At 39.9% G+C, this 105,576-nt stretch overlaps 2 protein-coding genes and 1 long non-coding RNA gene across 35 annotated transcripts; 1 reads left to right on the plus strand and 2 right to left on the minus strand.

Moving 5' to 3' along the window:
* Positions 1–18,154: 18,154 nt before the first annotated feature.
* Positions 18,155–64,200, minus strand: akap7 (A-kinase anchoring protein 7). 4 transcript variants are annotated; one of them, XM_005449658.4, is made up of 11 exons: positions 63,584–64,199; positions 63,253–63,511; positions 62,406–62,561; positions 61,897–62,051; positions 61,357–61,493; positions 59,161–59,321; positions 55,901–56,013; positions 55,445–55,491; positions 54,850–54,950; positions 26,981–27,016; positions 18,155–20,957 (listed from the first exon to the last, which is right to left on the minus strand). In XM_005449658.4, the coding sequence occupies exons 1-11, from the start codon at positions 63,761–63,763 to the stop codon at positions 20,737–20,739; spliced, it is 1,566 nt and encodes a 521-aa protein (XP_005449715.1). In that variant the 5' UTR covers positions 63,764–64,199; the 3' UTR covers positions 18,155–20,736. The 4 variants fall into 4 exon arrangements, with proteins under 4 accessions (XP_005449715.1, XP_005449714.1, XP_005449716.1 ...); XM_005449657.4 differs by having other exon boundaries at positions 61,897–62,075; XM_005449659.4 differs by lacking the exon at positions 26,981–27,016 and having other exon boundaries at positions 61,897–62,075.
* Positions 64,201–64,852: 652 nt separating this feature from the next.
* Positions 64,853–98,312, minus strand: LOC102078051 (serine-rich adhesin for platelets). Of its 30 annotated transcripts, none has more exons than XM_019345997.2 (25): positions 98,013–98,205; positions 97,826–97,894; positions 96,167–96,288; positions 96,017–96,077; positions 95,694–95,840; positions 94,130–94,198; positions 93,701–93,822; positions 93,524–93,584; positions 93,227–93,379; positions 92,471–92,527; positions 92,284–92,358; positions 90,574–90,630; positions 90,387–90,461; positions 87,833–87,889; positions 87,646–87,720; positions 85,937–85,993; positions 85,750–85,824; positions 83,301–83,354; positions 83,114–83,188; positions 81,405–81,461; positions 81,218–81,292; positions 67,619–67,675; positions 67,438–67,506; positions 66,004–66,213; positions 64,853–65,765 (listed from the first exon to the last, which is right to left on the minus strand). In XM_019345997.2, the coding sequence occupies exons 2-25, from the start codon at positions 97,884–97,886 to the stop codon at positions 65,446–65,448; spliced, it is 2,241 nt and encodes a 746-aa protein (XP_019201542.1). In that variant the 5' UTR covers positions 97,887–97,894; positions 98,013–98,205; the 3' UTR covers positions 64,853–65,445. The 30 variants fall into 30 exon arrangements, with proteins under 30 accessions (XP_019201542.1, XP_025754684.1, XP_025754694.1 ...); XM_025898895.1 differs by lacking the exons at positions 64,853–65,765; positions 66,004–66,213; positions 67,438–67,506; positions 67,619–67,675 and adding exons at positions 75,728–77,840; positions 78,115–78,306; positions 78,862–78,936; positions 81,015–81,071 and having other exon boundaries at positions 98,013–98,171; XM_025898899.1 differs by lacking the exon at positions 90,387–90,461 and having other exon boundaries at positions 98,013–98,222.
* On the plus strand, positions 96,314–96,968 carry LOC102077977 (uncharacterized). Its single transcript, XR_265894.4, has 2 exons — positions 96,314–96,580; positions 96,663–96,968. It is a non-coding gene; the product is annotated as an uncharacterized LOC102077977 (long non-coding RNA).
* Positions 98,313–105,576: the final 7,264 nt, after the last annotated feature.

The raw sequence follows: 105,576 nt of genomic DNA on the forward strand, positions 1-105,576 counted from the left end.
TAAACAGGTATCCATTAAGTTTGGTAGAAAGTCGCAAACTGAGCCAGTAACACTTAGTATTCTGGCAGAGAGCTGGATCTGGGAATTTTGCCATTTGACAGTTGGCAGTAAAGCTAATGGTTAGACATAGATTTCATTCCAAATCCTCGGGGTATATTGTTGGGTCAGTAAATCAAATTATAATTAAATTGGTCCCTTTGGATGTTGGGCAGTGGCGAGGGTAACTACATAGTTTTACCAACTATTTTTACTTCCCACTGGAGAAGCTGAACTACAGCGAAGCTGATCAATGGAAACATGTAGTTTAGGTTCCTAAAGCTGCTTAGAGGAAGTAGATAAACATTAGTTTACATTATTTATTCAAAATATCACAGAAAACTACCAACAAATTATATTTCCTTTTATGTCATATTGTAGTTTTAGTATTTGTTTATGTAAATCATCATGGAAATGTTGCAAAATGGAGTCTCTTATGTCAGTGTTCATCCCTGATTATTATCCCAAATTTGCTGTTATATGGCATGTGGACAAACTGTAAACATCTTTCCCCTCAAGAACAAATGCAATATACTAAAATAAAAAGTCACACTGGTGCTTTAAAGTGTAACGTATTACAAAAGCACCTTAAAGGAGTGTTTTACTGCACTTGTGTGTTGAAAATCATAATGCTCTTTGACCCACAATCTGGAAGGATGTTAATCGTGGTCATAAGCAGCAAAAAAGCACACTTGGACCAAATGCAGTTCCTCAAATGACCACTTGAGGTTGGCTTCAAAACAACCCAACAAATGACTTACGGACTGTCTGCAAGGCTTCACGTTAGTTATGTGTTGTTTGCGAACGAGCCGACTCTAGAAGCTGATTCTTTGTAGTGAACAAGAAGAGACGAATCTTCAGACGGTCCTGCTCAGCTGGCAGAGGCGGGACTTTATTTTGATGGTCGCCCCACGCAGCCAATCACATGCAAAGACAGACAAGGATCATACAATTGTATGAAAGAAGGAAGGGGAGAGACACTCTGAAAACAGCGAGTATAGTGCACAGGCAAAGGTGCACAACAACAGAGCGATTGTGACCCTGCAAAGATGTCTAAGAACCACTCACCTGTCCATGCTGCTTGGGGAAAGCTGGCCCTCTCTTCTCCAGCTGCCACTCACCCTGGAAAAGTGTCTTGTTTTGAGTACTTCTGCTGTAGCATCCACTGTCTTGCCAAAAACTGCAGATATACCAACTTAAACTATAATGACCTCACTTATCAACAGATAAGTGTTGATGACGAGCTGGGTAGAATGGCAGCCAGTGCCTTTTTCCATTGTGGAGGACAATAGGGTTCAAACTATCCTCCAGGCTTTAAACTCCATGTAAGTTCTCCACAGTGGTGGTAAATGTTTATGAAAACACTGATTTAAAAGTTGCTTATCAACATACAAACCATTAGGCTACAACAGAAGGCCTAAAACTGAAGAGCCATTTGGGCTGGCTCTTTGAAAAGAACCAGACCTCTCATCACTACAGCCACTAAATCAAGTCATTGAACTGGATTTCTCGACTGTGTTTATGCCGTTGGTGCCTTTTGGAGCATTTTAATGCAGCTCTTTAATAATCACTATGGCAGTACAAATAAACAAGCAGCTCATCCAAGAAGTGTAGTGTTGTTTTTGTATGTAACTTAGCGCTAATTAGCAGGTTTCCAGAGACGTGGGAAGAGCCGAACAGGTCTGCACAGCTGAGAAAAATCATACCAAAATGAGCATAATATTTGAACAGCACAACATTAATTAAACCTCTGCTCATGAAGTACACACACAGGTGAGCAAATTCATTATGAAACCATAAATGAGAAATATGTCAGTTTTGCTACAAAGAGATCCCTTTACACACAACTCCCAAGGATATGCATTAAGCCTCACATTTTAATATGTTCATGCATAATATGTTCATTCATGCAGCCTGCACGGCAGCTGGAGTCAAATTTATTTCTGCAGCAATCATATTAATGTAAAACTGCTCCTTAATGCTAAACTCCTTGAAGCCAGCTCATGATAAGTCAGAGCTTTACCTTCATCTGGATGTACGATCCAAATCCAAATGCATCTTCAAACTCGGAGTCTTAGGAGATACATTTCCTCATCAGGGGCACTGATGTTCCAAGTGTTAAAAGTATCTGGTAATATACTGATCAGGAAGAGGTGTGTGAGTGCCCTTTGTGTCAGGGTGAACACGCTGACGCTAGCTGGAGAATGATCACTCGCATGAGGCCAGTGATGCTGGTAAACACAGGCGGAACTGCAAGAGTTTTTCAGCCTCTGTGAACCCAAGCCCTTATTTTAGGATGGAGCTGATCATCCTCTCATCACTTTTGTGTGAAATATGTATAGATTTTAAATGATCAGCATCTGTTACATCACATTAGCCCCCACCATGAAATCCTTGACCTTGCTGTCACTGTAAAAGGGGTATTTATAGTCAGCACACACACCAAAGATGAACACTGGTGTAAAGTTGCACTTTAACCTTGAACGCCATCAATCATAAAGATGTTGTCAGCAGGTAGGAGCCAGTAACTGCACAAAGGTCAGTCTGGCCCGTTTTCTCTCACACTTTGCTGATTCACTTCCTCACCAGTGCTTACCTTAGAAAGTCTTGACACAGGCTGCAGTCTCACCCTGAGCCCTTCGTGCTCACGTTGAAGGCTGTCCTTTTGCCCGCACGTGGAGTATTTGAATCCTGATAAAAACCCCAGTGTTTACACAGATCGATAATCAATCACTCCTGATTATCCACTCTCAATCACATTACATTGTCACTAGGTCAGCTGTAACTAAATTACATGAAGATTATGCAAGCTCTTTGTTAATTACATTAGAGACTTGAGCATCTCTTGTGATTTCCACTGTGGTGACAGCGCAAAGTCTTATTCATCCTCCTTGTGGCTTTAGAGAAGAATGTCTTTGTGTTGAGCAACACTGATTTGGCTTTTGGAGACATGCGGCTTGATGTCATTGTTCCTCTTTATGAAAGTTTCGTGTATACCAGGTCAGCCGTGACCTAATCACATCACCATTGGTGCCATGCACTCCGGGTGTTTAATCCCATTCTCCTTTCCGTATGTATGAGTCATCCCGTGCTGTCCCTATAAGGCCCTCGCTGAGATGTAGGTCAGCGTATGTGCTGCTGGGCCCGTGGCTTACCCATTAAACTCTGGCCCTAAACACAATGTGGCAACACACAGGCCTGTAGATGTACTTGGGGGGGGGAGGGGGTTGATATCACAGTGTAGTCAAGTAAAGCTGTCATTACATATGTGTCTCAGCTCTTGTAGTGTTACGTGGGAAGCCAAGGTTTAAATATAGCATGGCAGCATATAACGCCTATGAGCTGGGCCAGTCTACAGCTTTATGTGTCATCCTGTATCGATTCTGGAACCACGTATTACCTCGGTTTGATTCCTTTAACCGTTCCTGAATCTTCTCATGCTAGAAGTTTATTGTTATTGTTATTAATAAGTAAAATGACATGAAAATCAAAATAAGGACTCGGATTTGTCACCTATATCTCATCATTGGGTGAATTATGATGGAATCAGCATGCCAAAATAAAATAATGAACATAGTAAGAGAGTGTATATAATGCTGGATGTAGCCACCATCACATCACCCATTGGTTAGAGACTTCATGTGTTAGGGATGTAACGTACACTCACGGCCTGGTCTGACACAACGCTTACCTCAAAAACATCTTTAATTTCTAAATGTTCCTTTTAAACTGGATCAGAACAGCTTTTAGTCTACCATTTCTCAATTATGGTTAGTTACTGTTTCACCTGGCCTTCACTGTTAAATTACCATTAAAACACTTTATCATCTACTTTTAGCTACTCCTCCATTTAACACCAGTTATCTATTAATTTCACCCATTTCTCCACTGTGTTTAACAAACCTTTTTGCACTCTTAGCTAATAATTCAACCACGTGTTTATCAAAATTTACAAACACTTTATTTCTAATTTTATTTTGGCATTTTTTTTTATTTATTTATGAAATAAATTCTTTATTTCTTAGTGCTAGCTATGCTTTAGCTAGCTATTTTGACATTTATGAATGTGGTTTTATCATTTATTCTTTCCATTTCTACAGTTCATCCATTTCTTTCAGGGAAATGTGAACCACAACATTCTGATTATTAAGTTAATCTTTCCTCGCATGTGAAATTGTGAATACCACTGGAGATACTTACATACCACTGTCTGAGAGTCACTGGTCTAGGTGAACACCAAAATTTGCTGCCTACATTATTGTTCTGTATCTTTTTAAATATAATTCAATTTCAGTTCATTAACTGTTTATTTATATAGTGCAAAATCACAAAAACAGTTGCCTGTATTAGAGAGAAACCCCAACAATCAAACAAATCCTATGAGGGCCATGCAAACTTAACTCTTCAGTCTTATCAAAATAGAAGAGAAAGTCATGGATTTCCTAAAATGTTTATTCATAAAACATACACAACACAGCCTGTCGGCTATAAAATGCTAATGCTACCTAGTCATATGCAAAGTGTTAAGGCCAAAGTGTGACCCCGACCAGCTGCTGGGACACAAACTTCAGTACAAGAGCAGCAAAGGTCACAAACTAACCAGCTGCTATTACCAGTTTTAATTCACTTAATTAAATGCACAATGCATTTAATAATTAAATACATTTATATAAATATGTAACTGTACATGTAATTAATTTCAAGTTGAATTTCTGTTATTACTGCAGCCCACCTGCAATACCTTTGCCCATACTTTGGGAATCAGTTTGACTAAGTTGACTAAAAAGTTTTTACCGCTGAAAGTTGCTCCACACACTTCACAAAGTGTCTTATTGTTCCTGACACAAATTGCAAAATGTGTCCATACTTCTCCCAAACGTTGATATATTTGTCACATTTATAATGAGCATGGGAGCTAGTTTCGTCATGTAAGAAGTTCACCCTTCCTTTTTAGCGCCATCATTTGCTAAAAAGTTTCAGTTATTGTTTCTCATTGAACTACTTGGTTTGACTCATAACTAAAGAGTTATGAAAGATTTCCCTGTACAAAGAAGTTTCATCACAGTCTTGTTTTTTGATCCCTGCCCTTCAGTCAGAAACATGAAAACACAAGCGTCCGCGCGGCCTTGTATGGTCAACGCTCAAGTCTTTGCGTTCAATTACTCTTTAATGGGAAGCTCTGAGCTAAACACACACGCGCGCAGACACAAACGCAGAGCACTCCAGTCGCTCATGTACAGTTGCCATGGTAACCGGAAGTATCTGGGGAAGCGAGTATGCTCGCGCTTACTTGCCTCTCTGACCTGAACTGCGCACATGAGTGGGTGATGATCTCTTAACCCAATCGCCGTGAATCTCCTCTGAAAATTGTATTTTTCTGACAAGGAGCAAAGAGATCGGGGAGAGGAGGAGACGGGAGCCGAGGGGTGAGAACAGAGAGGAGTGGTAGACTGACAGAAGCAGCAGTGAAAGGTGTTGATTGTTGTTTCTTGGCACAATGTCAGAAATCACACCTGTTACACCAGAAGGACTCAGATCGGAGTAGAAATCAATGTGCTGTTTATCTTAAAATGAAAAAGAAAAGTGTGTGGTTAGAGTACCCACAGTACGGAGAGTAATGATGCCAGAGAGGAAGCAATTATTCCTGACCGCACAGTAATTAGGATTATCGTGGAGGACAATGACAGATGGACTAGGAGAATGAGAGCAGCATCCGGTTCAAATGAAAAATCCGTTATCGTTGAACTGCTCGCAAAACACGTCATTTTTTGGGCGGGCGATTATGAAAATAGGCGTGGAGCCTCAGTTTCGACTTTAGCGAGATAACTTTATAATTGCAGGGCTGTATTACTCACCGTAAATTAGGGGTCATTAATTTTTGTTTGCCTTTAAAAAAAAACCCTCACCTGTTCGATTTTATTGGTCTTGAACAGATAAACAATGAATATAGAAAAAGCAGAGACATAAACCTTCCCAGCTATATGCAAGCTGAAACTGTGCTCGGCTGATTGCTGATTGCCACTAGTGTGTCACCAGATAATTAGAGGTACTGTTTTCCAACATTTCCACAGGCACAGACGGCCCCTGAAAAAAAAAAACACTGCCCTTTTAACTGTTATAAATCTGAGGAATGAATATTGAAGACCAGATAATCACTAACATTGTTAAGGCTTATTTTTATACTGGACTGACGCAATGACCGGTGCCTTAATCATCACACTTCACATTTCTGGGCACTCACTGCTGAGCAGAAAAAGAAAGCGTATTTCAAATGCTAAATGCTTAGTGGGGGCTCACTTTGAAAAAAAAAGTACCAGTGACGAATTTCGGTGACTGTAAACCATTTAAATTCACTTTGATGGAGTCCCACTTGCTCAGCAGCATGTGTATTTGCGGAGGACACCAGATGGTAATCGGTGTAAGCGTAAAGCGAGTGGACAGTATTCTCATCTTCATCATTCCTGATTAAAGAAACAGACAAACACTTTCATTCTCCTCAGTTTTCTACTGTTGCTAGGTGAAAGCTTCCCAAGGACAAACTGAACATTTTGGACAATAGGAAGCAGCAACATTGTGCTGAAGAAATGGTGATAATTGGAAAGACTGAATCACTGGAAAATTAGTATTAAAATGCACCGTGGTGTGCCATTTTACTGGATAGAGAAGGGGACCCTTATGATATTAGGCTAATGCAAAGACCGAAGTTTGAATGGGCCCTGAAGGTATTAACTGCATGCCTTACCTCTGTGGTGTTTCTCCCAGCTTTCCTGTCTTCTCTTCTCACTGCACTCTCACAATAAAGGCTAACACACATTTGAGAAGTGTGGCCCTTTTGTCCACATTTGTCCTCATTAAAAAAATAAAAAAAACCTTTTAAAGGCCTTTTGAGGGTTATGGCCAAGTGACAGCCTTTGAGCTAACATGGACCTGCACTTCCTCAGATGTCCACTTGAGGCACAATCCAAAAGCAAGTTAGCACCTTCACACTCTCATGCTAAAATGCTGAACTTTACAGTGAACAGAAAACAGTCACAGTCTCTGTTCTTACTTGTCTTTGAGCTGAAGATGTTTTTAACTGGATTGTTTACATTTTTAGGGCTTAAATTTAGTGGAGTGATTTCCTTGACTAACATTTTAGCCAGTACAAGCAGCTGTAGCCATTAGCAGTCTATTAGGCTTTACCTCCTCTTATTTGAGGATGGGGTTTTTTTTTTACTTACTTTTTTTTTTTTTTACTTTTTACTTTTATGGTATTTCTGGAGCACTTTTAATGTCATTATCTGATGTAAAAATCAATTGTTATTAGTGCTGTCAGCGTTAATCTCAGTAAAATGACGTTAATGCCATAACTGCATTAACGTTGCAAATCTCCAGTAGTGATTTAAAGCGAATCTCCCTGTGCGTGGGGCTGCATGGCACCAATGCGTCAGCGCGGTTAGCTCGTCAACGCGTTAGCGCCATGCAGCCCCACGCACAGGGCGATCTGCATTAACTTGCTAATGGAGATTTGCCGCGTCAATGCGGTTATGGCGTTAACGTCATTTTAACGAGATTCAGCTGATTGGATTATTTGTGTGTTTGGGCACATTTGTCTGTCTTGATCTCATCTGAGTTTATAAAAGCTGCTTTTGTAAGTCAGCGACTTTTGAGGGAGAGCAGAGAAAGGAAAGATTAATATTTCTGCTCTAATCTGTCATGCCTGCATGAAATAAACCGAATTAAACTCAAAACATAATCAAAAACCACGAGTTATATCACATATATTGCTTTGTCTCGTAAGCTCTGCTGCTGATTCTCACATCGCCTCACGCCAGGTCACTCACAGTCATGCCTGGTCAGTCACAAACAAGCACACAGTGTTCACAAATTAATTTTCTGGTGACATTTCTCTGTGGTGTAAATTAGAGTCGTTATTAGCGCAGAGTCAAAACAATCTTTACTTGAGGCCAGAGGGACATAAACAAGGCTGCCAGATACTCTATGTGAAAGTGAACCGTTAATAAATCCTCTGCTTTCTGTCACCTTCCTCTTTCTAATCACCTCACACAAAGCTGCAATGACCAAATGCACACACACGCACACAATTTTTAACTCTGTAAGGTCCAAATGAGACAATACAATACTGCTGGCTTCACTGGCTGCAGGAACTTTTCCACTGGATTCATACAACATGATCTGTTTCACAACATTTTCTTGTGTTTTATTTTTAGAGGCCAGGACTTTCATAGTTGTCATCACCTATACATTTTTTTCAAAACCTCATACAAGTGTCAGACCATGCCATCAGATGTTTACTCAATGGCAGCAAAAATTTATGAACGTCTATAAAACTTACTTACATACTTTGTAGACACACACCAACGTAATCAAATTTATTATTTTATTTTTGTGGATTATATCTGATTCAATGAGGAGTCTGTGTGTTTAGCTTCAACAAACTGCTGCCTTAAAATAAAAAATCAAGTAAATTAAATTAAGTACAAATTTTTATCGTTGACTTTTAGTGTGTTCCTATGGCAGATTTAATTACCCAGACTCTAACAGATATCTTTATGGGAACTTTATTTTGATTAATTTATTTAGAAAAGACTATAACTGATAGAATTTCCCCAAACGTGCACTTCCAAAAAGGCCAGGCTGAATCAGTGACTGATTAATTATTTGTCCTAGATCTCTTTTTGCTCTGTGCTCTCTATGTCTGCCCTCACCCCACCACAGATTAGTGAAAGATGGTTACCCTTCCCTAAGCCTAGTTTCTTCCTGTTAAAACACAGTTCTTTCTTGCCACTGTCATTAAATGTTTAATCACAGGGGATCATCTAATTGTTGGAACTTTCTCAATATTATTGTAGTCTTTACTTTACATTGAAACGTATGTTGTTGTGAATTGATGCTGTATATAAATAAAATTTAATTTAATTTAATTTAATTTAATTTAATTTAATTTAATTTAATTTAATTTAATTTAACTGAGTGTCCCTGACATAACCAGAAATGTCAAACGTATGCTTACAGTACGCTATATGAGATTACAAAAGAGTAAATACTGGGCTTAATTTCATCAGAGAGACAGAATCATTTCAGTAGATGCGCATAGATAAAATCTGTCTGTAATATTAATATAAATAACTGACTGGCCATATATGTAACGGCTTTAAGGTGTCCTGTGCATATAATCAGAAACCAATTAAAATCACAGATGTTTTTAAAATTAATCCACAGAAAGCAAATAACCATCACTGGCATGTCTTGGTACACATAAAATGCAATTGTCTGAAGTGGCTCTTACCACCTTTAACATCTTTTAAAAAATGATTCTCAGGCTAATTAAAAATCCCACAGCCATTTTGACCCTGTCAGTATGCACAGTCCTTTTTCTATTAACCGCTAAATTCATATGACAGGCCTCAAAAAGCCTTTTCCCTGCTGCTGTATGAAAAAATTCAGTTCATTAAAATGAATGTTGTTTGTTCACTCTGACCCAGCGGTGTGCTTTTTTATCCTTGTGTGTCTATGCATGATGTACTGCAGATAGCCATCATGTGTTTGTGTTGATTCACTCCATCTGTGGTGAATGATGAGCCCATCGCCCGGATGCTTTGATGAAAAAAAGAAAAGGAAAAAGAAAAACATCGCACCAGCTGTGACTGTGTCATCGCTAAACCTGAGTGAAACCTGGTCAGGGAGAAACAGAGGAAATGACACGATTATCTGAGAAGATGACCTCAGGATTTAAGGTTTACACGCACCCATGTGATGAGTTATAGTCACATCTCTGCTGTGACGGGAAAACCAGAAAGTAAAAATCAAACAGAGCTGAGAACACAGATATGAAATATGGCTACATATGAAAAACATGACTGAAGGTGAGTCACAACTGAGCTGAATATAAAAACCATCGCAGAGGATAACGGGTGAATTACTGTTTGTTTTGTTGCTAAAATTTAAAGCCCGACTGCAATCCGGGAAACGTGTTTGCATTTGACCCACCTGACAGCAGGTGTTCATCACGACAAATTAGCAGAAAATGGCTTTTGAGGCAATGTAGAAAGAGTTTTTACAGTTTGACAAGCACAGTCCGTTGTTTCCAAAGCTGTGCAGCATGTAGGTTGACAGAGTAGTTAATCACAGCTGCCAGTTGTGGGTGAACAGTTTCACAGTGTTACAAATACATGTTTCACAATGTTGTAGTATCACAATAATGCTGTACTATTGCAAAATGAGAACTAAAAAAATCAGCCTTTTAGTTTACATTATGAAAATGTAATATAACACAACTATCTGCAGAATGAATGATGCATAACCTGAGCTGTCCTAACACACACGAGTTTAACATTTACACATTTAGACAGCTTACTTTGAATATAAGGAAACAACGCTGTTGTAAATCAAAGAAACATGCTGGAACAGCTCGTCAGATTAGCTGTTTTACTTAGTCGAAGTAGGCGGGTGTGTTTGCTGAAATTGGGGTTCAGCATGTTAGCGCGGGGACAGTCTGCAGACGGCATGTCTACCTGCAGAGAGCATCTGTGGTTGATGGAGGCAATGTACAATGGTTCTTCACAAAAGGGTAAAGTTATACAATTTATTTTTATAATATAATGACGCTGAACTGTGGGCGGTGGGGCTCCCTGTGAACTTTTGCTTAAGGCCTCGACAGACTCTAGAACCATGAGTATTTCTGCTTACCATTGGCCACTTCTAGCTTAGCTTCTAGCATTGCCCAACATTGCTTATGTACTTTAGGAAATTCTATATATAGACAGAGAAAATGGGCTACAGAATCAAAAGAAGGTAAAATCTTTTTCAGTTTACTTATATTTATATTTTTAATGAATATTTACTACTCATATATAGAGTGACGGGCTATTTCTAAAACCACTTATTACCCACAATATAATGAATTTGCATTTTGTTGCTTTGTAGCGATACATTTTATCTTTCAGTCTAGTTCAGTATATGCAGCCACAATCATGTGGAAGACTGCTGGTTTGATAGTTGTCAATCAACACCCTCCAGATGGAGAGTAAGCCACAGAGAAACGTTACTTAAAAGGCTGGCTGTTCACAGAGAGCTGCATCGAAGCAGATCGATGGAAAGTTGGCTGGAAGAAAAAAGTGTGGTATGAAAAGATGCAAATACAACAGGAATGACCAAAACCTTGAGAGGATTGACAAGAAAAGTAAATTCAAGAACTTTGAAAGCTTCACCACGAGTAGTTTCCGGGGGCTACACCTGTCACATTCCTGTCACACATAATGTCGAACCACTCCTGAACCACAGACAGTGTCAGAGGTGTCTTACCTGAGCTAAGGAGAAAGAGAACCAAGCTGTTGCTTAGTGGTTCAAAGTCCTCTTTTCAGATCAAAGTATATCTTGTATTTCATTTGAAAATCCTGGAGTCTGGAGGAATCCACGGTGTTTATCCAGTGTAAAGTTTCTGCAGTCTGTGATGATTTGGGGCGGCATGTTTTATTAAGTCCAAAGTCAACGCATCCGTCTACCAGGAGATTTTAGAGCGTTTCATGCTTCCATCTGCTGAAAAGCTTTATAGAGATTCTGACTTCCTTTACCAGGAGGGCAGTGCCAAAATTACTACCAAATGATTTGTTGACCATGTTATTACTGTGCTAGCCACCTCATATGACCTGAATCCCACAGAGAATCTACGGAGTATTGTTACAAGAAGGAAAATGCAGCCAAGCTGAAGGCTATCACAGAAATTCTGGCTTCAATAACACCTCAGCAGGGCCACGAGCTGATTGCCTCCACGCCACACTGTACTGAAGCAGTAATTCGTTCAAAAGGACCACCAACAATGTGTTGAATATATAACTAAACATGTTTTTCAGATGTTTCTGTATTTTGAACTTATTTTTGATTGCTTTTAGGTTTGAAATATTTCATTTATGTGCAATCAATTCAGACTTGTTTACCCTTTTAATTTAAATTATTTAAAAAAGATGTTTTCCTCCCCATATTCTAATTGTCTGACAACGACTTAAAGTGCCCCATAATGGCTCATAGAAAATAATGATCATCACTACCAAAGCATTTTATAATTTCATGCATTGTGTTGAAGATTAAATAGCAGATCAATTAAATAGCAAAAGAAAGAGAGTAGCACAGGATACCATGAGGTATTTATATTTATTAATTTAAGAAAATGGGTTTCTTCTAATATATCTTTAACAAAAATGCATGCCAGTATTTCTTTAGCCAAAGCTGATCCTTCACACTTAGTGTCTAACTGCTGGAGGGTTTGGTAAGTACATAAATCCAGAACTTCCACCATCCCTCAGGCTCTAATCGTTGTATTACAGACATATCTTTACCTAAGGAGTTAGAGTTACTTAAGAAATGTGCTGCTGTTCGAAGACAGGCCTGCAATTTGTACTTGTCCTGGTGTGTGACAGTTACAGAGTGTCACTGTCCCTAACAAATCCTGTGGATCCATATGTGGGTAAGTGCAGGAGGCTTAGCTTGTTCATATTCCAGTCATGTTTGTGTCACCTTGCAGCTGAGGCTCTTCACCACAAATAATTGCTCTCTGTTCCTCATCCTCCTCCCTCTGCACCTCATTTTCTTAAAATTAATACTGTGATAATTGCCCGCTTTCCACCCACAGCCTCAGTGACACAGCTTTTTATGTTCAGATTTTATCATTGTTATTACAGTATTTCACAGAGTGTGTATATCTGGCACTTCCAGACTGTTCATTGAAGTAGGAAGTGAAGGGAGAATTAAACAGGATCCACAAGATGATGATGGAAAGATGGCTTGAAAGTGCACATGCACTTTGTTTTAAAAACACACAGTCTGAATGTGTTCAGGAAGGCAGATGGTGCCATGACCCGAGACTGAAATAGAAAGGAAAAAAAAAGAAGGATATTTTGTCTTTCAGAGCAAAAGCAGAGAACAACCCTGTGGGCTTCAGAGAGTGTGCACACAACATGTATGCACAACACAGAAACAGCACATTACAGTTAATGGACACTGGCCACATTTCTTTTATTGAATTATTTTTTAAAAAGCTCAAAATAATAACATTTATAGGTCAGGACTGTGAACCCCAACCAAACCCGATCTGAAAATGGCTTAATTATCAAAGTGTCCAAAAAAAAAAACCCTCCCAAAAATCTAAATGCTGGACTGCTGCACTTCCCAGAGTGCTCACAGCACAACCCTATTAGACCACATCTGCCTGGTGAAAGCCACAAATATTTCAAACTCTGCATCTCAAGTTTGTGACTCATACTTTCTCATAAGTCTCATGCCAAAGCTGCGATTTGTAATTCATGGCACTCCCTCAGACGCCAGAGAAAAGCTCAGTAATCCTCAATGAACAGTAAAGTGATCTTTATGTTGAAGTCTGCAGAAGATTTGATAAAATGATAGATCTACCTTAGACTTGTTTTAATTTAATCCAATTCCAGTTCTATTCTATCCAATTTTATTTATATAGCGCCAAACAATAACAGCAGTCACCTCAAGGTGATACAGTAATACAGAGAAAACCTAAACAATCAGACAACTGCCTTTGAAGAAGCATTTGGCAACAGCAGGAAGGAAAAACTCCCTTTTAACAGGAAGAAACCAGAACTAGGCTCAGGGAGGGGTAGATATCTGCCATGGCCTGTTGGGGGTGATGAGAGAAAGAAAGGATAAAAACAAACTGTAGAAGAGATATTAATAAGAGCTAATGATTAAATGCATGGATGTGTAAAAACACATAGTGAATGAAAAAAGATGAGTGAAGAAGAAACACTCTGTGCATCATCCGGTTGTTAAGTCTGACCACATTAGCTGTTGCTGGGTCCAAACGCCGCTTCAGGTCCCAATGTCAAACGAACAGTGCGGCATCACTGAGAGTTAAAAACTGTCTAAATTCTTTCATCTGCAATAAAATGATCAGTGTGAAGGCTCTACCAGGTGTAACAATTAAGTTTAACATACAGGCATCCATGAAAACAGAATTTATGAAGTTAAACGGAGGTTTGTAGTGAGTTAGCTCGCTAGTTTCCATCTAAAGATGAGATACCATGTTCTGATTGAGGGATTCCTGAAAAATTAAAACGTACAGCTCTGCTATCACTTCTGATATAAATGAAGACAGAAAACTAAACAGCAGTGATGTTTGTAGGGTTACTGAAGTTGGGCTAACTGGTATATAATGATGTGCTACGTGGTGGCTAGCTACACAGCTATGGTTAGTATAATATAAACACATTAGCACAGTGAAGCTGGAGGATGAACGCTAGCTTTTTTCCACTCAATAAAAGTTAGCAATCGCGTGGCAAGATGCTGTTAATGGACCAAACTGAGATAATCCATCCACAATACGAGGTTAGTCATTAATATACTGCTGCATGGGCTGGGTTGTAGTTACATCGTAAGGTTTTTAAAAAACTGAGCTTTAAAACATGCTGCTGACGACGTGTGATAATACAAACTGAGCGAGATCGACAGCGATCACGTACTTTTTTGGGGGGCTTGTTCAGATTAATGCAAGATACAAAGCATTAAAACATCTTAAAAACATAACTGCCTTAATAAACGCAGAGTAGTTTGGACCCAGAAGCAGGGTTCATACGTCATCACTCAACAACTGGATTGGAAGCCCCCGGCAGCTTAGGCCTATTGCAGCATAACTAAGGGAGGATTGAGGGTCACATGATCCAGACCTAACTATTTGCTTTATTAAAAAGGAAAGTTTTAAATTCTATTTACACTTCTATTTACACTGAGAAAAGATGGAACAACTGCATGCTGGAGCTCACATTGTGCAGAAAGCCAGAAGAAACTCTTGCTATCCTCTTCAAGGTTAAATGGACTGAAGGAACAACCCAGGTGGTCACAGGGTTCATGAATATGCAGGAGCAAGTTCTATGAATGATTTCTGTTTGTGATGAGCCACAGCAGGTACGAAGCCCTACTTCTAACACTTTGCATTAGATGCTATCATTGACCTTGTGATGAGCTGACATTTTGCAGCAGTGAAGTCACACTATGAAACGTTAGCACTGACAACCCAGAAAGTCAGGAAGAGTAGTGCCCTTTACTCTCCTATTTGATGGGACTGCAGCAGAACAAGCTTTCACATTTACCCCGATGTGAAACTCTGAGAGGGCCTTAAATGGGTGACAGCCGAAGACAGGATTTCAAGAGTGTAACTTTAAGATTGCTACACTGATTATTTCAGTCACACTGGATGGTGATAGAAACATGCCCTCCATCCACCCTCAGCCTCACAGTCACACTTGGCTTTGTGAGTGCTGGTGAATCACACCGAATGTGCTGCCATCACTGTACTATATCGCATACAGGTCGGCCGATGACTGAATCATGGAATCGGTTGTGCTGCATTACTCTGTGTGATTCAGCAAATTCGCACATTATGAGGGAAGCTGTGAAGTAAAAGAGCTCAGAGGGTTTCTGCTGATAACACCCTGGTGACCCCGTTTTACAGAGCTCTTACGGACATTTTCCATTTATTTAAAGATGATGTAAAAAAGAAAAAGAAAAAAGGAAAGTTCAGAAAAAAAGACTTTAACAGTATGTACTTTACTTATTTGTATGTGCTGGTTGCCTGCCCTCCTACAGATGGAGGGTCATAAATGTAAACAAGCAATAAGGTTATTATAATTTCATTATGAATGTTATTTTGATTCAGTGCTGGGACAGAGCCTTGAATCATTTCCAAGTCACGTATTGACCGTTGTTTTGTTTCTAGATGGCTCCAAAACTCAGTGTCCGGCTATCTACCTCCTGCTGGTCTGTAAGCAATTAAGCAATTATGTACAAAGAGCACACACAACCACATCCATACGGTTCATTGCCTCACCTTTTAAACTACATGAGGGGTTTCTTTGGCTTTGCCTTCCCATGAAGCTGGAGAAAAGAAATACAGTTGTCAAATCCTTCATGTCTAATACAGTACTGTGCAAAGGTCTTGAGCCATCTCTCATTTCTTTATATTTTGTTTCCAAGGAGCCTGAGTTTCTTGTAAGTTTTAAAGTGATCTTGAGCATTAGTTCTTCAGGCTTTAAGGTCTTTCAAAGTCTTTCTTTGGAAATTTTCTGCTTTTTCACTCATTTTGGTGATTCCCAAAGAGCTTTTAGCTGAAAACTGGCATATCTCGGCATGGTGTGCAGGTTGTCTCTAAAAAATTTGAGGAAAGTGGCAGTCCTAAAAAACATCATCAACAAAAACTACAAGTAGTTTTCTTAAGAAATAGGAAGACTCTGATGTGAGGACTTGAGAGATTGCATGAATCAGGTGAGTCAAGATTAAGAACGATTGGGATGTGGCTATTTCCGAGTGACAGGTGGGTTTCTTGTTAAACAGTTGGTAGCCAAAGAATTTGATCTTGTTAATTTATAAACCAATGGGCACCATTAGACTGGCAAGATTTATTCTTTTTCGTTAAAATATAACTGGAGAGAGAAATCAGCCTTGTACAGAAATCTAGTTCATTCAAACCTCTGGGCAGGATCAAGTAGAACAGACTCATGTTTGAAAGCCACCAAAGTCACTCTAAAAAAGTGTCAAGGTGTAAGTTGACACCTAACAGATGAGAAAATAACAGGGGGCAACTTAAAAACAACTTGTCACTAAAATAACAGTAAAATATGTACTTCAGGTCACTGTTAGAACATCAGTTTGAAGATTCTCAATACTTTGCTGTTGTTTCTAAACAAATACCAGTTGAATTTACCTGTTTGAGTTGATGTGATGTACATGTTTTTTTTTTCATTTTAAGCTTGAATAAGGATGTTCGAAGTGCTGTGACTACAATAATCAACTATAAGTGAAAGATTTGTAGCCTATAAGCCTATTTTACGTGGGACGCCGAGGCCTCTCTGCCATTAAATGAAAGACCTCAGTTACCATTAGTGAATGCATAGTAATACAATGAAGGGAGTTGGTGTAGAGATTCATGCCCACATTGTCCCAGTGCTTCATGTACATCAGCTTTGAGGCGGTTATATTTGTAAACAGAGCCTTTTCTCTCTATTTCAATCCTTCCTCGGTTTCAGCCGAAGCAAAATAAAAATCGTGTGTGGGTGTGCTTGGGGTGTGAAGGGCCTGTGAATGGTAAATGCATAATGGTAAATGTTATTTTCAAAAGATGAGATGTGCACAATTTAGCAGTGATGCTTGGAAAGCTGATAAAAATAGAAACGTTGCTTTAAAAGGATTTTACATTCTTAAGAATCCTGATTCAAATGTTTTGCTTAATGCTGACTGGTTGCTTTTTGGATAATGGATTTTGGTTTTGCAAGAGCAAATTGTGGTGATTGAACATACAAAATTTTTGCTCCAAAATGTTTCTGGGAAAACGTGTCACTTGGGAAACTTTAGGGTTTACATTAATGTTACTTAGGCAAGCAGGGTGTTGGTCCAGCCTCTAAACTCCTCAGATCAAAATCCCAGTGACCGTCAGTGGGATGCACTGGAACTCAGCAACCTACAGTTGCCCAAACCCAAAGTTTCAATTGCAAATGCACTGGTGGCCTGGATGGAGGCAACCTGTCTCCAAATAATCACAGACTGCCTCTGGCTGACTGCAATCACTCTCAGACAGATTAGCAACATGCTGCAATCAATCCGAGTAAGCGTGGGTCAGTGAGTGCAACGCATCCGCATCTCCACTCAGCTGCTTTGCAACTGGTTGCCAAGCGCCTATGTCATTTAGCAGTTAAGTGACCATACTGCAGAAAATAAATCACAATTTGTGGAGGAATTTCTACTTCAGATCCATGAAGTTCAGGCTGAACTCTGAATGCAAATAGTTAATTTGGGAAGTTTTGTTTAAATTTTGTTTGTAGATGGCAACAATTTGCCTAAAGTTTGCACTAAAGTTGCTTTGAAGATGGCAACTGAGTGGTTCCAGACCCATCCTTTGACTCATCTTCAAAGTCAACAAGACTTCAAAGACTGCAGTAATTTTGAACTCTAGCATATACAATTGTATCGCAGCAAAACAGTCCCTTTAAAATGCTCGCCACTGTTAAAATAACTTTCTTACTGTAATCTTAATGTAGTAAAACACACACACACACACACACACACACGTGCACCCAGACTGAAATAAGGAGACAGGGATAAGAGGATATTAGTTCTGAATCTCATATCCTGTTTTATTGTTCAAATATGGCAGAACAAGATATACAACACAGTACAAACAACACACCCACTCAGTCGGACATACACGTGGAAACATGGAAAGGCAAACAGAGAAGACATATTTATACGCTTGCTCACACACACACGCACGCGCACGCACACACACACGCAGGTCTGAGTTTCCATGATTGATACAGACAAGAATTTCTCAGGGGAACCGCTGATCAAACGTCCCACAGGCAAACACATCCACGCTTTCACAGACACATGAACAGGCCAACAGGACAACTTGTGTATTAAAGGGGATTTTAAGGAGATTAAGGACCCGGTGACAACAAAAAAAAGCGAAAAGAAAATGTTCAAAGTCCACCTTAAGACAGCTACCTCCCCCCTCCCCCTCCTCTTCCTCCCATCAGTCTGTGTTATTGACGTTTCAGTGAGCCCACAGTGACGGGCCTTAAGTAGGCTCCACAGAGATGAGAGTGCATTTTCCAGCTCACACCTGTTCTCACCGCAGGGAAATTAAACCTCAAACAACTGAAAATCAAAGTCACTTGCTTTTTTCTTACAACGGAAATAACACATTTTCTGTCTTATGGTGGACTTTAATTTTTTTTTTTCTTTAAATTTAACTCAAGAATCCAACCCTTTAGCCTCAGGCTGATGTTTAAGAGCCTTTGGGAAATCCCCGAACCTACCCCACACGCGGGGTAAAAAACATCCTTCAGGAAAACGAGAATCACACGAGTTTGTTTTAGTGACTGAAGGCCACTTTGATCTGAACAGTATAAACCTGTTCTGTAAAATCTGAAACCAGTTTTTAAAAACATAAATTACAAAAATCTTGTGCTTTGTACACCTTCGAAATACAAACTAAAATCCAGCGTCTTCATTTTTTTTGTTTTTACATTAAATCGTGTAAATCAGCTGTAACACAAAGCAGCTAAACAGATAAAATAATCACTGTTCTAGCTGTTTCCTGCAGTAATATCTAATTTAACACTGGTGCGTACGTATTTCTGAATAACAGTGGATGGATTTCATGAGCACAACGCTATAAGGGCCTATGTCATCAAGCTTACATAAAAAAAAGAAAAGATGGAAGACAGCGAAATTAGGAGCTGTGGGGTTCTCAGCTGTGAGGAGCTATTGTGTGACTCTCAATCACTGCTTGCCTTTAACAGCTCTTCCATGTACAGTACTACAGAATCAGATGCTTCTCAGCATCAGCATACTGATACACCCCAAAACAAAAACACTGAGCCTCAAACAAACGGACTCCAGCCTGTTTCACAGACTTAATAATTGACCAACGTGTGGTGTGCTGCTCTTTAAAAATGCATTTCACAGAGAATCAAACAAAAAAAAGAAAAATCACACTGATGTATTAGAGGAAGGTGAGTTCTGAAATAAATACTTGAGTCTAACAGTAATAACAGCTTGTCAAGGATTTAATCATGAAGGTTTTGGCATTAATGGAGATACGTTCTTGGCAACTCATAGTGTAATGTTACGCTGGAGCACACTATTTTATTTTGTAGCATCCCCAATCCACCAAAGTTAGTGTTTCTATTTATTTTTAGTGGTTGATTTATAGGATTTTGCTCAAAAGCATCACTTAAGTTTCCAAAGTGAATCTGTGTCAACTCCATGATTGTCTCGGTGCTGCCTCGGTAGTACACACTCTGGTAATGCAACTGTAATATATGACACTTAAAGCAAAGCTGTGGGGTGGGGGCAGGTTATGTCAGTTTCTGTACCAGACGTGAAGAAGATAAAATAAAATGCTAGAAATTTAAATAAGATCTATTTAAGTGGACTGCCAAATGCAACAGAAGCTTGCACAGATTCAAGTCCAGCATACTGACGCGTGTCTCACACTTAAGTTTGAAGAATCCAGCCAGTCACACGGCTTCTTCAGCCACAAAGATGAACAAATGATTTTCTGTCTATGAAGGCAGAAGACGTTTAAAGGATGGTGAAAGACTCTTCACCTGAAACCATTTCAGCAAAAGGCTTTTTCTTTTCATTATCAGAGGGAAATAAAGGACATTTCAAGTTCATTTTAAAAGGTAAACTATACACAAAACTTAATTTTTCTTATTCTAAAAGGGCAGTTTTGCAGTGATGGGTCACAGTGAAGCCTTAAATACGGATGAGTGTCTCTACAGGAGTGCTTCACATGTGTGTTCTGGGTTTGACGTGCAAACGCGTACCCCTCCCCCGCAGATCAGTGCAGAAGGAGGGGCGAAACTCTCGCTGTTAGATGTAGGACAGCAGAGTTGGTGCGGTAAGTTAACAGGCTAAACAGGCTGGCCTGTTAGGACGGTCACCTGGCGTTAATTTCAAGCTACATTATCTATTTAACTAGCACTGTGTCGAGCTAGGTCAGGTGGGCGGGTGGCTAGCGTGGCTGGCTAGCTGGGTTAGCTGGTCAGCAAAGCGGGCTGACTGGTTGGCTGGTTCAAGCTTTGTGCCCAGGTCTTACTGACTCTTCTCATGTCTAGCCAAGCCTGGCTGATGGTGTCCAGAATGCTGGTTTTTCAGTCTCTGCGCCTCGGTCGGGTGAGGTCACTTCCTGTTCACTGTGATGGAGTTGGCTGTAGTGTTCGTCTTTGTAGCAGTTTCATCTGTATTTCCAGGGGGCTTCACTGCGGCAGCATTAGGACCGCCCCCATTCTGAAGTGTTTCCTGTTTGTACTGTTGCAAGGCGCGGTTGACGGCGTCCTCGACCAGTCGCTTGCTGACCCTCAGCAGCTCCGCCTCGTCTGGCTCAGACCGGCGACGCCCACCTGGGTAGCAACAGCACAAGTATATGAGCACGTCATGTCCATTATCACTCACAATTATAACAGAGAGTTGAAAAAAAGTAATAAATCAACTTTGCCAATAAAAGAGTTCGTCAGCAAGACGGAAACAAAAACAAAGAAAATCACATAATTAATCAAAATCAACAAATCTTAGAAGATCAGTGGAATTGTGCCAAAGGAGGAAGCCATCCAGCCCTGGGCCAGATTCAGATAACTTTTGTAAAAAAAGTTATCTGAATCTAAAATTGTAAAAAAAAGGGTACTGGACATAGCAAAAGACTTTCTATTTCTTTAGGCATCATCACATCAAAAGTTCCCTTTACCAACAAGAACCTCTTTCTTTGTCATTATAAGTTTTAATATACCTTTAATGTAAATTGATTATCTTGACCCTGAAACTATACTTTAGGAAACATAACATTTTACATAAATACTGCCTCAAGGTCGAGAGTCTGGCCAGTAACGACCCCTCCTTCCCTTAGTTAGCTCCAGTTGCTAGGCAAAGTGTGTACCACTTGCAGTTGCCGAGTTGCTGCTGGAGTTGCAGCACCAAAAACCTTCTTGTGATTGCTTGGGTCATCAGTAGATTGCAACAGTTGTAGGCAGCATGGGGGCGCTAGTGAGTAAAATTTGCTTCTTACCATTGGAACCAATATGTTTCAACACGTTGACTTTAAGTTGAAAGTCAAACGTTGCCACGTTTCTGGCTTGCATATCAATTTTGCAAGTTTGACTACTGCTGAGTGAGTTATTGGTGAGTATTTTCAGACAAGCTGGCATCTGCCATACGATCTGTGATGCAGCACTAGGTGCAGCACACTCTTTGCTACCAATTACACCTGGCAACTGCAAGCAACCTCCAGCAACCACTTGCCAACTGGTTGCGGAACACGTACGTTTCCCTTGCAACTGGATGTTGCCAGAGGGTCAATGACTGATCTGTAAGCCTGCGTGACTGAGGTCTAAATTTGTTTTAGCCCATATTATGCGTAGTTTTAAAATGTAATAAAGGCATTGACTCTGCCAATGACTCTAAACCCGATTTATACCACCATCGCCAACTGTCAGAATACAAATGCCCCCTAGTGCCTGTAAAAGGGCATGTTAGAGCAACATCAGTACTTAACATAAAAATTCAAACCCATCATCAAACTGCTGATTGTTCTCTGTGTTTGTGGCTCCAGCTGAGCTTCCACTTCACCATATGTGTCAGGAATTAGTCCGTTTTTCAGCTATAGTGACATTTAACTCGACGGTAAATTTGATTGCAGCACTAAGCTGCTTCCTGTGGTGTCTGAGTGCCTTTCTGATGAAAGCACGGCCCGTTTCATTCTTTTTCTAATATGCTCAAAATGAAAACAGAAAATAACCATTAATCTGACAATAATTAATTGTGTGCATTCTCCACTCATCACAGACTGAACACGGTGACAACAGATTGATGTCCCAATAGGAAAGAAGTGATCGTTGCAGAGATGATAGTGACAGAAGATGTAAACAGCTGATATTAATTTCCTTTTTGGTTTGAACACCAAAGGAAATCATTTAAGTTTAGTTCAGCTACAGACAAAATGGCAGACAGGAGACGGCGACGCCAGTCAGAAGAATCGCCGAGATGGTCAGTCAGTCAATAATTCATGTAGAAAGAGAGCAAAGCAGGCAGGCAGGCTGTAGGATGGACAGGCAGGAGCAAGCCATTCAGAAAGAGAGTAATAGAAAAATCACCCAGCCATCCAGTCTGTCTGACGCAGGCAAACTCACACAGACACGTATGCACAAACACTATATAACCGCATTAGCTTTTGATTAATAAGGCCAAGCATAAGATTCGCACACTAACCCTCTTTACCACAGAATCCCACTGGGCCCATAGGTTTGTTTCATTTGAAATCAGCGTTGTGCTCCATTATTCATTATACAGCGGGACAGAGCATACAGCAGGAGACGACGATGATAATGTTGCTGAGGTCAGAACCAGCTGAGAGTATGATGCGTAATTTATTGTCATCTGTTGTTTTCATCCAACAGAGGTGTCTCAAACCGGCTATGTGTCACATTCTGTTCTTATGTTTTTTTTCCCATTTGTTTTGTTGTTTTTAAATATTAACCTACAAGATGGTGAAATTAAATTAAAGCAAGTTCTGATGCTGTGTTAATTGTTCAGTCATCTGCTGTTAGACTGTTACATAAGTGACAATCCACACACACAATGAGTCATTTTATATGAAAATCCTTCTGTGCAGACTACTAAATTAGCATACCCATGAATAATAAATACAACAAGGTGCCACCGACCTTGCTGTGCCCTCTGTTAATATGCAAATATCAGTGAAGTGCATCTGCTGACCTCTGTGCAGAATATAATACAGTGGCGTCAGTCACCAAAGACTGACTGTGAGCTGAAATCTATTATCCAGACCACTGGAATAAGTCAATGTCGCGAGTATATCACCTCCGCCACGGTCTGATGACACGAGCGCTGTGCGACTGTGGATTTATGCTGTTTATGCCAAGCGTCCAGCCTGCTAACAGCACGCCAAACAGAAACCAGGAGTCGTCAGAACAAGCCAGCAGTCGCTTCTCACTCATCCATTTAACTTCCCCTTGTGCTCAAATCAGCTTTGCTATCTATTGTTTTTGAACATGTTCTGTTTTAGCAACTTGAGGTTTATCGAGTTGTGATTTCAACAAAACGCTGCTGCTGCTGCTGTTGTACTGAGATGTTATTTGATTACCTGCCTGCTTGTCTCTTTGAGTGAGTCATACCTCTGATTGATGTTTGTTTTTCTATCTACCCCTTAGTTTTAGTGACTGAATTCACTGAATATGCCTTTCTCAGTAAAACTGCAGGCACATTTCTAAGTAGTGCAGAGTGGCGCTCCTGGCACTAATGATCGCAATCATTTAAATCATGTGACGGTCACCCTGTTTAGTCTTTGCTCCACTCTTAGAACTCCCTCACAGTCAGCGCCACAAACCGTCCGCTCATTACTGATGACCGGTTTCTGATTCATGAGATAAACAGCAACTGGACCAATACTTATTTATTTATTTTTTAAGCAGGCAGCATATTCTGCACTTTACTTAGGCAACCTCCTAGTGGGCGACAGTCTGAAGTAAAACAAACATTAAGATGTTTGCAGTCATGTCTTCCTCTCTGCTGTCAGAAACCGTTTAGTCAACATTTAAAATGTAGTAAAACGGCAGTAAATGTAGTTAAATTAAAACTGTGCCTAACAACAGTAAAGCTGTAATTTGGTCAAACTAATCTTTGCTTTCTTTATTTAATTAAACTGTTCAACAGCACCCTAAGGCTATGTGAGGTCTCCTGTTTTTGGTCACATTCTTTTCAGCCAGGTTGCAACACCCTGTTCATCTGTAGACTACTTCTGTTTTCTTACCCTTCCCAATTCAAGTGCATAATCTTAGCTATAGTAGTTATTACAGGACAAACAAAAGTTTGAGTCAGCCAAGAGAGACCAAAAACATTAGGTGTAGATTGTACTCCATATCAGACACAGACGGCATGTTTCTACTACTGTTTGGACCCGATCTGTCTCTCAGTTTTTTCCCCATCTGTGCAAGACTGTCAGTCCACTGTTAACCTCAGCTGTCAATGCCGGGTGACGTCTACCTTTATTTACTCTGGAGGAGGCTGTAAACCTTTGTGAAAGCAGTCCAGTACGGGTGAGTGAGTCAGAGAAGCTTACTTCACATTGATGGCAGCCAGGCTGAGGAGAATTGTTGAGGGTATGCTGAACTGTTGAGAGTAAGCACAGCAGTTCTTGTTGCTCTTAGCTGTTGTTAACATCTGTTAGCTGCTGTTTGTCAGCATTAATTAAACTTTCTTTGATATGGCCTAACACATTACTGGACTCTGAGGCAGCTGATTGATTACATTCTCACATTGTATGAGAGGGTATTCAAAGTGTTTATCACACACTTGAGCCTAACATTAGCCACATACATAATGTTCTCCTCCACCTTTGGAGTACTACATATTTGACTGGTCTCTAGCCACATGTGTAAAACACCAATAGTTGGAAGGGAGATGTTCTTCCCAGACACTGTATTCAAATATGGTGGATGGTTTGTTGGAAGATGCACACTTAGACCAAGTATAACATGCAACCCATCATTGAGGAGTGTACTTTTAAAAAGTGCTTCTTCAACATTCTTTTGAAAAATTATATTTTTTGCTTTGAGAGAAACTGACTTGCTGGGAAAAATGAGGAGCTTTAGAAAGCACATTGCTTTCGAACAACTTTAAATTGTCCGACCCCAATCGAGGCTGCTGGGTGAAACTTAGTAATGATTAAAATTCATAAAGGTTCCATATAGTGCTGGCTCCAAATTAACAGTAAAAGAAGTCGCTGGCGTGGCTGGATTTTTTTTTTAAACATTCAACAAAGACATTTATGATAAACTCTGCAGCAGTTCACATATAAAAGCTGAAAACTGTACGTTAATTGTGTTTTGTTATTGATGTTTTGTTAAATTTTATGTTGGATATTTGAGGGTTTGTATAAGAATGCATTAGAGCTGGCATATTTCAGTATGTTTGGTCTAATCATCATTTTAGATGATTAGATGCCCTATGCTCCACCAGGAGTCTACAGGAAAATTGATTGATTGAATCATCATTTTATGAATTCAGAAACAGCCCAGTCAGTGACGGTTACAGCCAGAACAAACTGGGTGAAACCTAGCCTCTCATCAAAACAGAAGAATCATATCACGGTGGGAACTGTGTAATTTACTGCACAGGACAACACAACTACAAGAGATATTCCTCAACAGGGAAGGTTCTATATGGAGCATATTTGCCTTAATTAATTGAGGCCAATATGGCTTGGGCCTCAGTCCCGCTGGCCTAGCAACAAGTCTGCGCAACCTCCAGTAGCTATGGGTATTCCCTGACTATTTGGCAAGTGGTTGCTGTAGGTTGCTGACAGTCGCACTGAAACCTCCTTGTGACTGTGTTGGTCAACAGCAGATCAATAAGGTGCAACTTTTACTCCGTGAAGTCTCCAATTACCCTTTGTGTTGCACTTTTTCCAAGTTTTATTACTACTTAGCAAGTAATCAGCGAGTGTTTAGAGACAAGTCGGCGTCTTCCATGGAAACTACAGGCAACTGTAGCAATCTTCAAGGAGGTTTTGTTTTGGAGGAGAACAGTATAACTCTTTGCGACCAAGCAATTGCCAGCAACATCCGGCACTGCCAACTAATAATTTTTCCCATTCATAACTGGTGGTTATCAGCTGGTTGCCGAATAATCTCTAGGTCTACACCACTGGGATTAGGCAGGTTTTCATTCATTGGCTGGTTCTACAGTTGGATTGCAGTTTGTACACATGCTGAACCCATTACATGGCCATTAGTTTTCTAAAGGTCTCAACCCAATTTAAGTAATTTATTTGGATATAGATTTCACATAAATCACATGAAGGAGGAATGTCTGTAATCAAATATGTGTAAGTAAAGTAAGAAAAGTAAACCTAAAATGTAAACAAGGATTATGATTTAGAGTGCAGGATGAATAATTTTACTCAAATGAGGGGGATGCATCTGAAACAAATACATAAAACCCAGCAGCACGATTAATGGACAGCCTACTTAATCACTTCCTGCCCAGATGCTCTAAATAGGACAGAGGCTGCTTCTGCTTCCACCATTTACGCTAACTTAATAAAGAGGAATGAGATTGTAGGTGATTGGATTACAACAATATTAGTAAAAATACTGAGAATGATCAGAGACACGATTTGGATACAAAAAAGCAACAAGACGGTATCATCTTTTGTAATCAATAAATTGGAGATTATTCCGAGGCTGGAAGTAATCACACCATTAATCAGCCTGAATTTGATTGTTGTGAAGGAATACGGGAAATGATGGCTTTAGGATAATTGCAGTTGTAGCTTGTAATCAGATGCAGATCACATTTTGAATGAACCCTCCCAACTCTGATTGTACACATATGACGGGGGGAGGACACGTACTTGAGCGTTTAGCACGGACTGGAGCCTGAACCAAATCTGCAACACAAGCACAAACATCAAATATTAAGTAAGCACAAACAAACAAAGCAGACATATTCTGGCGTCTCAGGGATTGCGCACACTCTCCAAACAGCACCGTTATAAGAGCCTCTTTGTGTGTTACCACGAGGGAGATACTTTCAGTGCTAGACAGCAGTGATTTTAAACATTAGGTTTGGACCCCGGGGCTACATGAAGCCTAAAAAGGATGCAGAAATACTGTGAAGGCAAAACTGTTAACCAAAGCCACTGAGTCATACTACCAAAATACTGCATTAGGTTGGACAGAAGGATGGAGAAGGAAAGCAGGGCACAATACCGTGGGCAAGTTTTCTTCTTGTAAAAGTGGCTTTTAAAAGAAATCTGTTGCATACCAGAAGCTTTTATTTTGAGGCTGCACTTCAGAAAATAAAACACTGGACAAGATACGATGACATAAGAGAGGACTAAAATCCTGACTTTGCGCTTCTTGAGTTCCTTCCGTTGCAACGAATACCCAGAAAATATCGCTTTCGATGCCAACCTTACGTAAGGCGGTTTCGTCTCGCTTGTCAAAGGTCTCTTCTGTGTCTGTATCTGTTAATGTGACTGCGCGTTTCTATCTGCCTATTCAATCTTGACCTGTCGAAGTGTCGGCCTTTATGATGGCAGTAAAGCCATCCTCTGTACCTGTTTCTCACCCACACACACTAGCAGAGAAACAGATAAGCTTTTCAAACTGCGGATAAACTGACTCCACAGCAACGAGGCTGACAGACACATGAATCTCACTCGCTCAACTTATCTCTGTCTCTCTCTCCCCCTCACACACACACACACACACACACTCAGTGTTCCCACAATTTCTCAAAGCACCAGCCCTCCTCGTATCCTCTCCTCTCGCTGCCACTCTGTTTTTACCTTCTCTAACCTCGCTCTCTCTTTATTCAAACATTTGTTCCTCTTGCTCTCCCTCTCTTTACCTTTTTTTTGCTGGCTATGTTGTCATGGTGACAGTGATGAGAACCAGACAGACACTTTTAACAGTAAAAGGAGGTTGTACCAACTTTCCATCTGTTTTTGTTGTCAAGTTTAACTCTCTATAGCCTCTAAATATCATCTTCTCCCAAACCAGTTCGTCTTTTCTTCCTCAGCTTCTTTGCCTCTTTCTTACGTTCCACTTCCTCACTGTTTGGCCTTTTTCAGGTCTCTAAAACAGGTTTTTTGGTCTTAGACTGAAAGAAAAAAAGTAGAGAAAAAAAGTTGCAAGCGCTCTGCACTGAGGTCTCATCATCAAGGAGTGACCCTAACCCTTATCATACGCTAATGTAATTTTTGTTCTCGTTTCTAAAACAAACGGGGAGAGGTTCGTTGGTTTTCTACTTCGATCCAGGCTAAAGTATCTGAACTATCATGACTAATACATCTTTTAGTGTAACTTTATTGACTTGACTTGATTTTATCCACATCCAAACTAGAATTATTATTACATTACAACCTTGCAGTTGTGTCCCTCCCGTAATCCGTCAAGGTGTAGTGAAGACTTTAAAACTAATTTTATTAGTACCGTAATTCAGTTTCTTATCCTTCCCTGAGTCACTGAATAATGGTCCAAACAAGGGGTTTTGCAAATCCTTTTGATATTACAGTAAAGCTGACCTTTGATCTTTTACAGCCGCAATCTTATCAGTTCATGCTTGGCTTTAGCAGATAGATAGAGATTCCTTTCAGGAATTACTGTGATGACATATTCACAAGAACGGGCTTGGCACCGTCACCATTGACAAACAAAATCTAAGACGTTTATTGCTAAGTTTATTGTTATATCTGTTGCCGAGTCCATGTGAAAAGTTGTGTAAAATGTAATTAGTTCCCTCAGTGTGTTTAGGACATGTGACGAGGTACATAAAGACATATGAAATCACTATTCTGCTACTGCTGCTGCTGGTTCAGATGCACAGGAACTCAACCAAATGCTTTCTTGCCTTATTTTTGTTTTTTAGAATATGCATTCAATCAACAGCAACAGAAATTGTCTTATTAAATAAAACACAATTCTAATCTTAACATGTGGAGTGGTTTTCAATAACTCAAAGAGGTTTTCTATTAAGTGTTCTAAATGGAAAGCTCAGTCTGCCACAGTCACAGCATGTCAGTGTACTGATGTTAACATATGGTTGAAAGCATCAGAGCTGCTGGGTGTTCTTGATATGTTCTCCTTTAACTTTGTTCCGCTCTGACGTGCTTCTGCTGTCTCGGTCTCTAATATCTTCCAGGTCTCATAGTTGCTCTGAGAAGCAAAGGTTGAAAGGTTCTTGGTGTGCAGATGCTATGTTTAGGATTTTGACCGTACACTGTCAGCTTTGAGTCTGTACAACGTCAAGTGACAGTGTGTGTCTGCTCGAAGTCACCACTCCACTGTAATATATGTTGCCCTTTGAAGGGACCGTTAAACACCATTACTGCAAATTCTCTTACACAACCTCCCCTACTTATTCATCTTGGTTTTAACAGCCTCTTCTTCAAGAGAACCATTTGCAGGATTCTGTTGAAATCTGGCCAATTTCACTTGAAAATATCACCTCTTGGATGGATGGATATTTTACTGAGCCCAAACCGGAAATTTAACGTACCAAATATCGGCAGCTACTGATGATGTAAAACCGTGCACAGGAACTAGCTGTAGTATCAAAAATGACCCTTAATAATCGCATTAAATTGGATCTAATTTACTGGATTGTGTTTGCTAACTATCTAAAAATCTGCTGTCATAAATAAACTCTTTTTACTTTGAATGAGCTGATTATTTTTGAAAGCTCTCGCAGGGGTTTGAGCAGAACATCAATGCAGCATATCTGCAGAAGGAGGATGAAAGGAATGGGTAAATAAAAAGGAGGAGAGGAGTGTGTTCGGGCCCTAGAGGAAGGCTTGCTGTATCATGAGTGCGTGCTTTGACCTCAGGATCCACAAACAACTGGGAAAACAGGAGAATTTCATAGTAGTCTAATAATGTAGGAGAGACTAAACGTAAAAGCTTCTTCTTCAGTACATGACTTTAGGAAGCAGAGGGTAACAATATCTGTGCAATAGGATGGAGCTTGAAATGAGAAAAAGCAGGGGGGAAAAAACCGAACTCGGTGCATGTGAGGCCAAAGACCGAGAGAGAAAGCTGAGGTTGAAAAGAAGAAAAAGAAGAGGCCGGCGGGGGTTTTGTAGGCTGTGGAGGGGTGGGTTGGGGTACAGAGCGCTGACAGTGTGCAGAGAAATATACCAGAAAGTTTTCCATACTTGATTCTGACTGCAGCAGAGTGCAGCACATTTATGCCTGATTCTCAGCAGCCCATATCCTGGTATAAAATTTATGAGGATGAGCTGTCCATGGACCGTTTATTATTAAGCACCAGGTTAGATTATTAGCCTCTCAAAAAGCAAACAAATGCACTCCCTAAATGCATGCTGCAAAACAAACAGGACGCAGTATTAATCCGCCTGATTAAATACTTGCTTATCTGCATTAATTCAGATCAATAAACCCGTCAGAAATGGCTTTGAAAAGAAATTTCAAAGTTTTATCACCGAGGAAAATTCTGCAGCTCTGACGTGGCCTAATTTTCCACAACTTTGTGAATCTTGCAACAGAAGAAACTAATTACTTTTCTGACCATCTCTTCGCCATGCCAGAGCAATGGGATACAGCAGGGTGTTGGTGCCCAGATGTGTGCAACTCAACCAGCGCAGTGAAGACAATTTTGATGGCTCAAATAAAATGAGGATGACGAAGAAGACACAAGGAGGGACCCACTAATCTGCTTTCATATCATTCTAAATACAAAATAATGAGAAAAAAAAACAATGGTGATACATAAAGTGTGATCAGAATTTTTTTTTTGTCAATTTCAAGTTTCTCTCAATAGACTTGAAAAGAGGGAAGCTTCCTGACTGCTCAGCAAACTGAGCTAATGAACTAAAAATGGACACGGATGGTAGCGAGCCAAAGCCATGCTGACTGCACAATTACACACGGAAGCAAAGTGGTGCAGACTCATAGATGGCACCAATAATCACCAATAATAACAACAGATTTAGTAAAGTGGGGTAGCATTACTCTGTGGCACTATAACTGAAAATATTTCAACAACTTACGCTGTAGTTCCAATTTTTTTAGGCAGCAATGGTTCCAACCATTATCCTAGTTTTTATAGAAAGATGACTATCACAAGCTCAGTGAGAGGAAATCAGTTAAATGAACATGATGCAGGAAGAAAGGCTGATTAATATGGGTGAGCTGTGAAAGTTCGACTGAATAAGTAAATGTAAATACTGCAGCGACAAAACCAAAGTGTCCATCTTCTACTCGTGTTGAGCCATTTTATCTGGTCCAAAAATATAAACCCGACTGATGAGCTGCAAGAAATGTCAGCAGATCCGGTGAGTAATGATATCTAGCCCCAAAGACCAGCGCTGCCTTCATTAAGCCATGTGACCGACAATGAATAAAGATAACAGTTTCAGCGTTGCTTTCATTAACTTAAGAAAAAAAAAAGTGGCACATGATCTTTTAAGATTCGGCCTGTGGGTTTGACACTGGAAGCAGACATTAAAGCTGCGGAGCCGGGCATGTGCGGCGTCTGTGAACTCAGTTTGACTGTACATCAAACAGCCCGGTCTTTTAGTGTGAACGGAAAACAAGCATGAAAAAAAAAAATCCCACTGCAATTTGATTGAAATGTTTTGGTCTTTTACTCTGGTGTGACAGAACAACACATCATAGTCTGTTTGCTCGTTTCCACTCCTCACCAGTAAGCAGTGATAGTGAACTGGTTTATTTTCGTTACTTACACATAGAAATGTATCTAATTTGGCTTTATTGTGTGCTGGAGATCTTTAAAACGGCTGGAGACAGTCTGGTCTGGTTCTAAAACAAATCGAGCTTAAACAGAGTCTGCACAAACACAGACGCTGGCAGCAATCCTGTCACAATCAAGCAGTGATGGGGAAAAGGCACTGAAGAAGTGAACATCACGTATTGATTGCACCTTAAAAAAAGCAGACAGTGGGCTGTCTTCATGTAACAAAAACTTAGTCCCCAGGCCCCCCAGGCCATGCTTTGGGCCATGTGTGCTGTAATTTAAACCCAGCTGTGACTCACTCCTTAGTATCAGGACATGAGGAAAAAGCAGACAGCACTCAGAAATGGCCTTTTCTGCTCAGTGACCAAGCTTACTTGGCTGTCAGGTCCACTCTTATAAAAACACACTTACAGGTCATGAAAGAATGGGAATACTTCAGTGTTAGCAATACAACTGCAAGAGAAAGGTTTTTGAGTGCTTTGGCATTAGCAGAACTTCTGATCTGATTACTAATCCAATGTGGTTTGATCAAAGACAAACATAAAACATCTTCAATTTAGGAGAGGAAATTTTAAATGTGTTTTATAAATAAAAGCACACAAAGTCTAGTTAATCACAAAGACTGACTTTCTTTAGACCATGCAAATCTTTGTTGTTCACAGGACCTTAGATTAATGAATAAATGACCAATAAAACCAAATCAAGACTGTTGCTGATCTCCTTTAGAGTGGACATGTAATGACGAAAAGTTAGAAACAAAACAAAATAAAACCCCCAAACCCATGGGTAACGCCAAAACACGTGCACAGATCAACAAATTCCTAAAGTCGTGTTCATGTGTCTATCATAAGGAAAACACTGAATGGTGTTAGAGGAAGGTTGGTTCCCAAAAACCAAATCTGCAGCATATTTTAAGTTTGTGAAAGATGATTTCAGTGCTCCACAACACTCTTGGAGTAGTGTTTTATGTGGACACACGAGACAAAAGTCGAACATCTGTGGTTGAAGACAGACGTCAAAGCAGACCAACACAAACATCCTATCCCAACTGTGAGGCATGGTGGAAGGAGCATGGTGATTTTGGGCTGCTTTGAAAGGTGACTGTTGCTCCTAAAGGAGATGTTACTAAATTCAAGAGTTTCCCTACTTTTTCATTTACCGAGTGTGTCTGATCAATTACAGCTGTCTGTATGTAGTTAATTCAGTCAGATTGTTTTCGTCTATAAACACCTGAGCCCATCAGAAGGGTAATCAATTCAGAAATCCTTTCATTTCCTGATGTTTCCATACAACAAGGATGAGTGAAACCAGAGAGGCGCCAGAATACAAGAAGAAATCTTAGCACAGAGGAGTGGCTGGGAGAAAAGCACTGTATCCATCTCTTCCCTTTCTCTGTTTCTCTTTGTTGTCAACTTGCTTCCCCTCTTCCGCACATGGTCTCTGCTGACTTCATCAGCACATCTCACAAATACAAACACAGAGCTGAATATTTAACACTTCTGTGACGTCACAGTTGCGCAAACCCATGCGACAGGGAAAGATGTCCGATCAAGGTCATTTCTGCTCTTTCGTTACAGATCGTGCAGGTGAACAGCTAACACAGATATCCATATAGAGGCTTTGTGACTGTTGATAGCTTGTCCCAAGCATGCTGTGTGAGGAATAAAGTTTACCTTTATCAGACTGTTAGAAAAAGAAACGAAACTGGGAACAAATTAACCGCACTGAAAGGACATGAGTGTTGCTCCTGTCCTTTCCATGTCAGGCAGAAAGCTGGTATTAGTAAATTTGAATGTGGCATGGTCGTTGGTGCCAACAACAGCTGCACAACAGTTTCTGAGTATTTCAGAAACTGCTGATCTGCTGGGATTTCCCCACACAACCGTCTCTAGAGTTTACAGAGAATTTTCTGAAAAACAGAAAGGATCCAGTGAGCAGCAGGTTGTCTGGGTGAAAATGGCTTGTTGATGTCAAGAAGTCAGAGGAGAATGGCCAGATTGCTTTGAGCTGAGGCAACAGTGAAGTTGTTTGCACACTGAAGACGATGACTAGTGACCATACAAAGTGAATGACATTCCCTGACTTCAGTGGACTATGGGTGAAAAAACACCGGCAACACAGAGTGAGTGGACCTGAGATAAATTTTTCTGAACTATCAGGTGAGAGATTAAAGCGACTACCAATGAGAGCCCAGGATACTGTCGACTGACGTGTGACTTCGTAGTTGAGGGTCAATACTAGTCAACTGGAGCCTGGAAGGTCTGCAAGCAACCAGCTTCAAACAATGCAAAACAACCTACTTGCATCTGTTTTTAACCGCAAATCAAACAACCACTTCTTACGACCAAGGGAAGACGAGCACACGTAAATGCATAACACATTGAATGTTGAAGCAGATAAGCTACAGAAACAGAAGACCAGACTGGGTGGCACTCCTGTCAATTAACAACAGGAAACTGAGGGTATAATTCACACAGGCTCACCAGAACTGGACAACAGATGATTGGAAATATGTTGCCTGATTTGAGGAGTCTTAATTTCTCCTGTAACATTTAGATAGTGGCGTCAGAATTGGGTGTAAACAACGTGAAAGAACAGATCCATCCCACGTTGTATCAATGGCTGAGGATACTGGTGGCTGTGTAATGGTGTGGGACATCGTTTCTTGTAACATTTTGAGCCGAGCATCATTTAAACACCACAGCATACCTGATTATTGTTGCTGATCAAGTCCAGGATTGGATTTCGATTACATGTGCCCCATGTAATTCATCTTTTTCACAATTCATCCTTACACAGAGCTCCAACATCCCCAGGAAATCCACACGCTCATTAATACTCAACTAAATAACAACCGTAAGAACACATCAAGCTCTCACACAGCATTTTAATGAGTACAACAAAAAATGGCTATTATTCATTAAGTTATAGTCATATAAAGAAATTAATTCAACTGTTTCAACTTTATAAGTTTTACCAGCAGTGACAGCCAACACCACCGTGTGACACCCTGTCTTGTTGGTCAGTGTTTTATTCACACACAGATACACAGCAGGAACACAAGTACGCATGTGTCTTGTTGCGCTCACGAGGGGCAACTGTCACCACATCACAGGGGTAGCATCTGACCTACAGCACAGACACACCCCCCCGTTTGTTGGCTCCCTCTAGCTGCCTCTGTCTTTCCCTCAATATTCCCATTTCTCTTAAAGCCCAATCCCTCCTTTCTCCCTCATTAGTTTTCATTCCCTGCTTCGCTCTTTCCTTTTCTCTATCCTTCTCTCTCCACTCAGAAGTAGGGCACAGTGGCTCGACTGTTTATAGCAATGCAGCTGCAAGCGGGGAAAAGAGCAAAGAGACACATCGGGGAGAAAACAGGGAGAAGGAGGGGAGAGCACACTCAGCCCAGTTTAATATTTCTGCCCTTACGAAAAAAGAAAACACACACACACACACACACACACACACACACACACACACCCCTTCTGCAGACGAGCCATTTAAGCTGGTGTCAAAGTCTGTGTTTATGACCTCATGATCAGCACGATCAAGATCTCATGTAAGGCCTGCACACACAAACATACCCTTAAATGACCATAAATCAGTGGACGATTTTATTACTTTGTATCTCTGTTTAATTATTAATCTAACTGACAGGTCGTAGAAGGCATCATCTACCTTCTACGTAAGCGTAGCCTCACACAGAGACTAGTTTTTCTATTAGTATCTACATTAGATCAAATTCAATTTACCGACTTTCATTTCATTACTGGGACTGAGACAAACAAGTAACAAATCCAATTTTACCTCCCGAAGAGAAAAGAGAAACCCTTATCCTGACTGAAACCTTCCCTTAACTATAGCAAATCTATATGTGGCAGCATGTGTGCATTTAGTTTAAGACAAGAGACGTATTGACTTTTAACACTACTCTTTGACTCTCGCGTTAAATGTTGTGACATGCTCTGACCCTCCACAACAGATTGTGGGTGTGTGTGTGTGTTTTGATAATATAGGAGGAAGAGAGTAATAATTTTAATTCTTGTCCTATGACATGCAGCAGCACCAAAAACTACGCTGCACATTCATGCAAAACCCAAATTAACTAACAATACAGCTGCTGCAGAACAATGAGAGGGAAGGCTGCAATCAAACCACAAACTGCTCCCATAATTATCCTCTGGAGCTCATTTAATTTCATGTAAGCTGATGAAGAGCAGCCTCTTTTTGTCGCTGTCACTTAGTGGAAAATTTGTCCCCTGACTTTAACTATTTATTCATTTGAATTTTCCTTTAACCAACCGAAGATATTGTGCAACGACCCCGTGCATTAGATAACAGTGGTGCTCGAAAAACAAAAAAACCATCTTCCAGAAGACACATTAACTGGCTAATCCATGCCACATGACGATCAAACGAATGTCGAATGATAACCCAAGAGCCATTTATAAGTTATTTTAGAGCCGCCCCTCCCTCCACTCGAAAAGCGTTTTGCTTATTGTTCCCCTCAGTCGGATATTTGACCTTCACTGCGCAGCGTGACTTGCAGAGCTTGACTGTGAGATGAGCGTTTTCGTATTTGTCTGCTAAAAGGTTGAAACTTTCTTTGTGCCCAACTTGAATCTGAGTTTTACGACGTGCACATATGACAATGACATTGTGGCAAAGCAACAAATCCCTGCCAATTATGCCCAAAATTGTAGCTCAGCCAGCTGACACACTGACCGCAGACCGAGAGTTTCAGTGAAACAGCAGGCACCGAGTTTAAAACAATAAAATAAAAACCTTAGGGTAATGCAATATTTTAGAACACCTGTGAAGGGGGATGAGTAGATCAAACTTCAAGGAGCATTATTGAAAAAGTGCGTCAGTGTGACGGGATGTTTAGCTTACAGTCCATTATGTTAAAGCAAAGCAGTAAAAGTTAATAAAAGAACATACTCAGAGGTATTATCATTTATATGATTAAATAAGAAATATAAAGTTATAGGCAAGCACAAAAGCAAAAAGCTCCTTTGTTTATTTATTTAATAACTTTATTTTTATGAAAGACCACTGCTATGTTATATAATAGAGGTGGAGTAGTAAATAGTAATCACAGTTTAGCCCCGTTTTGTTTGGCTCGTGTGCAAAATAATGCACATGCACGAGAAATTAAGAACCTGCTTATCAGAAGCAGCACCACCGAAAACAAACAAACAAACAAACAAACAATAAAAAACACTAATGCAAAGCCACAGAGCAGCTTTCTACAGACACGTTTTGCACTCCCTATTCACAAAGTGTTTCATCTGAAGCTGTCACTGCTTTGTGGCTCTGCTCGGCCACTGATTAATTACACACTGATGACACAGAATTACACAGCTGAAATAGGACCACTCGTCTACAAACGCTCAAACATACACAACACTAATCTGCACACAAATGCTGTGACATGGTGCTGCTCTCTCACAGACACTCCTTGTCCATGTGTAGGTCACACACTAACATGTATGTAGCTGTGCGCACACACTCAGCTGACACAAAGCACTGTGCACACACACACATATACGATGTGCAGTATCTTCCTACACTGCACGCATGCAGTCTTTTCCAAAAAAGCAGCACCGCTGAGTATCAGTCCAATTGGTTTCTCCAACAACACACACCCACGCATGGAGACAGGAGCAGGAGCCACTTACTGATTTTCTCCTCGGCTTGGGAGAAAGGGAAGCAGCACAGTTGACCCATGGCGCCTCCTTCCCTCTCCTCCTGTTCCCCTCGCCCTGCTGTTACCCCTCTTTTTTCTCAGCCCCTTGTTCTAAGCCTGATGGATGGAGGGAGAGCCCCGCTTCTCCTCCCGTCTTGCCCTCTGTGTCACTTGTTCTCCTCCCCTCTCAAAGGGCAGACAAACCCAGTGAGGATGAAAGCAACCAAACAAGAAAACCCCCCAAAAAACCCTCCCTCTCTGTCCGTGCAGCCCGAAGAAGACAGAGAAAGACAGCAGACGCTGGAAAAAAATGAACGAGTGATTCCTTGCTCTTGCTCTACTTTGCACTAACACAGGGAGGAGGGGTGTGTATCAGAGAGAGGGAGAGAGAGAGGGAAAGAGGGAGGAGAGAGAAAGAGAAGAGAATGGGAGAGCTGGACGGTGCATGTGTAGGAGACAAAAAGACAGAACAAATAAAGAGTGATTTTGGTTTGAAGTGAGCAAAGCAGGGGAGGGGCGTGCATGAGCAAGATAAAGAGTGCATGTGTGTGCAACTAGATGAGGACAGAGGAGGAGGGCTGCACGTACGAGCAGGCTTCAGTGAGAGGACATTGGAGAAACACACTGAGCAAGCCTTCGGATGTGGAAAAGGGAGCAGTGCGAGTGAGGAGACGGCGGACATCGCTCTGTGTTTGTGTGTGTGGAGGGGTCGGGTGCCTATAAGCTCCGCCTCCTCTCGTCACTGTAGCTTGAATAATGATTGTTGAACAGCCGGCAGCTGCAGCCTGCTACTGGGTTTATCTGTGTCATTTATGAGGTCTGGAATGGCATTAGGAGGTGGTGAAATAAAGAGGATAACATACATTACAGATAAAAAAAAAAAGAAGTAAAAATTCTGGACTCAAGTGTGGATTATGACTAAAACAATAGTCAGGGCTAAACACCGACATCCCAAGATGAGGGTCAAGGAAAGGCACATAAGGAGATTATCATCAGCTTCCTATATATATCCACTCTATTATTGTGAAGGTTGCAGTCATTCAGATGTAATGAATAGTAATTCAGTGTGGCATTTACATCCTATCCCAATCTCAATGAGCCTGACTGGGGGTTCTCAGCTGGTTCAGATTTTTTTTTTAATGTTAATGTCTTCTTTTTAACATCTTTACAGCAAGTTAGTTGGCAATAAGTGATTTTCAAATGCTAAACAAAAAATGGTTTGGAAAAAGGTTGTCATGGTTTCTCAGTTTTTGCAGGTAAATATTTGCTTTATTTTGATTGTTGTCTGGCGTCAGTTGTCTTAATTTTTTTGTTATTATTTCTAAAATCAGGTAAATAGGCTCTAGACAACATAGACTACTCCTTATTATTAGAGATGCAATCGATCATTATCCAACCTGGATATAAAATTAATTGGAAATAAGCATGTCAATTACTGGAAATACAGTTAGCAGATAGGGCTGGGCCATACTGGCAGGCATGTCTGACAGCGAGAGCAGTGTTAGCTTTCCATAATGAGTTAGCACCTAAAAACTAAAAGAAAATCCAACAAAGCACAGTTCTTTGTAAATTATGCAAGAAAACCGATCCTGCTAACAGTGGACAACAAACGTTTCACCATTTGAGGTAAAAGCACATCACCGAGTACAGCCAGACTGAATCCACATGAGGAAGACTAGGGCTAGACCCAAGTCACAAAATATTTTCCAATTTTATATTTTATTACACAATACTGTGTAGCTCCTGAAGAGTTACAAGAATAATCTACATTTCTGTTAAACTGGTGTGTCAGGCAGTCAAAATTTCAAAGGAAACCACTTCTTAGGCTACTTTTGTGCTCACATGTAGGGCTTGGTATTGTCACTGATTTCTAGAATTGATTCGATTCCGATTCACAAGGTCCCGATTCGATTCAATTCAATTCGATTTGAATCTGGTAAATTTTGCCTAAGACAGTCAGAAATATTATAATTCTGATCATTTATCAGTACTGACACTTGTGAGACTTCATTAGAGGTGTAGGCATCACAGCAGATGCCTTCGTATCAAAGTAACTGAGGATAAAACACAGAAAAACATGAAGGAGATTTTCCTGGCCTGGCTTTTTATAGCAGATAACCTTAAAAATACTCTGCAGTAGAACAAAAACAGAAGAAAACATGACTCAGCATATGAACATTACCTGATGCTGCTGAAGTGAAGCAGAGCAAAGTTACCACTGCTAAGCATTTTGCAATTTGTCATAATTTTAAAAAGTTTACATTTCTTCAGTATTGAACAGCAGAAATTCAAACTTTAACTTACGTAGTGTTTCATCATTGACAGTAACTCATTAACTCAGTGGTTCCCAAACTTTTTTTGCCAGGCCCCCCTTTTTTACATGAAAAATGTTCGCCCCCCCCCCCCGCACAAACACATCCTCCAAACACACACACCCATATTTTCTTTACAAACTCCATTGCGGTTTATTTCACACCTCAAACATTTAGTAAACAATTAAGCAAATACAAGTAAACGGCAATAAATTACAGGTAGTAATAAAATACACTACTAACTCTTTTAGGCTGCGTCCACACCTACACGGGTATTTTTGAAAACTCAGCTGTTTCTATGCGTTTGGGCTTTTCGTCCACACGTAAACGGTGTTGCGATTCACCGAAAACGGAGATTTTTTAAAACTCCTTTTTTGCGTTTACGTGTGGACGAGGAATACAGAGTTCGTCACGCAACGTCAAAGGTATGTGCCTCTTTTCACGTCACGCTGTGCGCCACGTTATTGTTTACATGAGATGAATTGCAGAATGGCAGATAGAGACAAAATACTGTTAATCTGACTATCTTCAGGTTTTACACGCTTACATGCACACACGCAGTTACTGTCCCTGCATTTAGAAAGGCAGAGGCGTCACGGTGTAATTATTTTACGTGTAGTTGTTTTTTTTCCTGTGTAATAATATTCGACATTGCTATCAATACATTTTTCAAAAAATGCCTCTCTGTGCAAAATGGGTTTAAACACATAAACAGCTGTGGGATCCTGTTTGTCCGTGATTTGAACCGGGGGAACAAATTACGGCAGGATCAGCCTGATATTATTTGTATCCCGCTGTAACTTTACTGCATAAAGAGCTAACATGTCCAAAATGTCAGGAGTAGTTAGTTATTACAAGAAGTGTTTGTGAACTAAAAATCAAGAATGTGGGATCCTGTTTGTCCGTGATTTGGAGAGCCCAGCGCTGCTCCCGACGCAGGGAAACTAATTTTGCAGGGGAGACCTACCTTGGCACTTGTGCAGGTGAAGCCAAAGGGAAGATATGCTTCACCATATTTTCCTGTCTTTGGCTTGGAAGGAAGTTGGTTTGGAAACACATTTGGCGATGCTTCATCTCCTGCTTTGCGTTTGTGTGGGAGCCCCGTCAAAAACTTGTCCACAGTGTCCAAGCGCTCTTTTTTTTTTCTTTTCATACCGCGCCCCCCCTGCAATGGCTCTGCGCCCCCCTAGGGGGCGGGCCCCACACTTTGGGAACCTCTGCATTAACTGAAGAAGATGTACTATTACGTGTACTATTGATATTTCTTTTTCTATTTCTTTCATATGCCAGCATTTTCGTGCTGTTATGGTTAAAACTTTTGGCCTTTCAGACACTTATGAATATTTATATTCTTTATAAATTGCAAAAACATCATTTTTTACATTACTATGTATATATTTCCTGTTTCTCCTGTACTGAAAAATGTACTGAACTGAAGTGCATAGAGATTTATGTGCCGTGACATCTGTTACGAATGATAAGTGATAAGTCTCGTCTGTGAATTGATTGGTTTCTTGTGCTTATCTTTAACGAGTACATCTCTTGGTCTTGGCTTAATCCAGCTCTATGATGTCAGCAGGTTTTTCAATATTTATAAAAAGAAAGTGGCTCGACAGTGATGATGTAATGTTCATTTTGGTGCCTAAAAATGGAAATGTTCCTGCTCCTCTCTCAGGTAAGCGTGCGGTCCTACATTCAAAGGCACTGACCTCAAAGAAGGATCGCAGATGGAGCTCGGTGTAACAGGCATTGCAACTATTCCAGCAAAGGAAAGAAAATGTTTTGCTTCATCCATCTGTGAAAATGGATTATGATAATGGCCAACAGAGTCCAAACAGACCATCAGATTGTGCCTGTTTTAATGAAGTTGTTCTCAGGGCGCAAAACACAAAATATGGACGCGCATGATCCCTGTAACACTTTCTCTGTGGAAACTCACACCTAAATCAAAACGGTGGGCTGCTGAAGAAATTGCATCCACGTATGTATATCCCACTTTCTTGCTCTACATGCCAACATGCAATCTGCAAAAAGTAGAGAAGCAAGGATCAATTTTACATGAGGATGGTGATGAGAACTGGGCCTCCAGGTACAAGGCAGAGACCAAACAGCTGTAATCAAGGTAAGATTACAACCAGGAGCATGAGTATCACGCTGCATGATCTGTGCTGTGTGCCAGTACGTGTGTTATGTACCTTTTAAGCCTTGCCAACACAATCCTTGCTCACCACCAGCTGCACCTGCCAGATTTTCCTCTCTACAACTTCACCCTATACTCCAAAATTAAATTAAAGTTAAAGAGTTGATTCAGCGTACACTGCAGACCCAGAAACCACGCAGAGGTGCATAAGGAGTCTTTTTTCAGGGGTAATTCAGACAAATTTAAATAATGTGAGGGAGGAGCTTCGTTCTCCCTAAACTTAAGGTCTCAGCTGGATGGGTCAGACAGCAATAGCCCCCCCACCGCATGTTTTCAAGTTTCAATACCACTCTGTGGTTAGTTAGTAAGTGTTTGAAATCACGTGTGCATGGTTCCATGGAAACTACAGGTGACCATGAAAATCTATAAGCATTTTTCTCCAGCGACCGGAGGCTGCCAGGGCCTCACCAACTGCTCTGTCGGTCTGCAGGCTGTGGCTTCCATATTCAAAGAATTTTTGATTTTGTTTTTCAGTCTTATGTCAATGTAACTTACATCAATATGAAAAAACAAAAACAAAAGCAAAGTGAAATTACAGGCAAACAAATGTTAAGCTAAAATTTCTAGCCGTCTTGTTGGAAGCACTTTGCTGCTACGCAGACGACTGTGTGAAACGAGGATTCAGGAAGGAGGGTGATTACACACACGACTTATAAAAACATAAGGGTGCGTTCAAGTGTCCTCAACAACTCCCTTCAGAAGCTCTGCGGATTGGCCCTCGAGTAATAAATTACTCTCCACCAGTTCCAGGGACGCGTTTTTCTGCTGCAAGTGTGCATGTGGGTCTACTTAAAAGCACACCTCTACCCTCCAGCATTAATGTTGGATTACAAACAAGGGCTAAGGGTAAGGGGAGATGTGTTAAAGGAAACACACACGCACACATATATATATCTATAAACCATGTGCATTGTAGAGCTTTATAAGCTGAGCTCAGCTGCGTCAGTAGACAGTGGAGCCCTTTCTCTAACGGAAGACTTCAGCTCACAGCTGCCACGTTTCACACAATCACACACACAAACACACTCACAGCTGTGAGGAGGTGTTCTCATTGATTTGCCTTGATTTCTATTGAGTATCAGTTACACCATAACAATACAGTATGTGTACACGCAACGCTTGCTATTGATTTTGGGCTTTTTAATGTCAGGTGTTCAGGGTTAGATACAGGGTCAGTTATACAAACAAAACGCGATGTGAGGATGTTTTATCCCAGAAGAACACATTTATTCTCCACATGTTAAACCATAAAAACCGTTGGGGAAAAATTAACACAGCAGTAATCTGCAGCATCTTAAGTACTCTTCCATTTAAGCCTCACAGTGCACACACAGCGATAGCTAAAAAAAAGAAAAGAAAAGAAAAGGACACAGTGTGGACTTTGTTTAGCTGATCTGAACTCATGGTGCCTCAGCACTTTGTCACAAGACAGGTTGTGCACACAAAGCAAACAAGACAACTGCATACTTTAGATAACCGAGCTCTATTGAGAGCCTGTTGTTATCAATGCTATCTGATTATCTATACACGTGCCCACAACACAGTTATGTAAGACTGTGTAACACACCTGGCATTTCAATAAAATCCACCAATACTTATGTATGTAGCATTACTATAAATATTTGGTCACATAATTTGGCATTTCAAATACGGAGTAAATCAAACCAAGGCCTCTCCATCTATGCTTCATCTATTCACTATGAACAAACTGAAAGTTATCTTATTGCTGCTAAGGTAAACTAAAGCTACAGGACGGCAAATTATAAATCATCTTTGATAATGTTGCCTGCAAAGAAGATGAGATCTATTCAGCACAGAGGTGCAGATTTACAGATTACTGCTCTCCTGTGGCGGTCGCCACGAGGTAGGATTTTTACCATAAAAACTCAAAGTACTTATCAACCTAAAAAGGAAAAAAGATTACTCATCTGCATTGCACATTTCAGCCAAGACTGAACACAAAACCAAATGGGCTTTTTAGTGGATAATGTGGTCTTTCCACAGTACCGACAGATGAGGTTTTTCTAATTGTCTGTTTTATTTAGACAGAAAACACCACATAAATTCACTTTACTTTGACTGCTATAATGTAGCCTGTTTGCTCGTCTAAAGTAGCACATCCCTCTCCCACACACGGGCCTTGTTATGATGTTCAATTTTTTTTTTGTGTTGAATCAATTTGGCGAAACTAATGTAAAGTAGCATTTTTCACGTGCTCGCTCCATCAGCGTTCACTCACACTCCAATAAACAAGCTGTCCATTGAGGTGGGATCTGTATTTACTCATTCACAGACCGGTGGAGCTTCTTTCACTCAATCACACAATACTACTATATAAAACCCTCAGGCTGTTTGCAAATGTCATTTTGGTAATCCCCCCGCCCAAAGTAACATGTAGTAACATGGATATGCATCAGAAAGACACAAATTATGGTAATAACGTCTAGGAAAGTAACAAAATTCTCTTTTTTATTTTAATCTTGAATATTTCACAAGTACACATGCAGATGGAGAGATCAGCAACCTGGTGTTGTTGGATTGAATCAAACATCATGTCCAAGAGGTGTTCTATTGCATTTAGGTCAGGTGAGCAATCAGTGGTATCAATTCCTTCATCCTCCAGGAACTACCTGCATATTCTTGCCAAATAAAGCCGGACATTGTAGAGTCTGACAGAAGGCCCAAGGATTTCATCCTGACACCTAATGGCAGTCAAGGTGCCGTTGCCTAGGCTGTGGAGGTCTGTGCGTCCCTCCATGGATATGCTTCACCAGACCATCACTGACCCACCACCAAACCAGTCATGCTGAACGATGTTACAGTCTCCAGACCCTTTCGCGTCTGTCACATGTGCTCAGCGTGAACCTCCTCTCATCTGTGAAAAGCACAGGGCTTCAGTAGCCGACCTGCCAGTTCTGGTATTCTATGGCAAACGGGCTCTACAGAGCCAGGCAGTGAGCATGGGGCCCACTGTCCTGCTGGAGATCATTTTGTAGTTCTAGCAGTGCTCATCTCGTTCCTCCTTGCACAAAGGAGCAGATACTGGTCCTGTTGATGGGTTAAGAACTTTTCACAACCTTGTCCAGTTCTCCTCGACTAACTGCCTGTGTTCTGGCACCTCTCCATGCTCTTGAGACTCCATGCTTCTGGAGTAATGATGTGTCATCCTGGAGGAGATACCTGTACAGCCTCTGCAGGGTCCCGGGATCACCTCATGCTACCAGTAGTGACACTGACCCTAGCCAAATGCAAAACAGGTGAAAAACAGTCAGAAAAGATGAGAAAGGAAAAAAATTATCAGTGGCCTCCACCTGTAAAACCATTCCTGTTCCTGTTCCTCCAACTTGATTAAGTAGATTTGTATCCGAGACGTTTAATCGACTTGATGCTAAACTCTGATTAAAAAGCATTCTTTTAAGTTGTTTTGAGAGCCACTACCCAGTTGTCCATCTTTTGCCAGTCCTGCTCTTGTCACTGCAGTGTCTCCTTAGCTCGACCGAGCCTCCTCCACCTCGCCTTTTAAATCAAGCTTCCATTCCGTTGTCTGTTTAATGTCACCTTCACTCACACCTTCAATTTTCTCTCGCCATCTGTCTGGCCAACCTATCTGCCCTTTCCATCCGCACAATCTATTTAATTCTACTGATTGTGCAAGCCCGTTCCTCTCTCCTCCGCCTTTCCATTCTCTTCCCACACTCATTTATCGTTCTCGATTAATCTCACTTATTTCTTGCTCTCTCCTTTTCAATCTCTTTCTGCTGTGCTTCCATCCTCCCATCTATTCAGCTGGATTATTTGCTCCTTTCTCCTTCTCTATTCTCATCTCCTTTATCTTGCTCCAACACACCTGCTATCCTCTTAGCGTTCACTACTGCAAATTGTCAGGTGCTTATTGTTTGCTGCGATCACTACAGATTCAGATGTCGACCTTAGATAACATACCTGTGTGCCGCGCATAAGCTTTACCATTCTTTCCTAACATCTGAAAAATTCCTGGCAGGGCCTGCTTGATGCTGGAGCCTTGTTCTCTGGTATAATGTGTAATTCCAGGATCATACTACATGATATTTTTTTCTTTCAAGATGTCAGATACAGCAGTGAGAGTCAAGAAACTGCTACTTGGCCATGAGACAAGACTAGACCCTAATCATTCATATGACAGCTTGGCATTTTCATAATGTGCATGAAGGACAAAGGTGATTGTGAAGGGGGTGTTAATCATGGCAGCACTGTCAACGTCCTTGCTCTTCCTCGTCAACATATTCTCATGGTGTTCGTCGGGACTATGACACTCTGCAGAATTTGTCAGACTAGATGAGAAAATGATGTTGCTCCCAGATGATGGACAGTTGTCTTATAGTTTACTTTTAGTAGTAACACAGCATGCAATAAAACAAGCATCTGTTTTACTGTTCTGCGATCATTGGACTAATATTGTGTAATCTGACTGTGTACAACACCTGATTTAAATCGGGCTGAACTCCCCCTTCAAGGTCACCCTCAGTAGTATCTATGGTTCAGCTTCAGCATTGCTGCTATTTTTAGGCAGTTCTGTGGGAATCTCGTTCGCTGCCTTTAAACTTCCTCTTTGATTAATAGTCGTTCTTCTCCAGTGTGTCAAACTGGTGATCCTTGAACTGGATTTTTATTTCAGGGGAACTTGAAGAGAGGTCAATCTGGCGAGTCGATGGTATTCTTCTAGGTTCTCACTGCAAGGTTTACATGCTTCAAGACATTTTCATCCTGGGGAACAAACTCACAGTGCACAACTTAAATTGTGGTACAACCTGGTGTCACTGGATTGACTGCGATTGAACTGTGGACTTTAACTGAAACATGCTGGGTCAAAGCCAGACACCCACTTTACCACACAAAAATCTGGTCAGCTTGAAGGAGAAGTTTCACACCAATAGTTCGTTTACTCTGGTCCGAATCAGTTGATAAGTTTGGAAACTTGTAGCTTTTTCCCGTGACTTGGTTTCTTTCACAGAGAAAAATCCAAGTGACCTCCATGTGAACCTAAATGCGTCACTACAAACAATGTGTGAATGTTCAATCGGCTTATTGGCCAGATGTGTCTGAGGCGGGAGCAACAAAAATAAAAAGAGGAAGAAGATGCTAAGTTCTGTACTATTGAAGAAGTATACTGTATATACTTAAATTATAGTGTACTATAGTCCCTTGCCACAGCACAGAATACAAAGGACACACGGCTGAGGAAAGTTTTTCTTAGCTCAGTCTTGCAACAAACACCTGGTAGCTGTTTTGGATTAAGGTTGGATCGCCTTTATACCATAAACAAACTGCTCTGGAGTTGATTGGAATACGTGGTCTTGGTGCTGTTCTTTTGGTCAGCACCCGAGTGTTCACATCTGCTCAAATAAACCAGAGCTCAATTTGAAAGGGACTAAAAACTGCAGGTGTGAAAGGATCCTAAAGTGTACTCTAGAAATGTTCATGCAAGTAGTTATAAAAAGATTTCCAGGTAGCGATTTAAAAGTGGCTCTGAAAGCAGTGAAAGGTGCACAAGAAGAAAAAAACTTGAAGGAGAAACTGGCCAAGACATTTATGATTACATTTTTATTTTTGTACAATTATGTTTTCCTCCCTTGTAAGCACATCCAGAGTTACTTAAGTATAAATTATGCTGGTCACACTAAAACTGGCAATACCTCTGTTTTATGAGATGGCGCTTTATAGCACTAAATCGAAGGCCTTACACAGATGCTCCAGTATAACAGACACTCATGTCTTCCCTTCTTACAAGGAATTACAGAGGAGGAGGAGTGTACAGGAAGAGAGGTAGTCTATATTAAATTAAATCAATTATTAGAAACAGAGCCAGGCGGATGTGCCAATATTACCACACGGGAAGCCTTAAGCATTAACAGTGAGAGCCTTTAGTATAATTAAGGCTCGTTTGTTTTTACTGTTTTATTTCCCTAGCGCACCCATAATTGTTGTGCTTCCAGCCGAAAGAGGACACTGATCACTGCTTTTAAAGCAGTAGCAACAGCCATATATATATATATAAACGCGTCTTATAACAAAAGATGAGAAAGAAGGGGAGAAAATCTAAATTATCTGCTGAGTGCCAACAAACAATGAACCATTACCGAAGTAATTCAAAATTTTTACAAGCATTTTTCCATGGTCCCTGCACTCGAATGTCTGGCATGTGTCTTTCAACAAACGCAAGGCAGATAAGATTCAGCGGACCTACCCGTCGTTGTGGCCTCTACAAACCAGAGGAGTAAAAAAAAAATAAAAAAATTTATAATCCATCCAATGAAACCATCGATTATGTCCCCATTTTTTTTTTTTACAAAACTCTTAAATGTTCAAAACATCAGGGGTCCCTGTATACCATTAAACTCTTTACAGCTCAATTTTATCCTTTAAATATTGTAAACCCCTGATTCAATATTTCTCCAGAGAGAAATTAGCCCACTTACACTCAAATTAACAAAACTGCGTCATCAGTCTGTGTAGCTGCTGAGTGGAAAACGAGCATTGCCAAAGAGTTACTTCATAGAAGAAAAAAAAAAACATGCAGCACAGTCTGTACAGAAGTGAGTAACCTTATCTTAACAAAATACCAAAGGGTCAGAGAGCAACAAAGCACCTTCTTGAGTCCATGTGCACGCAGTCCCACAGTGCTGCTGAGCACTTCTAGTCTGTGCGTGCCTGTTAATAAGCATTTACACCCAGTTATTTGGGTGTCTGTACATAAAGCTGTAGGTGTGAATACTGTAAATATCAAAAGGTCCCGACTTGACCTAGACCTATTATTCTACCTCCACAGACACAGACTGGAAATAATACACTAACCATCTCCTATGTAAGGATGCTTTTATAGGCTCGATTTCCATTGGCTGTAACTACATACTAATGGGAAACTGTTCTACTTCTAGGGGGGATTAAAAAAAAAATCAGGATAAGTATAACCGTTTAAATGTTCCAGGCACATTTTGTAGTGACATGACGAGTGATGAGGACACTTTTCAACACATGCACACAGACTTCTTTAATTGTTTTGTCTCCGTGGCTTAAATTTATGTCACATTCCAACAGGCCAGCGAGTGGAAAGAGAACGAGAAGAGACTCAAGTGTTTTTTGGCGTCTTCGTGCTAAACTTTTGCCACCTGTCCAAACAAAAGTGCACAAACAGCTTTTCCATTTATTCTCTGGCCGCCACAGAACAAAATAAGTCAGATAAACATGTCTGATTTTTGTAAAATCAGACCGTTTGTTTTATATTACATCTGTAGCACAAACTCTACATAGTATTTTTTTTAACTATTTCCTGTACTGATTGATGAAATGATGTTTTCATGTGCAGGTGAGGTAAAAGCAAATAACATAGTTTTTCTTATTTTTAACTATGTGACGTAAGCTCAGTGTTTGCACTTCACTTTGCTGTATATGTTAGGCACTATCGGCTTCTTTGGCAACACTGCAAACACAAACCAGTTGCTCCCTGTTGCATGAAATCCCTGCTTGCTTCAGGACCTGTACTATTAAACTGTAACCGCCACGCCAAACTGATCTCTACTGAAAACATAAAAGTATACAACTTAAGAACATTACAACAGGCAACAAAAATCCCCGTCACCCTTTGTTCTTGCACTCTGTACAGTCTTGCTTCCTCGACCATAAAAAGATGCCCTTTTAGATTACATTCAATGAGCTCTGTAGTGGATTATGTTGTAGTGTGGATTATGGGATTAAGATATACACATACAGACTCTGACCACTGTGCCCCACTGGAAAAAAACACAGAATGAGAGCCTGAATAATTCTGGATTTTATTTTTTTTACCAATCAGTTCATAACCTTTATGTGTTTTTTCTGGAGTCTTTCCATTAAAATTAAACTGAGACTGTTCATCTCTTTGTAAATGAGCAAACTTTCAAATTCAGCAGGGTATCAAATAATCATTTCCCCTGGTGTATGTATTAGTCAGATGCTTCGCTGACCCTTGACGTGATCCCGTGAGAAACACGGATGTAGAGGAGAACACGCCCGACCAGTTCATCGGACGCTATAATCAAAGCAATAGACACCAAACTACTGCTATCACCTGCAACACATTATGATGTTTTATGCAATATTTTGTAAGCAACTCAAGTACGAGGCCTTAATGTAAACTAACAGTATGCGATAAAGCTCTACTTTAAATTAGCCACGTTATTAGCGATTTCCCATTTGAAATACGGTTGAAGTGCCAAGTCTATTCCCGCTGCATCGTCGTCTCCATTGAGCCATAAGACAGCAGCAGGTGTGCTGGCTGAATAATTGCTCTCCTACAGAGAGAGTGATGACACACGCTGCTCATCATGTGTTCTTGGCTGTAGAGATTTCAAGTGTTCGTGCGGATGCCGGTCACTCTTAAACTACAGGTGTTTGGGAAGATGAATAGTTTGTTTTTCTTAACTGCTTCAATTCTGCCATTGTTGTGCGCTGGTATAACTAGATCCATCATACACAACATTTCTGCTATTAACGCTGCTGTTGTAGCATGGCTGGCAGCAGAATGGAAAAGAAAGTATCGGTTTGTTGGTGTGTTTGAGTGGTTTGTGGGAAAATGAAGAAACTCTGTTTCTAAACATAAAAAACCACAGTGTGCTTTGGAGGGCATCCATCCATCCTGGTTTGCTACGGAATAAAATCAAACACTATCGATGGCTCAGAGGAGAGGACTTTTGTGGTACAGACTCTCATCTTGCTCTCAGTGTTGCAACAAGTAGCCCAGTTATAGCGATCTAAAAATATGCTCAAGTCTCATGTCAGATTTCTGTCTCATGTTGGTGAAGCTGTGATTATGGTCAGCATTGTTCTGTCTGCACGTAAGATTCCAATTAGTGAATTCTGAGTCATAAAGTGGGTTTTCCTCCACGAGTTAGGGTGTTTAGTTAGGTGACGACGTTAACAGCTGTCACAAATACAGAACATATTAAAAAGAATACTGACAGACAACAGTGCTACCCCTCAGCCCCCTGATAGCTGCAACTATGGTATCAATTTGAAAATCCTAGGTGACTTCCTTCTTGAGTTATTGCATTTACAACATTTTCAGAAAACCTCCGAAATTGTTCTTGACATCGAGGTAAGTGAGATTCAAACTCGTCAGAGGTTTTTAGTAGGTGCACCTATGGCATCAATTTCAAAACCCTAAGTTGCCTCGTTCTTGAGTTACTGTGTTCACAAAGTTGGTTTCCATCCTTTAAAACCCAGAGAAGGCCGAGCATGGTGGTCAGCATCTGGCGTCTTGGTCCCAATTTCCTCCTCCCTCACCTCCATCAGGACTAGCTTTATCTTTATGTGGCTTTTACAGTTTGTGTATTAAGTGTTAGTTGTATGGGGAGTCACCAGCACTCCTGGTGGACTAAAGCTAATTTAGGGGAGAAGCCTGAATCTCCCAGCCCGCTCTGAGGTTGGTTCATAGTCTTCTCCTGCGTGTTTTAGCCGGGGCTCCCATCTCTTTTTGTTGCAGTTGTTTGTAGGTCACTATTTTCATTATTAAAGGCTTGTTGAATGGCGGCAGTGAGACCGCAACACTTTGTACAATACAAAACATCACTACAGCTTCAGCTGAGTTATTGTAGTTCTTCTTAGTTTGTACGAGGACGATTTTGTTTTTCTCTTAAAGTTTACATTGTCTCAGTTTAAAGCTTACGTAACCTCTAAGCTTGAGGGACTCATCCACTTAAATCCTGCCTTTCCTAGCACTTTGCTCACACACAGCGAGCAGTATCACATCATATTTAAACTCTCCTCACTGTAACATTCAGTGAGGAAGCTGCATGGTAACATCAGAGCAATGGATGCAATATTTTCCCCCTATTTTCATACATTTTAAATAAGCGCTGTTTTGGAAAAACACTTGACAAAAAACACAAGCTTTTTGATGATGTGAAGTGTGAGGTAAACACCCCCCTCCCCTCGACCGTTTCTCACTCCCACACACACACACACACACACACACACACACACACACACAGTCGCTCTTTGTCTCTCACAGACAGCCCAGTGATCCACAAAACATTGTGACAGCCTAGTTACACTGACAGCTCTCTCTCTCTCTCACACACTCACGCATACACAGCTATTACTGCAGATACTTGACAGCGAGACTTAGGAAGTGCTTGTGTGTGTGAGACTGAGGTATACACAACTCCGGTTAACTCCATGGTAACTAAGGGTAGGACAAATTTTGGTGTGACGACATATCGGAGTGCTTTTTCTTGTGAAAGCTTTCTGCAAAATACCCTAACTAAAAATTATGTCACTTTTCAGAGCCAAACTTTATTTCAGACTCATGACTGAGACATAAAAACATAAATATTTCTACTGAAGTAAATATTGTAAAGGAAAGGGTTACTGGTAACAACATTATGAATATAATAATTATGGAGCTACTTTGAAGCCAAGAGAAATGAGCTATTCAGTGGATCCTTTCATCTGAAAGACGAAGATATACTTCACCACGAATCTTCCTTCAGTACTTCAGACCTGTTTTACTTGATGGCATCTGGTTCTGACCCCAAATGTTGATGCTTTTATCTGCTCTTTAATGACTGTTTAGGTTTTCTGCTACACTTAAAACATGGATGTAACGTCGGGGGGGAACCAAGGCAGAAGTGTGTTAAAACTGTGCATTATATTTAATGGCCACTGGGGGCTGATTCGCGTGGTTGCAAAAAGACTTCTGTACCTATAGGAGTCGGGAAAACGGCTTCTGTAAACACTTTCCTGATGAGTTTATCGGCTCAGTCGCTCATTTCGGGTTCGTCGGGTCATTTTTTAAGATTTTGTAAATTCTGGTCATACTGTGTTAAGAGAGGATTATTTTGGGTTTGCCCAATCACAAAATAAGAACTTGTGATTGACAAGTCGTTAGCCAAAGAGCATGCGCTTTCACACTCAGACCTGCCTCTTCTCATCGCATCGGGTTTTCGTGAAAACATCTAAAAGCTTCAAAACAGAACTTCACAAACAAGTGGGTGACAGCAAGGTGGTTTATGTTCTTACCCAGCACTCAAACCATATTTTATACCGCAAGCTGCATCCAGCATTTGCTAATTTAATCAACTCAATGTCATTTGAAAAGAGGGTCATCAGTCATTAAATTCAGCATTTCATTGATCTTTTCCTCCAGCTTTCTTGGGGTAACTTTCACATTTACTCACAGATATTCTGAAGCATCACAGGTGACCCGTCATGTAGGGCGTTAAATACTGTGATACCATTGGTGTGGCTCCTCAGTGAATCCTACTCATAATAGAAAAACATGTGGCCAATGCAGAGAAACAAGTCACTCAGTGTTTCCATCCCACTGTGAAACTAACTGAATATTTATTTTGTTTTTTAATTATCACACAAACTGTTTCTACATTTTATGAGGGGCTCTGAAAAGAAGTTTCCTTTCACTAAATCTGGCATTTTAAAAAAAAGATGCTTGTTTGTTGCCCTGGGGCGTTTGGATCATCAGAGAAGTGATTTTCATTGAACCACAGACCACATTAATTAGGTCAGCAGAGTTTCTCAAGTTAAGACTTCTTGGTGGCAGATTGAAACACTAATCAGTCACAGCTTAAAACTACATGATGGATGTTTTATGAAAAGCACCATAAATGACCCTGAGAGAAGCATTTGTGCCTCTAATCTAAGTACAGCATGTTGCTTTGTTGGTATTTCAGAGCCGAGGGGCACATTTTCATTTTGTTTCTAAAAGCAGATTAAATGATTACAATAATTTTTTGTTGCATTTTTTTAATAACAAAATGTCTCCAATCTCATCTCATCATGTGAGGACTATCGGTCTATTGTTTTTCAATGACGGATGACAAGAAGTGGCCGCTCACAAACTAATCACGGCAATTTGTTTTATCCCCAGACAGACGAAACTGATGGAAGTAATCCTTTAAAAGACACGTTTTCCTCTAAACAGAATTCCCTGTCGGCTCCCGGTAGCTGCTAGACAAGAAGAGCACAAACGTACTGACAGTCTGGCAGCATCCCAAGTCGACAGTGCCATCTCAAATCATGTCTGGCTACAGAGTAATAAACAGCACGACATCAATGACAAAGGAGCTGAACGGGCACAAGAATTATTCTACTCGATCAAACCGAACTAAAAGCATGAGCCATTTCCCTCCATGTTTCGCACACTCACATTTTTACATGTTTCACTCACAGTAATGAAACTGTTTAACTTTTTAAAGCAGAAACCTTTCAGTACTTCTTACATTTAGAGATAATTTGAGTCATTATTCTCTACCGCCGCCAAGTTTTCAAAGACCCGGCAGGCATTAAGACACAGCTGGGTGGTAATGGCTAAAATGGAAATTAGCTCTCTTGTGTAACACTGCTGTGTTTGATTAGACCACTGTGCCTCTCTTTTAAGTTCTGCTAAGTACTTGAAGTTTGATGGTGTTACACAAATCCCCTTAGAATAAAAAAGAAAACTGATCAAACCACCAACAACAACAGCAAGTAGCAAGAAAATGAAAAAACTGCAGTCATACTGGCAGATAAAATCAGCAAAACCACCAAATCCTCATTCTAATGAATAACAAAACTGAGCTCTAGTTCACTTCTCCCACAGAAAACCAAATTACAAAAATATTAAGCCAAACTGTTGTTGCTGTGAGCACATTTTACCCACAGCTCCCACAGAAAACCAAATTATTGAGACTCTCATGTGAGCTGACAGCGCCCTCTGGTGGTTCAGTTTTGCCTTTGACGCAACAAAACATGGCTCAAAAATAACTGTGTGAGTTTGTGTGTTTACTAACCAAGCTGTAGTGACGTTTCAGTGTGGTAATATCCATCTTGCTGCTTCTTCTTCAACATAGAACAAAGATCCACCCGCTCAACCGTCTGATCTCCAAAAAATCTGCGGTGATGAAACGAAAAACAGTCACAATGACAGAAGATAAAGACGCAGTGAGCACTGAGGCCTCCAGCAGATAATAGAGGCAGATGTCAGTCATATAGCTGCTTGATGGGAAAGAGCAGCGGGGGTGACAGCCAAATTTAAGCCTTTTTCACACGCAGCAGGTAGGAGAGAGAAGATGAGCACTCGTAAGCTGGGAATTCAAAGGATTATTACCTGCGCTATTCTCATGCTGGAGTGATCAGATGTCAAATGTATTTTGCACCTGGGAGATGGCTTTAAATACAAGGCATACTAGGTTTCTGTGTAAATTTGCATCTTAAAAACTACAAAAAAAAGAGTCAAAACATTACGAGATGCCATAATGTTCAAGCACCGTGTCATCTATAGCAGCTGTGTGAGTCATACAATGGCCCACTGCACAAGAAGTCCAAACCTTATAATGTGCTGTGCAGATTATGAATTTTTCATTGTATGAGAAACAAAGTACCTACTTGTCAGTGTAGTTGGAGTAAAGGGCCGGGTCCACACGCTTTATACCCTGAGAGAGACAAAGGAGAAATGAGTCGTATTAGTCACAGGTTGTGATAAACAAAGTGAAATTTGTGCACACACACACACACACACACACACACACACACACTGACAGGAAGAAGACAAGTACGCCGCCCGGCAGGCACCAGGAAGGATAAAGTAAGATAAAGTGTCAGAGGGAACAAGATAGATGCTATAATTCTTCTTCTTTCCTCATCACCAACTCTAAAGTGATATAAATTCAATTTTCTTCTTAGTTATTAATTCTAATGCCCATTATCAGTTTTTGCTGGAGCCATAATGTGACATTTACCTACGGCTGAAACATTTTAACAGCTGCTGAGGGGAAGGGGAGGGAGAAGCAACAGGGCAGATGGTGTAGTTAAAGGCAGCTTTTTATTAAAAACAACGCAAACCTGAGATCGGAGTTTTGAAGCTCTGGACAGCTTCATAATGGTGAGGTGGGGTTCAAACCCTCGGCAGTCTCCTTGCAGAAGCCCCTGCTCCTCAAAACGGCTCCGCAACAACTCTGCAACAGACGTGCGCACATTTATTTTTAATATAAACTTTCACCAAGTGAATCATTCAATTAAATACTGAAAATAAGCACATTAAAATATTCAGCACATTTTCACAGCAAACCAAAATAAGCACATTTAATAAACTAAAAGGAAGGATGGCAACTTTAGAGAATATGACGTGGATTCAAATGCACAATAACATGACTCCATTTCTTCCACTCAAGCATCTCGACTCCCTGTTATAGATTTTTTTTTTACTGCTATAACAGAGCACACAAATGGAGCGGCCACAGACGGCTGAGAATGTGTGTCAGATGATGTGGGGAAAAAAAGCTTTTAGCCCAAATATCATTTAGCTACTGAGATAAAGATAGATAAGTGAACAAAGGCGTAAACACACAGACAAGCCTGCAAGGACAAATATACAGACAAACAGTGTTTAGAGTCAGACTACAGAGGTATTTTTAGATGAGGAGCTCTACAGGGAGAGAAAGGTTAGTATATAATCAATACCAGTGGTGGAAAGTACAGACAAGATGACGAGAGGGCCTGACTTCCTGCCTTATATTTCCTTTGCTTGTAGCACTTCCCATAAGGACTTTTGATTTGTAGATCTTCTGTTCCTACAGAGTAATTTTCCACAAAAATAACAACTGGAGCCCTTCTTTATGAATGCTGCTTGTTAAATCCCACCTTATCTAAATGCTTCATAAGCAGGGCCTTAAAAGAAGCTTCAGTCTACATGAAAACTTTAAGGTTTCAACACAAAAATCTCTAATGTTACTACTAATGAGAAAAGCCCTACAAACTCCGACATTCACAGGAGGTGGGGGCGCCATTCCATTCCATTCATCCCATGAAATGTAACTCTACACCTTTAACTTGTTTAATATGCAAAGATCTATGACTTTCATATCAGCCCTTTTACATTATCCTTCCACTTGCCTGCAACTCGTCCCCCAGAGTCCTCCACACTCTCAAATTCTCCTGCTTGTTTTGATAACCAGATGAGAAAAGCCCCGGCATTAATGTCTTAATCAGGAGGTCCTGGAACAGGTCCTGGTGGTGCTATGCTGGGAAGGGGAGTGGGGAGGTGTCGCACAACTATTCATTAAACAAAATTCAATACACCCGTCCAAGCAAAGCTTTTACATACATTAACATTAGTGCAGTAAAAGCTTCCCAGCCAAAGAAACATCAGCATTTCCTTTGAACCTCATCTGTCACTTTCTCTCCTCTGTCTGCGTTTCCGTTTCGCCCGGAGGAGCACAGGAGACGTACACGACGAAGCAGAGAGCAGAGGAAAGAGCAAAACACCAGCACGAACGTAACATCATCCAAACAGCATCGCAACACAGCGATTCTGAGATACCTGGCACGCTGCTTTGAAAGATTCATGGCATCCATGCAACCAAAAGATTAAAAAAAAGCTGCATTAAAGTGTTAAATATGAATTTATTCCCTGCATTTTGGTCTCAACATCCATCAATACCATTCGATTTTAATGCAAGTGTTATCAGCTCTCCAGTTAGCATTCCCCACTGTCCGCCATTTAGTATTACCTGGTATTGTTCTCTGCTTCAAACAGCTTCAAGTTTCACTAAGAAGATTGATATCTGGTGCCAGCTTACTGATAATTGTATCATAACAGGATGTGATACACTATATAGTGATATCAGCATTTCATCCCACCCCTTTTAAGTTAGATAAACCTTGTCCCAAATCACCAGCTCTGGCAAGTTAGCCCCAGCTAATAATTGCCATGCCCGAAACCCATCGTTGTCTGATTCACTGTTTTTGAGACTTAGATAAAATAAAATCCCCCTCAAACTCTGATATCAAAAGTAATAATATGTAGAAACGTTGCCCTTGTAGCTCTGTCTAAAACAAAACAGCTTCTGTATTGCTGAATTACACCAAACCCTGACACTGAATTCTTTCTGGGATTTGCCTTTGCTTGGCCATAGCATGTAGCACATTTTTGGCTCTCAGCAGCAGATCTCAGCATGAGCGGCTACAAATCCCACAAAAAAGTAATGCTGCCCAAACACTATATGTTCAGTTTAGAAACAATCAAAAAACCTTATGTATCATACACACATTAATTACAGCATACTTCCAATTTAACTGTTAAGAGTGCAAATGGACCGTATTAAGTGAAGGTCACCTCATTCACTCTGTATTACACATGTGTGTGTGTTTTAGTGGTGCAAGAGCAATGGAGTGGGAATCCTCTTAGAAATGGCTTAATGTTGTTGCCAGAGGCACAACAGAAAAACAAACACGCAAAAGCTTCTGAAGGCACCCACACACGTGGATTCAGGCACAAGAAGAAAAATGTAGGAACCGAAACGTCGACACGTACAAATGTACACACACACACACACACACACACACACACACACACACACACACACAAAGTGATAACAGAAAAGGAAAAACACTAAAAATTCCATTTTATTTAATCAGATTGACTAAATTACAGATGAGGACGTCTTCACACTGAAAAACAAATCAAAATGTGGAAGTCTCTGCACTACATAGAGTATGACTTTAATCATTTCTACACGTTTGTTTGTACGGTGTATAACTTTGACCCGCAGGTTCTTACCAAACTGGTTGCCATTTATTTTTAGAAATCCACTATTCTCGTCTTACCAGCTCCTCTGTTGTCTCTGTGAGACAAACATCAGGCTTAGACTTTCCATGACTTCTGAATGAGAGACTTATGACTCTAAACATCTTAAAGAATGTGCCCTTCCTTCTCTTGAAGTTGTCTAATCATTGATACCCATAAGAAAGGCTCCACCACAGCAAGCATCCACCTGCATTAAGGTGTTTTAAGCTTTGTAGTGTCTCGAGAAGGAGATAAAACCCTCCAACTGTGCATACTTTTAATTGATCTGATATGTAGGAATGTAAGAAGACACTATTAGTTACTAGCAGCTGATTCCAACTTCAGACATCCCTCCAAAGTGCACACCAAGCCAAGTACAATATCACATTAGCACTGAATGATACAATTTCACCCTCTACTAAAGCGTGAAAAGCAACTAGATTAAAAATGTTACTCAGTGCTTTCATACCTAAACACCAAAGAGACAGAGAGAGGAAGGATGACCACAAGAGCAAGAAGCTAAATGTTTTCCACTGACCTGCCAAGCTGTCCAATGTGTGTCTGTGTTGTCCGGAGGCCAGTCCGACAAACACCACCTCCTTCCTGAAATGACTTATCCCTGAGAAGGGCAAGACCAGATCCCTCCCACCCAGCAACTCAGCCAGTGACGGCTCAACCTGAGCCAGCACCGCTGTCGCCCTAAAAGGAAATATACACATGAATATGCACAACACACCAACACGCACACACATTCATGACTTAATCCCCTCTCTCGCTCCCTTCCTGTCATATTACATAATGGGAGAATCTAGTGATTACTAATAACAGCATCTTCTTCTTGATGGGATTAAGCATCACTTCATCACATAACGCAGCTCCGATGTCCCTGAGTGTCACGGAGTTAGCTCACAAAAACACAGACTGCCTTTATATTTCCATCAGCCTCTTAAGCTATGCAAGAACAGCAATTTCACACTCAGATCTTTATTTTTCTACTGATGTGTTTGGGACAGATATGTGCTGACAGAGTAAAAAATAACCGAAAATGATCATTAAAAGAAAGTTTAAGATGAAAATGATGTAATGAAATCCATTCCAGGGGTGTTTGTTCACTTTAATTGATACATAAAAGAGGTGATTTTCAATTTAAGCTGACTAATACAAGGGTTACTCTAAAACATGCAAACCGCTCCAAAAAAATGTACAGCCTGACCGTCGCGGAAGTGCTGAGAGGAAAAGATAAGACACAAGCCACACTTAATGTGACATGTTGGTAATTAGTCACTGCCAACACTGCATCCGTGTCTTTAGTCCATACATTTATTTCCACAACAGGATTTTGGCGAGCTATCAGATTTAGCTGATGTTGTGATAATGTGCAGCTTTAAAGAGGCTAAATGGGATTCAATAAGAAAATTTGATTCTGACAGTAAACTAGTTTGAGAGCACTCTGTTTGATTGAAGTTCAGCATTTTAGGATTACTGTGCATTTTATGCTCAGAGAACAATAAAGAAAATGGAGAAACCGGAACAAATAGAACAATAGAACAAACAATAGAACAAACTAGATGTTGTTCTAGTCAACCTACATCCCAAGACACGACACCTGCTGTCACTGAGTACACCCCTGCTACATCCATGCATGTGTGCATGTTTGGCAAAAAAATAGAAAAAAAAAAGCTGCTGAGGATTGTCCGCATGGAGGAGGAGGAGCGACCCAACACAGTAATCTGGGTGATACAATGATCTCAGTGAGGGGCAGAAATTTGTTTTGGTAAAACAGTTTTTTGTTGCATAGCTTTGGCCATTTTATTTGCCGCCCCTTCTCTGAGCCTGGGTCTGCTGGAGGTTCCTTCCTGTTAAAAGGGAGTTTTTCCTTACCACTGTCACCAAGTGTTTGCTCATAGAGGGTTGTGCAATACCGAATAGATTTCTTTCTGATATCTTTCTGATTACCTTAAAATATAAAGCACTGTGAGGTGACTGTGGTTGTAATTTGGCACTAAGTATACCTGAGTTGAACTGAGTCTTCTTAGGTACAATAATGAACCTCAGAACAGCCCTATAATGTAGCATCCAATGTGTGTTATTAAAAAAAAAAGCTCTGAAGGAATAGATCAAAGAGCTGCAACAATGTGTGTGTGAATGTGGCTCGCAGTGCTGGAGTGATCAATAAGACCAGAAAAGTGGAATATAAAAAGCAACCCACAACACTGTGAGCACTTAGATGATCATTTTCAGGCTCACAGAGAGATGCTCTGCTGTAACTAATAACATTAACAATAGTCGTCTTTTTACTGTTACTACTCAAGGCCATTTTTAATGCTATGAGTAACAACTGAGTTCAAAATGGCTGCTGTAAAAAAGCATTTTGTTGTGGGATCAACAGAAGACTTTTGTGATAGAAGTCATTTTATGATGTCGCAGTAAGAAAAGGATGGGTATCTAAATGATGAACTTCTTCAGTTTGAGGGCGACTCTTATTCAGAGCAAAGTTTACTTCCTGTTGTAACTACTAAAACATAATTTATTGCTGTCATGAACAATATAATGTCTGCTTTTTACTGTTAGTGTGCTATAGCATGACCAAAATATGACATGCACTCACATTCTACAATCTAATTATAGTTAGTTAAAGAACCAAAGATCATTTCATTTCATATGAACTTCTGTGTGTGTGTGTGTGTGTGTGTGTGTGTGTGTGATGTGGATGTCAGCATGCGCACCAACTCACAGGTCTACTTGCTCCTGATTGGCAAGATGAGTGACTAAAAGCGTGATGTGAAGAGTTGGGACAGGGATCATAGCTTTGGCCAGTCGGGGGTCCTGCTGGAGCACGGCCTCTTGGACCTCACTCACAGCTGAACTTATCTGTCAGTGGACAGAGAGCAGAAGTCAGTTAAAAGCCACGTCCTTAAACTGTGATTTCATATTGACTGTATGAAAGGGGAAATTAAACTGACAGCTATCAGCCTGAGAGAAACTCGAGGTCTGTTAAAGAACACCTGCCAAGGCCCAGGTGAGGTTCAAAGAGTTCGTTACCATAGTAACTGTCCCTTGATTTCCTTCACTTTCTTGTTAACAAACTCAGAGCTTTCTGTAAACCCACTTTCTGGAGGAGACCCTTTTTTTTTTAAACAACCAGCTTTTGATAGATGAAGAAAGGAAAGATGTCTGGGGGTGGTTTTTCTTTCTATTTTGTGGTTCTACGGAGAGACACTTTCCATAAAAAGTATTTACAATGTGCATAACTCCACCTGCTCCAGCTCCTTACCTGAGTGTTAGTGATGGGGATGGAAACAAAGTAATTGGGTCGCTGGCTCTCTTTCTTTTTCTTCTTCTTGTCCCCGTCGTCCTCACTGTCCACTCGGCCCTCGTTGTCTCCTCGCTTTCTCTTTCTCTTTTTCTTAGTTGACTCTTGGCTGGGGACTACGGACAACAGCAAAATGAAAGCTGCAATTAAAAATATCAATTAAAAGGTCCCAAATCGCGAAAACACATCCTATTTTGTTATGTAGTTCTAATAGAGTTGGAGGTGTAAAATATAAGCTATGAAAATATGAAGTTGCTTCTGATTCCGTTCCTCCAGCACCAACACCAGTACATAAAAACTGGACATCACACTAAGGATTTGCATAAAAATAAATATAATACAGGATCAGGACAGTGAAAACAGACCACTTATTAGCCACAAGGTGCCCGTTTGACTTGTCATCAGGGCTTCTTAATAGTGGGGAAAAAAATGCTGCTAATTCAAGTAATTATAAAACATTAGGAACATACATAGTGCTTTCCATGTCGTTGGGCTGGTCAAAGCAAATGGAAGCTCTGACAATAAGTTTTCAGAAGTATCAGATGACTTCAGCGTTTTCTTCATCAGTTTCTTCCTCTCCCTCCTCAGCTTCCTTCTAGTCTTCTTCTCATTTGATCCTGAAGGAGCTGTCAAAAAAACAAACAGGTTTAGCATACTGTATATACATGAACTGAATATACAAATGAAAAAAAAAGAACAGACATGCAGTCACAGGCGTGGAGTGTTACCCACAGATTTGACACGGCTCATGAAATAGTGTGCTAGACACAGCACCAGAACCCAAAATGATGATACCCAAAATCTGAAAGTCTGAGAATCATACAACTGGTATTGGTACTGAGTACTAAGTTTCTGGCACTGTAACATCTTTACAGTGTGCTTAAGTTGCTTAAGTGCAGAATGCCGGCATAGAAGATCGTGTTCTACTAACGTTAAATTATTACTACTGTATGAGTAGTCATCTAAATTGCATCTGGACTTTGACTCAGGCAGAACCACATAATAAAACGTGTTATGCCATAAGCTTAAGAGTTTCTGGCAAAAACTTAAAGTTATGTTTGGTCACCTCATAAGATTTTAAAAAGCAGTTATGAAACCTTTTTTCATTTAAATTCAATCATGCAAGGACACGTGGCAGGCATGTTTACTAGTCTATTGTTTTCCACGCTCACATTTGATAAATATCACTTTGCTAAATAAAACACAGATTTCAAATTATGTGGTACCAAGAAGCCTACAAAAAAGAGAATTTATTCCCCAATTAAACTAAAGATTATCAGTATTGTATGACAGTTTCAACCAGTTTGTCAAACTTACTGGACACTGAGGCGGCTTCAGTATCTGCAGGACTTTCCTGGACCTCCATGCCGACTGCCCCTGTCTGGGCTGAAGTCATCACCATCTCTCTCAGCTCCTTGTGCTCTTCTCCGACCTCCTTTCCTGCCAGATTTTCATCACCACCATCACCCTCATCATCTTCATCTGATGCAACTGCAGTTGTGTCTCTTCCGTAGGAGATGCTGGCTGGCTGCATATCACACACGGTGAGCAGATGATTATAGGACGGTGCTGTCACCTAAAACAGAGAGGCCATGTATCATTTCCAGGTTACACTTTCTGCAGCCAGCTTGATTTTTCTCTTCATTACCTGCAATCTGAACCGCTGTGCAGGCGGCTTGAGGCGAAGAGCTCTGGCTTGTTGGCAATGACTGACAGATACTGAATGCTGACTCCTAAACGGCACTTCATTAACAGCACATATCCTCTGTAAACACGCGCTTTGTGAACGCTTAGACCCGAGGCTCAATATCACACGGCTGAAGATCATAACACACAAGTCTGTTCAATTTTAGATATAAACTTTTAGATTTTTAAACAGAGAAATACGTGAAGTAGGCATCACAGAGAACAACATTGCAACTACCTCAAAAAACAAAACACAAGTCTGCAGCTTCTTACGAAACTCAAAAGACTGGCTTTACCTCCGTTTACAACACCTGTTGAACTATATCAGAGTCATGCTGCAGAACATCTGCTGAGCTACACAACTGTTAGCTAACTGTCTCTAACGGAGGTGTGCTAATGTTTATCAAACTAAACGAAATACGCGCATTTTTCCCACTTTTATTTATATCGAGCTGGCGCAAAAAGTACGCAGGTGGTAGTGTTTGTATCAAAACTAGTAAGGTAAATAACACAAAATAATATTCATGCAAACGCGCTAACTAGCAGGACCTACCGGAAGCATTCATTTGTAAACAATATCAAACTTCCGGTCTAGAAAAAAAAATAAAACAAACATTTTCAAAATAAAAGTACGTATAGACGTCCTATCCAATTAGGGGAAAAAAAGACACTAAAGACACAATCACATTCATCCAGCTTAGTTTAACTTCATATTTTTTCCACCTTAATTTTCCCTTTCATGAATGCCTTTCTGCAGAAGCTCTACACCCCAGGGGGCCTCAAAACACAGTTTAAGAACCACAGTGCTAATCTAAAGAATTAATAACACGTCATTTATGTTACATTAATTTGGCAGCAAATCAAAGGACCTAATTAAACGTACTTATTCCGTCAAATACTAGAATACAGCGCAGTTTATGTTAGTTCATTTTTATTTAGATGACAAACTTTACACCAGACATAAAACAAACAAAAAAAAAGTTTTTCACATACACAATTTTTCATTTTCTATGAATATAATGTATACATGTATAAAGTGGGCTTATCACTGAATATGTGGTCTTTACATTCTTTAGTCCTTCTTAGTGTGAGTAAAAGCCAAGAATATAGAAAATAACAGCAGAAACATTAGCTGAACTAGGTTAAATTATACTGTAAATACACTGGTGTTTTGAGGACACCTCAATTTTTTAAAAAATAAGGGAAAAAAAGAAAAAGACGACAACAGATGTTGTATTTACATTTTTATTCACAATTTTAAACATTGGCTTGATTTTTTTTCTGAAAGATGAAATTAACTTGCAGATTTACATAGCAACCGTGAAACTAATCACAATACATTTGACTTTGATAGAAATGCATTGATTATTTATCTTAATGATCAAAAGACTTGCGGTGTCACTGTGTACATACAGCTGTAACTGTCACTTTTGTTTTGTTTTTGTTTTTTAGAGATAAATAGCAGTTGGTACAGTTGAAAGTAGTTTTATGACTATCTACACCCTATATACTGTGTCTCTGACCTCTTCTTTGACACTTCATGATCATACCTGTTGACTCTGCAACTACCCTTACAGCTGAAATATCTTAAAGTACTGAAATAAAGATCACAAAGGCAATTCTGTGCTGCCCTTTTGTTTCACAATGCACAAAATAATTCTTTTGCATGATCAAAACCATAAAATCCTCAATTTCTATGCAAATGGTCAGAGCAATCTACACTACTCAAGTGATACAGTGCAAAAAAAAGCGGATTACAAAAGAGTAATGCATGGGACATATTTACAGTTTCTTTGACTTGTTATATCTGACTTTACACTATCATTATTTAGTAAAAAAGGATTGAATTCTCATTAATGAATTACTAATACTACCACCACTATTACTACTTTTAGCAGCCACATTCTGTGTCTTTCCAGTTGTATCTGTAATTGTCTGAATATCTGCGTGCTTCAGTAATGCATCTCGAATTTCAGAAATGGCACTGTTATTTTGCTGACACTGCAACAATCCATTCACTGTCTCATGGTAGAAAATATGGAATGGTGACACAACATTAGAAACATTAGTCTGTATTTTCATTAAAGTTAGATGTTTGGGTTCATGTGTGTGATGCATCAAAACCAGAATGACAGGCTGAGAACCTACAGAGAGCAAAAAAGGGGACGTATTATGAGAACATAACATAACAGTGGAAAAGTATTAAAAGAAATAAAAATTTGAATGGCCACAGATTAGACAATATTCATGCCATTCATGATGCTTTTAAAATCTCTTAATTATTATGACTTACTTTCAGGTCATATTCTCAACCTCAAAAATGTCTCATTGAACACAACTGCAATTTTTTGAATGGATGTTTAATTTAATTCTTTCCCTTACCTGTGACTTGCGTCATGGCTGCATCAATATCTGTCCCCATACGTGAAGCAATGGGACAGAAGACAATAATGGCCTGGCAATTCTGATCGCTTCCTTCCTGTTTGATCAAATTCAAATCAGGATCCTCACTTAAAGACTTTACTTTGTCCAGTATCTGCTGATGGGCATTAAAAGTTTTTCCACTGATCACCATCTTGTACTTCAGTGTGGCTATAGAAATAATACAAAAAAATTACAAATAAAGAGCAAGTTAAATTCGCAGGAGAATCAAATTAAATATTCTGGAATACAGTCATTCATGGTAAATAAAATAAAAGGCTTTTATTCAGTGAGTGAAATTAATTTATTAATGTAGCACAACAAATTCTTGCTAAAACTTCCTAAAAATTAATAGAATTATTAACAGAGCTTTCCTAGTCTTTTAAATATAAAGTCTTGAGTTGAAGAGGTTTTAAACATAGTGATTTAGATCACCTAAGTATAAATATAAAAATGTTAAGCATTCTCGAAAAGTAGTATGTATATTTAGGTAACTATACACTTTACAATATGCAGCCGAAATTTAAAACATTTTAGGGTTGATTAATACAATACAATTTTTTAGAGTAAAACAAAATATAAAGGCTAATAGATCCTAATCATTTGATACACTATAATGCCAAACGTATCTGCTTTCACACACATATGAACTTTAGTGGCATACCATTCTTAATCCATATGGTTGAATATGATGCCAGCCCCATGTTTTCAGCTATAAAAGTTTTCAGCTCTTCTCATAAGGCTTTCCACAATGTTTAGGAGTGTTTATGGAAGTTTTTGAGCATTCTTCCAGAAACACATTTGTGAGGTCAGATACTGATGTTGACGAGAAGCCCTGGCTCGCAATCTCTGCTTTAATTCAACCAAAAGGTGTTCTGTAGGGATGAGGTCGGGACTCTGTCCAGGCCAGTCAAGTCAGTAATGGCGTGCTTTACACCACTGCATCTAACACTTTGGACTTATTCCCATGACTCTGTGCACTATAAACATCAGGATCATCTGTGATTTTACGTGGCCTGCCACTTGGTGGCTGAGTTGCTGTTGTTCCCAATCACTTCCACTTTGTAATAATACCAGTAACAGCTGACTGAAATATTTAACAGTGAGAAAATTTCACTACTGGTTTTGTTCGTGGAAGCAGTCTGCATGGCTAGGTGTTTGATTTTATACACCTATGACAATGGAAGTAATTAGAACACCTGAAATAAGTCGTCTTGGTTAGTGAATACTTGTGAATACTTCTGGCAATATAATGTGTATAACAGTGTATTGAGTTAGATTTTTGCGATTTTTTAACATATAATAAGTGAATATTGAATATTACCTGGAGTTGGAAACAGTAACACCTGGTCAGTAATACAACCTTACATTCTAACAGTGAAGAGCTAAATTTACCTTGTCTTTTCTCTGGATGGTCACGCTTGACAGTAGTAGAGCGTGAGGAGTGCAATGCACTACTGGCAGCTGTTTTCAATAAACATTTAAAACAGCATTAAAATTTAATAATAGCCATACATAGCTCCATATGCATGTGTCTGTGTGACTGGAGTGTAAAGTAAAAGAAAGTGAGATTTACCTTGTTGTGTTTGTGGAGGGTCACCAGTTTGGCTATTGTGACTACTTGACAAAGATCCTGTTGAGTACAATGACATAACACATTTACAAGAAATTAAAAAAAGAAATCTTATGAACGTATGTAAAAATCTTAACTGTATTCTAGTGATAATTTACCATATAGTCATATACCATAGTTATATATAATATGTAAGAGGTTTCTGAAAATCTATCCTGTAAATGACAATATAGCAGCAACATACCATGGCTGAGTCATGGTCAGATATTGTGTCTATTCAGTATTGAAGACATGGGTTATGCATATTCAGCATAAATGGACTGGATCAGATAAAAAGCTTTACTTATGTTAAGTTGAAGTGTGCTACCCTCTGTAAAAGCTTTGAATCTGCACTCATGAACTTAAAACACGCTAATATTAGACTAAAAAAAAACAACTGGTTTAAAACCTTTCTCCTGATCCTGCAATGGTTGAGATTTCCTGAAGTCCTCCAGTTGATTGATATGTGCATCAAGGAAATCCTGCATTTTATTCATTTGGATCTTCATTTCCTTCAACATTTTCAGGTAGTCCACCAAGACTCCATTTTCGGTTAAGGCAGCTGGATGGAAAGATTTGTATAAGTTATGTATAAAAATCTGCAGGTCATATTTTAAAACTGCCCCAAAACATCCTAAATCCATCCATCTATTTTCTTCTGCTTATCCAAATCCATCAAACGGAAAAGCCAACAATGTTAGCAGGCCTGTACTTACTGCTGAGAGATTCCTTGAATTCTTTCACAGGCACACCAATTGGTTTCTGAAACAAAGAAAAACAAATAAAAGTGTTTATTGTCCAGATCTGACTTTCTATATGGGTTACACATGTCCATCTGAATCTCTCTCCTATACACAGCTTGCTTGCTTACCTGCGTCTGTATTATATCAAAGATTTTCCTTCTCAGTTTGACATTTTTAACTCCAGGGAGCAGCTCACCCAGGTCTTGCAAAGTCAGTGACTGGAGATCTGAGTCACTGGTCAAATCTGCCTCTGAAAGAGCAGATCTGTTATTGATCACGTAGTCTCCTGATTATATAAAGTCAGTTCGTTGCAATTCAGTTTGTGGTTCAGTTGGGTTTTTTCTTGCATAAACGGTAGTCCATGTGTTTCTGACACCTAATACTCATTTGTTGCAACAACGGAGCCTACTTACTGTAACTATGTAAATAAATATTTACATCTTATTTACTCTGACAGTAAGAATCAGGCTACGTCCACACGTACACGGGTATTTTTGAAAACAGAGATTTTCTGTTTTCGTTTAAAAAAAAAAACGTAAACGCCAAAAACGAAGAAAAACACTGCCAGGAACATGCCAAAGCAACAGGTGGTGGATATATTCCTAGAAATGTTGGCCAATCAGAAGTCTAGAAGCCTGGGAGGGAAAGAGTAAACAAAGATGGCGCATAGAAGCAGAACTGAGTCCTATGTGTGGAGGGACAGTAACTGTGTGTGTATATGTAAGCATTTAAACACTGCAGAGAGTAAAATTAACAGTAACAGTATTTTGTCCAAGTCCGCCATCGTAGAAATTTATTTCACCGAAACAATGGGAGTGTCCAAATTCATGGGCTGCATCCTCCTGAGGCCGCATTAGTAGGCCGATTACGTCACAGCGACACGATGAAGGCTGTCCCAATTCGTAGTCTCCTCCAAATGCAGCCGACAAATGTGTCCTCCTTTTCCCCAAATCTGAAGGATGGGTCGGGTGTGTCCTTCGTGACCCACCATATCCCAGAATTCATAGCGTGGCCCAGCCAATTCCAGTTTTCAACAATGGCGGCCGCTACTAAGTTTTAATATTACTCTTATTACTCTTTCTGGGTCACAAAATAAACTTTTAACATATTTTCAGGTGAGAATGTAGCTGTGTAAACTTCAAATATCTGCATGGTTTATCAAGACATCACATATTTGCAAAAGTGCTCTGACGTTTTCATAGACGTCTGTTACCCACCCGCTGGATAGCTGACCGGGAGCTCGAGGGTCACTAGAGCCGGCGAGAACGGCACAACTCCCGGCACATCATTTTCAGATCACCGCGGTCTTTCGCTACTCAGGTTAAACATAATATATAAGTCACTTATATAAACTAAAAATGTTATTGTTTGGCTTTTTTCAGCGTTTTATTTGTTCATGAGTAAATCGGTTTGGCTGAGATTAAAGTTATTAGATTAGATTAGATTAGATACAGTGGCTTGCAAAAGTATTCGGCCCCCTTGAACTTTTCCACATTTTGTCACATTACAGCCACAAACATGAATCAATTTTATTGGAATTCCACGTGAAAGACCAATACAAAGTGGTGTACATGTGAGAAGTGGAACAAAAATCATACATGATTCCAAACATTTTTTACAAATAAATAACTGAAAAGTGGGGTGTGCGTAATTATTCAGTCCCCTGAGTCAATACTTTGTAGAACCACCTTTTGCTGCAATTCCAGCTGCCAGTCTTTTAGGGTATGTCTCTACCAGCTTTGCACATCTACAGACTGAAATTCTTGCCCATTCTTCTTTGCAAAACAGCTCCAGCTCAGTCAGATTAGATGGACAGCGTTTGTGAACAGCAGTTTTCAGATCTTGCCACAGATTCTCGATTGGATTTAGATCTGGACTTTGACTGGGCCATTCTAACGCATGGATATGTTTTGTTTTAAACCATTCCATTGTTGCCCTGGCTTTATGTTTAGGGTCGTTGTCCTGCTGGAAGGTGAACCTCCGCCCCAGTCTCAAGTCTTTTGCAGACTCCAAGAGGTTTTCTTCCAAGATTGCCCTGTATTTGGCTCCATCCATCTTCCCATCAACTCTGACCAGCTTCCCTGTCCCTGCCGAAGAGAAGCACCCCCAGAGCATGATGCTGCCACCACCATATTTGACAGTGGGGATGGTGTGTTCAGAGTGATGTGCAGTGTTAGTTTTCCACCACACATAGCGTTTTGCATTTTGGCCAAAAGGTTCCATTTTGGTCTCATCTGACCAGAGCACCTTCGTCCACATGTTTGCTGTGTCCCCCACATGGCTTGTGGCAAACTGCAAACGGGACTTCTTATGGTTTTCTGTTAACAATGGCTTTCTTCTTGCCACTCTTCCATAAAGGCCAACTTTGTGCAGTGCACGACTAATAGTTGTCCTATGGACAGATTCCCCCACCTGAGCTGTAGATCTCTGCAGCTCGTCCAGAGTCACCATGGGCCTCTTGGCTGCATTTCTGATCAGCGCTCTCCTTGTTCGGCCTGTGAGTTTAGGTGGACGGCCTTGTCTTGGTAGGTTTACAGTTGTGCCATACTCCTTCCATTTCTGAATGATCGCTTGAACAGTGCTCCGTGGGATGTTCAAGGCTTGGGAAATCTTTTTGTAGCCTAAGCCTGCTTTAAATTTCTCAATAACTTTATCCCTGACCTGTCTGGTGTGTTCTTTGGACTTCATGGTGTTGTTGCTCCCAATATTCTCTTAGACAACCTCTGAGGCCGTCACAGAGCAGCTGTATTTGTACTGACATTAGATTACACACAGGTGCACTCTGTTTAGTCATTAGCACTCATCAGGCAATGTCTATGGGCAACTGACTGCACTCAGACCAAAGGGGGCTGAATAATTATGCACACCCCACTTTGCAGTTATTTATTTGTAAAAAATGTTTGGAATCATGTATGATTTTCGTTCCACTTCTCACGTGTACACCACTTTGTATTGGTCTTTCACGTGGAATTCCAATAAAATTGATTCATGTTTGTGGCTGTAATGTGACAAAATACTTTTGCAAGCCACTGTAAAATGAAACTTTATTAATCCCTCGGGTGGGTTCCTCCTTGGTTTTCACACAGCTGAATAAACATCAAATAGAAATCTGATTAAACAGAAGTATGAGATGGTCTAGAATTTACACCAGTGTCCTGTTATATTTTAGATAGCAAGGAGCAGACGGCCGAGTCTAGTAAACTCCACCGAGACAGCGGTGACGCAAATCTGAAGGCTAGACTGTCCCATTTCACAGCCGTCTACTTCCGGCCTACCAGACCTTCTGAGGACCCGGCCCACGTAGACCGCGAAGGCCGGGTCCTCAGGAGGATGCAGCCTAAGGAGGAGGCGTTCAATCACTGATGAGCCAAAGAAAATAGCCAACTTCTGTGCGAAGTTTTACAGTAACCTCTACACTTCCAAATATTGTCAGAAGTTGGCTTCTCAGTTCTTTGACTCCATCCCTAATGTTAACCAGCTGTCCAAAGAGAACAGTGATTTCTGTGACAGACCAGTCTCTTTGAAAGAAGTTTCAGTCAGCTAAAATGTAATAACTCCCCAGGTCCTGATGGTTTAACGACAGAATTTTATAAAACATTTTCCGATATCTTAAACCCCTTCCTAAAAGAAGTTTACATGGAAAGTGTAAATAAAGGCTCACTCCCCCCGACATTATGCCAAAGTTTGATTACGCTTATCCCTAAACCCAGAAAAGACCCACTCTTACTTGACAACTGGCGACCAATATCTTTAATAAATAATGATTATAAAATCTTAGCACTCTTACTAGCCAAAAGACTGAAATTAGTACTAGACCCTGTTATTGATAAATGCCAGTCAGGGTTTATGCCAAATCGACATATCTCTAATAATATAAGACTAATATAAGATCTTAGACTACTCTGAGCTTGTTAAAGATGAAAGCCTCTTGCTTTTTTTGGACTTCTACAAAGCGTTTGACTCTCTGGAACACGAGTTTATTTTATCTACTCTAGATAAATTTGGCTTTGGTACCTTTTTTAGTAAATGTGTTAGACCCTTTATACTAATGGTAATAGTTCCATTAAACTTCCTTATGGTACTTTCCCCAGATTTTCTCTTAAACATGGGGTCCGCCAAGGGTGCCCCTTGTCTACTTTTCTCTTTGTGTTAGCAGCACAGTGCTTAAATCTACAGATCAAAGCAAGTCCAGACAAAGGTATTAACATGGCAGGAAGAGAGATTTTTATCAGTCAGCTGGCAGATGACACAGTGCTCTTCCTTAAAGATGTTTCTCAGGGTTCAGTTGCAATCAGCACCCTTGAGTCTTTCTCCAGAGCATCGGGCCTCTTCCTTAACCTCAATAAGTGTGAACTGCTACCAGTGAACAAGTGTACTGTGTCCCATGTTTCCAGTATTCCAGTGAAAAGTTGTGTAACATATTTGGGAATCGTTATTACCAAGGATGTGAATTCTAGGAACGCTCTAAACTTTAACCCTATCATCAATAAAACTCAAAATTTGCAAAGAGATTTGTCCCTAAAGGGTAGAACGCCGCTCACCAAGGCCGAGGGTTTGTCTCGTCTGACCTATGCTGCTCAATCTTTACGTGTCACTAACTCTACATGCAAATCTGTTGATAAAATATTATTTAATTTTCTGTGTAAAAACAAAATTCGCTACATTCGCAATTCCGCAGTAATGAACAATTATAACAATGGTGGCTTAAATTTTATAGATCTCAGCTCCCTAAATTATACTTTCAAAATAAATTGGATAAAAAAGCATCTCAAAAACCCTAACTCTATGTGGAACTTCATTTCTCATCATATCTTTTCACATTTGGGTGGCTTGGACTTTATTCTTCTCTGCAACTACAATATTCAGAAAATCCAAATTAAACTCTCAAACTTTCACCAACAAGCTCTTTTGGCATGGTCCTTGATCTATAAACATAACTTTTCTCCACAAAGATATTATATTTGGAACAACTGTAACATTATTTACAAGAATAAGGCACTATTCTTTGAAAACTGGTTTAATAATGGTATTCTTCTGGGAAGTCAACTATGGCTTATTATACAATTACTCAGAGTTCCTATCCAGATATAACATCCCGGTATCCCCAAGGGAGTTTTATATTGTTTTTGATGCCATACCCTTTGGTCTGTCCACGTTGTTTAGAAATACCACCTCCCCACTCCTGTTCATGTCCCGCTCTGCCCTGAGAGACACTCCTTTAGGTCAGATTTGTTTCTCCTCTTGTAAAGGTGTGAATGCCAAGGTTAGGTCTTTTTTTCAAGAGTCACTTGTCTCTATTCCTCCTTCCATTTCTTTCTGGTCTAATTTTGTCAAGGACACTGACTGGAAAAAAGTTTGGTCTTTGCCACAAAAATTCCTCCTTAATAACAAAGTGAAGGAAATTTCATTTACGCTAATTCATAGATTCTACCCTGTTAAATGCTTCCTTCAAAAATATAAGCGGGATATAGATACTCTTTGCTCCTTCTGTAAGACCGCCCCAGACACCTGCTCGCATCTATTCTGGTCTTGTACCTTTATGCAGATTTTGTGGAAAGATATCGCTAGTTTCATCTCTAAGAACATCTTATCAAATTTTGTGCTTTTTTACCAAAATGTGTTATTTGGTTACACTGACTTTAGTAGGAAAGACTCGAATGCTTTTTACCTCATTAATCTGATTTTACTCCTCGCCAAATACCATATCCATAAATGTAAGTTCTCAAGCAAGAAACCACACTTTCTCACTTTTAGGAAAGAAACTGAACTCTATGTGAATACAATTTACTCCTCTCACAACAAAAAAGCTTTAAAAACTGTAAATATTTGTAATATGTCCTTGTTTAATTATTCAATGTCACTGTATCTCTCGCTTTTTTCTTTTATTTTTTATTCCTTTTCTTCTTTCCCCTTTTAATTTTGATATGTATCTTAGCTATTTAATTTGACACACTGTTCCATTGTATTATAATTTTGAGGTACATTATATTTGTTACTGTTCCTCTTGAAACAAAGATGGAGAAAAAAAAAGAAGAAGAAAAAAGGAAGCAGCCTAAGACTTTGGACACAGCTAATAACGTGGCGCATACCTTTGACGCTGCGTTACCTCCGTTTTCCTCGTCCACACGTAAACGCAAAAACTGATTTTTCGAAAATCTCCACCGTGGCAGTTTTTTTCTTTTTTTTTAAATCTCCGTTTTCAGTGACGTGTGGAGGAAAGGTGCAAAGGCATAGAAAAATCTGCGTTTTCAAAAATACCCGTGTAGGTGTGGACGTAGCCTAAATATTCTCAAAATACTGCCACTTACGTTCCAGTACAGAAGCTGCTGCTTCATCGATGCTTCTTATTTCCTCAAGCAAAACATCCATGATTTCAACCGTAGAAAAGAAGAAAAAATCAGAGAATACGGAGGTTGGACTTTTCTCAAAGGAAAGTGAAACTAGACTCACTGAACTGCTTGGTCAAGCTATGACGTGAGAGGCGCTTTGAGCAACCATTGGTTATTGGAGTGCATGAGCAGCCTCGTCCACAATGACTGCCAAAGAAAATTCTGGTTCCTAAATATTCAAAGTCATTAGGGCAAAATATATATATATATATATATACACATTTCCATTTCACATTTTGGCACAGTACCAACACCATGTCACGTGATGTGTCTCATCTTTAAAACTCCCAAAGTCGTTGTAACAGTTAACACAAACACTTAAAACACCAGCAGGGTGCAGCAGTGCACAGTTCTTCTTTGCCACAGTGCAACCTACACAAAGTGCATACACTGCAATACATCTCAGTGCATGCTTGCACAGTAAATTGTGGACTCCAAAAGAACACTAGAGGGTGTTAATTTGAAAAGGAAGAGCGACAAAACCAAGAAATGATTTCCTTTGTTTTAATGTGATGTCAGGTATTTAAAGGTGAGGGACCTTTAATATTAACACTGTACTTAAAGTCTGAGCTGTTATATGTACAGGATGTTCTTGGCACCTCTCACAGAACAGCATGGACTTTTGTTCTCCGCTCATTAAGCTGTTTAATAGTAGCTTCAGCTGCAGGCTCAGTTGGAGCACTCCTTTCCACACCTGTTGAGCCACCAGACAAACTGATTCATGAAATAATTGCAAAAAATTCACATTTAAAAAAAAAAAAATTGAGTTTTTTTTAACTTTAGGACAAACATTAAAAATAATTGAACATAATTTTTCCTATGGGATTTAATGGTTATCATTTTTGCTAAATGTAGCTTCTTCTTTTTCAATTTATTGTTTAAAAATGTACTGCGCAATATATTTAGCTTTTTCTGGGGGGAAACATAACGATGATGTAGAATTCAAATCAAATCAAAGCACTTTTATTGTCATGTCACATAACTGGTACACTGGTACAGCACATGTGAGTGAGCTTCTGAGATCCACTATTGTTCTCCCTCTACACCAATGACTGCACCTCCAAGAACTCGGCTGTACGGCTGCAACTCCTGATTTTTGCAGATGACACCACCGTCATTGGCCTCATTCAGGATGGTGATGAGTCTGCATATCGACAGGAAGTTGAGCGGCTGGTACACTGGTGCAGTCAGCACAACCTGGAGGTGAACACACTTAAGACTGCAGAGATGACAGTGGACTTCAGGAGACATCCCTCAATACTGCTCCCTCTCACATTATCAGACAGCCCGGTGTCTACTGTGGAGATCTTCAAGTTCCTGGGCACCACCATCTCTCCCAGGACCTGAAGTGGGAGACTAACATTTCCTCCATCCGCAAAAAGACACAGCAGACATTGTACTTCCTGAGACAACTGGGGAAGTACAGTCTTCCACAAGAGCTGCTGATCCAGTTCTACACTGCAGTCATTGAGTCTGTCCTGTGCTATTCCATCACAGTTTGGTATGGAGCAGCCACTAAACAGGACAGGTGCAGACTGCAGCGGACTGTACGGGTAGCAGAAAAGATTATCGGCGCCCCCTGCCCTCCATCCAGGACTTGTAATGGGCAGGGAAAATCATTACAGATCCCTCACACCTTGGACACAGACTTTTTCACCTGCTGCCTTCTATAAATTACACTGGAACACAGTGCAGTTTCTGATAGTTCATCTTCATTTAAATGATAAAGTTTACACCACCCATAAGACGAAAAAAAAATGTTTCAATCTTAATATGTAGCGCCAGAGCTCATTTTGCTATAACTACTAATAAGCTACTTAATACACTGTATACAGTAGGCATTTTACTGAGACTTTAAAGCACTGGATAAAAGAATAAGCTAATGAGAACATTTAAATCATTCTGCTTTGTTTTTATATATATTGGCCTTTGGGGGGAAACAGAGAACTAAAAAAGCACAGATATTATGATCACTTATGTATCATTTGGTTTTCTGTTTATAAAATCTTTTCCATTTCCATCTATGATCTTTTTAAAATGTTTATATCTATATAGTTTATGAATGCTGGGCTTTGTACTGCAGTGTTAATCTACTTTCAAGTGTTTTTGTACAGAATATAGAAACTAAAGACAGAAATATTAGCTGAACCAGTGATGTTCCTTAAAACCACCTGTAGTGCATTATCATTACACTGGTGTTTTGACGTGTTAAGGACTCCCCAATAAAAATAAAAATAAGATAAAACAGTAGCACAATAAAGTTGTATTCAGACAGTATATCAGCATTTAAAATTTTAAACAAACATTTTAAACAAATTTCCCACGTGTGTGACTAATAAAGGTTATCTTATCTTATCTTATCTTATCTTAACTTAAACCCTGACTTTTTTTGCTCTTCTGAACTGTGGGAAAGACATGAACATGTACATAGCCACTGAAATACTAAAAATACTAATCACCAGACTTTTTTTTTTTTTAAATATAAATGATTCCCACGCACCATAAAATGCGCATTTGTGTTTTTTGTTTTTTCAGTTGTATTAGATAAAGTCCTGACTGGTGTACAACCACACAAAAACTAATATGTCATGTCCTGTTTTCACATGATAATAACTCTTTTAGACTTGAACTGATGATAAACACACAGACAGTACAGATGGAGACAAATCAAGATAAACTGTACTTGTTTTGTACTGTTTCTTCCACTTAAAGCTGAAGCTGACACAAGCTATTATAGTTTCTTTTACTTGTATTTGCAGGATTATGCTTTCATTGTTTACTTAATATATTTTGAAAAAAACTTAGGAATAAACCGATTCTGAGTATCTCCACTTGTACTTTCAGTTATGTCAACACCATATTTCAGTAATTCTGTTCGTATCTTAAAGATGGCATCATTATTTTCCTGACATGGCAGCAATCCAGGGACCTTCTCATGGTAGAAAACATGAACACACAAAACGACCTTACAAGAATCCTTCCATGTTTTCACTGAGGGTACAGATCTGGCTCCATATGTGTGATGCATCACAACCAGTATGACAGGTTTATCACCTGCAGTACAGAAAACAAAAAAACCCAGCTGATTAAGTATAACTAATAATGTGGTCTTGTCACAAACATCATAAGATTAAGGATCATAAAGCCTCATATTTTCTTTAACCACATAAATATTAGCCGTCATTCATGTGGATTTATCAGTTTGACTTTAAAATCATCATTAGGTACTTTAAGTTCATATTCTCAACCCCCAAAATGTAAATCATTAAAAGCTTGACTGAGCATTTTTCTCTGAAACATGGATGACCAATTAAATTCTTTTTCTTACCTGTGACTTGGGCCATGGCTGCCTCAACATCTGTCCCCATACGTGAAACAACAGGACAGAAGACGATGATGACGTCACCATCCTCCTGACTGAGCAACTTCAAAATTCTATCCCCGCTTGAAGTCATTACTCTGTGCAGTAGCTGCTTATCGGCATCAAAGGTTATTCCGCTGACGACCATCTTGTACGTCACTGTGGTTAAAATAATTGAACAAGATAACAACATAGTAGAATGAAATTAGACTATCTGAAATACCGTGAAAAAAGAGCAAAGAGTGGAAAGAATTTATTAAAATAGCATAAAACAACCCCCCCAAACTCTTTTTGAAAATTACTGGAGTGAATAAGACACCTTTCTGAGTCTTTTTATATAGATTCTTCAATTTAACAGATTCATATTTTTAAGCATTTTGGGTCACCCTAATGTAAAATAAATATGTTATAAAATGCTAGAAAACACTATATGCACTCGGGAAAATATACATTTTACAATATGCAACTAAAATTAAGTGGTTCATGGCTAATTTTAAGGATTTATTTTTCAATACAATTCTTTGAGTTTTAAAAGCATTCATTTATAGAGGAGAAGCAAAACATAAAGATTCTACCCTACAGTAATCTAGAGTTAGATTTTAGATTTTTTTCAACACATAATAAGTGAATATTGAATTCTATTCCAACTAGAGTTGTAAACCTTAACACCAAGTGACACAGCCTTATAATAAAGGAGTGCAGAGGTAAATTTACCTTGTCTTTTCTGTGGCTGGACATGAGTGGAAATAATAGAGCGCATAGAAAGACTCCGGCTCCTGCTACTGCAATCTGACAGTCACATAAAACAGCAGTAAAGAATTAGAAAAACATGTATGTCATTTGAGCGTAAAGTTTAAAGAGTTAGATTAGTTCGATTTTTTTTATGGGGGGTTACTAGTTTGGCTACTAAGGAACTTCACTGGACCGGAGGCAACTAAAGAGTTTGACAAATAACCTGTTACATACAGTGCTATAATACATTTACTCCATAAATATATGTACAAATCATATCAACAGAAAATAAATATGGGGCAGTTTGTAGATATTTGTGGAAAGCACGGTGAAATGACTGAAGGTGAAGACAAAATCTATCCTCTAAGTGGCAATATATCAGAATTTTGACTAGACAGTAACAATTCTCTGCTTTACCCGTTTCATGTGTTTCTGACTCATGTGTTTGAAGAACCTCGCTAACTTAACAGCAGCTGATTTTCTGGTGGGAACAAAATTAGATTAAACTTCTCGACTGTTTTCTGGATTTAAGCATGCAATCATTTCTTTAAGGTGAAATGTCATGAGAGACCACAAATTTTAAAAACTAATAATGTATTTATTTTATGAATGACATTCAACAGCATTTTAATTATTGACAAAAAGGTTTGTTATCCCTTTTAATTTGTCCATGCCATAGGCAGAATGGCATGTTAAGTGTCTGTGAAGGTCCTCAGTCATCCAGGTCATCGTGGCAAGAAAAGCGTCTGGACTTCTTTACGTTGCTTGAAGATGTTTCACCTCTCATCTGAGAAGTTTCTTCACTTCTAAGGTCAAATGGTGGAAAGTCCCAGATTTAAGCCCTATGGGAGTGTCTCCCAAGAGGGACATGGACCCCCTAATGATCCTCTACCTAATCACACAAGTCAAGGTGTGAAAACGAGTGTAGGTCACAATCAGCCAAGTTTCGGGTGAGCTCATTAGGAAACCTCGCCCTACCCTATCATGTGATTTCCTGAGATCAAAATGCCCAGGATGTGAGTGGGAATTAAGGCGTCTGCGAAGGGATCTCAAAACTGGATCATAGATGGCAGACAGTTGGTGTCGTAATCCACCGCCTCTGTTTAAAAATGATCGTTCACAGTGGACATAGATGGCTTCTTTCACTCCTTCTACAATGGCATGTTAACTGAGACTTCATATCTCTGTTATTTCTATTCTGTGGATTAATGTAAAAATAAATGTTTTAAAAGCAACCAAGACTGAGCCATGGTCCAGTATTCTGTCCCAGCCATGGCTTATGCAAATATAGCCTAAATACCGTATTTTCCGCACCATAGGGCGCACTTGAAATTCTTTAATTTTCTCAAAAATCGACAATGCGCCTTATAATCCAGTGCACTTTATGTATGAATTCTGGTTGTGCTTACTAAACTCGAACCGATTTTATATGGTACACGGCGCTCAAAAAGCTGTCAAAAAATGTTTTAGTATGACTTTGGTGAGCTACGAACCTGCACTGCTTAATGGATTGTCGGAAAATTACGGCTACTGTAGTCAGGAGTAATCTGGGTCCAAAACTCTGTCAGCTTCAGGTCTTAAAGTCAAACAAACACCTTGGCATCCCTGAGAGTTAAAAACTGTCTAAATCTTTTCATCTTTAATAAAATGATCAGTGTTGCTGCTTTACCAGGTGTAACAACTAAGTTTAACATGCAGGCATCCATGAAAACAGAATTTATTAAATTTATTTATTAAATTGAGTTAGAAGTTAGCAGGAAGCTAAACCACATAAGCTGTGAATTCACATACAAGAGTAAACACAACTAAAATCCTTACACTTATGTTAAGTTGAAGTGTGCTACCCTCTGTTAAAGCTTTGAATCCGTACTCATGAACTAAAGACACGTTAATATTAGGCTGATTATACAAATTCAGTTCATTATAATTCAATTTGTGGTTCTGTAGATTTTTTCTTGTTAGTTTGCGGCATAAACAGTAGTCCAGATGTTTCTGACACCTATACTTAATGTATCTAATGTTTCTAATAAACATTCACATAAAACAGCATTAAAATTTAATAATAGACATACATAGCTCCATATGCATGTGTCTGTGTGTCACTGAAATGTAAAGTAAAAGAAGGTGAGATTTACCTTGTTGTATTTGTGGAGGGTCACCAGTTTGGCTATTGTGGCTACTTGAGAAAGAACCTGTTGGGTACAATGGCATAACACATTTACAAAAAGATTTTAAAAAAGTTTCAAACTTTACATATTGAATATTTCCTGGAGTTGGATACCTTAACACCTGGTCAGTAATACAACCTTACATTCTAACAGTGAAGAACTAAATTTACCTGATCTTTTCTCTGGATGGTCTGGAGTGGAGGTAGGAGAGGGTGGGGACATCATTGCACTACTGGTACTTGTATCTAATAAACATTCACATAAAACAGCATTAAAATTTAATAATAGCCATACATAGCTCCATATGCATGTGTCTGTGTGACATTGGAGTGTAAAGTCAAAGAAAGTGAAATTTACCTTGTTGTATTTGTGGAGGCTCACCAGTTTGGCTATTGTCACTACTTGACAAAGAACCTGTTGAGTACAAGAGCATAACACATTTACAAGAAATAAAAAACAAATCTTATGAATATATCTAAAACTCTTAACTGTACTCTAGTAATAATCATTGTTGGGCACGTTACTCTGAAAAAGTAATTAATTATAGTTACTAGTTACTTCTTCAAAAAAGTAGCTGAGTTAGTAACTGAGTTACAATATTCTAAAAGTAATTAATTACTTGAAAAGTAACTATTGCGTTACTTTAAAAAAACGTTTAACCCTCTGTGGTCCATTTTGACTACTTTTGATTTGACCTCTACATTTTACCTTTAAAACTATGTACTTTGCCTTGTTTGGTATCATTCTTTTCAGCACAACCTCAAATGTCTGAATTTACAGTTATGTTTTCATTTTGACATACTGTATTAACAAAATTGATCTAAAACCAGACAAAAAACATAAAATCCGAGTAGAAAAAGTGATATTTTTTACTGTAACAACCACAAACATTTTTCTGCTGTCTTTCTCTCTCTCTCTCTCTCGCCGTCACTCCTGAAACTTCCCCCTCTTCCTAAACAACCAAATTTCATGTTGCCATATCATTTTTTGATTGGTTGACATGGTACAGTTTTCCACCAACACCAACGGGCTGTTTTTTGTGGGGGGTTTTTTTTTTTGCTCATAAGCAGAGAGTGCTTGCTAGCGCTGTCCTTAGACAGTAAATGTGATGAAACTATTGAGGACAAAATGCCGCGTATATATTGTTTATCATGACTCTGGTTTTACGTGGCCTATCAACACAATTTAAAAACTGGTATATATCACCTTGTTGCTTTGTAATCTTGAAGTGGTCATGTGATTGGCTTACCACGACTACTTTATTCTTCCTCAGTCAAACAGCAGCACTCATGCGATTGTTTTGCCCCCTTAGCTCCAGGTGTTGTGCCAAAAAGTGATCGTCTGCCAGAAAGTGATTGCCGCGCAGCTGCATAAAGCTGTTGCGCCCAGATTACTTACAGCTACTTCTGTGCAACTGATATAAGGTGAGGTAAGCTGAAGACAGCTTCAACCGTCTGTTTAAAAGTACTAAAGCGACCGCAAAGCATTTTCTTGTTAGTAACGGTAACGGCGTTGTAACGATAGGAATAGTAATTAGTTAGATTACTCGTTACTGAAAAAAGTAACGCCGTTATTCCTGTCACTGGTAATAATTTACCATATAGTCATATACCATAGTTATATACTATATGTAAGGGGATTCTGCAAATCATTTACACTTTGTTGTAATACCACTAAAAGTTGACTCTGGAACATTTAGCAGCAAGAAAATTTTATGACTGCACTTGTCAGACAGCAGGCATCTATTCACGATACCATACTGGAATTCACAGAGCTCCTGAGAGCGACACATTTTTTCAGAAATGTCTGTAGAAGCAGTCTGCATGGCTAGGTGCTTTATTTTATACACCTGTGACCATGGAAGTGATTAGAACACCTGAATTCAATCATCTGGATGGGTGAGTGAATACCTTTGGCAATATATTGTGTATAAGAGTGTACTGAGTTAGATTTTTGAGATTTTTTAACATATAATAAGTGAATATTGAATATTGGCTGGAGTTGGATACCATAACACCTGGTCACTACTACAACCTTACATTCTAACAATGAAGAGCTAAATTTACCTTTTCTTTTCTTTGGATGGTCTGGAGTGGAGGTAGGAGAGGGTGGGGACATCATTGCACTACTGGCAATTATATCTAATAAACATTCACGTAAAACAGCATTAAAATTTAATAATAGACATACATAGCTCCATATGCATGTGTCTGTGTGACATTGGAGTGTAAAGTCAAAGAAAGTGAAATTTACCTTGTATTTGTGGAGGGTCACCAGTTTGGCTATTGTCACTACTTGACAAAGAACCTGTTGAGTACAAGGGCATAACACATTTACAAGAAATAAAAGACAAATCTTATGAATGTATGTAAAAATCTTAACTGTACTCTAGTAACAATTTACCATATAGTCATATACCATAGTTATATACTATATTTAAGGGGTTTCTGAAAATCTATCCAGTGAATGACAACATAGCAGAACTTTGATAGACTTTACCTTTTCCATATGTTTGTGATTCATGTACAGATTTTTAACATTTGAAAGCAGACTGTGAACATAACACCAGCGGATTTTGTGGCAGGAACATAAATCAGATATAATTTCACAGATGTCTGCTGTTTTTATGAACAATTCTAACCAGTGAGAAATACATAAAATCAACTGAAGGTAAGCCCACAGCATTTCAATTACTGACTAAAATAATGAATGCCTGTTAACCTGTCCAAGACATGGAGAGAATGACATGTTAATTGAGCCTTCATGTCTGTGTGCAATATATGTTTTGAGCATTCTTCCGGAAACACATTTATGAGGTCAGACGCTGATGTTGGAGAAGAAGGCCCAGCTCACAGTCTCCACTCTAATTGTTCCCAAAGGTGTTCTGTTGGGTTGAAGTCAGAACTCTGTACGGGCCAGTCAAGTTCTTCCACACCAAACTGGCTAACCCACATCTTTATGGACTTTTCTTTGTGCACTGGTGTGCTGTCATGTTGGAGCAGGAAGGGGCCCTCCCCAAACTGTTCCAACAAAGTAGGGAGAATGAAATGATCCAAAATGTCTTGGTTTGCTAAAACATTAAGATTAAATGTCACTAGAACTAAGGGACCAAGCCCAACTCCTGAAAAAAAACCCCACACCATAATCCCCCGCTCCACCAAACTTTACAGCATCTAACAGTTTGCATTACACTCAGAGGAGTAAAGCTTGGATCTAGCTGCTTGTCTATGGAAATCCATCCCATGAAGCTCTGTATGCACTGTTCTTTGAACTAATCTGAAGTCTGTAGTGATTGACTCTGCAGAAAGTTGGCAACCTCTTTGAACTATGAACATCCGCTAAACCTGCTCTGTGATTTTACATAGCCTACCACTTGGTGGCTAAGTTGCTGTCATCCTCAGTCATTTACACTTTGTTGTAATACCACTAAAAGTTGACTGTGGAACATTTAGCAGTAGGGCTGCCACGATTAGTCGACTAGTCACGATCACGTTGACTATCAAAATCGCTGACGACTAATTTAATAGTCGACGCGTCGTTTGAAGCTTTGTAAGATCCCAAAAGACGCAGGAATAAGTAGTAGGATTTAAGAGTGTAATGACGGACTGAAACAGAAGATGGCAGCACTGCATGTACAAGGATGCCAGCTGCCGCTAAACCCCGAAGAAGAAGAAGAAGCTGTGTCCCAGAATTCATAGCGCGGCCCTGCTCAGTTTCCAACAATGGCGGCAGCTAGTTAGTTTTAAAGATTACTCTTACTACTCTTTCTGGGTCACAAAATAAACGTTTAACATATTTTCAGGCGAGAATGTAGCTGTGTAAACCTCAAATATCTGCTCAGTTTATCAAGACATCACATATTTTCAAAAGCACCCCGACTTTTTTAGAGACATCTGTTACCCACCAGCTCGATAGCTAGCCGGGGTTCTAGGCTCACGAGAGCCGGTGAGAACACCGGACTCCTGGCAAATCGTTTTCAAACCCACCGCCGTCTTTTGCTACTCAGGTTAAACATGATATATAAGTCACTTAGATAACTTAAAAAATGTTATTGTTTGGCTTTTTTCAGTATTTTATTTGTTCCTGATTAAATCGGTTTGGCTGAGATTAAAGTTATAGTTTTTACACAGCTGAATAAACGTCAAGCAGACAGCTGATTATCAGAAGTGTGAGATGGTCGAGAATATACTTCGGTGTCCTGTTATATTTTAGATAGCAAGGAACAGACGGCTGCGTTTATTAAACTCCACCGAAACAATCTGTAAATTTCATTAAAATTTAATAAACTATCATCTTGTCTTTATTTTTAGTTAGCACATACCTTAAACACATAAAGCTGTAAGCTAATGATAGTTATATAAGAGCAGATGCATGCTGATGCAATAAGCTGTAGGTTGTACGTCCAATGGATGCATGATCTGATTAGTCGACTAATCGCAAAAATAATTGGTGACTAGTCGACTATCAAAGTAATCGTTTGTGGCAGCCCTATTTAGCAGCGAGAAAATTTTACGACTGCACTTGTCAGACAGCAGGCATCTATTCACGATACCATGCTGGAATTCACAGAGCTCCTGAGAGCGACACATTTTTTCAGAAATGTCTGTCGAAGCAGTCTGCATGGCTAGGTGCTTGATTTTATACACCTGTGACCTGGTCACTAATACAACCTTACATTCTAACAATGAAGAGCTAAATTTACCTGATCTTTTCTTTGGATGGTCTGGAGTGGAGGTAGGAGAGGGTGGGGACATCATTGCACTACTGGCAGTTATATCTAATAAACATTCACGTAAAACAGCATTAAAATTTAATAATAGCCATACATAGCTCCATATGCATGTGTCTGTGTGACATTGGAGTGTAAAGTCAAAGAAAGTGAAATTTACCTTGCTGTATTTGTGGAGGGTCACTAGTTTGGCTATTGTCACTACTTGACAAAGAACCTGTTGAGTACAAGGGCGAAACACATTTACAAGAAATAAAAAACAAATCTTATGAATGTATGTAAACATCTTAACTGTACTCTAGTAATAATCATTGTTGGGCACGTTACTCTGAAAAAGTAATTAATTATAGTTACTAGTTACTTCTTCAAAAAAGTAGCTGAGTTAGTAACTGAGTTACAATATTCTAAAAGTAATTAATTACTTGAAAAGTAACTATTGCGTTACTTTAAAAAAACGTTTAACCCTCTGTGGTCCATTTTGACTACTTTTGATTTGACCTCTACATTTTACCTTTAAAACTATGTACTTTGCCTTGTTTGGTATCATTCTTTTCAGCACAACCTCAAATGTCTGAATTTACAGTTATGTTTTCATTTTGACATACTGTATTAACAAAATTGATCTAAAACCAGACAAAAAACATAAAATCCGAGTAGAAAAAGTGATATTTTTTACTGTAACAACCACAAACATTTTTCTGCTGTCTTTCTCTCTCTCTCTCTCTCGCCGTCACTCCTGAAACTTCCCCCTCTTCCTAAACAACCAAATTTCATGTTGCCATATCATTTTTTGATTGGTTGACATGGTACAGTTTTCCACCAACACCAACGGGCTGTTTTTTGTGGGGGGTTTTTTTTTTTGCTCATAAGCAGAGAGTGCTTGCTAGCGCTGTCCTTAGACAGTAAACGTGATGAAACTATTGAGGACAAAATGCCGCGTATATATTGTTTATCATGACTCTGGTTTTACGTGGCCTATCAACACAATTTAAAAACTGGTATATATCACCTTGTTGCTTTGTAATCTTGAAGTGGTCATGTGATTGGCTTACCACGACTACTTTATTCTTCCTCAGTCAAACAGCAGCACTCATGCGATTGTTTTGCCCCCTTAGCTCCAGGTGTTGTGCCAAAAAGTGATCGTCTGCCAGAAAGTGATTGCCGCGCAGCTGCATAAAGCTGTTGCGCCCAGATTACTTACAGCTACTTCTGTGCAACTGATATAAGGTGAGGTAAGCTGAAGACAGCTTCAACCGTCTGTTTAAAAGTACTAAAGCGACCGCAAAGCATTTTCTTGTTAGTAACGGTAACGGCGTTGTAACGATAGGAATAGTAATTAGTTAGATTATTCGTTACTGAAAAAAGTAACGCCGTTATTCCCGTCACTGGTAATAATTTACCATATAGTCATATACCATAGTTATATACTATATGTAAGGGGATTCTGCAAATCATTTACACTTTGTTGTAATACCACTAAAAGTTGACTGTGGAACATTTAGCAGCAAGAAAATTTTATGACTGCACTTGTCAGACAGCAGGCATCTATTCACGATACCATACTGGAATTCACAGAGCTCCTGAGAGCGACACATTTTTTCAGAAATGTCTGTAGAAGCAGTCTGCATGGTTAGGTGCTTTATTTTATACACCTGTGACCATGGAAGTGATTAGAACACCTGAATTCAATCATCTGGATGGGTGAGTGAATACCTTTGGCAATATATTGTGTATAAGAGTGTACTGAGTTAGATTTTTGAGATTTTTTAACATATAATAAGTGAATATTGAATATTGGCTGGAGTTGGATACCATAACACCTGGTCACTACTACAACCTTACATTCTAACAATGAAGAGCTAAATTTACCTTTTCTTTTCTTTGGATGGTCTGGAGTGGAGGTAGGAGAGGGTGGGGACATCATTGCACTACTGGCAATTATATCTAATAAACATTCACGTAAAACAGCATTAAAATTTAATAATAGACATACATAGCTCCATATGCATGTGTCTGTGTGACATTGGAGTGTAAAGTCAAAGAAAGTGAAATTTACCTTGTTGTATTTGTGGAGGGTCACCAGTTTGGCTATTGTCACTACTTGACAAAGAACCTGTTGAGTACAAGGGCATAACACATTTACAAGAAATAAAAGACAAATCTTATGAATGTATGTAAAAATCTTAACTGTACTCTAGTAACAATTTACCATATAGTCATATACCATAGTTATATACTATATTTAAGGGGTTTCTGAAAATCTATCCAGTGAATGACAACATAGCAGAACTTTGATAGACTTTACCTTTTCCATATGTTTGTGATTCATGTAGAGATTTTTAACATTTGAAAGCAGACTGTGAACGTAACACCAGCGGATTTTGTGGCAGGAACATAAATCAGATATAATTTCACAGATGTCTGCTGTTTTTATGAACAATTCTAACCAGTGAGAAATACATAAAATCAACTGAAGGTAAGCCCACAGCATTTCAATTACTGACTAAAATAATGAATGCCTGTTAACCTGTCCAAGACATGGAGAGAATGACATGTTAATTGAGCCTTCATGTCTGTGTGCAATATATATATATATATATATATATACATATATATATATATATATACATATATACATATATATATATATATATTGCACATTTTAGCCGCAATGTTTAGGAGTGTTTATGGGAATTTTTGAGCATTCTTCCGGAAACACATTTATGAGGTCAGACGCTGATGTTGGAGAAGAAGGCCCAGCTCACAGTCTCCACTCTAATTGTTCCCAAAGGTGTTCTGTTGGGTTGAAGTCAGAACTCTGTACGGGCCAGTCAAGTTCTTCCACACCAAACTGGCTAACCCACATCTTTATGGACTTTTCTTTGTGCACTGGTGTGCTGTCATGTTGGAGCAGGAAGGGGCCCTCCCCAAACTGTTCCAACAAAGTAGGGAGAATGAAATGATCCAAAATGTCTTGGTTTGCTAAAACATTAAGATTAAATGTCACTAGAACTAAGGGACCAAGCCCAACTCCTGAAAAAAAACCCCACACCATAATCCCCCGCTCCACCAAACTTTACAGCATCTAACAGTTTGCATTACACTCAGAGGAGTAAAGCTTGGATCTAGCTGCTTGTCTATGGAAATCCATCCCATGAAGCTCTGTATGCACTGTTCTTTGAACTAATCTGAAGTCTGTAGTGATTGACTCTGCAGAAAGTTGGCAACCTCTTTGAACTATGAACATCCGCTAAACCTGCTCTGTGATTTTACATAGCCTACCACTTGGTGGCTAAGTTGCTGTCATCCTCAGTCATTTACACTTTGTTGTAATACCACTAAAAGTTGACTGTGGAACATTTAGCAGTAGGGCTGCCACGATTAGTCGACTAGTCACGATCACGTCGACTATCAAAATCGCTGACGACTAATTTAATAGTCGACGCGTCGTTTGAAGCTTTGTAAGATCCGAAAAGACGCAGAAGTAGTAGGATTTAAGAGTGTAATGACGGACTGAAACAGAAGATGGCAGCACTGCATGTACAAGGATGCCAGCTGCCGCTAAACCCCGAAGAAGAAGAAGAAGCTGTGTCCCAGAATTCATAGCGCGGCCCTGCTCAGTTTCCAACAATGGCGGCAGCTAGTTAGTTTTAAAGATTACTCTTATTACTCTTTCTGGGTCACAAAATAAACGTTTAACATATTTTCAGGCGAGAATGTAGCTGTGTAAACCTCAAATATCTGCTCAGTTTATCAAGACACCACATATTTTCAAAAGCACCCCGACTTTTTTAGAGACATCTGTTACCCACTAGCTGGATAGCTAGCCGGGGTTCTAGGCTCACGAGAGCCGGTGAGAACACCGGACTCCCGGCAAATCGTTTTCAAACCCACCGCCGTCTTTTGCTACTCAGGTTAAACATGATATATTAGTCACTTAGATAACTTAAAAAATGTTATTGTTTGGCTTTTTTCAGTATTTTATTTGTTCCTGAGTATATCAGTTTGGCTGAGATTAAAGTTATAGTTTTTACACAGCTGAATAAACGTCAAGCAGACAGCTGATTATCAGAAGTGTGAGATGGTCGAGAATATACTTCGGTGTCCTGTTATATTTTAGATAGCAAGGAGCAGACGGCTGCGTTTATTAAACTCCACCGAAACAATCTGTAAATTTCATTAAAATTTAATAAACTATCATCTTGTCTTTATTTTTAGTTAGCACATACCTTAAACACTTAAAGCTGTAAGCTAATGATAGTTATATAAGAGCAGATGCATGCTGATGCAATAAGCTGTAGGTTGTACGTCCAATGGATGCATGATCTGATTAGTCGACTAATCGCAAAAATAATTGGTGACTAGTCGACTATCAAAGTAATCGTTTGTGGCAGCCCTATTTAGCAGCGAGAAAATTTTACGACTGCACTTGTCAGACAGCAGGCATCTATTCACGATACCATGCTGGAATTCACAGAGCTCCTGAGAGCGACACATTTTTTCAGAAATGTCTGTCGAAGCAGTCTGCATGGCTAGGTGCTTGATTTTATACACCTGTGACCTGGTCACTAATACAACCTTACATTCTAACAATGAAGAGCTAAATTTACCTGATCTTTTCTTTGGATGGTCTGGAGTGGAGGTAGGAGAGGGTGGGGACATCATTGCACTACTGGCAGTTATATCTAATAAACATTCACGTAAAACAGCATTAAAATTTAATAATAGCCATACATAGCTCCATATGCATGTGTCTGTGTGACATTGGAGTGTAAAGTCAAAGAAAGTGAAATTTACCTTGTTGTATTTGTGGAGGGTCACTAGTTTGGCTATTGTCACTACTTGACAAAGAACCTGTTGAGTACAAGAGCGAAACACATTTACAAGAAATAAAAAACAAATCTTATGAATGTATGTAAACATCTTAACTGTACTCTAGTAATAATCATTTTTGGGCACGTTACTCTGAAAAAGTAATTAATTATAGTTACTAGTTACTTCTTCAAAAAAGTAGCTGAGTTAGTAACTGAGTTACAATATTCTAAAAGTAATTAATTACTTGAAAAGTAACTATTGCGTTACTTTAAAAAAACGTTTAACCCTCTGTGGTCCATTTTGACTACTTTTGATTTGACCTCTACATTTTACCTTTAAAACTATGTACTTTGCCTTGTTTGGTATCATTCTTTTCAGCACAACCTCAAATGTCTGAATTTACAGTTATGTTTTCATTTTGACATACTGTATTAACAAAATTGATCTAAAACCAGACAAAAAACATAAAATCCGAGTAGAAAAAGTGATATTTTTTACTGTAACAACCACAAACATTTTTCTGCTGTCTTTCTCTCTCTCTCTCTCTCGCCGTCACTCCTGAAACTTCCCCCTCTTCCTAAACAACCAAATTTCATGTTGCCATATCATTTTTTGATTGGTTGACATGGTACAGTTTTCCACCAACACCAACGGGCTGTTTTTTGTGGGGGGTTTTTTTTTTTTGCTCATAAGCAGAGAGTGCTTGCTAGCGCTGTCCTTAGACAGTAAACGTGATGAAACTATTGAGGAAAAAATGCCGCGTATATATTGTTTATCATGACTCTGGTTTTACGTGGCCTATCAACACAATTTAAAAACTGGTATATATCACCTTGTTGCTTTGTAATCTTGAAGTGGTCATGTGATTGGCTTACCACAACTACTTTATTCTTCCTCAGTCAAACAGCAGCACTCATGCGATTGTTTTGCCCCCTTAGCTCCAGGTGTTGTGCCAAAAAGTGATCGTCTGCCAGAAAGTGATTGCCGCGCAGCTGCATAAAGCTGTTGCGCCCAGATTACTTACAGCTACTTCTGTGCAACTGATATAAGGTGAGGTAAGCTGAAGACAGCTTCAACCGTCTGTTTAAAAGTACTAAAGCGACCGCAAAGCATTTTCTTGTTAGTAACGGTAACGGCATTGTAACGATAGGAATAGTAATTAGTTAGATTACTCGTTACTGAAAAAAGTAACGCCGTTATTCCCGTCACTGGTAATAATTTACCATATAGTCATATACCATAGTTATATACTATATGTAAGGGGATTCTGCAAATCATTTACACTTTGTTGTAATACCACTAAAAGTTGACTGTGGAACATTTAGCAGCAAGAAAATTTTATGACTGCACTTGTCAGACAGCAGGCATCTATTCACGATACCATACTGGAATTCACAGAGCTCCTGAGAGCGACACATTTTTTCAGAAATGTCTGTAGAAGCAGTCTGCATGGCTAGGTGCTTGATTTTATACACCTGTGACCATGGAAGTGATTAGAACACCTGAATTCAATCATCTGGATGGGTGAGTGAATACCTTTGGCAATATAGTGTGTATAAGAGTGTACTGAGTTAGATTTTTGAGATTTTTTAACATATAATAAGTGAATATTGAATATTGGCTGGAGTTGGAAACTATAACACCTGGTCAGTAATACAACCTTACATTCTAACAGTGAAGACCTAAATTTACCTGATCTTTCCTCTGGATGGTCTCGAGTGGAGGTAGGAGAGGGTGGGGACATCATTGCACTACTAGCAGTTATATCTAATAAACATTCACGTAAAACAGCATTAAAATTTAATAATAGCCATACATAGCTCCATATGCATGTGTCTGTGTGACATTGGAGTGTAAAGTCAAAGAAAGTGAAATTTACCTTGTTGTATTTGTGGAGGCTCACCAGTTTGGCTATTGTCACTACTTGAAAAAGATCCTGTTGAGTACAAGGGCATAACACATTTACAAGAAATAAAAAACAAATCTTATGAATGTATCTAAAACTCTTAACTGTACTGTAGTAATAATTTACCATATAGTCATATACCATAGTTATATACTATATTTAAGGGGTTTCTGAAAATCTATCCTGTGAATGACAACATAGCAGAATTTCGACAGACTTTTCCTTTTCCATGTGTTTGTGATTCATGTACAAAATTTAACACTAGAAAGCAGACTGTGAACGTAACACCAGCGGATTTTGTGGCAGGAACATAAATCAGATATAATTTCACAAATGTCTGCTGTTTGTAAGAACAATTCTAACCAGTGAGAAATACATAAAATCAATTGAAGGTAAGCCCACAGCATTTCAATTACTGACTAAAATAATGGATGCCTAATCTGTCAAGACATGGAGAGAATGACATGTTAATTGAAACTTCATGTCTCTGTTATTTCCATTCTGCGGATTCATGTAAAAATAGATGTTAAAACAAACAAGACTGAGCCGTGGTCAGATTCCATTCAGTATTGAAGACACTACTTATGCATATTCAGCATAAAAAGACTGGATCATATAAAAAGCTTTACTTACATTAGGCTAAAGTTTGCTACCTTCTATTATTGCTTTGAATCTGCACTCATGAAATTAAGACACATTAATATTAGGCTTTAAAAAATGGATTAAAACCTTTGTCCTGGTCCTGCGATGGTTGAGATTTCCTGAAGTCCTCCAGTAGATTGATATGTGCATCAAGGAAATCTTGCACTTTATTCACTTGGATCTTCGTTTCCTTCAACATTTTCAGGTAATTGGTCAAGACTCCATTTTCGGTTAAGGCAGCTGGATGGAAAGTTTAAAGTTATGTATAAGAATCTGCATGTCATATTTTAAAACTGCCCCGAAACATCCTAAATGCATCCATCCATCTTTTTTCTTCCGCTTATCCAAATCCATCAAATGGAAAAGTAGCAGGCCTGTACTTACCCCTGAGAGATTCATGTGGGATGAAGTCCTTGAATTCTTTTATGAGGATATCAATTGGTTTCTGAAACAAAGAAAAATAAATAAAAGTGTTTATTGTCCAAATGTGACTTTTAATATGTGTTACACACCTCCATCTCAGTCTCTCTCCTCTCAGTTATACACAGCTTGCTTACTTACCTGCGTCTGTATTATATCAAAGATTTTCCTTATCCGTTTGAAATTTTCAACTCCAGGGAACAGCTCACCCGCTTCTTGTACAGTCAGTAACTGGAGATCTGAGTCAGCTCTCAAACCTGCGTCTGAAAGATCAGATCTGTTATTGATCAAATAGTCTCCTGATTATACAAATTAAAGTTATTATTGTTTGTTGTTGTGATTTGGCGCCGTATAAATGAAATTGAATTCAATTGAAATAACATTCAATTTGTGGTTCTGTTGATTTTTTTCTTGTTAGTTTGCGGCATAAACGACAGTCCAGTGGTTTCTGACACCTGGACTACCGCTGCAACAATGAAGCCTACTTACTGTAATATATTTATGTATATATACATATTATTTATTATTTATTTAGTGTAGGATTAATATTCTCAAAACACTGCCACTTACGTTCCAGTACAGAGGCTGCTGCTTCATCCTTGCGTCTTATTTCCTTAAGCAAAATATCCATGATTTCATCTGCAGAAAAGAAGAAAAAAAGTCAGAGAATATGGAGGTTGGACATTTCACATACTGTATAGTTCCTGTTTCTGTTCTTCTGTTGGATCATTATGACATCTGAACAACATGGAAACAGACCTGCTGTACAAGCTGAGCCTGCAGGAGCAAAAGAGAAGATGCTAGGATGAAAAAAAAACCCTAAATACTTTCAGATGTAGATATTGTTGATCGTGTTGTCAGTCTAGCCTAGCTTGATCACAAAACGTCCATCGTTTACAGTCAAAGAAACTGGACTGACTGAACTATTTGGTCACGCAATGAGGTGGCAGGTGCTCTAAATAACCACTGGTAATTGGAGCGCACAAGCAGCCCCGTCCACTATGACCACTAAAGAAAAGTCTAGTCATAAAATATCCAAAGTCATGCACTCTGTAAAGATACATATAATTTTTACACTAAGTTATACCTATATCTATATATCTATACACATATATACATATATATATATATATATATATATATATATATATATATATATATATATATATATATATATATTAAAAACAAATCCCCCGCTCCGCCCTGCAGACGGTCTAGCTGAAGCTCGGGTCCTCTACCAGAGGCCTGGGAGCTTGAGGTTCCTGAGTTGTTCCTAGGACTGCCCTCTTCTGGACAGAGCTCTCCGATGTTGTTCCCGGGATCTGGTGGAGCCACTCGCCTAGCTTGGGAGTCACCGCACCTAGTGCTCCGATAACCACGGGGACCACTGTTACCTTCACCCTCCACATTTTCGCGAGCTCTTCTCTGAGCCCCTGGTATTTCTCGAGCTTCTCGTGATCCTTCTTTCTGATGTTGCTGTCATTGGGAAGCGCTGCATCTATATGGCTGTCTTCTTCTTATATATACATATGTACCTTGCAGATGTAATCCACAAGGTGTAGTGTTCATGGGAACTTTTGTGTATTCTTCCAGAAACACATTTGTGAGGTCAGACACTGATGTTGACGAGAAGGCCTGATTCCCAGTCTCCAGTCTAATTAATCCCAAAGTGTGCTGTAGGGTTGAGGTCAGAACTCTGTACAGGCCAGTCAAGTTCTTCCTCATCAATCTGGCTAATCGATGACTTTATGGACTTTGCTTTGTGCACGGGTGAGCAGTCATGTTGGAACAGGAAGGGACCATTACTGACTAAAAAAATTGATGCCTGTTAATCTGTCCATGACATGGACAGAATGACATGTTAATTGAGACTTCATGTCTCTGTTATTTCCATTCTGTAGATTCATGTAAAAGTTGATGTAAAAGCAAACAAGACTGAGCCGTTGTCAGATATTGTGTCCATTCAATATCAAAGACATGGCTTACGCAAATTCAGCATAAATGGACTGGATCATATAAAAAGCTTTACTTATGTTAAGTTGAAGTTTTAAAACCCTCTATTAAAGCTTTAAATCTGCACTCATTAAATTATGAAGCATTAATATTAGGTTAAGAAAAAAACTGGATTAAAAACCTTTGTCCTGGTCCTGCGATGGTTGAGATTTCCTGAAGTCCTCCAACAGACTGATATGTCGATCAAGGAAATCATTATTCATTTGGGTCTTCATTTCCTTCAACATTTTCAGGTAGTCCACCAAGACTCCATTTTCGGTTAAGGCAGCTGGATGGAAAGTTTTGTATGAATTATAGTTATAGTTTGTATAAGTTATGTACAAAAATATGCATGCCATACTTTAAAACTGCACTGAAAGATCCTAAATCCATCCATCCATTTTCTTCCGCTTATCTAAATCCATCAAATGGAAAAGGCAACAATGTTAGCAGGCCTGTACTTACCCCTGAGAGATTCATGTGGGATGAAGTCCTTGAATTCTTCTATGAGTACATCAATTGGTTTCTGAAACAAAGAAAAACAAATAAAAGTGTTTATTGTCCGGACCTCTCCGAATCTCTCTCCTCTCAGTTATACACAGCTTGCTTGCTTACCTGCTTGTGTATTATATAAAAGATTTTCCTTCTCAGTTTGACATTTTCAACTCCAGGGAACAACAAACCCAGGTTGTGTAAAGTCAGTAACTGGAGATCTGAGTCAGCTCTCAAACCTGCCTCTGAAAGAGCAGATTTGTTATTGATCAAGTAGTCTCCTGATTATACAAATTAAAGTTATTATTGTTCGTTGTTGTCACGGCCAGGCGGATCAGCTGCACGCTGATCAGCACTCTCTCTGTTTCTCTCTCTTCCTCTCTCTCTCCGCTTCTCTCTCGCCGGGGCGGAACTCACTGTGGGTTCACGCCCTCGGCCCACGCCCTCGGTAGATGAGACACCTGGGTCTCATTAAGGTGATCAGCATTTAAGCCAGGAGGTGACTGCTGTTCGTCGCTGGATCGTTGTCTACCACGCGTTAGTGAAGCCAAGCTACAGCAAGTTAGTTAAGAGTGTTTTCCTGTGTGCGTCGTACTTAACCCTGTCTCCCTGTCTACAGAGCTCCCTGGATTTTCCCCCCGTGTGATTCCCGTGTGGCAGTGTCGGAGTGTGAGCCTGTGATCGTGTGAGTGGATATTCTGAAGAACGCGTGCTTTCCCCTGGACTTCCCTGGAGACCCCTTCTCCCCTCACTCAGCTGTATATAGCACCCCCCACACATTCTTGTATATACACCTGGTGCATTGTAAATAAACCCTTCTTGTGAGCATCAGAACCGGAGTCCTGCGCTTGAGTCCTCCTCCAAACCGTAACAGTTGTTGTGATTTGGCGCTGTATAAATAAAACTGAATTGAAATAACATTCAATTTGTGGTTCTGTTGGCTTTTTTCTTGTTATGCCGGGCTCACACTGTGCGATTTTTGACCCATTTTGAGCCGATTTTTGAGTCGTGCGACTGTTTTGGCAATCGGCCCGAGTTTGTCCTTCATCGTGCATCGTGTAGTGTACGTGGGGTAACGAGAAGCGATTAACACCTCACGACCAGCTCCCGATCATCAATCGCTTGGTCGGGAGGATGTCAGCGAAAAAGACGGCGCAGCACGGCAGTGCAGCGTGTGATCTGGACACAAGCGATGGAGGCACAACTTGTAGAACTTTGGAAAGCTCACCCGAGCCTTTTCGATGTGGCCTCACAAAATTATCACGACCACAACAACCGTGAAAATAGTTGGACTACACTGCTGCTCAATCACAGCTGCCTGATCAATGTTTTTCATAAAGTTGATGGTGGTGGTGTGAGTCTGTGTGAGTGAAAGACAGAGAGGGAGAGCAAGCGGCAGAATTTCTGTTATAACTTTCATTTTATGAACGCACAGTTTGAGCACTCAGGTCGCATCAGAGCATCGGGCCGTATAGTGTGAGACCCTGCATCGTGACCTATGAACTTCTAACCCCTGCAAGTCAATCGTACAGTTTGAGCAGGAGCTGAATCGCGCGACTGAAAAAATCGCACAGTGTGAGCCCGGCATTAGTTTGCGGCAAAAACGACAGTCCAGTGGTTTCTATACTCATTTGTTGCAACAACGGAGCGTACTCACTGTAACTATACATATATATATATATATATATATATATATATATATATATATATATATGCATAAATATTTACATCTTATTTACTCTAGTAGTGTAGGATAAATATTTTCAAAACACTGCCACTTACGTTCCAGTACAGAGGCTGCTGCTTCATCCTTGCATCTTATTTCCTTAAGCAAACCATCCATGATTTCACCTGCAGAAAAGAAGAAAAAGTCAGAGAATACGGAGGTTGGACATTTCTCATACTGTATAGTTCCTGTTTCTGTTCTTCTGTTGGGTCGTTATGACATCTGAACAACATGGAAACAGACCTGCAGTGCAAGCTGAGCCTGCAGGAGCAAAAGAGAAGACGCTGGGATGAAGAAAAAAAAAAAACCCAAATGTACTTAGTCTAGCCTAGCTTGACCACAAAAACACCCACCATTTACGGTGAAAAGAAAGTGAAAGTAGACTGTTTGATCACGCTGTGATGTCGCAGGCGCTTTAAGTAACCATTGGTTATTGGAGCACATCAGCAGCCCGCCCACTATGACTGCCAAGGAAAGGTCTGGGTCCTAAAATAACCAAAGTCATCTGGGAAATTGTATATATATTTATATTTAACATTTTGGCACAACGCACAGTACCAGCACCATGTCACGTAATGTAATCATGTAATGTGTGTCATTTTTAAAACTCTCAAAGTCGCTGTAACAGTTAAGTAAGGGCTTTATTGTTTCAGTCGAGTCCCACAGCATCCGTCTAAAGTTTGTGTTACAGAGCGAGACTAAAAGAGCCCAGTATGCAAACACTTAAAAACCCCAGCAGGGTGCAGCAGTGCAGGTTTTCTTTGCCAGTGCAACCTGCAATACATGTCAGACACTGCAATACATCTCAGTGCAGGCTTACACAGTAAAATGTGGACTCCAAAAGAACACTAAAGGGTGTTAATTTGAAAAAGAAGAGCGACAAAACTAAGAAATGATTTCCTTTGTATCATGTGCTGGCAGGATATGTAAAGGTGAGGAACCGTTAGTATTACGTTAGTTCTCCGCTCATTAAGCTGTTTAATATTAGTAATATTATTTTGAATTGTTTTTAAATGTTAAAAAAAAATTCCATGATTTTTTGGTAGTCAAACAACAATGCCTACTGCACGGGTAGCATGTGTGTGCTCACTCTGTCCTCAGAGCGAGTTTCACCAACAGTTGAATTCGTACTTCACTCTCTTTGTATGTCTGCAGAGAGCTGAGAGATAAAGAGAAGCTATCTTGAAGCCAGAAGCAGCAGCGTGTTTGTCTTTGTGGCTATATAGCTCATGTCTCAGTCTTACTTAGTGGTCTCATTTACAGCCATCAAGACGACATCTAATCTGTTTGATTCCAAATAAGTAAGTAATGATTCATTTTGAATAAATAAAAGAGCAATGAGTGGGGAAACATGTATTTAATAATGTGAAAAAATGAAGATGCCAAAAATGTGCAACTGCAGAGCACTTTGAGACCCAAGAAGTGTATCACACAGAAAAGGAGATTATTAAATATGTTTTTATTTTAAGAAAGTATGGTTAATGGTATTAGATTTGAACCTTTTGTCAAAAATACTGCGAAGTATAAGAACACAAAGGCGTGGATTCAGAGGCTGGTGACTGCTGTCTGTATATCCTGCAGATGACACAAGGAGATGCAGTTTCTAAAAGTGTGCGTCTTTAAAACAAATCAAACTGACATAAACTCAGCATTTCTGCTCAAATCTCAAATTCCTCTTGAACTTAACTTCAAAAATTCTTGCCGAGCAAAGTCTGCAATCATGCGACCTGCCTTCATTTAAAGCCAAATCATCGAGCCACCAGACAAACTGATCCATGAAATAATTGCAAAAAATTCACATTTTTTGAATATTGAGAGTTTTTTAACTTTAGGACAAAACATTAAAAAATAATGTAATATAATTTTTCATATGAGATTTCATTTGTATCATATTTGCTACATCTAGCTTCTTTTTTTTTTGCAATTTATTGTTTAAAATTGTATTGCACAATATATTTAGCTTTTTCAGGGGGGAAATATAACAGTGATGTAGAATTCAAATCAAATCAAATCAAAGCACTTTTATTGTCACGTCACATAACTGATACACTGGTACAGGACATGTGAGTGAGATTCTGGTGTGCGAGCTTCACAAGCAACAGTGGTATGGAAAAATACAAGAAACATAAGAAACAAGTCAAATATAAGAAGAGGAATGTACAATTATAAGAATGTATGCACATTACTAGTATGTATGCCATGTCTGTCTGTCTGTCTGTCTGTCTGTCTGTCTATCTATCTATCTATGTGTGTGTGTGTGTGTGTGTGTGTGTGTGTGTATATACATATATGTTAAATATACATAGGTCAGCAGTTTGAGTACTGTGCAAAAGAAATGGCATATATGTACAATATGAGAGTGTATAGTGTTGACGTTCCGGTAGGTGAGAGTGAGGTGTCTATGAAGTGTCACTGTTCAGCAGTCTGGTGACCTGATAGAAAAGCTGTCCCTCAGTCTGCTGCTTCTCAGGCACTGTTTCTTGTAGATGTCCTGGAGGGAGGGAAGCTCACCTCCAATGATCCTTTCAGCACATCGCACCACTCAAAAACTCACAAAATCTCATATATCAAATAATCTACTAATAAACAGACTTGGGATTAAGGGGTGAATAACACAATGCTAAACTAAGAAACAGGCCATTTATGTTAAATTAATTTGCCTTTACTAGTATATGGGGAAGATCACCTCCAGAACACGGTTCCTCAGTATTGGTGCCCCTCAAGGCTGTGTCCTCTCACCACTATTGTTCTCCCTCTACACCAATGACTGCACCTCCAAGAACTTGGCTGCAACTCCTGATTTTTGCAGATGACACCGCCGTCATTGGCCTCATTCAGGATGGTGATGAGTCTGCATATTGACAGGAAGTTGAGCGGCTGGTACTCTGGTGCAGTCAGCACAACCTGGAGGTGAACACACTTAAGACTGTAGAGATGATAGTGGACTTCAGGAGACATTAGTGGTGCAACGGATCAAAAATCTCACGGTTCGGATCGGATCATGGTTTTAAGTCACGGATAGGATCAATTTTCAGATCAGCAAAAAAAGAAAAAAAGACAAAATTTTAACATTTACTTATTAACTTATTTAAGTATTTTTTGCCTATTAAAAACATTCAACTCAAGACTCATTCCATACAATTATATAAAAACAAATTAAGGTGCAGTATAGGGCAGTACAGGGCTTTGGATCTACCACTCCGCTGTGATATAATGAGCGGTCACGGTCACGTAGCTTTCCGCTGACCTGGAGGTCCACCCATTTGTAGTTGGGCAACAAAAGATGCCTGGGACAGTTCAGCCATAACTTTAAACTTTTCCTGCTCATACATGCCTGGGTACGATCTTGTCACTGAAGTGGACGCGCAACGGGATATCATAGCGTGGCTCAAGCACGTTCATCATAGTTTAAACCCCTTGTTTTGCACAAGGGAATACGGCCTCCCGTCTGCAGCTAAACACCCCAGTAGCTTTTGTAACAGCTTTAGCCCGGTCAGATTGGGGAACAAAGGGCTGCTTAATGCCGCAAACTCCTCTGCTCCTCCACTTGGACCGCTAGCGCTGGCCATAACTATCGCTTGACAGACTGACCACGCGCACCATACACATACTTTTTTTTTCTTTTTCGAATCTTCGGATCACGTGTGTCCCGTGGAGTGGGATCGGTTCAGATTACGGATCAACCGTGATCCGTTGCACCACTAGTAGACATCCCTCAATACTGCTCCCTCTCACATTATCAGACAGCCCGGTATCTACTGTGGAGATTTTCAAGTTCCTGGGTACCACCATCTCCCAGGACCTGAAGTGGGAGACTAACATCTCCTCCATCCGCAAAAAGACACAGCAGACGTTGTACTTCCTGAGACAACTGGGGAAGTACAGTCTTCCACAAGAGCTGCTGATCCAGTTCTACACTGCAGTCATTGAGTCTGTCCTGTGCTATTCCATCACAGTTTGGTATGGAGCAGCCACTAAACAGGACAGGTCCAGACTGCAGCGGACTGTACGGGTAGCGGAAAAGATTATCGGCGCCCCTTGCCCTCCATCCAGGACTTGTAATGGGCAGGGAAAATCGTTACAGATCCCTCACACCTTAGACACAGACTTTTTCACCTGCTGCCTTCTATAAATTACACTGGAACACAGTGCAGTTTCTGATAGTTCATCTTCATTTAAATGATAAAGTTTACACCACTGTTGTGTCCACATACTATTGCATTTGTTCTGTGATGCATTTACCAGAAGCGCTAGAGGGCGCTAGTGAGTATGTTGTTGTTGTTGTGGCTTTTGAGAAGAAGAAAAGAAAAAATAAAGAAAGGAGTTATCTCCGGTGATCCTCTGTTCCTACCTGCGTGTGTGTGTAATGCCTGCTGAACTTACACCATACAACAAGTGGCGACGAGAGTAGTGGTGATTCAGTCATGGCTCTGCTCTCTTTGCAACCCCCGGCTGTGTTCCTGGATTGTCCAGGCGAACCGAAAATTCCATTTACTGCGTGGAAAAAGTTGTTTGATAACTACATGCTTGCGATCGGGGGTGATGACTTTGCTGCGGAGAGGAAGAGGGCCCTGCTCATTCACTGCTTGGGAACGGAGGGACAACGAATCTACAGCGCCTTGCCACTCGCTACGGATGATTACGAGGGATCCGTAAAGGCTCTGGAAACGTACTTTCATCCTAAAGTCAATGTTGTCGCCGAGAGATACCGCTTCAGGCAACGAGCTCAAGCTGTCGGTGAGTCTACAGATCACTACGTCGCAGCACTGCGTGAGCTCGTAAAACAATGTAAGTTCGGAGCTATGGAAAATGAAATGTTACGGGATCAACTTGTAGAGAAGACAAATAATGCTCGTATACGTGAAAGACTGCTAATGGAGGAGGATTTGACCCTTGATAGAGCTTTGGAAATTGCTAGGCGTACAGAGGCTGCAATAGCTGATGCAAAGGCCATTGCTGTTGGTGAAACAAAGCCTGTTGCCGCTGTTCAAGTACAAAAGAAGATGCGCAAGCCAAAATACAAAGCAGCTAAAAAAGCGGATACAGCTCTGACGTGCTACCGTTGTGGTTCAGCTGATCACAAAGCCAATGATAAATCCTGCCCCGCAAAAGACTGCAAATGTAATACTTGTGGGAAAATCGGACATTTTTCGAGAGTGTGTAAATCTTCCCATAAGCCTGTTAATGAAGTGACTGTGCCTGAAATGTGTGTTTTAACTGTTGACAGTTGTGTCAGTAGTGATCCAGCTAAACTGATGTGCACTGTTACTGTCACTGTACCAAATACTGCACAGGCATGTACTGTTAAACTACTAGTAGACACAGGATCTGGTGTTTCTATACTGCCTGAACATGTTTACAGCACAAACTTTGGCTCAGTTAAGTTAAGTAATCCAGCTGTTCAGCTTATTACATATTCAAAAGAGAAACTGGATGTATTAGGATGTCTTAGAGCTGACATTACTTACAATGGCAAGAGTGCCTCCACAGATCTCTACATTGTGAGAACAGGAACACCCATACTGGGTATGGACTTGGTCACTGCCCTCCAGCTACACATAAAAGGGGGACAATTAGTCCTTGAGAGTCCCAAGGTCTGTGCTACACTTCAGCAAACCTCTGCTCTGCCCGCTCACTGCAAACAGGAATGTGAGTCTCCATCTGCATTTGGATGTGCAAAGGACTTTGTACATAAAGTGAAGGTGCGACCTGAAGTGAAGCCAATACAGCAGAAACTTCGACGCTTACCCCTGTCAGTCCGCGAGGCTGTTTCCGCAGAACTCAAGAACCTTGAGGAACATGGCATCATAGAGAAAATTGATGCATCTGAATGGGTCTCCCCGATTGTAGTCACTAGAAGGAAGACTGGTGGCATACGCATGTGCGTTGATTTGAGAGAACCTAACAAAGCGGTGGTCGTTGACAGTCATCCCTTGCCACTGATAGAGGACATACTGTCTGAGCTGCGTGGGGCTGTCATGTTCTCCACCCTGGATCTTAAATCCGCCTACCATCAGCTGACACTACATGAAGAGAGTAGAGGGCTCACTGCTTTCATTACACATGAAGGACTGTACCAGTACTGCAGAGTCCCCTACGGGTTGAGTTCAGCGCCTGCAGTGTTCCAAAAGATGATGACACAAATCCTACGTGGCCAGAAAGGGGTGCAATGCTATCTTGATGATGTCATCATATATGGGACTTCAGAAGCCGAACATGAGGCCAACCTGCGTGCTGTGTTACACAGAATCAACAATGCAGGACTGAAACTCAATGTGGACAAATGTCAACTCCGTCAAACTACTCTGAGCTTTCTGGGTCAAAAGATTGGTCCAGAAGGTCTGCTGCCAGATGACTCTCATGTCACTGCTATCCTGCATGCTCCGCCCCCTACTGATCCTGCAACCCTGCGCTCATTTCTTGGCTTGAGTGCATGGTACAGCAAGTTTGTGCCAAATTATGCGACTGTTGTTGAACCTATGAGAGCTCTTCTGCGTAAGGACTGTTCATTCCACTGGAACAAAGCAGCTCAAGTAGCATTTGATCAAGTCAAGCAGTTAATCGTGCACAGCCCTGCTCTGGTGATGTTCGACCCCAGTAAGCCAACCATAGTCTCGACAGATGCCTCAGACTACGGCGTAGGTGCTGTTTTGACTCAACTTGATGGTAATAATGCAGAACAGACTGTTGCATTTGCCTCTCGGAGCCTGTCTGATGCAGAGAGGAAATACTCAATCGTCGAGAAGGAAGCCCTAGCTTGCGTCTGGGCTGCTGAAAAATGGCGCACATGGCTCTGGGGCAGAAAATTCCTCCTACGAACAGATCACCAAGCACTCACAACACTGCTGACTACTAAGGGCAATAACAGAGCTGGTCTACGCATAGCCAGATGGTCAGCTCGTCTGTTGGAGTTTGACTATGAAGTGGAATATAGAACCGGGTCATTGAACCATGTTGCTGACTGTCTTTCTAGGCTCCCGCTTCCCGAGACAGACATGGCATGTGCAGGGGATGTGGAGTCAGTTGCAGCCATCCTCACTGATCTGAGTGCTGTGTCTGAGGATGACTTCCAGTCAGCGTGCAAAGCCTGTCCAGTGTTCACAAAGCTCCGTGTGCAGATACAGAAAGGCTGGCCTGCAAGGAAGACGTCACTGGAACCTGACTTACAGCCGTACTTCCCAATCCGCCATGAACTTGCGGTCATGAACGAGTGTATCGTCAGAGGTACACATCGATTGCTAGTGCCTGAGTCGTTGCAGAGAAAACTCACTGATATAGCTCATGAAACTCACCAAGGCATTGTACGTACCAAACAACGCCTGAGGGAATTGTACTGGTGGCCCAAAATGGATTGTCACATAGAGACAATGATAAAGAACTGTGCAACATGCAGACAGAATGACAAGTCCACTGTCACCCATGATGCTCCACTTCAACCCATTCCTTTCCCAGCTGCCGCTTGGGAAAAGGTGTCTGTGGACATCATAGGCCCTTTTGAAATAGCCCCTTCTGACTGTAGATTTGCCATCACATTGGTAGACTATTTTAGTAAGTGGCCTGAAGTAGCTTTTGCTCCCCGAGCTGATGCAGCTACTATTATTCAGTTCCTTTCTGTAGTTTTCTCTCGTGAAGGAAATCCAAAGACATTGATAAGTGACAATGGCTCCCAATTTCTCTCTGCTGAGTTCGCTGACTTCCTCAAAAGCAGGGGAATCCAACACCTGAGATCCTCAGTGTATTACCCAAGAGCTAATGGGGAAGTTGAGAGATTTAATAGATGCGTTAAAGATTGCCTACAGACTGCTTC

The sequence above is a fragment of the Oreochromis niloticus genome, linkage group LG15, assembly GCF_001858045.2.
Source record: "Oreochromis niloticus isolate F11D_XX linkage group LG15, O_niloticus_UMD_NMBU, whole genome shotgun sequence".
NCBI lineage: Eukaryota > Metazoa > Chordata > Actinopteri > Cichliformes > Cichlidae > Oreochromis > Oreochromis niloticus.

Excerpts from the sequence above, each read along its gene's own strand:
- akap7 (XM_005449657.4), bottom strand. The coding sequence starts at position 63,763 with ATGATCTTCAGCCGTGTGATATTGAGCCTCGGGTCTAAGCGTTCACAA. Across the intron at positions 62,562-63,252 it reads TGAAGCCGCCTCAGTGTCCA|CTCCTTCAGGATCAAATGAG; the intron begins GTAAGTTTGACA and ends TTTTTTTGACAG. Across the intron at positions 59,322-61,356 it reads AATCAGGAGCAAGTAGACCT|GGCGACAGCGGTGCTGGCTC; the intron begins GTGAGTTGGTGC and ends ATTTCCTTTTAG.
- LOC102078051 (XM_019345997.2), bottom strand. The coding sequence starts at position 97,886 with ATGGATGGTTTGCTTAAGGAAATAAGATGCAAGGATGAAGCAGCAGCC. Across the intron at positions 90,462-90,573 it reads CCCTCCACAAATACAACAAG|ATATAACTGCCAGTAGTGCA; the intron begins GTAAATTTCACT and ends AATGTTTATTAG. Across the intron at positions 67,507-67,618 it reads CCCTCCACAAACACAACAAG|CTGCCAGTAGTGCATTGCAC; the intron begins GTAAATCTCACT and ends TATTGAAAACAG.